The sequence below is a fragment of the Pleurodeles waltl genome, chromosome 7 (assembly GCF_031143425.1).
Source record: "Pleurodeles waltl isolate 20211129_DDA chromosome 7, aPleWal1.hap1.20221129, whole genome shotgun sequence".
Taxonomy (NCBI): domain Eukaryota; kingdom Metazoa; phylum Chordata; class Amphibia; order Caudata; family Salamandridae; genus Pleurodeles; species Pleurodeles waltl.
The window spans coordinates 500,242,023-500,386,201 of NC_090446.1; the positions used below are offsets into that span (position 1 = coordinate 500,242,023).

Consider the following 144,179-nt stretch of genomic DNA (forward strand, 5'->3'; position numbering starts at 1 on the left):
TGGGTATTCCAGGGCATATCTTTGCTCTCACAAAGGCTCAGGCCCAGAAGCAAGCAGGACAGGCAAACTTGGATCCTGGAAAAATGGACGAAGTGCTCCCAAAAGCTAGGGGTAGAAAGGGTAAATCCATGCCCACTATCCCTCCCTTGCCAGAAGATTCCCCTTTTGAGGTAGAGGAATCCTCTCCATGTGCAGAACCTACACCAGATGAGCTGGCAGCAGACACTGCTGAGCTATTGGGTGCAGGGGGGCCTGCTAGGAAAGAGCTGAGTGTGGCACAGCAGACCTGTCCCACACTAGAGGGTTGTAAGGAAATGCCTCCTCGCCATGGTTAACTCCTGACTTTTTGCCTTTGCTGATGCCAAGTTATGATTTGAAAGTGTGCTGAGGCCTGTTAACCAGGCCCCAGCACCAGTGTTCTTTCCCTAAAATGGTACCTTTGTTTCCACAATTGGCACACCCTGGCATCCAGGTAAGTCCCTTGTAACTGGTACCCCTGGTACCAAGGACCCTGATGCCAGGGAAGGTCTCTAAGGGCTGCAGCATGTCTTATGCCAACCTGGGGACCCCTCACTCAGCACAGACACACTGCTTGCCAGCTTGTGTGTGCTGGTGGGGAGAAAATGATTAAGTCGACATGGCACTCCCCTCAGAGTGCCATGCCAACCTCACACTGCCTATGGCATAGATAAGTCACCCCTCTAGCAGGCCTTACAGCCCTAAGGCAGGGCGCACTATACCATAGGTGAGGGCATAGGTGCATGAGCACTATGCCCCTACAGTGTCTAAGCAAAACCGTAGACATTGTAAGTGCAGGGTAACCATAAGAGTATATGGTCTGGGAGTCTGTCAAACACGAACTCCACAGCACCATAATGGCTACACTGAAAACTGGGAAGTTTAGTATCAAACGTCTCAGCACAATAAATGCACACTAATGCCAGTGTACATTTTATTGTGAAATACACCCCAGAGGGCATCTTAGAGATGCCCCCTGAAAAGATACCCGGCTTCCAGTGTGAGCTGACTAGTTTTGCCAGCCTGCCACACACCAGACATGTTCCTGGCCACATGGGAAGAGTGCCTCTGTCACTCTGTGGCTAGTAACAAAGCCTGTACTGGGTGGAGGTGCTTCTCACCTCCCCCTGCAGGAACTGTAACACCTGGCGGTGAGCCTCAAAGGCTCACCCCCTTTGTTACAGTGCCCTAGGGCACTCCAGCTAGTGGAGATACCCGCCCCCTCCGGCCACGGCCCCACTTTTGGCGGCAAGGAGGAGATAATGAGAAAAACAAGGAGGAGTCACTTGCCAGTCAGGACAGCCCCTAAGGTGTCCTGAGCTGAGGTGACTCTGACTTTTAGAAATCCTCCATCTTGCAGATGGAGGATTCCCCAATAGGATTAGGGATGTTCCCCCCTCCCCTCAGGGAGGAGGCACAAAGAGGGTGTAGCCACCCTCAGGGCTAGTAGCCATTGGCTACTAACCCCCCAGACCTAACACACCCCTAAATTGAGTATTTAGGGGCTCCCAGAATCTAGCAAGATAGATTCCTGCAACCTGAAAACGAAGAAGGACTGCTGACCTGAAAGCCCTGCAGAGAAGACGGAGATACCAACTGCTTTGGCCCCAGCCCTACCGGCCTGTCTCCCCACTTCAAGAAAAACTGCAACAGCGACGCGTTCCCCAGGGTCCAGCGACCTCTGAAGCCTCAGAGGACTACCCTGCATCTAAAAGGACCAAGAACTTCAGAGGACAGCGGCTCTGCTCCAAAGAAGAAACAACTTTGCAACAAAGAAACAACTTTTAAAGGACTGCACGTTTCCCGCCGGAAGCGTGAGACTTTCCACTCTGCACCCGACACCCCCCGCTCGACCTGCGGAGAAACAACACTACAGGAAGGACTCCCCGGCGACTGCGACCCTGTGAGTAGCCAGAGTTGACCCCCCTGAGCCCCACCAGCGACGCCTGCAGAGGGAATCCAGAGGCTCCCCCTGACCGCGACTGTCTGCTTCTAAGAACACGACGCCTGGTAAAGACACTGCACCCGCAGCCCCCAGGACCTGAAGGATCCGACCTCCAGTGCAGGAGCAACCCCCAGGTGGCCCTCTCCCTTGCCAGGTGGTGGCTACCCCGAGGAGCACACCCTTGCCTGCCTGCTTCGCTGAAGAGACCCCTGGGTCTCCCATTGAACTCCATTGCAAACCCGACACCTGTTTGCACTCTGCACCCAGCCGCCCTGTGCCGCAGAGGGTGTACTTTTTGTGCTGACTTGTATCCCTCCCGGTGCCCTACAAAACCCCTCCTCGTCTGCCCTCCGAAGACGCGGGTACCTACCTGCTGGCAGACTGGAACTGGGGAACCCCCTTCTCCTTTGAAGCCTATGTGTTTTGGGCACCACTTTGACCTCTGCACCTGACCGGCCCTGAGCTGCTGGTGTGGTAACTTTGGGGTTGCCCTGAACCCCCAACGGTGGGCTACCTTGGACCCAACTTTGAACCCTGTAGGTGGTTTACTTACCTGCAAAACTAATAAATACTTACCTCCCCCAGGAACTGTTGAAAATGGCACTGTGGGGGTCATTCTGACCCCGGCCGGGGCTGGGACCGCCAGAAGACCGTCCCGCGGTCAAAAGACCGCGGCGGTCATTCTGGGTTTCCCACTGGGCTGGCGGGCGACCGCCAAAAGGCCGCCCGCCAGCCCAGTGGGAAACACCCTTCAACGAGGAAGCCGGCTCCGAATGGAGCCGGCGGAGTGGAAGGTGTGCGACGGGTGCAGTAGCACCCGTTGCGAATTTAAGTGTCTGCTAAGCAGACACTGAAATTCAAAGTGGGGCCCTCTTACGGGGGCCCCTGCAGTGCCCGTTGGCATGGGCCCTGCAGGGGCCCCCAGGGGCCCCACGACACCCCTCACTGCCATCCTGTTCCTGGCGGTCGAAACCGCCAGGAACAGGATGGCGGTGAGGGGGTCGGAATCCCCCATGGTGGCGCAGCAAGCTGCGCCGCCATGGAGGATTCCTCAGGGCAGCGGAAAACCGGCGGGACACCGCCGGTTTTCCGGTTCTGACCGCGGCCATACCGCCGTGGTCAGAATGCCCTCAGGAGCACCGCCAGCCTGTTGGCGGTGCTCCAGCCGACCCCGGCCCCGGCGGTCAAGGACCGCCGGGGTCGGAATGACCCCCTGTGTCTAGTTTTAAAATAGCTAATTGCCATGTTTGCCAAAACTGTACATGCTATTGTGCTGATTCAAAGTTCCTATGATACCTAAGTGAAGTACCTTTCATTTGAAGTATTGATTGTAAATCTTGAACCTGTGGTTCTTAAAATAAACTAAGAAAATATATTTTTCTATTTAAAAACCTATTGGCCTGGAATTGTCTTTGAGTGTGTGTTCCTCATTTATTGCCTGTGTGTGTACAACAAATGCCTAACACTACCCTCTGTTAAGCCTACTGCTCGATCACACTAATACAAAATAGAGCATTAGAATTATCTCTTTTTGCCACTATCTTACCTCTAAGGGGAACCCTTGGACTCTGTGCATGCTATTTCTTACTTTGAAATAGTACATACAGAGCCAACTTCCTACAAGGGTTTAAGACAGCAAGCTATCAAACAGCAGAATGGGGATATCACTGATAGCCATAGAGTCGATTGGGAAGATAACCTCCTCTACACTGAGTCAAAGGACCCTAAACCTGGAACTGCCAGGAGATTGGTCACCCCTTTGCAGTATAGAGAGTTTCTTCTGACTTTGGCTCATGATATTCCTTTGGCTGGGCATTTGGGCCAGAGTAAAACCTGAGACAGACTTGTTCCATTGTTTCACTGGACTCATATGTCAGAGGACACTAAGGAGTTTTGTTGCTCCTGTGTGACCTGCCAAACCAGTGGCAAGACTGGTGGCACACATAATGCCCCCTTAATTCCACTCCCTGTGGTTGGGGTGCCCTTTGATAGGGTAGGAGTGACATTGTCGGCCCCCTTGACCCTCCAGCAGCTTCAGGCAATATGTTTATCCCTGTGGTAGTGGACCATGCCACTAGGTATCTTGAAGCTATACCTTTAAGGACCACTACAGCTCCTGCAGTGGCAAAAGACATCCTGGGAATATTCTCCAGAGTGGTTTCCCTAAGGAAGTTGTGTCAGACAGAGGTAGTAAATTCATGTCTGCCTACCTCAAAGTTATGTGGAAGGAGTCTGGTGTAACTTACAAGTTCACTACTCCTTATCATCCACAGACAAATGGTCTGGTTGAGAGGTTTAATAAAACACTCAAAGGCATGATCATGGGACACCCTGAAAAGATCAGAAGGAGATGGGATGTTCTATTGACATGCCTCCTTTTTGCTTATATGGAGGTACCCCAAAAAGGAGTGGGCTTTAGCCCCTTTGAACTCCTCTTTGGGCACCCTGTAAGAGGTCCCCTTGCTCTCGTAAAGGAGGGTTGGGAACAACCTTTAAAAGCTCCCAAGCAAGACATTGTGGATTATGTACTTGGCCTAAGATCTAGAATGGCTGAGTACATGAAAAAGGCCAGTAAAAAACCTTCAGGCCAGCCAAGAGCTCCAAAAGCAATGGCATTACCAGAAGGCTGTCCTGACTCAGTACCACCCAAGACAGAAGGTATGGGTATTCGAGCCTATGGCCCCAAGAGCACTCCAGGACAAATGGAGTGGACCGCATCTCATAGTGGAGAAAAAAGGTGAGATCACCTATTTGGTAGACCTGGGCACTGCCAGAACCCCCCTTAGGGTACTTCATGTCAATCGCCTGAAACCTTATTAAGACAGGGCAGCCTTAACCCTGCTCATGGCCACTGATGAGGGGCAGGAATAAGAGAGTGACCCTCTCCCTGACCTCTTCTCCACCACTGAAGCTGATTGCTTAGCGGAGGGAGTCATGCTTGCAGATTGCCTTACTGCTGAGCAGGACAATTGCATAAATCTCTTAGATCACTTCTCGGACCTCTTCTCAGTAATTACAGGTACAACTACCTGGTGTGAGCACATAATTGACACTGGAGACAGTCTACCTGTCAAAAGTAAGATTTATAGGCAGCCTGACCATGTCAGGGAATGCATTAAACAATAGGTTCAGAAAATGTTAGATTTAGGAGTGGTTGAACCTTCTGAAAGTCCCTGGGTTAGCCCAGTGGTGCTTGTCCCCAAACCTCACAGTAAAGATGGTAAAAAAGAAATGAGGTTTTGTGTGGACTATAGAGGTCTCAATCAAGTAACCAAAACTGATGCTCACCCTATCCAGGGCAGATGAGCTGATGGATACACTGGCTTCTGCCAAGTACCTAAGCATTTTTGACTTAACTGCAGGGTATTGGCAGATTAAGTTGGCAGAAGATGCTAAACCCAAAACAGCATTTTAAACCATTGGAGGGCTTTATCAGTTCACTGTTATGCCCTTTGGATTGAAAAATGCACCTGCTACTTTTCAGAGGGTGGTGAATACAGTCCTCCAAGGATTTGAAGCTTTTAGTGCAGCATAATTAGATGATATAGCTGTCTTTAGCTCCACCTGGGATGATCACCTGGTCCATCTATAGAAAGTTTTTGAGGCCCTGCAAAAGGCAGGCCTCACTATCAAGGCTTCAAAGTGCCAGATGGGGCAGGGGAAAGTGGTTTATCTGGGCCCCCTGGTAGGTGGGGAACAGATTGCACCACTTCAGCGGAAGATCCAGACCCCTTCACAACTCAAACCCAGGTGAGAGCCTTCTTAGGCCTCACATGGTACTATAGGAGGTTCATTAAGAACTATGGCACCATTGCTGCCCCTCTTAATGACCTCACATCTAAAAAGATGCCTAAAAAGGTATTTTGGACAGCTAGCTGTCAAAAGGCTTTTGATGAGCTTAAACAGGCCATGTGCTCTGCACCTGCACTAAAAAGCCCTTGTTACTCCGGAGGGCAGACCAGGGGGGTTTTGTGGGGCACTGGGGGGGACACAAGTCAGCACAAAAAGTACACCCTCAGCGGCACAGGGGCGGCTGGGTGCAGAGTGCAAACAGGCGTCGGGTTTGCAATGGAGATCAATGGGAGACCCGGGGGTCTCTTCAATGAAGCAGGCAGGCAAGGGGGGTGGGCTCCTCGGGTTATCCACCACCTGGGCAAGGGAGAGGACCACCAGGGGGTCGCTCCTGCATTGGAGGTCGGATCCTTCAGGTCCTGGGGGCTGTGGGTGCAGTGTCTTTACCAGCCGTCGGTTTCCTAGAAGCAGGCAGTCGCGGTCAGGGTGAGCCTCTGGATTCCCTCTGCAGGCATCGCTGGGGGGATCAGGGGGGTCAACTCTGGCTACTCACAGGGTCGCAGTCGCCATGGAGTCCTCCCTGTAGTGTTGTTCCTCCGCAAGTCGAGCCAGGGGCGTCGGGTGCAGAGTGGAAAGTCTCACGCTTCCGGCTGGAAACGTGCAGTCCCTTAAAGTTTGTTTCTTTGTTGCAAAGTTGTTTCTTCTTTGGAGCAGAGCCGCTGTCCTCAGGAGTTCTTGGTCCTTTTAGATGCAGGGTACTCCTCTGAGGATTCAGAGGTCGCTGGACCCTGGGGAACACCTCGCTGTTGCAGTTTTTCTTGAAGTGGGGAGACAGGCCGGTAGGGCTGGGGCCAAAGCAGTTGGTGTCTCCGTCTTCTCTGCAGGTTTTTCAGCTCAGCAGTCCTTCTTCGTCTTCTGGTTGCAGGAATCTATCTTGCTTGGTTCTAGGGCCCCCTAATACTCAATTTAGGGGTGTGTTTAGGTCTGGGGGTTAGTAGCCAATGGCTACTAGCCCTGAGGGTGGCTACACCCTCTTTGTGCCTCCTCCCTGAGGGGAGGGGGGCACATCCCTAATCCTATTGGGGGAATCCTCCATCTGCAAGATGGAGGATTTCTAAAAGTCAGTCACCTCAGCTCAGGACACCTTAGGGGCTGTCCTGACTGGCCAGTGACTCCTCCTTGTTTTTCTCATTATCTCCTCCGGCCTTGCCGGCAAAAGTGGGGCCGTGGCCGAAGGGGGCGGGCATCTCCACTAACTTGAATGCCCTGGGGCGCTGTAACAAAGGGGGTGAGCCTTTGAGGCTCACCGCCAGGTGTTACAGTTCCTGCAGGGGGAGGTGAGAAGCACCTCCACCCAGCACAGGCTTTGTTACTAGCCACAGAGTGACAAAGGCACTCTCCCCATGTGGCCAGCAACATGCCTGGTGTGTGACAGGCTAGCAAAACTAGTCAGCGCCCTCTGGGGTGTATTTCACAATAAAATGTACACTGGCATCAGTGTGCATTTATTGTGCTGAGAAGTTTGATACCAAACTTCCCAGTTTTCAGTGTAGCCATTATGGTGCTGTGGAGTTTGTGTTTGACAGTCTCCCAGACCATATACTCTTATGGCTACCCTGCACTTACAATGTCTAAGGTTTTGCTTAGACCCTGTAGGGGCATAGTGCTCATGCACCTATGCCCTCACCTATGGTATAGTGCACCCTGCCTTAGGGCTGTAAGGCCTGCGAGAGGGGTGACTTATCTATGCCATAGGCAGTGTGTGGTTGGCATGGCACTCTGAGGGGAGTGCCATGTCGACTTAGTCATTTTCTCCTCACCAGCACACACAAGCTGGCAAGCAGTGTGTCTGTGCTGAGTGAGGGGTCCCCAGGGTGGCATAGGACATGCTGCAGCCCTTAGAGACCTTCTCTGGCATCAGGGCCCTTGGTACCAGGGGTACCAGTTACAAGGGACTTACCTAGATGCCAAGGTGTGCCAATTGTGGGAACAAAGGTACAGTTTAGGGAAAGAATACTTGTGCTGGGGCCTGGTTAGCAGGGTCCCAGCACACTTTCAAATCGTAACTTGGCATCAGCAAAGGCAAAAAGTCACGGGGTAACCATGCCAAGGAGGCATTTCCTTACATACCCTCTCCCTTTGAAAATAGGTGTTACGGGCTGGGGAGGAGTAGCCTCTCCCAGCCTCTGGAAATGCTTTGAAGGGCACAGATGGTGCCCTCCTTTCATAAGCCAGTCTACATCGGTTCAGAGAATCCCTAGTCCCTGCTCTGGTGCGAAATTGGACAAAGGAAAGGGGAGTGACCACTTTCCTGTCCATCACCACCACAGGGGTGGTTCCCAGAGCTCCTCCAGTGTGTCCCAGACCTCTGCCATCTTGGATCCAAAGGTGTGAGGGCACTCTGGAGGCCTCTGAGTGGCCAGTGCCAGCTGGTGACATCAGAGAACTCTCCTGAGAGGTGCTTACCTGACTAGGTGGCCAATCCTCCTCTGAGGGCAATTTAGGGTCTCTCCAGTGGGCTTTTCCTCAGATAACGACATGCAAGAATTCATCAGAGTTCCTCCGTACCTCTCTCTTCGACTTCTGCCAAGGATCGACCGCTGACTGCTCCAGGATGCCTGCAAAACTGCAAAAAAGTAGCAAGATAACTACCAGTGACATTGGAGCGCCTAATCCTGCCCGCTTTCTCGACTGTTTCCTGGTGGTGCATGCTTTGGGGGCTGCCTGACTTCATCCTGCACTGGAAACCACGAAGAAATCTCACGTGGGTTGCCGGAATCTTCCCCTGCTCCAGCAGGCACCAAACTTCAGCGTCATTGGTACTCTGGGACCCCTCTTGTCCTGACAAGCGTGGCCCCTGGAACACAGGTGGTGGACCCAAGTGACCCAGACTGTCCAGTGGTCCAACTGTCCAAATTTGGAGGCGGTAAGTCCTTGCCTTCCCTCTCCAGACAGTAATCCTGTGCACCACGTGAACTGCAACTACTAGGGCTTCTGTGCACATTTCCAAGAAATCCTTTGTGCACAGCCAAGCCCAGGTCCCCAGCACTCTGTCCTGCAATGTTCAGCTCCCTGAGTTGATCTCCGGCTTCATGGGACCCTCTTTTGCAGCGTTGAGGTGACCACCATGTTCAGACTTCTTGAACCTGTGTTCAAGTACTTCCTTGGGGGCTACCTTCTTGTGCGTGGGCTCTCTATATTGCTGAGGGCCCCCTCTGTCTCCTCTCCCAAGTGGCAACATCCTGTTCCTTCCTGGGCCTGGGCAGCACCCTTTGACTTCAACTACAAATAGTGCAGCTAGCAAGGTTTATTTGCAGTCTCTTGCCACAGAAACAACTCTGCATCCTCAAGCACTCCGTGGGACATCTAGTGCATGAAGGAGAAGTTCCTAGCACCTTTTGTTGTTGCAGAATCTTCAGCTTCTTCCATCCAGAGGCAGCCATTTTGCACCTTCATCTGGGGTTTAGTGGGCTCCTGCCCCCCCAGACACTTTTACGACTCTTGAACTTGGTCCCCTTACTTTGCAGGTCCTCAGGTCCAGGAATCCGTCTTCAGTGCTTTGCAGTCAGTTGTTGTCTTTGCAGAATTTCTTATCACGACTTTAGTGTTTTTCTGGGGAAGTATGGTAACTTTACTCCTAATTTTTAGGGTCTTGGGGTGGGGTATCTTGGACACCCTTAGTGTTTTCTTACACTCCCAGCAACCCTCTACACACTACACTAGCCTAGGGGTCCATTCGTGGTTCGGATTCCACTTTCAGACTATATGTTTTTTGTTGCCCCTAGGCCTATTGCATCCTACTTTATTCTACAGTGTTTGCACTATTTTTTCTAACTGTTTACTTACCTGATTTTGGTTTGTGTGTATATTTTGTGTATTTTACTTACCTCCTAAGGGAGTATATCCTCTGAGATATTTTTGGCACATTGTCACTAAAATAAAGTACCTTTATTTTTAGTAACCCTGAGTATTATGTTTCTTATGATATAGTACCTATATGATCTAAGTGGTATAGTAGGAGATGTGCATGTCTCCTAGTCCAGCCTAAGCTGCTCTGCTACAGCTACCTCTATGAGCCTAAGCTGCTAGAACACTACTAATCTACTAATAAGGGATAACTGGACATGGCACAAGGTATAAGTACCATCAGGTACCCACTATAAACCAGGCCAGCCTCCTACAACAAAGCAATCCAGTGGTCTTATTTTTGTGACCCATCAAGCAGCTTCCTGGAGCTTGCACACAGAAGTGTTAGCAGATTAGTGTTTCTTTCTCAGTTCTGTGGGAGGTGTGCATGGCTGTTCATAGATGGTGGAAACATGTGTCTGGTTAATTCCGATAACAAGTGAGAATCCTCCAGGCTAACAAGTTATGCAACCCCAAAGTGGTTGACGTTGAAAGTCTTAGAGGGACAAGAGGCATTTAGCCATATGTAATCACGCAATAATAGGTTTATGATGCTCTTACATGTTAGGGCTCTGCAATGGCTTAATTGGATGGATTAACACAAGTCTACCCTTAACAGACAGGTGTGGGTATCCTGTTGACCCCCATTCATGATAGGGGCTTGAGGATTACAATTATTTCTCTTGATTGAATAATTCCCAGTGTGTGGGGGTTATAAGCTCTCATTGATGAAGTCACTGCAGTTTGTATGCACTTCCCATAGCTACTAATAATTGGATAGTTTAGTGAGGTCCTCAGATCAGCCCAAATAGGGGTCCGCAGAGGACCTTGCAGAGCACCAAGCAGATGATCAAGCTTCACTGTCTGAAAGAGGTATGCCTGGATCAGTAGCATACTTCTGTAGTTTCACAGAACTGCCTGAATGCACAGGTCTTAGGTGTCTGCTTCTGCTCGGGCCAACCATGGTCCTTGGCCTCTAACCTGCAAAAGGTTTTACCGCCTGCCACGCAGGAGCACATGTGTCCAGAGGATCAGCCTGGCTCCCCATGCTTTTGCATCTGATTAAGATCTCAGATTAGGCATGGCGACCAAGCTGAGCCGAGCTTTTGTCTCTATCAGTTGGCATCTGTGTTCAGAAGTCCCTTTGTTGCTGCTGGTGAGGACACATGGCCCCAAAGATTGGGATTCCTTCATGTGATGTGTGGTGTGTCACCTCTCCTCCCACCCTGCATTGCCTGGTGCAGAGTTGGGGCACCCCTCTTTGCAGGTCAGTGGGTTGACCACACAGCCTGAGCAAGGGACAGCAGAGGTCCAGGTGTTGGGATGGAAAAGTCCTCTGCATGGTTATGGACCTGTTCACCCTTCCTGAGTGCCCCACTGTACTATTGTCTGCATCCCATATGCTGATTTTTGTTTTCATAGGCTAACATGGATTGTGCGTGTGAGCCATGACATATGCTGGTCTCATGGATTATGGTCTTGTTGGACCACAAGTGGCGTCCAAAGCTCTACCCTAAAAGTGGTGGAAGGACACTACCTTCACCAGGAGTTAAGCAGCACAAGAGCAAAGGTGGCAGCATATGGTGTAAAGTGAATAGGTCCTTTTTGACCTGTGTCACTAGAGTGGCGCCCAAGGGCTCACTCAACTTTTTAAAGTTTTGCTGCTGTGTATTTAACTCACCCTAGGTCTACATCAGTTAGATGTGAAGTGCTTCGCAGTGCAGGAGAGGTGGCTTGTATGTGTGCCCAGGTATTGTACAGTAGAGAGTTATAGCAGTCCCTTGCAGTGAGTGCTCATTCTGGGTGTATGTGTACCAGGGGTAAGTACAATACATGAGAGATGTATTGCTGTGCAGTGCACGCATGATGAGGACATGCACTGGGTGTATGTGAACCTGCAAGAAGTGCATGACATGAGATGTAAAGCTAGGCGGTGCATGCATGGTGAGCGCTAGTACGAGGTGTACGTACACTTGCGAGGAGTAAATACATGAGTGTAGTGTTGTGCAGCGCCTTCAAGGGGAATGTGCATGCTGACTGTATGTGTGCCTGCAAGTGACACAATGCAGAAAGGTTACAGTACTGAGCAGTGTGTGCAGAGTGAGTGTGTGTGTAAAATTTATATGTGCATGAGGTGGCACAATACATCAAGGTAACAGTGCTGGACTTTGTGAATGTCTTGTGCATACACAGACTGCAATTGTGCCTGTAATAGTATATTACAGGGAGGACCCTGGGATCAATTTTGAGAAGCCCAAGCCTGTCTGATGAAAACATGAGGAGGCAGAGGAATCCCCCAGACAGGTGTGTGTATAGCTGGATTCTTGTGAGCTCGGTGGGGCACACTGGAGAAGGGAGAGAGAGACGTCCCTTCACTTCAAAGGGTCCTCTTTGCTTCACTGAGGAAAGCTGCATGCACACATCTCAGGAAGAAGATTGGCGTAATATGGGAATCGTAAAGAGTAGGGCTGGGATCCCGGGATTAACCCTTTGATGCACATATTACTGTGGCTGACATCCAGATGTGAATTCTAGTCACTTTCTTGGCCTGTGTTGTGAGACCATCAGCTTCAGAATCTCTCCTGCTATGACAGAAGGCATTTTAAGAGGAAGAGGGAGAGGAGAAGTGTACACTACAAAGGAAGCAGAACCCCAACATAAACCTATATAGACCCAGACTCTAAAATACATTTGGTGTCTGGAAATGGCTATAAGAACAGGCGGTTAAGACCCCAAGAATTGGCCATCCGCCAAGCAGCCAAAGGGGCTGTGTCAGGAAGGATAGCTCTGCAAGACTTCTGCCTGATACCAGGACTAGGGGGCCAAGGCCTGCTAGTATTCCTGGTGGGTGAGCGGACGCCACTCTGGGAAACCGAGACTACCTGCTCTGGAGCACCAGTGTCTATTTTCCAACACTAGTGTGCCCTGCGAGGAAGAGGAGAGTGTGGGAGGGAGCAAGGTCCAGTGGGGAGCCCTATTAAGAGGACTCCTGGTGTGAGGTGTGAGTAGATGCCTGCTGCACCAATTTGGTAAATGGACATGGGCAAATCCAAGTCAGCAAGCCTCATATGCCAGGAGAGGGCATCCTAAAGATAGCCATGAACTAATTTCCATGCAGGGAGAGTGAAGCCTGTGAGGCACCATTTCAGCGACCCTGCCTCCCATGCGGTAAAAGAACGTGCCTCATTTGGAAATACTGCAGCAACCCCAAATGGCAGGAGGAGTTGATACTATTTAATGTGATGTGGGAATCAGACTGTCTCCAGAGAACTGTAAAGCTGTGACCCTTCATTTATGTTTCTTTGCTTTTGTCGCCATAAGTGTGCCGGGTATGCCCAGACGTGGGTCCCGGGCTCACTGTAACACTGGATTCAAGCTAGCCTGGCTGATGAAGGGTGATACCCTGAAACTGGTCCCAGAATGCTTGTTTCTGTTTCAGGGATGACCTGGCTTGGCAGTTCACACTGGACTGTTCCCATGGGGAACAGGGTCAAGACTGATTTGCATATGGCTGGGTTCAAACTAGGGTGGAATGGTGAGCAAAAGAATTGACGGATTAAACCCAGATCTGTGACTGGGGGTGAATATTTGATTAGTTCCGCATTCCGTCCATCATTTGTGTTTGTTTCCATGTGTAAAAGGGTTCAAAGTTGGGTCCAAGGTAGCCCACCGTTGGGGGTTCAGAGCAACCCCAAAGTTACCACACCAGCAGCTCAGGGCCGGTCAGGTGCAGAGGTCAAAGTGGTGCCCAAAACAGATAGGCTTCATAGGAGAAGGGGGTGCCCCGGTTCCAGTCTGCCAGCAGGTAAGTACCCACATCTTCGGAGGGCAGATCAGGGGGGTTTTGTAGGGCACCGGGGGGACACAAGTCAGCACAAAAAGTACACCCTCAGCGGCACAGGGGCAGCCGGGTGCAGTGTGCAAACAGGCGTCGGGTTTGCAATAGGTTTCAATGGGAGACCAAGGGGTCTCTTCAGCGATGCAGGCAGGCAAGGGGGGCTCCTCGGGGTAGCCACCACCTGGGCGAAAGAGAGGGCCACCTGGGGGTCACTCCTGCACTGGAGGTCGGATCCTTCAGGTCCTGGGGGCTGCGGGTGCAGTGTCCTTACCAGGCGTCGGGTCTTTGAAGCAGGCAGTCGCAGCCAGGGGGAGCTTCGGCATTCCCTCTGCAGGCGTCACTGTGGGGGCTCAGGGAGTCAACTCTGGCTACTCACGGGCTCCCAGTCCCCGGGGAGTCCTCCCTGTAGTGTTTGTTTTCCACAAGTCGAGCCGGGGGCGTCGGGTGCAGAGTGCAAAGTCTCACGCTTCCGGCAGGAAAGGTGTGTTCTTTCAAAGTTTCTTCTTTGTTGCAAAGATGCTTCTTCCTTGGAGCAGAGCCGCTGTCCTAAGGAGTTCTAGGTCCTTTTAGATGCAGGGTAGTCCTCTGAGGCTTCAGAGGTTGCTGGACCCTGTGGAACGTGTCGCTGGAGCAGTTCTTTTGAAGTGGGGAGACAGGCCGGTAGAGCTGGGGCCAAAGCAGTTGGTGTCTCCGTCTTCTCTGCAGGTTTTTCAGCTCAGCAGTCCTTCTTCGTCTTAGGTTGCAGGAATCTAGTTTCCTAGGTTCTGGGGGCCCCTAAATACTCAATTTAGGGGTGTGTTTAGGTCTGGGGGGTTTGTAGCCAATGGCTACTAGCCCTGAGGGTGGCTACATCCTCTTTGTGCCTCCTCCCTGAGGGGAGGGGGGCACATCCCTATCCCTATTGGGGGAATCCTCCATCTGCAAGATGGAGGATTTCTAAAAGTCAGAGTAACCTCAGCTCAGGACACCTTAGGGGCTGCCCTGACTGGCCAGTGACTCCTCCTTGTTTTTCTCATTATCTTCTCCGGACTTGCCACCAAAAGTGGGGGCTGTGTCCAGGGGGCAGGTATCTCCACTAGCTCGAGTGCCCTGGGGCATTGTAACACGAAGCCTGAGTCTTTGAGGCTCACTGCTAGGTGTTACAGTTCCTTCAGGGGGGAGGTGTGAAGCATCTCCACCCAGAGCCGGCTTTTGTCTCTGTCCCCAGAGTGCACAAAGGCCCTCACCACATGGGGTCAGAATATTGTCTCTCAGCAGCAGGCTGGCATAGACCAGTCAGTCCTGCACTGAACAATTGGGTAAAATACAGGAGGCATCTCTAAGATGCCCTCTGTGTGCATTTTTTTATAAATCCAACACTGGCATCAGTGTGGGTTTATTATTCTGAGAAGTTTGATACCAAACTTCCCTATATTCAGTGCAGCCATTATGGAGCTGTGGAGTTCGTTTTTGACAAACTCCCGTGCCATATACTCTTATGGCTACCCTGCACTTACAATGTCTAAGGTTTTGCTTAGACACTGTAGGGGCATAGTGCTCATGCACCTATGCCCTCACCTGTGGTATAGTGCACCCTGCCTTAGGGCTGTAAGGCCTGCTAGAGGGGTGATTACCTATGCCATAGGCAGTGTGAGGTTGGCATGGCACCCTGAGGGGAGTGCCATGTCGACTTAGTCATTTTCTCCCCACCAGCACACACAAGCTGGCAAGCAGTGTGTCTGTGCTGAGTGAGGGGTCCCTAGGGTGGCATAAGTCATGCTGCAGCCATTAGAGACCTTCCCTGGCATCAGGGCCCTTGGTACCAGGGGTACCAGTTACAAGGGACTTACCTGGGTGCCAGGGTTGTGCCAATTGTGGAGACAATGGTACATTTTAGGTGAAGAACACTGGTGCTGGGGCCTGGTTAGCAGGGTCCCAGCTCACTTCTCAGTCAAGTCAGCATCAGTATCAGTGATTATTTGCCAAAAAAGTGGGGGGTAATTGCAACAGGGAGCCATTTCCTTACACAAGCCCCCCCCCGCAGCCCACAGGCCAGGAGACTCAGCCAAAGCTGGGAGAGTCTTCCTAGTCTGTCAGGCGAGGAAGAGTAGAGGAAATAGGCTGGTTTGTTGCAGGGCCTACTCTGCCTTACATCCTCCTGTTCAGGTCATTCCCTCTGGGGAACTGACCCACTTCCACAGTGATAGGACCTAGTCTGAATTGCCTCTTGTCTGTGCTTTTAATGTCTTCACCCATTCTCTCTATTTTGGGGTTAGAGGTATCCACCTCTGCTAATCTTATCTTCGCCAGGGTCACCCCTAGCTTACCCAAAGAGGTTACCCAGAGCTGGAGTAACCCCACCATGACCAACAGGGTCAGGGGGCCTAACTTGCTATTTGGCATGGGGTCAGACCACCATGCCAAGGATAGTGCAGCCATAAAGGCTAACACCCAGCAGAGGCCACTGACAGATGTCAGAGCCCAGAACCACACCTTTAGCTTTTCACCTACAAGGGAAGAAGCTACGTTGCAGGCTTCTTTGGGTCCAGGGTGCCTGTCTGCTGTGTTAGAGTAGGGGGTTACTACATCTTGTAGTAAACACCCTTCTTCCACTCTCTCTTCTGTTAACTGAGGAGCCACCCACTCAGGTTTAACAGTTGCCAGACTAGCCAGGACTTCTTGTGGGTCAGGTTGGACCTTACCAGTGCCACTTTCGGAGCTCTCCCCTACTGGAGCAGAATCCTCTTGGCTTGCTGGAACCTTGGCTAAAGGTTGTCCACCCTTCCTACTCTGTTGTCTTTTCTTTTTCTTCTGGGGCCTACTTGCAGTAACTGCAGGGGTAGCACCTCCAGAATCCTTGGGAGAGGGCTGGCACTGGACCACTTCCTCTCTTGGGCTCTGACTAACCTCTGGGTAGTCATTTCCAAGGAGACAATCAAGGGGGAGGTCTGTGCTGACTACCACCCTTCTCCAGCTAAAAGTCCCACCCACTTCTATGGACACAAAAGCCACAGGCCTATCAGTGACCCTGTCTGGGCTAACTCTTACTCTGGCAATCTCACCTGGGATGTACTGGTTTGAGACCACCAGCCTATCATGCACAATAGTGTGACTGGCCAAAGTGTCTCTCAGGGCAGTGGCTGGGATTCCATTCACCGGTAGGTGGTGGAAGTGTCTACTTCCCTCTGGAATCTCCAACTCACCTGTGGGGCCCTTTTTCCAGTTGAAGGCTATGAAGACCTCCTCATCTGAGGAGTCATCCCCAATGGCTACACTGGTCACCCCTGGGATTTTGCTAGGGGGTTTGTTTTTGGGACAAGAAGTGTCCTTGGTGTGGTTCCCTGTCTGTCTACAGTTTTGGCACCATGCCTTAGTGGCATCCCAGTTCTTACCCTGGTACCCACCTTTGTTTTGGGTTGTGTCTTGGGGGCCACCCACCTGTTCTGGTTTTTGGGGCCTACAGAGGACTATTTTTCTTTGTTTCTAGTGTCACCCACTTTCTCCTGGGGAGGCTTTGTAACCCCTTTCTTTTGGTCACCCCCAGTGGAAGTTTTGGTTACCCTAGTCTTGACCCAGTGGTCTACCTTCTTTCCCAATTCTTGGGGAGAAAGTGGACCTAGGTCTACCAGATACTGATGCAACTTTTCATTGAAGCAGTTACCTAAAATGTGTTCTTTCATAAACACATTATAAAGCCGAACATAGTCATGCACTTCATTTCCAGTTACCCAACCATCCAGTGTTTTCACTGAGTAGTCTACAAAATCAACCCAAGTCTGGCTCGAGGATTTTTGAGCCCCCCTGAATCTAATCCTGTACTCCTCAGGGGAGAATCCAAAGCCCTCAATCAGGGTAGCCTTCATGAGGTCATAGGTTTCTGCATCTTTTCCAGAGAGTGTGAGGAGTCTATCCCTACACTTTCCAGTGAACATTTCCCAAACGAGAGCACCCCAGTGAGATCTGTTTACTTTTCTGGTTGCACAAGCCCTCTCAAAAGCTGTGAACCATTTGGTGATGACATCACCATCTTCATATTTAGTTACAATCCCTTTTTGGATTTTTAGCATGTCAGGAGAATCTCTGACCCTATTTATGTTGCTGCCACCATTGATGGGACCTAGGCCCATCTCTTGTCTTGCCCTTTCTATGGCTAGGAGCTGTCTCTCCAAAGCCAATCTTTTGACCATCCTGGCTAACAGGAGGTCATCTTCATTGAGGCTGCCCTCAATGCTTCCAGAGTTGCTGGACTCTCCTGTGAGAGAAGCAGCATCTCTGACTATCACATTTTGAGTCAAGGTTTGAGAGACCCTGGGCTCCCTATCTAGGACTGGAGGTGGCAAATCCTCCATGTCACTAGGGTCCCCCTCTGTGAGGCCATCATCAGAGGGGTTGTTTTTAGCAAACTCTGCCAAAAGCTCCTGGAGCTGTACTTTGGTAGGGTTTGAACCAGTTTTAATCTTTTTGATTTTGCAGAGAGACCTTAACTCTGACCTCCTAACATGCAGGTAAGTGGTGAGGTTGAGTTCCATCACAATCTCTTCTGCAGCAGACATTATGTTTCTAAAAGTTGGAATACTTTTTAAGAATCTAAAACTATCTCTAGAACTTAATTCAAACTTTTACAAAACTTTTAAACTTTAAAAGAAATGCTAACAGGGACTAACACAAGGCCCTAGCAGAACCTTTAAAAATTTAGAAAAATAGCTCAAATTTCAAAAATCAGTTTCTAATGACAATTTTTAGAATTTAGTTGTGTGATCAGGTATTGGCTGAGTAGTCCAGCAAATGCAAAGTCTTGTACCCCATCGATGATCCACCAATGTAGGAAGTTGGCTCTGTATGTACTATTTCAAAGTAAGAAATAGCATGCACAGAGTCCAAAGGTTCCCCTTAGAAGTAAGATAGTGGCAAAAAGAGATAATTCTAATGCTCTATTTTGTGGTAGTGTGGTCGAGCAGTAGGCTTATCAGAGGGTAGTGTTAAGCATTTGTTGTACACACACAGGCAATAAATGAGGAACACACACTCAAAGACAATTCCAGGCCAATAGGTTTTTATATAGAAAAATATATTTTCTTAGTTTATTTTAAGAACCAAAGGTTCAAGATTTACAAACAATACTTTAAATGAAAGGTATTTTACCTAGAAACTTTAGGAACTTTGAATTAGCAAAATAGCATATATAGTTTTCACACAAATGGCAATAAGCTATTTTAAAACTGGACACAGTGCAATTTTCAACACTTCCTGGGGGAGGTAAGTGTTTGTTAGTTTTGCAGGTAAGTAAACCACCTACAGGGTTCAAAGTTGGGTCCAAGGTAGCCCACCGTTGGGGGTTCAGAGCAACCCCAAAGTTACCACACCAGCAGCTCAGGGCCGGTCAGGTGCAGAGGTCAAAGTGCTGCCCAAAACGCATAGGCTTCATAGGAGAAGGGGGTGCCCCGGTTCCAGTCTGCCAGCAGGTAAGTACCCACATCTTCGGAGGGCAGATCAGGGGGGTTTTGTAGGGCACTGGGGGGACACAAGTCAGCACAAAAAGTACACCCTCAGCGGCACAGGGGCAGCCGGGTGCAGTGTGCAAACAGGCGTCGGGTTTGCAATAGGTTTCAATGGGAGACCAAGGGGTCTCTTCAGCGATGCAGGCAGGCAAGGGGGGCTCCTCGGGGTAGCCACCACCTGGGCGAAAGAGAGGGCCACCTGGGGGTCACTCCTGCACTGGAGGTCGGATCCTTCAGGTCCTGGGGGCTGCGGGTCCAGTGTCCTTACCAGGCGTCGGGTCTTTGAAGCAGGCAGTCGCAGCCAGGGGGAGCTTCGGGATTCCCTCTGCAGGCGTCACTGTGGGGGCTCAGGGAGTCAACTCTGGCTACTCACGGGCTCCCAGTCGCCGGGGAGTCCTCCCTGTAGTGTTTGTTTTCCACAAGTCGAGCCGGGGGCGTCGGGTGCAGAGTGCAAAGTCTCACGCTTCCGGCAGGAAAGGTGTGTTCTTTCAAAGTTTCTTCTTTGTTGCAAAGATGCTTCTTCCTTGGAGCAGAGCCGCTGTCCTAAGGAGTTCTAGGTCCTTTTAGATGCAGGGTAGTCCTCTGAGGCTTCAGAGGTCGCTGGACCCTGTGGAACGTGTCGCTGGAGCAGTTCTTTTGAAGTGGGGAGACAGGCCGGTAGAGCTGGGGCCAAAGCAGTTGGTGTCTCCGTCTTCTCTGCAGGTTTTTCAGCTCAGCAGTCCTTCTTCGTCTTAGGTTGCAGGAATCTAGTTTCCTAGGTTCTGGGGGCCCCTAAATACTCAATTTAGGGGTGTGTTTAGGTCTGGGGGGTTTGTAGCCAATGGCTACTAGCCCTGAGGGTGGCTACATCCTCTTTGTGCCTCCTCCCTGAGGGGAGGGGGGCACATCCCTATCCCTATTGGGGGAATCCTCCATCTGCAAGATGGAGGATTTCTAAAAGTCAGAGTCACCTCAGGACACCTTAGGGGCTGCCCTGACTGGCCAGTGACTCCTCCTTGTTTTTCTCATTATCTTCTCCGGACTTGCCACCAAAAGTGGGGGCTGTGTCCAGGGGGCAGGTATCTCCACTAGCTCGAGTGCCCTGGGGCATTGTAACACGAAGCCTGAGTCTTTGAGGCTCACTGCTAGGTGTTACAGTTCCTTCAGGGGGGAGGTGTGAAGCATCTCCACCCAGAGCCGGCTTTTGTCTCTGTCCCCAGAGTGCACAAAGGCCCTCACCACATGGGGTCAGAATATTGTCTCTCAGCAGCAGGCTGGCATAGACCAGTCAGTCCTGCACTGAACAATTGGGTAAAATACAGGAGGCATCTCTAAGATGCCCTCTGTGTGCATTTTTTTATAAATCCAACACTGGCATCAGTGTGGGTTTATTATTCTGAGAAGTTTGATACCAAACTTCCCTATATTCAGTGCAGCCATTATGGAGCTGTGGAGTTCGTTTTTGACAAACTCCCGTGCCATATACTCTTATGGCTACCCTGCACTTACAATGTCTAAGGTTTTGCTTAGACACTGTAGGGGCATAGTGCTCATGCACCTATGCCCTCACCTGTGGTATAGTGCACCCTGCCTTAGGGCTGTAAGGCCTGCTAGAGGGGTGACTTACCTATGCCATAGGCAGTGTGAGGTTGGCATGGCACCCTGAGGGGAATGCCATGTCGACTTAGTCATTTTCTCCCCACCAGCACACACAAGCTGGCAAGCAGTGTGTCTGTGCTGAGTGAGGGGTCCCTAGGGTGGCATAAGACATGCTGCAGCCCTTAGAGACCTTCCCTGGCATCAGGGCCCTTGGTACCAGGGGTACCAGTTACAAGGGACTTACCTGGGTGCCAGGGTTGTGCCAATTGTGGAGACAATGGTACATTTTAGGTGAAAGAACACTGGTGCTGGGGCCTGGTTATCAGGGTCCCAGCACACTTCTCAGTCAAGTCAGCATCAGTATCAGGCAAAAAGTGGGAGGTAATTGCAACAGGGAGCCATTTCATTACACAAGCCCCCCCCCCCAGCCCACAGGCCAGGAGACTCAGCCAAAGCTGGGACAGTCTTCCTAGTCTGTCAGGCGAGGAAGAGTAGAGGAAATAGGCTGGTTTGTTGCAGGGCCTACTCTGCCTTACATCCTAATGTTCAGGTCATTCCCTCTAGGGAACTGACCCACTTCCACAGCGATAGGACCTAGTCTGAATCGTCTCTTGTCTGTGCTTTTAATGTCTTCACCCATTCTCTCTATTTTGGGGTTAGAGGTATCCACCTCTGCTAATCTTATCTTAGCCAGGGTCACCCCTAGCTTACCCAAAGAGGTTACCCAGAGCTGGAGTAACCCCACCATGACCAACAGGGTCAGGCGGCCTAACTTGCTATTTGGCATGGGGGTCAGACCACCATGCCAAGGATAGTGCAGCCATAAAGGCTAATACCCAGCAGAGGCCATTACAGCTGTCAGTGCCCAGAACCACACCTTTAGCTTTTCACCTACAAGGGAAGGAGCTACGTTACAGGCTTCTTTGGGTTCAGGGTGCCTGTCTGCTGTGTTAGAGTGGGGGGTTACTACATCTTATAGTAAACACCCTTCTTCCACTCTCTCTTCTGTTAACTGAGGAGCCACCCACTCAGGTTTAACAGTTGCCTGACTAGCCAGGACTTCTTGTGGATCAGGTTGGACCTTACCAGTGCCACTTTCGGAGCTCTCCCCTACTGGAGCAGAATCCCTTTGGCTTGCTGGAACCTTGGCTAAAGCTTGTTCACCCTTCCTACTCTGTTGTCTTTTCTTTTTCTTCTGGGGCCTACTTGCAGTAACTGCAGGGGTAGCACCTCCAGAATCCTTGGGAGAGGGCTGGCACTGGACCAGTTCCTCTCTTGGGCTCTGACTAACCTCTGGGTAGTCATTTCCAAGGAGACAATCAAGGGGGAGGTCTGTACTGACTACCACCCTTCTCCAGCTAAAAGTCCCACCCACTTCTATGGGCACAAAAGCCACAGGCCTATCAGTGACCCTGTCTGGGCTAACTCTTACTCTGGCAATCTCACCTGGGATGTACTGGTTTGAGAACACTAGCCTGTCATGCACAATAGTGTGACTGGCACAAGTGTCTCTCAGGGCAGTGGCTAGGAATCCATTCACCAGTAGGTGGTGGAAGTGTCTACTTCCCTCTGGAATCTCCAACTCACCTGTGGGGCCCTTTTTCCAGTTGAAGGCTATGAAGACCTCCTAATCTGAGGAGTCATCCCCAATGGCTACACTGGTTACCCCTGGGATTTTTCTAGGGGGTTTGTTTTTGGGACAAGAAGTGTCCTTGGTGTGGTGCCCTGTCTGTCTACAGTTTTGGCACCATGCCTTAGTGGCATCCCAGTTCTTACCCTGGTACCCACCTTTGTTTTGGGTTGTGTCTTGGGGCCCACCCACCTGTTCTGGTTTTTGGGGGGCCTACAGAGGACTCTTTTTCTTTGTTTCTAGTGTCACCCACTTTCTCCTGGGGAGGCTTTGTAACCCCTTTCTTTTGGTCACCCCCAGTGGAAGTTTTGGTTACCCTAGTCTTGACCCAGTGGTCTGCCTTCTTTCCCAATTCTTGGGGAGAAATTGGACCTAGGTCTACCAGATACTGATGCAACTTTTCATTGAAGCAGTTACTTAAATGTGTTTTTTCATAAACAAATTATAAAGCCCAACATAGTCATGCACTTCATTTCCAGTTACCCAACCATCCAGTGTTTTCACTGAGTAGTCTACAAAATCAACCTAGGTCTGGGTCGAGGATTTTTGAGCCCCCCTGAACCTAATCCTGTACTCCTTAGGGGAGAATCCAAAGCCCTCAATCAGGGTAGCCTTCATGAGGTCATACGTTTCTGCATCTTTTCCAGAGAGTATGAGGAGTCTATCCCTACACTTTCCAGTGAACATTTTTCAAATGAGAGCACCCCAGTGAGATCTGTTTACTTTTCTGGTTGCACAAGCCCTCTCAAAAGCTGTGAACCATTTGGTGATGTCATCACCTTCTTCATTTTTAGTTACAATCCCTTTTGGGATTTTTAGCATGTCAGGAGAATCTCTGACCCTATTTATGTTGCTGCCACCATTGATGGGACCTAGGCCCATCTCTTGTCTTGCCCTTTCTATGGCTAGGAGCTGTCTCTCTAAAGCCAATCTTTTGACCATCCTGGCTAACAGGAGGTCATCTTCACTGAGGCTGCCCTCAATGCTTCCAGAGTTGCTGGACTCTCCTGTGAGAGAAGCAGCATCTCTGACTATCACATTTGGAGTCAGGGTTTGAGAGACCCTGGGCTCCCTATCTAGGACTGGAGGTGGGAAATCCTCTGTGTCACTAGGGTGCCCCTCTGTGAGGCCATCATCAGAGGGGTTGTTTTTAGCAAACTCTGCCAAAAGCTCCTGGAGCTGTACTTTGGTAGGGTTTGAACCAGTTTTAATCTTTTTGATTTTGCAGAGAGACCTTAACTCTGACATCCTAAGATGCAGGTAAGGGGTGAGGTTGAGTTCCATCACGATCTCTTCTGCAGCAGACATTATGTTTCTAAAAGTTGGAATACTTTTTAATAATCTAAAACTATCTATAGAACTTAATTCAACATTTTACAAAACTTTTAAACTCTAAAAGAAATGCTAACAGGGACTAACACAAGGCCCTGGCAGGACTTTTAAAAATTTAGAAAAATAGCTCAAATTTCAAAAATCAGTTTCTAATGACAATTTTTGGAATTTAGTTGTGTGATCAGGTATTGGCTGAGTAGTCCAGCAAATGCAAAGTCTTGTACCCCACCGCTGATCAACCAATGTAGGAAATTGGCTCTGTATGTACTATTTCAAAGTAAGAAATAGCATGCACAGAGTCCAAGGGTTCCCCTTAGAGGTAAGATAGTGGCAAAAAGAGATAATTCTAATGCTCTATTTTGTGGTAGTGTGGCCAAGCAGTAGGCTTATCAGAGGGTAGTGTTAAGCATTTGTTGTACACACACAGGCAATAAATGAGGAACACACACTTAAAGACAATTCCAGGCCAATAGGTTTTTATAGAGAAAGATATCTTTTCTTAGTTTATTTTAAGAACCACAGGTTCAAGATTTACAAACAATACTTTAAATGAAAGGTATTTCACTTAGGAACTTTAGGAACTTTGAATTAGCAAAATAGCATATACAGTTTTCACACAAATGGTAATAAGCTATTTTAAAACTGGACACTGTGCAATTTTCAATAGTTCCTGGGGGAGGTAAGTGTTTGTTAGTTTTGCAGGTAAGTAAACCAGCTACAGGGTTCAAAGTTGGGTCCAAGGTAGCCCACCGTTGGGGGTTCAGAGCAACCCCAAAGTTACCACACCAGCAGCTCAGGGCCGGTCAGGTGCAGAGGTTAAAGTGGTGCCCAAAATTCATAGGCTTCGATGGAGAAGGGGGTGCCCCGGTTCCAGTCTGCCAGCAGGTAAGTACCCGCGTCTTCAGAGGGCAGACCAGGGGGCTTTTGTAGGGCACCGGGGACACACAAGTCAGCACAAAAAGTACTCCCTCAGCGGCACGGGGGCAGCCGGGTGCAGTGTGCAAACAGGCGTCAGGTTTGCAATAGGTTTCAATGGGAGACCAAGGGGTCTCTTCAGCGATGCAGGCAGGCAAGGGGGAGGGCTCCTCAGGGTAGCCACCACCTGGGCAAGGGAGAGGGCCACCTGGGGGTCGCTCCTGCACTGGAGGTCAGATCCTTCAGGTCCTGGGGCTGCGGGTGCAGTGTCTTTACCAGGGGTCGGGTCTTTGAAGCAGGCAGTCGCGGCCAGGGGGAGCCTCAGGATTCCCACTGCAGGTGTTGCTGTGGGGGCTCAGGGGGGTCAACTCTGGCTACTCACGGGCTCACAGTCGCTGGGGAGTCCTCCTTGTAGTGTTTGTTCTCCACAAGTCGAGCCGAGGGCGTCAGGTGCAGAGTGCAAAGTCTCACGCTTCCGGCGGGAAACGTGTGTTCTTTCAAAGTTGCTTCTTTGTTGCAAAGATGCTTCTTCCTTGGAGCAGAGCCGCTGTCCTCAGGAGTTCTTGGTCCTTTTAGATGCAGGGTAGTCCTCTGAGGCTTCAGAGGTCACTGTCCCTGTGGAACGCGTCGCTGGAGCATTTCTTTTGAAGGGGGAGACAGGCCGGTAGAGCTGGGGCCAAAGCAGTTGGTGTCTCCGTTTTCTCTGCAGGTTTTTCAGCTCTTTAGTCCTTCTTTGTCTTAGGTTGCAGGAATCTATCTTGCTTTGTTCTGCGGGGCCCTAAATACTCGATTTTAGGGGTGTGTTTAGGTCTGGGAGGGCAGTAGCCAATGGCTATTGTCCTTGAGGGCGACTACACCCTCTTTGTGCCTCCTCCCTAAGGGGAGGGGGGCACATCCCTAATCCTATTGGGGGAATCCTCTAAAACCAAGATGGAGGATTTCTAAAGGCAGGGGTCACCTCTGCTCAGGACACCTTAGGGGCTGTCCTGGCTGGTGGGTGACTCCTCCTTGTTTTTCTCATTATCTCTCCTGGACCTGCCGCCAAAAGTGGGGGCTGTGTCCAGGGGGCGGGCATCTCCACTAGCTGGAGTGCCCTGGGGCATTTTAACACGAAGCCTGAGCCTTTGAGGCTCACTGCTAGGTGTTACAGTTCCTGCAGGGGGAGGTGTGAAGCACCTCCACCCAGAGCAGGCTTTTGTTTCTGTCCTCAGAGAGCACAAAGGCCCTCACCACAAGGGGTCAGAAACTCGTCTCTCAGCAGAAGGCTGGCACAGACCAGTCAGTCCTGCACTGAACAATTGTGTAAAATACAGGGGGCATCCCTAGTATGCCCTCTGTGTGCATTTTTTAATAAATCCAACACTGGCATCAGCGTGGGTTTACTATTCTGAGAAGTTTGATACCAAACTCCCCAGTATTCAGTGTAGCCATTATGGAGCTGTGGAGTTTGTTTTTGACAGACTCCCAGAACATATACTCTTATGGCTACCCTGCACTTACAATGTCTAAGGTTTTGCTTAGACACTGTAGGGGCATAGTGCTCATGCACATATGCCCGCACCTGTGGTATAGTGCACCCTGCCTTAGGGCTGTAAGGCCTGCTAGATGTGTGACTTACCTATGCCACAGGCAGTGTGAGGTTGGCATGGCACCCTGAGGGGAGTGCCATGTCAACGTAGTCATTTTTTCCCCACCAGCACACACAAGCTGGCAAGCAGTGTGTCTGTGCTGAGTGAGGGGTCCCTAGGGTGGCATAAGACATGCTGCAGCCCTTAGAGACCTTCCCTGGCATCAGGGCCCTTGGTACCAGGGGTACCAGTTACAAGGGACTTACCTGGGTGCCAGGGTTGTGCCAATTGTGGAGACAATGGTACATTTTAGGTGAAAGAACACTGGTGCTGGGGCCTGGTTAGCAGGGTCCCAGCACACTTCTCTGTCAAGTCAGCATCAATATCAGGCAAAAAGTGGGGGGTAACTGCAACAGGAAGCTATTTCCTTACAGCCCCCCACAGGCCGCAATCAGCCGAGCAGGGGCCCTGGGGCATTCACCGCCCTGACAGGGCTGACAGGGCTGGCAACCACCGGCTGCTCTTCCGCTTCACTTGCTTTCAGGGACAGGGACATCTGAGGCGTTAGTTGGTGTTAGAAATGGGGTCTCTAGTTGGCAGAAGTATACTCCCTTATCCAAGTAGGGACCACAATCCTAGTCAGTGCCAGTCACAACACAATCCAAATTATCCTGTGCCCACCCTCTAATAACTTGGCACTGAGAAGTCAGGCTTAACTTAGAAGGCAATGTGTAAAGTATTTGTGCAATAAATCATAGAATAACACAGTGAAAACACCACAAAAATACAGTCCACAGATTTGGAGCAATAGATCATATTCATTTGAATAAAATAAGGTGAAAACGACATAAATCCTATAAGCACAAGTTGAAATATCACATTTAAAAGTTTTAAAAGAGTCTCAATCCTTAGAAATCTATAGTTGTTTCTTTGTAACACACAGTACCTGTGAGGCGTCAATAATAATGACCCATGGAGACCACAGAGGAGGCAATGTGTGGAAAAATAAGGTGTTGTGTTGGTTTTTCCGGCATGGCATAGACGATGCGTCATTTCTCTCTACGCTGCAAGGGGTTGAGTCATTTTTCAGGCACACAGGCTTGGTTCCTCACTGCGATGAAGGGATATTTTGACGCCCAGGGACAATGCCTTGAAAATCCTTCACCTGCTAGTAAAAGGAGCAGGTGCTGCATCACTACAGTAGGTGATGTGTAGAATTTTCCATCCCAAGGTAGGAGCTGTGTTGAATTTTCCATCGGGATTTAGTGCTGCGTTGTTCAGGTCGGCGATGCAGTGATTTCCCAGCCACAATGCAGGCTTTGCGTTGATTTCTGCAGGCATTGCACCGGTTTTCAACACACAGGGATTTTCTTGAAGAGGTGAAGTCATTGTTGGCCCTTTAGAATTACGAAACAGGAGGGAAGCTCAATCCAAGCCCTTGGAGAGCACTTCAGGAGGAAGGCAGAGTTCTTCCAGCAAAGTTAAAGTAACAGCAAGGCAGCAGGACAACAAGCAAGCTAAAGGTCCTTCTCAGCAAAGCAGTCCAGAAGAGTCCTTTGGGCAGCAAGGCAGTTCATCTGACAGATTGCAGGTGTAGGTCCAGAAGTGTCTGATTTGGTGGGGTCAGAAACCCAGTTTATATACCCAAAAATGCATCTGAAGTGCAGGAAACTTCAAAGAGTGGTTTTGAAGTGCATACGTTCCCCTTTCAGCACAGGCACGTCTGCCAGGATCCCTGTTGGGGGTTATCAGTCCTTTGTGTGAGGGCAAGTCACTGGCCTGTAAAATGAATGAGGGAGACACTCTACCCTTCCTGCACAGGAAAACCCATTCAGTATGCAGATGTGACTGAGTGTCCTGTGTCTATGGTTGTCTGGGTGGAATGCACAAGGGGGGCTGTCAACCAGCCCAGACCAGTGGATTGGAGACAGACTGTAAGGCACAGATGGTAGTAAGTGCAGAGAAATGCCCACTTTCTAAAAGTGGCATTTCTAAAATAGCAATGTTAATTCCAACTTCACCAGTAAGTAGGATTTTCTATTACCATTTTGGCAATACCAAACATGACAGGGCCACTCCTTCCACATCAGAAACTGCCACTCAAAAGTATGTGAGGGCAGTTCTAATGCTAGGCTATGAGAGGAGCAGGCCTCACAGTAGTATACAATTTATGAGTTTTTCACTACCATCACATGTAAAACACATAAGTACATGTCCTATCTTTTGCCTACTTAGCACCCTGCCCTATGGGTTACCTCGGGCTTACCTTAGTAGTGACTTATATGTAGAAAAAGGTACATTTAAGGCTCGGCAAGTAGTTTTAAATGCCAAGTTGAAGTGGCAGTGAAACTGCACACACATGCCTTGCAATGGCAGGCCTGAGTCATGGTTAAGGGGCTACTTATGTGGGTGGGACAATCAGTGCTGCAGGCCCACTAGTAGCATTTAATTTAAAGGCCATGGGCACATGTAGTGCACTTTAGTAGGGACTTACAATTAAGTTAAATATGCCAATTGGGTGTGATCCAATGTTACCATGTTTTTAGGGAGGGAGCATATGGACTTCAGCAGTGGTTAGCAGTTGTAAAGCGTCCAGAATCCTAAAGCCAGCAAAATCGAGGTGACAAAAAGAAGAGGAGAAAGACAAAAAGTTTGGGGTGACCCTTCAGAGAGGCCATTTTTCAACAGTCGGCCCTGCCTCAATATACAGTTACTCAACACCAACCCATGCACATATGGGCAGGCCACCGCCCAACCAGGCAAGCCCACTAGGAGACATGTAACTCCTATGGTCCCTCTCCCCTTAGCCCCCATTCCAACTCTTGCTTTTCCTTGCTATCCTTCACCCCTAAACAACCTTCACTGCTGTACAGCCTCAACTCTATTACCCAGCACTGTAGATCCATCTGTCCTCTCACACCTCTAACTCTGTGACTTCACTGGTTCTTTTCCTACCAGCAGCTCCTTCTCACCCTTTCTCACTTCTGCCCCTCTCCTTAGCTTATTACCCCCTCACCTCTGCACACACCACCCACAGCCTAGAATTCCCTCTCCATGCTTAAAATAGGTGTCAATATTGTCCCCTCTTTTGCTCACCCAAAAGCCCTAAGTGAACTCCTGCCCCCTGCCCACCTTATCTGTCTCACCTCTGCCCCTTCTTCCCACGCTGCCCTGTTTTACCTCTAGCCTCCCTGTTTCCACTGTGCAGTCTCACCACTGATACCACCCCCCCTCAGTTCAGTCCCATGTCTCTTTTTTGGTCTTTAGGCCATCTAACGCTGCCCTCTCTCCCAGTAGCTGTCTCACCTCCAGCCCATCTCCAGGACTGTCTCAAGTTATCTCAAATCCCCCTCGCCCAGCTGCCCGGCCTCACCTTTGGGCCCCCTCCCTGCTGTCATGAGTGACCTGTGGTCAAACAGAGGACAGCTGATATTACACGGTGGCAGGGAGGATGAACCGGAAACCACTGCACAGAATGAGTTTCCAGCTCCTCTTCATAATCTTTGAAAAGTCAGTGACCATTAAGTGGTGTGAAAACACCCCAAGACATCAGTGCCAACCTCAGCAAGCTTTCTTTCTAGGAGAGGAGATTGGTTAGTTGGGAGAGGGGGCGGACGTTCTTCTTAGGTAATTCTCAGCTTGAGGCTACAAGCCCCAAGGTCCCCCCCCCCCCCCCCACCACAGCAAAATATTTTTTTTATCTAAGTTGGTATGTCCGCTCCCCTACTGTATCTTGTATTTGATATCCCGCTTGTCAGCTCCCCCACTCCACTCTTACAGCTTTGTCAAACCTCTGGACCCACTCCCCCAGTAGCGCCTTCTCACATCGAGTACACTTCTCATGACAAATGTTTCTAGCCCCGGCTCCCAAAAGAAGCACCCCATGTCTCATCTCCCCTCCTCGCTGCTCTGACTGTCCCTCTGAAGCCTCTCCCAGCTCAGCTCCATTCTACCCACTGTCTCATCTCATGTTGGGCCCCTCCCTGTGGGCTGCGTCACTTCTACCACCCTTTGCAACCACTGTTGTGTCACACCTCTGTCCCCTCCCCTGGAAGTCACAGCTCGCCTCTGGTTCCACCACCCACTGCACCATCTCACATCTGACCCCTCCTTCCGCTTTCACTTCTCACATCTGGCCCCTCCCCCATTGTCCCATTTCACTTTTGGCCTCTCTCAACCCCTTCTCACCTCTAGTCCTGCCCTACCAGTAACCCTGTCGCACCTCCGGCCCCTCTCCCTCTTACACTGCTCCTTCTTGGGGCATCTCTCACATAGGATGATCTATTCTCTGGGCGGTTCGACTGTCCTGTTACCTGCAGCCCCTACCCATGCTGCACGCTGCCACCAATCCGATCTCCTTGCATGCCGTCCTGCGTCATCTCTGGACCCCTTGCTCTGCTGTCCCACCCCACCGCTGGCTCCACCTCACTCACAGCGCCACCTCATGTCTGACCCCCCAGCCCTCGCTGCACTGTCTCAACTTCTGGCTCTTCCTGCTCTCCCATTTCACATATTGGATCTTTCTCCCAGCTCCGGCCTTGCTTCTGCCACCCTAATCCTTCTGTTCTGTCTCACTTCTTGCCCCCTTCACCCTCCCACTCTGACTCCTCCCATGGAGCACTGTGTCTAGTGTGGCCCTTCCCCTCTCACCCCATCTCGTTGCTAGAGCCCACAGCACTGTTGATCTGCCTCTCCTTTGCCCCCTGCTGTGCTGTGTCACCTGTGATTGTGCCTGTAGCCCTGTTTCTGCTCTGGACCCTGTCCCACTGCAGCCCCAATCCACATCCTCACTGCATTTCCCCACTGTCCCATTTTACCTTTTGCTTTCACCTCCCTTTGCCCCATCGCTCCTCTTGCTCTGGAGTTCAGTCTCAAATGTGTTCTCCATTCCCCAGTGTCCGACATCGAATGTCTCCACTTACCCCGCTACTCTCAGTGTATCTCCTGGTCCCCCTCAAATCCGTCCCCACCTCGTTGACCCATCTTGTGACTGTTCCCTCTCTCTCGCTGTGTTGTCTAAGTTCTAGCTCCCTCCGTATGTCACATCTGCCCCCTGCCCAGTAGCCCCTACCTTGCTCTATCTACCCTTCCCCCATAGTACTGTCTCACCTCTAGATTCCCCATTACCTTGCTGTCATGTCTCATAGTTATCTCCCACTGACCTAGGTCACCACTGGCTACCATTTCTCTACTGCCCGTGCCCCCTCTGGCCCACTCCCTCTAATAACCTTTCTCATATTTGCACCCCCCCACCCCTACAACACGGTCCTGTTTCACTTCTGGTCTTAACCTCTCACTGAATTAATGAATGAATAATTGAATGCATGAATTAATATAATGTATGTCGCACACAGCACACGACTACTCCATTTGCAGAATAGATGTTCCTTGCTGATGCTATGAAGCTTGAGGTGGGTGTGACTCCAAGCCTGCACTGGCAAGAAGGAAAAGGACTGGCACCCTGTCTTGACTGGCATCCACCCCACCACGACCGCTCTGCCCTACCTCCTCTCTTAGCCCCCTCTCCACCTTTCCATACCAGTCCTGTTCACCCTCCAACCACTGTCCCTTCTCACGTCTAGCTCCCCATTGTGCCATCTGCTCCTTAGTGCTTGTGTTCCACCTGAAGCCTCTTCTGAACTCTGTCCCAGTCCATCCCCTGCCTGTGTCGCCTCTGGCCCTCCACTCACAGTCCCACGTCACCTCAGGCACCGATCCACCTAGAGCCCCGTCACACTTCTGTCCCATCTAACTTCTGGTACCTCCATTCCATGTCTCCTTTAGTCCACCTCCCCCTGCCCCACTCCTATACCAGCACCTTCCCCCCACTGGTGTTGCCCCCAAGAGCACTCTGTATCTTGTGCTCCTCCTCCTCCTCCTGCCCTCTCATGTCTAGACACTTCCAAATTCTGTCCTGTCACCGGTGTCCCCATCTCCCCACTGTCCAATTTCACCTGGGCCCCCACCCCTTAATGACCAATCATAACTCTGAGACCCCTCCCCTTAGGTCACCTCTTGAATACCTGCCCCAGAGGGACTATCACACCTTTGCCCCCCGCCTCCATAGTGCTGTGTCTCCTCTGCCCTCTTTTCCCCTCGTATCTTACACTCCCATCTAGGCCCCTCCCACCATTGCCTTCTCTCACCTCAGAAATGCTCCAGTCCTTGGTCACCAATGAGTGCCCTCTCCCCCACTGTCCTCCCTTCCTGCCAGCTTCTCCCACCCATTTCACCTTTGTGCCCCTCCCCCACTGCCCCTTTCCATCGCTGGTCCCTTTTTGCCCGATAGTCCTGTCACACCTCTATTGCCCACCCATCATAGCCTTCCGCCTTGTCTGATCAGCACACCCACAGACCTGTCAAACCTCTGACCCCACTCACCCTTTTGCCCGTCTCACCTCGGGCCCCTCTTTACACTGTCTCCATTTCTATGTAGCCTTCCTACATCTGATGCCCAATCACAACTCTCGTCCACTCCTGCTGCTCCCTCTCAGTTCTAGGCACCTCCAGTGTTGTCCTATATCATGTGAGGGCCCCTCCCCTGCTTCCTATCCTATCCACCCTCCACCCACTGCCCTGTCACTCCTCTGACCCCCACCCCTCCATGTACTCCCAGGCCCCTACAGCTCCATCTTGTTACTGGCCCTGCTCCTCCAATAGGTCTGAGGCGGGTTTTGCACACTGGTCCTAGTAGTCCTGCCTCACCTCTAGCCCCTCGCCCATCACCAGCCCTGTCTCACCATTCCCCCGCTCTTCTGTGTCACCTCTGGACCTGCTACATCGAGCATGACATTACAGGAAGTGGCATCACAACCCATAACCTCAGAGGAAGTGATATCATAAGAAGTGACATCAGAGCTTAAGACCTCGCACATACCTTTAGCAGGTCTGTCATGAGTACATTTGAGCCCCTCACAAGATGCAACACATGAAAGCTGATCACTACTTAAGCCTGTGACTTGAGTTCCCTGTCTAAAGGAAATAACAGCCCACATGGGGATGACATTTGGTGTCTCGCTACCTACAGTAGATAAACCACTAAGTGCTGCAAGCTAGGCACACACACTGCCCCCAAAAGGTTGTCACCCACATTTAGTAGCAGATATTTATCTTGTTCTTATTCTTGGCAGAACTATAGGTAAACCAAACTCACATTCACTAATCCAGCCAAAGGATAGCTCTCCCTGTAATCTGTACCACCAGAATACCCACAAGCATTCATTCCATCCATCACTTTTTCGTAAACTTCAGTGTGATTTCACTAATGGCATTATCAGCATGTGGGGATGCCTCAATATGTCTAAGTTCAAGTTTTTGAACTATTACTGTTAAGAACTTCATTAATCTAATCTGAATATGAAGGTGAAAAGCATCCACATGTTACAAAAATGCACTGTTTTGAAATGTTGAGGCAACTTTGTCACAATTTTATATTGCTTTATTTACATGGCAAATATTTTCATGGCTCTGCTCATGCTGGGCTCCAAGAGCCAAGCCAGACTCTTTGCTCAGCTGTCCCTTTTAATATAGTGACTCGCCCATCAATACTCGGTCTGTAGTAATTTGAGGTCACTGTTGTCACTGTTGCAGCGCACAGTGGATCCCACTTTTACTATCAGGCCAAGATCTGACTAAAAACTAATGAAAGGAGTACCCCACTCCATCCCCTGAAGCTACGTCCCGCTGCTGAAACGGCTTTGCCGCTTTGCGACTGCTGTGCGTGCAATTCTTACAGCAGAGCTGGAGTTTGAAAATCTTTACTTTGGACACCCATATGTTTGGGATCAAGATGTGGCAATGGAACGGGGTAGAATCACAAGTGGCAGAGTCATGGAATGGAGTCTAACATTCAACTTATACTTTTTTTTTTTTAACTGCTACAACAAAAATGGCAACAAGAAGAAACGTGACAGTAAATCAATTCTGGCTTAATTGGTGGCAAAGACTACATTTTAAAATATCTTGCTGGGTTTAAGGCACCTGCGCAGAGATCTCTGTGTGTCCGGTAAATCTAATGGCATAATAGTAATGGTAAGATAACTCTGGTGGTTAATGCACTTGCTGGAGAGATCAAAGTTTGTCAAGTCACACTTTTGACTCAAAGCAGCATATAGCGTTCATGTGTTTTTTGCAAAGCACACCTTGTAAATGCAGATGACAGATTTTTATTTTATGTAAAAAGGTAAGTAGGTTACTGAATTTAACACAGATCCTTGTGTTACCTGCAGTTCATAAATTGCAACCCTTCTAATATAGCACAATGGTCTATGAATGACATGTGACTCGTTCAAATTGTGATCCTTACAGTCTGTAACATTGTGATATTTCCCCATACTAATCCACCACTAATCCTATTGGGGTTCCACAGTAGCGTGCTACTCCCTGAAAAGCACATTGACGCCTTGTCAGGAGTAGTAAGCATTATTATATAAATATAATTACAATTACATTCTACACATTGAATTACACACTTCTATGATTTATTGATAATTTAAAGTGTGTGTGTGTGAAGTAAAGCAGCCAGGCACCCTCGGTGGGATGAGTAGTGATGTAAAAAAGATAATGTAAAAAAATTGTGCTATTTAATTTTTTTTGGTGTGTGTGTAAATACTGGTCCAGTGGAACGCATTGCACATTCTAAAGGTGCATGCACATCAATATGCACAGCAATTGAACAAAGTCAAAAGCTTGCCTCCAAATCACAGCTTCGTGAACTACTTGTGAAAAGATATCCTGTGCCTCTGTTTCCTCTAAATTGCAGTGGCAACTATGTGTGAGGTCCCGGTAGCTCCCATCCAGGATCAGTCTGAAACAGCAGCAGAGCTTATGGCCCATTAAATGCCATCTTTGGCTTGGGCCCAGCTGGAATTTTAAACTTGGGCGCCCCCTCCCTGCCAGTACGTTGCTGTTGTGAAGGGAAAACAGACAAGGTGCAGATGCTGCTGGGTCCGGCGTCCGCAAATTACACGTGGACAATTATTTTACTGAGGCCCAACCTGTGCTTAATTTGTAAATAAAAACGTGCCGGTGCCCAAAGCCCTCCTGTTAAACACATGGCTGCTGCACTTAAATGTGCGAACACGGAATACTGAGGCAGCGTAATCCTGAAGCCTCTTCAGTCCATTTAAAGCCACTCCCTGCCCCTTCAACTCACTCTTGCAGCTTTCTGCTTTCTACCTTTGTGACGCTTTTTAGTTTTTCTCTTCCTCGTCTTTGCCATATGTCTCTTTTGCTAGCAGCAAATGCTTGAGGCAGAAGAATGAGCGTCGGCCCTAAAAAATAAGAGCCGGTGCTCAGCACCGGAAATAACAAGCACAAATTAAGTACTGGCCACGCAGTGGGCGGCATCTTCGCTGTGAAATTAGTGGGTGAATGCTGCCCCCCCACGTGTACCCCGACTTGTGCCCTTCTGCCTCTGGCCCTCGTCTGCCTCACTGTCCCTTCTCCCTTCTGTCCCCTGTCCCATCGCACTTCTTTACCACTCCCCCTGCTACACCATCACACCGGTGTGGTCCCCTCACTGCCCCACCTCTGATACCTTGAACACCAGACTGAGCAGGTATGGGGACGTCACTCTGAGATCTTCAGAATACAGTTTTCCATGTGCAGTTCGTGCCCACCCCTTATCGTACCACCGCCTTTCCTCTCTTGTGCCTTCACCCTTCCTCGCACCTTCACATTTGTCCCCCGCTTGTTTGCTGTCCTTGGTTGCTGTGTCCTCTGATCAGGTGGAGCACTTACTGTCTTTCAGCTGGCGCCATCACATCTCCCCTCGTTGGCCCATGAGATTTCCCATCCTTCTAGTGAATCACATTCCTGCAATGAGTATCGGGGGGGTTTGGGGCATCTCTGATCATCTGGTGGGGTTGTGCTGTGGTCTGGGATCGGCGGTGGTGCTGTCATCGGTGTCTTCTACATCCTCGAATTCGGATTCAGATATGTTTTGATGGTGAATTTCCCGATAATGCAGTATTTCTCCTCTGCCCCCCCCCCTACCCTCCCCCCGCTGCCGCCAGACCCCCGACCTTTATGCCACTTCGTGTCCATCACGGCCATCGCCTGGTGTCTCCTTTGGCCTCCGACTGTGGCCTCATCTAACCTCTTCCCCTCTCCCCGTGACTGCCCCGCACAACTCCAGCACCTCTCCCTCTGCTGCCCGGCCACACATCTGCCCCTTCTCATCTGCCCCTCTAGTCTATGCCCCCGCACTGCTCTGTCTTCCTTCTGAACCCCCACTTCCTGCTGCCCTTTCTCCCCTCTAGCCCCTCTACCCTGTCCCGTGTCACTGTAGCCCCCGTCCCTGCTGTTTCTCCTCTCCTCACCTCTGAGCCCCTCCTTCCAGGCACCACCTCTGCCTCTGTGCCTCGCCTCCTCTTCCCACAGATCCTGGTCTCTGGGGCTGGTTCCCGCCATCAGCCCTTTCTTGCCTCTCGCCCCCCTCTCATCTAGCTCAGCTCTGGTCCTCCGCAGCCCTGATCACCCCTGGATCCCCTGGACCCCTGGACCGCAGCCTCCGCTCTCCCACGTCTCCTCTTGTCCCTGATCCGGGCCATGACTCACCTCTGCCCCCTCCTTCTCTGCCCCACCCTTCCTTTTGCCCCCTCTGCACTGTCCACCTTATTTTTAGATACTCCGCCCACTGCTTCCGCTCACCCCACAGCTCTGGACTATTCATGGTCTCCCCTCGTGAAGCTGTCTCCTACAGCTTCACACTGATGGACCAGTCTCACCTCTGGCCCCTCTCACTCAACCACCTTTTCTCATCTCGGGCCCATTCACTCTTTGACCCCTGTCTCCTGTAGACTTCACCACCCCGTTCCCCTTCCCAGCTCTGGTACTCCCCCCGCTGCTCCAGCTCACATCTCATCCCACCCCCTATCCTTTGTCACCTCTGGTCCCCACCCCCAAGCTTTCATGGTTCATCTCTGACTCCCCCCGCCCCCACAACCCCACTGTCCCATCACACCCTACTGTCCCATCACACCCTACTGTCCCATCACACCACACCCCACTGTCCCATCACACCCTACTGTCCCACCACACCACACCCCACTGTCCCATCACACCCTGCGGTCCCATCACACCACACCCCACTGTCCCATCACACCCTGCGGTCCCATCACACCACACCCTACTGTCCCATCACACCCCACTGTCCATCACACCACACCCTACTGTCCCATCACACCACACCCTACTGTCCATCACACCCCACTGTCCACCACACCCTACTGTCCCATCACACCACTCCCCACTGTCCCATCACACCCTACTGTCCCATCACACCACACCCCACTGTCCCATCACACCCTACTGTCCCATCACACCCTGCGGTCCCATCACACCACACCCTACTGTCCCATCACACACCACTGTCCATCACACCCCACTGCCCATCACACCCCACTGCCCCATGACACCCCACCCTACTGTCCCATCACACCCTACTGTCCCATCACACCCTACTGTCCATCACACCCCACTGTCCCATCACACCACACCCTACTGTCCCATCACACCCCACCCTACTGTCCCATCACACCCCACTGTCCACCACACCCTACTGGTCCATCACACCCCACTGTCCATCACATCCCACTGTCCCATCACACCACACCCTACTGTCCCATCACACCCCACTGTCCCATCACACCCTGCGGTCCCATCACACCACACCCTACTGTCCCATCACACCCCACTGTCCCATCACACCCCACTGTCCCAATTACACCCTGCGGTCCCATCACACCACACCCTACTGTCCCATCACACCCCACTGTCCCATCACACCACACCCTACTGTCCCATCAGACCCTACTGTCCCATCACACCCCACTGTCCCATCACACCACACCCTACTGTCCCATCAGACCCTACTGTCCCATCACACCCCACTGTCCCATCACACCCCACTGTCCCATCTTACTCCTGCAGTGTTGCCTCCCATGTGGCCTTTTCCTGGTTTCATGCCGTCTTCTCTTGCCCCCTCCAGTAGTCCTGTCCCAGTTCTAGTCTCCGTCCACCCGCAGCCCCGTCTGACATGGGCGTAGGAAGTGTGGGGGACGCGGGAGATATGTCCCCCCCAGATTTTGGAGTGGGGGGGACACGGGGGACAAGGGTGGGGGGGACGAGGGGACAGAAGAATTTTCCCTTCTCCTGTAATTCGCAGGGCCATTAGCGCATGAAAGCGCTACCTATATGGCCCTGCACTTGACCTGTGACCTGGCTCCAGGACACTCGCCCTCTGCCCTTTTGTTGTGCTGCAGCACACAAGGGATTCTTTCTCACCTTGCCGCCACAGCTGCCTGCAGTCTGCACTTCTGAGAACAAAGGGAGAGGAGAGGCCCTTTGTTGATTGCTGTGTGCATCCAGTCCCTCCTGAGCCCGACCCTTCCTGTCCCTTGAAGATCGAACCCTGAAGACAGCAGCAAGATTTGAGAAGGTAAGGAGGTTTGGGTAATTAAATAAACTATTGCTAAGTAACTCCCTTTCTTTTTAAATACAGTGCTCTGTTGCAGAGTATCTCCCTTTCTAAAAACAGTATTGTTGAGTTACTGTTAGATATGAGCAGGGCAGGCTTTAGCGCGCTAGTGGCACCCTGTGCGCCAGTGTTTGTTAGGGCCCCCCTTTCTGTCGCCTCTCTCTCACTCTCTTCTCTCCTCTGTCTCCAGCTTGCCTGCCCCAGTGCTAATTATTGTCCCCTAAGTTGACATCCTGCCCCCCCCAACATTTCTGTCCCCTGTCTCTCCCTCAGCCTTCCTGGTATTTGTGAAAGCCCGCTCTGAAGGGCAAGGGCTGTCTGTAAATCTCATTTCCTGCCTGTGGATGCGAAGCCAGCACTGTGGCAGCTCACAGGCTTTACAGGACTTCACAGGCTATGGTGGAACAGAGCCTGACGCTGCTGGATAGACAGCGGAGAGACCAGCACACAGCATGGTTCCCAGGAAGAACCAGATGGCCTAAGAGATGGACAGGGCAAGGTAAGGCAGCTAGGGCGATGCAACCGGTGCTGCCGCACTGGGTGCTGACTTAGGATGGGGGTGCTATGTTTGCAAGTATATTGTGACTTTAAAAGCACCTGCTGGATGTTCCTTGCCACCAACAGTTTTCAGGCAACAATAAAAATCTTAAGATAATTCTGGTGATTAATGGTCATTCTGGAGAGAGACTGAAGTTTTGTCTAGTGGAAGTTTTGACTCATCATAACGTACAGGGTTACTATGCCTGCTACAAAGGCTGTCTACATGCAGATCACAAAGTGTATATAATGTGAATAGGTCAGTGGGTTTCTGCTTTTGTCAGATGCAGAAAAGTACCCTCTTTTTGGCATGGTTACCCCACTTTTTGCCTGTTGTCAGTATGTTTTGACTGTGTTCACTGGGATCCTGCTAACCAGGACCCCAGTGCTCTCTCCCATTAAATTTGGTTGCTTGGACCCCCCACCCCTCCCACTTGGCATACTGGTGCCCCTTATAAGTCCCTAATATATGGTACCCAGGTACCCAGGGCATTGGGGGATCAGGGGTTCCCATGGGCTACAGCATTTATTATGTATTATGCCACCCATAGGAGCCCATGTAAACTGTGTCTGCAGGCCTGCCATTGCAGCCTGCGTGAAAAGGTGCTTGCACCCTTTCACTTCAGGCCACTGCACCAGGTCACTGTAAGTCACCCCTATGGTAGGCCCTCCTAGCCCAGAGGGTAGGGTGCAAGTACCTGTGTGTGAGGCGAACTCCAGCTCCATTTTCCTGGACCTCGTGAGTGCGGGGACGCCATTTTACGCTTGTACTGGACATAGGTCACTACCTATGTCCAGCTACATAATGGTAACTCCGAACCTGGGCATGTTTGGTAACAAACATGTCAGAATCATACCCCAATACTATTGTCAGTATTGATTGTATGATTCCATGCACTTTGGGGGCTCCTTAGAGGATCCCCAGCATTGCTCCTACCAGCTTTATGGGGTCTTCCGAACAGCTCACGCTGCTGCCACCCCTCAGACAGATTTCTGCCCTCCTTCTGCTGCTTGAGCAGCTCATGCCCAGGAAGGCAGAACAAAGGATTTCCTTTGGAAGAGGGAGGCAACACCCTCTCCGTTACAAGGCTTGGGAGGGGTAGCCTCGCCAAGCTACTAGTATGCTCTGACGGGCACATTTGGTGCCCTCCTTGCATAAACCAGTCTGTACCAGTTCAGGGACCTCAGCCCCTACTCTGGCGTGAAACTAGACAATGGAAATGGCATAACCACTCCCCTGTCCATCACCACCCCAGGGGTGGTGCCCAGAGCTCCTCCAGGTGGCCACTTGATTCTTCCATCTTGAATCTAAGATTGGCAGAGGCCTCTGTGAGAATCTGAGTGGCCAGGTCAGGGAGGTGACATCACAGCCCCCTCCTAGGTGGTCACCCGGCTAGGTGACCAATCCCCCTTTCTGGGCTATTTTGGGTTTTCCTCTTGGGTGGGTCCTCAGATTTGACGTGCAAGATTCCAGCAGGACTCCTCTGCAACGTTTACTTTGACTTCTGGCCACTGGAACCGCAACTGGACTTCACAGGAACCTACAATCTGCAGCTCCAGCGACTACTTTGCCACGCAACATTGTTTCTCCGGCTCCTTCCAGCAACTGCAACATTTGCCCAGCTGTGCTTCCTCTGAGGGCAGCAAGTCTTCAGTCTGCATGAGAAGAAAGAAGGAAAATTCCTTGAAGTGAAGGAGTCACTTATCTGCATCCGCAGGCACCAACTGCAACAACAACCGGCTGCGTGGATCTCCTCTCCTCCTGAGCTGCGTGGATCCTGCATCAGGGGTGGTAGTCTGGAGTGGTCTCCTTGGTCCGCTCTACCAGCTGCCCAACTTTGGAGTAGGTAGGTCCTTGCCTTCCCATGCAGGACAGTACCCCCATGCACCGCATCTCTTGCAGCTACCCCCGGCACTCTTCTCTGTGAAGCACAGCCCTCAATGTGCTTCGCCTGTGAAGTGGGACCTCTCTTCAGGTGTGCTGTGGGCCTCTCTACAGCTCCTGGGCTCCTTGCCTGTAGGTCTTCTGTGGTGGCTGCCTCTCCTCCTCCAGACTCTCTGCCTTGCTGATGGTCACCTGAGACTCCCCTCCATGGGTTGAGTCCCCCTGGACCTTGCTGGTCCCCGGTAGCTCCACTTTTCTCCTACTGCGACATTTGCTTTTGCCAAGGCTTGTTGGTGGGTTTTCCACACCACAGACTGACTGCAATTCTTCATCTGGCGTGGGACGTCGACTGCATCACCTAGGAACTCTTCATCTGCTCCAGTGCTGCATTGCTGACCATCTTCGTCTCCCCGTCGACCAACTCCTGCATCCACAGATGGGTGGGTAGTGGCTCCTGCCACGACCGGACCATACTACGTAAACTGGACTTGGTGCCCTTCTTTTCCAGTTCTTACTCTTCCAGGATCCACCTCTAGTTTCTTGCAGTCTTGTCTGCATTTTGCAATATCCTTCTCTGAAGTCCTTTTGGTGGGTCAGGGAAAAAAACTGTAACTTACCTCTTTTCTCCTGGTCGCTGGGGGCACTCTGGTACTTACCTTTGGGGTTTCCTAGTTCCTCCAGCTCCCCTCTACCAATTCCACTTCCTTGGGTGGGGACCCGGCTTTCGCATTGCACTTTCTTAGTATATGGTCTGGTCCCCTCTACGCCTTCAGTATTGCCTATTGCTTTTCACTGTTTTCTATTGCTTTTTATGCCAATTTGTGATTGCTGCTGTACATATAATAGTGTGTTACTTACATCCTATTGGAGTATTGCCTATCTAGTGTTTTAGTGTTTGTGTTACTGTAATAAGGAACCTTTATTTTCGTAACACGTGTTTCTTTCATGTGTGTAAGTGCTGTGTGACTACAGTGGTATTGCATGATCTTTGCATGTGTCCTAGATAAGTCTTGGCTGCTCATCCACAGCTAACTCTAGAGAGCCTGGCTTCTAGACACTGCCTACACTTCACTAATAAGGTGATACCTGGACCTGGTATAAGGTGATAATACCATAGGTACTCACCACACACAAGGCCAGCTTCCTACATCAGAGAGCTCCTTTTTTGTCCCCTGCAATTTATAAATGAAAACTGAATATAGAACAGTGAGCAATGAACTCATCAAAGAGCTGCATGCAAACATCAAGGTATAGATTAGAGCGTCATGATTTCCCCCCACTTTTTGATTAACTTAATGTTGCAAAACAAGTTGATTTGAGTGCAGTTCTTATTATTAAAGAGAGCCCCCAACCATGGTGTTATGTTTTAAATTCTGAGTTTGCGCTTCTCCAGATAAAGCACTCTGAAACTATACCTGCTACCAGTATGGATGACCTGTGACACCTACACCTTGTAGTCCTCTGTCTTATGTAACATTTCATATACACTGATTTACACATATATGATGATTGTCTCTGCGTAATGTCTGTGTGATGTAAAGTGCTTTGACACCCTAGACACCCTAGACTGGTATGAGGGATGAATGATAGAACAACACATGCGTATATCGCATATGCCTTAACATCGCGGTCTCAACAATGACCGTGTCTTTACTACGCATGCCTTTACAACGAATTTCATTGTAAAAGCATGTTTGGTAAAGGAACATGCGTGGTAAATTCTCCCTACCCTGCCCCCTTACACCTGATACCATACTACACCCATCCAAGCACTTAAAACTGCCCCTGCCCTGAGCCCTAAACCCCCCTGCCCTGAGCCCTAAAAGTAACCCTGGCCTGTCCTAAAAACTACCCGACCCCCACTCTGAAGCCTAAAACCTACCCTGAACTGCTCTAAAAACTACCTTGATGCCCCTGCCCCCACCCTGAACCCTAAAACCTACCCCGCTCTGTTCTAAATACTACATGACCCCCACCCTGTACCCTAAAACCTATCCCACACTGTCCTAAAACTACTTGAACTCCATGCACTCCTCCTGACCCCTAAAACCTACCCCACCCTGTCCTAAAAACTACCCCGACCCTACCCTGCCCTAAAAATGACCCCAACCTCCCACTCTAAACCCGGCCACAGCCCTACTTACCTCTCTCTCCTCTGCTTCTTCCTGTTCCACCCGGACAGCTAGACCGCTATCTATGCTGTAACCACGCATATGTGTGGTAAAGATATGTGTGGCAAAGGTATGTGTGCTAGACCCATATTTGTGGTAATGGCAGCATGGTCAATGCATTGCATTGCATTGATTGCGTTGTAAGGGATATTTCTTGGTATGAGTGGTGCTATAAAACGAATGAAATGCATCTGAGAGAGAGTGGTGATGGATAGTAGTGAGGGAATCCGTGGCAGAGGTGGTCACTGGGGGGCACCAACAAACAATGTCGCACAGGGCGCCACCAGCACTAAGGACGGCCCTATCAGACAGCACAGCAGTTCACAGGAACGCGGCAGCACAGAGACTGCCACTTGACAGTCAGACAAGGACCTAGCAGCAATCATAAGCCTTACTGGCCTTCATAGGCAGGCGGAGGCCCAGAGACTTATACAGCCTGACTAGTAAGAAAGCTCCCAACAGGCAGCACAGGAATCGACAGGAAGCACTGCGCCCAGCAGGCAGTACAGGCCTCTTAGGACTTCACACAGGCGAACAGCATCACAGAGCCTGTCGCTGCCTAACAGGCAGCAAAGGGCCCAGCAGACAGGGAATTGCAGGCCACACAGGACTCGACTGGAAGCGACCGCCTTCCCCATCTCCCCCCCACCATGGCAACCCTTCTGGGTGAAAACTTTGTGCAGGGGGCCCACCTCAAGGTTGTCCCTGTCCCCCCCAGAAATTTAGTGTCTCCTACGCCCCTGCCGTCTGACCTCTTCTTTGCTGTGTTTCTGTGTTTTTCTTGCCATCATCACCTAATGTGCTCTGTCACCTCCTCTGGGCTTCATCCCTCACCTGTCCTGTCCCACATGTGTCTCCTGTCAGACCCAGTTTTCAGAGTACCAGGCCCAGTTTCCGAGCAGATGCAGGTATGGGCCCAACTGTGGCTGTCATCCTAGAATTGGTGATTCTGCCGAAACCAGTACGTCCCTCAAGCCAAGGGGCAAAAGACTTGGCGATGGCGGTGCTGAGTGCAGCCAAGGAAATTGCAGTCGTCCCCTGGTACTATGGCAATCAGGCAGGTGCATGGATGTCATTTAGGGGTCACACCTGTGACCCCTGGCTTGCACTTTCCAACCCCTGGCCTTTGTGAGGCCCGGCCCAGAGGTGGAATAATTGGTGCCAAAACACAGTTATGACTCGCTTTACCAACTTCAGGCCGCAGCTTCCTTTTATATTCCATTTTTATTACAATAATAGTAATTCATTTTCTACCTTTCACTATTACTGTAATAAAAAAGTTGGCCCAGCAGGACATGGAACAGAACCAGGAGCTGACTCGGTAGTCGTGCCCCTTCTGTTTTTTGATTGGACGTTTCCCGTCCGAGCGTTCATTTGTACCTTCGCTACCCTGTCCCTCTCCTTTCAGAGGTTGGCGGCACCCCGGATACTCCAGAAATGAGGATCCTGCTCCTGACGGTATTTAATGTATGTCTGCCGGCCTGTCTTCGGACGCGTATTAGCTGGATATAGAAGGACTTTTCTCCTCGCTCGGCCTTTCCGGGTGAGAGGTTTCTCAATTACTGTTGATTTACTTTTCCCCTGAGTTTAAGGTTGCGGGAACAACGATACTTTCGGTATAAGGCACCTGGTTACTTCTAAATATTTTATTGTTGTGAGGCTCTCTCCGTTTCTGTTGATTTTTTTCTCGTTTTGAGTTTAGTTCTGCGTGATTCGCAATACTTCCGACACGCGGTATCTAATTATTACAAACTTGTTTACTGACATGAGACTTTCTGCTTTGCAGGAGTTCGATAGTGCAATTTTCAGTTATGTATATCCACCTATAGTTTTTGTAAGAGAGGTGGTTGTGTGGTGTAAGTGTTGGCCCGTGCAATGGGCCTTCCGGTGCACGAGCGCCAGTTGTTCAACGGAGGTAGATCTCTATTCCCCTGTGAAAAGATCTGCAGTGGAGATGTAATCGGTCTCCAGTCTCGATGGCCCTAACACAGCTGTCTAACACCCTCGCTTAGTTCGTTTATGCACAATGTTTTAGTCAATCTCTGTGTATAGAGTGGCCATGTTTTTAACATCTACAGATACTGCTTGACAACAATTTGAGAGTATACTTTTCTCAGAATGTGGAAGAATATCTACAATTCACATTTGTACTGTGTGGATTTATATTGGTTTCATTTTCCATATTATTTTTCTATAGCAATTATGATTAATTGAGAATCCGCCTGACTTAGCAAAAGACCGGCCACAAAATTGGGTGGCAAGCATACCTTTAATAATCTCCCAATTGTAATGCCCTTTTCTTCGTGTTCCAGAAGTTTTTAATACATCATTATAGTTGTATAGATAGCCCAGATTAATGGGGTTTGCACATTCTTTTTGATTAACATTATACTACGTCTACTTTGTTTGTGCTTTTGATCTCTGTGACTCCAGGTTGGTTCATCTGCAAAATAACTCATTGGACAACTGAGTGAGTAGAGTCTCATCACAAGATACCTCTGACAACATCATCTTTATTATAGATCATTGCATCTGTTTTTGTTGGAGAAGATCTTGTTTCAGTCCTGAAGAAGCGCCATAAGATCTGTACGGACAAGGTAAGGCGCGAGACATGTTCACTGTCAGAGTGGCATAAGAAATAGTGATTCTCAACCACTTGTGCAAGAGTAAAAGGGTCATTATCCCCCTATACTCGCTTTTCCGTTTTTAATCTTGACCAACTCCCACCGACTTTAATTAAAGGGATTCACCTAAGGGGAGTTGAGGCAATTTGAACTTCACTTTTCTCTCCACCTTTTCTTGCTGTTGGTTTGCACAGTTGTTTGGTCTAGTGACCCCAATGTGGGTCCCGTCAGACATTGCAGCACCAGTCTGACGTGGAGCAAGTCCAATGATGAGACTTGAGGGCCTTTGCTTCTAAGGGAACCATACTTATCACTGGTGTCACCTCTTTGGAACAGTGTACCTTTTTGATATGATAAGATATGGAACAGAACCTTCACTGCCATCTTAGGTAAGTAAATTAAAATATTTTTCAGTTTATGTTATCTGAGTGCATGTGTGTGAGAGAGAATTTGGGTGATAGAGCGTATGTGTGAGCATGTATGTTAGTAAGCTGGATCGTGTGTGTGTGTGAAAGTGAGCAAGTATAGTGGAATGAGAGTAAGAGTGAGCAAGAGGGTGCAAATGACTGAGTCAGGGTGAGAGTGAGTGCATGGATTGTGATGTCATGAGGATTAAGGTCATGTGACATCGCTTTTTGTGACATCATTAAGGTCAAAGGCTGTATGATGTCACTTCCACTACCCCGACATTTTGTGAATCGACACTCATAGTCAGTTTCAGCTCTCATCCAGACCTAAGGGACTCACACAGTTGCAGCTGTATTCAGCCTTAAAGCAACCACACAGTTGAAGTCCTGATTGGGTCAACGAGGAGCACCGTGCAACGTTTCCCACCAGATGAAAGACCTGGAACAAAGTGGGAGGTGGGGATTCACAGGCACCTGGGTCCTCCTGGGAGTGTTCTTCAGTGTAACGCGTTGTAGGAGGCTGGACTGGCTTGTAGTGAGTACCAAGGGGTACTTGCACCTTGCACCAGGCCCAGTTATCCCTTATTAGTGTATAGGGTGTCTAGCAGCTTAGGCTGATAGATAATGGTAGCTTAGCAGAGCAGCTTAGGCTGAACTAGGAGACGTGTGAAGCTACTACAGTACCACAAGTGTCACTTGCACAATATCATAAGAAAACACAATACACAGTTATACTAAAAATAAAGGTACTTTATTTTTTATGACAATATGCCAAAGTATCTTAGAGTGTACCCTCAGTGAGAGGATAGCAAATATACACAAGTTATATGTACACAGTACTAAAAATATGCAGTATAGTCTTAGAAAACAGTGCAAACAATGTATAGTTACAATAGGATGCAATGGGGACACATAGGGATAGGGGCAACACAAACCATATACTCCAAAAGTGGAATGCGAACCACGAATGGACCCCAAACCTATGTGACCTTGTAGAGGGTCGCTGGGACTATTAGAAAATAGTGAGAGTTAGAAAATTAGCCCTCCCCAAGACCCTGAAAAGTGAGTGCAAAGTGCACTAAAGTTCCCCCAAAGACAAAGAAGTCGTGATAGAGGAATAATGCAGGAAAGAAACAAACCAACAGTGCAACAACGATGGATTTCCAATCTAGGGTACCTGTGGAACAAGGGGACCAAGTCCAAAAGTCACAAGCAAGTCGGAGATGGGCATATGCCCAGGAAATGCCAGCTGTGGATGCAAAGAAGCTTCTACTGGACAGAAGAAGCTGAGGTTTCTGCAGGAACGAAAAAGGCTAGAGACTTCCCCTTTGGTGGACGGATCCCTCTCGCCTTGGAGAGTCGTGCAGAAGTGTTTTCCCGCCGAAAGAACGCCAAAAAGCCTTGCTAGCTGCAAATCGTGTGGTTAGCGTTTTTGGACGCTGCTGTGGCCCAGGAGGGACCAGGAGGTCGCAAATTGGACCAGGAGAGAGAGGAGACGTTGAGCAAGACAAGGAGCCCTCTCTGAAGCAGGTAGCACCCGGAGAAGTGCCAGAAACAGGCACTACGAGGATGCATGAAACAGTGCTCGCCTGAAATTACACAAAGGAGTCCCACGTCGCCGGAGACCAACTTAGAAAGTCGTGCAATGCAGGTTAGAGTGCTGTGGACCCAGGCTTGGATGTGCACAAAGGATTTCCGCCGGAAGTGCCCACGGCCGGAGTAGCTGCAAAAGTCGCGGTTCCCAGCAATGCAGTCTAGCGAGGTGAGGCAAGGACTTACCTCCACCAAACTTGGACTGAAGAGTCACTGGACTGTGGGGGCCACTTGGACACAGTTGCTGGATTCGAGGGACCTCGCTCGTCGTGCTGAGAGGAGACCCAAGGGACCGGTAATGCAGCTTTTTGGTGCCTGCGGTTGCAGGGGGAAGATTCCGTCGACCCACGGGAGATTTCTTCTGAGCTTCTGGTGCAGAGAGGAGGCAGACTACCCCCACAGCATGCACAAGCAGGAAAACAGTCGAGAAGGCAGCAGGATCAGCGTTACAGAGTTGCAGTAGTCGTCTTTGCTACTATGTTGCAGGTTTGCAGGCTTCCAGCGCGGTCAGCAGTCGATTCCTTATCAGAAGGTGAAGAGAGAGATGCAGAGGAACTCGGATGAGCTCTTGCATTCGTTATCTAAAGTTTCCCCAGAGACAGAGACCCTAAATAGCCAGAAAAGAGAGTTTGGCTACTTAGAAGAGAGGATAGGCTACTAACACCTGAAGGAGCCTATCAGAAGGAGTCTCTGACGTCACCTGGTGGCACTGGCCACTCAGAGCAGTCCAGTGTGCCAGCAGGACCTCTGTTTCCAAGATGGCAGAGGTCTGGAGCACACTGGAGGAGCTCTGGACACCTCCCAGGGGAGGTGCAGGTCAGGGGAGTGGTCACTCCCCTTTCATTTGTCCAGTTTCGCGCCAGAGCAGGGCTAAGGGGTCCCTGAACCGGTGTAGACTGGCTTATGCAGAATTGGGCACATCTGTGCCCAGGAAAGCATTTCCAGAGGCTGGGGGAGGCTACTCCTCCCCTGCCTTCACACCATTTTCCAAAGGGAGAGGGTGTAACACCCTCTCTCAGAGGAAGTCCTTTGTTCTGCCATCCTGGGACAAGCCTGGCTTGACCCCAGGGGGGCAGAAACTTGTCTGAGGGGTTGGCAGCAGCAGCAGCTGCAGTGAAACCCCAGGAAAGGCAGTTTGGCAGTACCAGGGTCTGTGCTACAGACCACTGGGATCATCGAATTGTGCCAACAATGCCAGGATGGCATAGAGGGGGCAATTCCATGATCTTAGACATGTTACATGGCCATATTCGGAGTTACCATTGTGAAGCTACATATAGGTATTGACCTATATGTAGTGCACGCGTGTAATGGTGTCCCCGCACTCACAAAGTTCAGGGAATTGGCTCTGAACAATGTGGGGGCACCTTGGCTAGTGTCAGGGTGCCCTCACACTAAGTAACTTTGCACCTAACCTTTACCAGGTAAAGGTTAGACATATAGGTGACTTATAAGTTACTTAAGTGCAGTGTAAAATGGCTGTGAAATAACGTGGACGTTATTTCACTCAGGCTGCAGTGGCAGGCCTGTGTAAGAATTGTCAGAGCTCCCTATGGGTGGCAAAATAAATGCTGCAGCCCATAGGGATCTCCTGGAACCCCAATACCCTGGGTACCTCAGTACCATATACTAGGGGATTATAAGGGTGTTCCAGTAAGCCAATGTAAATTGGTAAAATTGGTCACTAGCCTGTTAGTGACAATTTGAAAGAAATGAGAGAGCATAACCACTGAGGTTCTGGTTAGCAGAGCCTCAGTGAGACAGTTAGGCACCACACAGGGAACACATACATATAGGCCACAAACTTATGAGCACTGGGGTCCTGACTAGCAGGATCCCAGTGACACATAACAAACATACTGAAAACATAGGGTTTTCACTATGAGCACTGGGCCCTGGCTAGCAGGATCCCAGTGAGACAGTGAAAATACCCTGACATACACTCACAAACAGGCCAAAAGTGGGGGTAACAAGGCTAGAAAGAGGCTACTTTCTCACACAACCCCCCCCCAAACGAAGGACAATAAGGCTAACCTTGGCCAGTTGAGACTTTATTGTCTAAGTGGTGATAAGTAGAGAGTAGCTCTGCAATAGACTGGTTACTCCCTTTATCATCCACTATATGGTTACTTCCCTGTGGGGATGTAAACCACCCTGTTTGAAGTTTTTTAGCTAAGCAACAATGTGAAGATGTATTTTTAGAGTTTCTATCAGTAAGTTTTAGTTTAGAGCAGTGGGAATTGTCCACTGAACCTATTTGTAGTGATGGAAATGCCAGACAGGGATGCTGTCTCAGAAAAGCCATAGCTGGGCAAAAACTTTGTCCATATGGCTGGAAGAGAGAACAGGGATGCTGTTTCTCTTGAGTTGGAGCAGGGCAGGGATGCTGTCCTATGAGCTCCACACTAGGGCAGGGATGCTTTCCTAAGTGTTGTGAGGCAGTGCAGGGTTTCTGCACTAAAGTTTCTCTGGGAGGGTTGGAGGGATGCTCCATGTTAATTAAAGTGGTGCTCTTTTTGTCACCAATGTTAGTTATCCCACAGAGAGGTACTTCCACCTCAGGGAGTACAGCTATGCCAGCTGATGATTCCCTTGGAACAGGTGCCACCCCAGGAGAGGTTTCTCCCACCACAGGAAAGGTATCCTGAATGGTAGGGTGGTTAGGGGATACTGTGATACCCTTTTTACCTGTTGATGGAGAGGGATCCTGAGTTTTCAGGCCTTCTCTCCTTTGCTTTTTCATTTCAGTAGAAATGAGAGGGAACAATTCCTCAGGGATGCCCAGCATGGCTGCATGGGCATAAAACTCTACATCAGCCCAACCTGAGGCCTCTAGGTCATTACCTAAGAGACAATCTACAGGTAAGCTAGGTGATACTACCACCTGCTTAGGGCCAGTAACTCCACCCCAACTAAACTGAATTATAGCTAAGGGAAGAAACTTAGTGGAGTTATGGACATCAATAATCTTATACTGTTGTCCAATGATGTGTTGTTCAGGATGCACTAGGTTTTCAGTCACCAAAGTGATACTGGCACCTGTGTCCCTGTAGGCCAAGGCCTCAACACCATTTATTGAAACTGTCTGCCTGTACTTATCCATTGTAAGGGGACAAGCAGCCAGTGTGGCAAGGCCAATGCCACTAGATGTGACAGAAACTGTCTTGGGACTGACTACCCCAGTTTCTACTATGGACCCATAAGTGAACCCAACTACACCCTTAACTTGACTGTTGCCAGCAGTCCCACCACTAGTACCACTACTGCTAGGGGCACTAGAGCTTGATGTATTAGTGGTGGTAGGCTCAGGGGGTTTACCTGGACAGGACTTATCCCCTGGCCTATGGCCTCTATTTTTACACACAAAGCACCAAGGCTTTTTAAATTGTGTAGGTTGAGAAGAAGAGGAAGAATTTGTTTTATCCCCACCCCCTGAAGAGTGTTTAAGATTTGAAGTGGGATCTTTGGTTTTACCCTTATCCCCATGCTTATCTTGAGATTTTTCACCATCTTTCTTCTTAGTGTTCTCTTTGTCACCCCCTGTATGAACTTTTCTGTTCACCCTTGTTCTGACCCTTTTGTCTGCCTTCTTTCCCAATTCTTGGGGAGAGGTCAGATCAGAGTCCACCAAGTACTGGTGCAACAAATCAGACACACAATTATTAAGAATATGCTCTCTCAGGATCAAGTTATACAGGCTGTCATAATCAGTAACTTTACTGCCATGTAACCACCCCTCCAAGGCCTTCACTGAATGGTCAAGGAAATCAACCCAGTCTTGTGAAGACTCCTTTTTGGTCTCTCTGAACTTTATCCTGTATTGTTCAGTGGTTAAGCCATAACCATCCAGGAGTGCATTCTTAAGAACTGTAAAATTATTGGCATCACTTTCTTTCACAGTAAGGAGCCTATCCCTACCTTTTCCACTAAATGATAGCCATAGGATAGCAGCCCACTGCCTTTGAGGGACATCCTGTACAACACAGGCCCTCTCAAGTGCAGCAAACCACTTGTTAATGTCATCCCCCTCCTTATAAGGGGGAACTATCTTGTGCAGATTCCTAGAATCATGCTCTTTTACAGGATGACTATGGGGAATACTGCTGCTGCCACCATGGGTATCTAAACCCAATTTCTGTCTTTCCTTCTCTATTTCTAAAGACTGTCTATCCAAATCCAGCTGTTGCTTTTTAAGCTTCAGTCTGGTTTGTTCCACCCTCAACTTATTGAGTTCCCTCTCTAACAATCTGTCATCAGGGTTGGTGGGAGGGACATTTCTAGATACAGAGGTGTGATGGGAATGAACAGAAGGAGACCTGTCCCTTACAGAAGCCACCCTAACAGCTTGGCTAACAGAAACATCACTACCAGTGTGGTGAGAATAAATGCTTTTGCTATGATGTGAGAGAACACTATTTGTATGGTGTGGCTCTCCATCATTACCAACTATGCTAGACTGTCTAGTAATGGGCAGGCTATGAACTTTCTTTCCTGAATCTTTTCCTGGGTTAGTCCCTGAATCAGATTGGGAACCATTTGCTACTTTTTCAACAGATGTGGCCCCTTTGGCCTTATCTTGTTCTCTAAGCATATTAAGCAATAATTCCAAGGAAGGATTCTTCCCTACACTCAAACCTCTCTCTATGCAGAGACTCCTTGCTCCTTTCCAGCTAAGGTGATCATATGCAAGTTTGGACAGATCAACATTTTGGCCTGTGCCAGACATTTTTAGAGAGAGTTAAAGTGATAGAAAAAGAGAAAAAAGTTTTCAGAACTTTTTAGAAAGACAGAAAAAACTTTTTAAACTTTTAAGAACTTTTTGAAAGTTTAGAAGTACTTTTCAGCACTTAGAAAAGAGTGAAAAGAGGAAATGCAGAACTTTTTAGCTATGTGTACACACACTGAACTTGTTTTGTATATTTTTTTCTTATGAAAAGTACAATGACAAGAGTGGTAAGTAGTCTCAAAGCACTTATCCCACCGCTGCACAACCAATGAAGGAGGCTGGACTGCCTTGTAGTGAGTACCAAGGGGTACTTGCACCTTGCACCAGGCCCAGTTATCCCTTATTAGTGTATAGGGTGTCTAGCAGCTTAGGCTGATAGATAATGGTAGCTTAGCAGAGCAGCTTAGGCTGAACTAGGAGACGTGTGAAGCTACTACAGTACCACAAGTGTCACTTGCACAATATCATAAGAAAACACAATACACAGTTATACTAAAAATAAAGGTACTTTATTTTTTATGACAATATGCCAAAGTATCTTAGAGTGTACCCTCAGTGAGAGGATAGCAAATATACACAAGTTATATGTACACAGTACTAAAAATATGCAGTATAGTCTTAGAAAATAGTGCAAACAATGTATAGTTACAATAGGATGCAATGGGGACACATAGGGATAGGGGCAACACAAACCATATACTCCAAAAGTGGAATGCGAACCACGAATGGACCCCAAACCTATGTGACCTTGTAGAGGGTCGCTGGGACTATTAGAAAATAGTGAGAGTTAGAAAATTAGCCCTCCCCAAGACCCTGAAAAGTGAGTGCAAAGTGCACTAAAGTTCCCCCAAAGACAAAGAAGTCGTGATAGAGGAATAATGCAGGAAAGACACAAACCAACAGTGCAACAACGATGGATTTCCAATCTAGGGTACCTGTGGAACAAGGGGACCAAGTCCAAAAGTCACAAGCAAGTCGGAGATGGGCATATGCCCAGGAAATGCCAGCTGTAGATGCAAAGAAGCTTCTACTGGACAGAAGAAGCTGAGGTTTCTGCAGGAACGAAAAGGGCTAGAGACTTCCCCTTTGGTGGACAGATTCCACTCGCTTTGGAGAGTTGTGCAGAAGTGTTTTCCCGCCGAAAGAATGCCAACAAGCCTTGCTAGCTGCAAATCGTGCGGTTAGCGTTTTTGGACGCTGCTGTGGCCCAGGAGGGACCAGGAGGTCGCAAATTGGACCAGGAGAGAGAGGGGACGTCGAGCAAGACAAGGAGCCCTCTCTGAAGCAGGTAGCACCCGGAGAAGTGCCAGAAACAGGCACTACGAGGATGCATGAAACAGTGCTCGCCTGAAGTTACACAAAGGAGTCCCACGTCGCCGGAGACCAACTTAGAAAATCGTGCAATGCAGGTTAGAGTGCCGTGGACCCAGGCTTGGCTGTGCACAAAGGATTTCCGCCGGAAGTGCACAGGGGCCGGAGTAGCTGCAAAAGTCGCGGTTCCCAGCAATGCAGTCTAGCGAGGTGAGGCAAGGACTTACCTCCACCAAACTTGGACTGAAGAGTCACTGGACTGTGGGGGCCACTTGGACACAGTTGCTGGATTCGAGGGACCTCGCTCGTCATGCTGAGAGGAGACCCAAGGGACCGGTAATGCAGCTTTTTGGTGCCTGCGGTTGCAGGGGGAAGATTCCGTCGACCCACGGGAGATTTCTTCGGAGCTTCTGGTGCAGAGAGGAGGCAGACTAACCCCACAGCATGCACAAGCAGGAAAACAGTCGAGAAGGCGGCAGGATCAGCGTTACAGAGTTGCAGTAGTCGTCTTTGCTACTATGTTGCAGGTTTGCAGGCTTCCAGCGCGGTCAGCAGTCGATTCCTTATCAGAAGGTGAAGAGAGAGATGCAGAGGAACTCGGATGAGCTCTTGCATTCGTTATCTAAAGTTTCCCCAGAGACAGAGACCCTAAATAGCCAGAAAAGAGGGTTTGGCTACTTAGGAGAGAGGATAGGCTACTAACACCTGAAGGAGCCTATCAGAAGGAGTCTCTGACGTCACCTGGTGACACTGGCCACTCAGAGCAGTCCAGTGTGCCAGCAGCACCTCTGTTTCCAAGATGGCAGAGGTCTGGAGCACACTGGAGGAGCTCTGGACACCTCCCAGGGAGGTGCAGGTCAGGGGAGTGGTCACTCCCCTTTCCTTTGTCCAGTTTCGCGCCAGAGCAGGGCTAAGGGGTCCCTGAACCGGTGTAGACTGGCTTATGCAGAATTGGGCACATCTGTGCCCAAGAAAGCATTTCCAGAGGCTGGGGGAGGCTACTCCTCCCCTGCCTTCACACCATTTTCCAAAGGGAGAGGGTGTAACACCCTCTCTCAGAGGAAGTCCTTTGTTCTGCCATCCTGGGACAAGCCTGGCTTGACCCCAGGGGGGCAGAAACCTGTCTGAGGGGGTGGCAGCAGCTGCAGTGAAACCCCAGGAAAGGCAGTTTGGCAGTACCAGGGTCTGTGCTACAGACCACTGGGATCATCGAATTGTGCCAACAATGCCAGGATGGCATAGAGGGGGCAATTCCATGATCTTAGACATGTTACATGGCCATATTCGGAGTTACCATTGTGAAGCTACATATAGGTATTGACCTATATGTGTGCACGCGTGTAATGGTGTCCCCGCACTCACAAAGTTCAGGGAATTGGCTCTGAACAATGTGGGGGCACCTTGGCTAGTCCCAGGGTGCCCTCACACTAAGTAACTTTGCACCTAACCTTTACCAGGTAAAGGTTAGACATATAGGTGACTTATAAGTTACTTAAGTGCAGTGTAAAATGGCTGTGAAATAACGTGGACGTTATTTCACTCAGGCTGCAGTGGCAGGCCTGTGTAAGAATTGTCAGAGCTCCCTATGGGTGGCAAAAGAAATGCTGCAGCCCATAGGGATCTCCTGGAACCCCAATACCCTGGGTACCTCAGTACCATATACTAGGGGATTATAAGGGTGTTCCAGTAAGCCAATGTAAATTGGTAAAATTGGTCACTAGCCTGTTAGTGACAATTTGAAAGAAATGAGAGAGCATAACCACTGAGGTTCTGGTTTGCAGAGCCTCAGTGAGACAGTTAGGCACCACACAGGGAACACATACACATAGGCCACAAACTTATGAGCACTGGGGTCCTGACTAGCAGGATCCCAGTGACACATAACAAACATACTGAAAACATAGGGTTTTCACTATGAGCACTGGGCCCTGGCTAGCAGGATCCCAGTGAGACAGTGAAAATACCCTGACATACACTCACAAACAGGCCAAAAGTGGGGGTAACAAGGCTAGAAAGAGGCTGCTTTCTCACACGCGTCTTCTTGGACACCCATAGCCACGAGGTATTTGCTGGACCTAACTCCTCCTGGACAGTCTCTTCTCCGGCAAGACCGCGCAGGCTCCTTCACACTCAGTAGGTAAGCAGGCTCTGGGCACTTTCATGGGACAGTGCCACAGGTTCTCTGGTAAACAGTCAAAGCTTCATATGATGTTGCCTCACATCTCTGAGACTGGCTCTCAGGTTGATACCAGCCCGGATTGCACAGCAGTTGTTTGAGTACACTGCGGAGCACTCCCTTTACTGGTCACAAAGGACTTAGAAATGGAACAAAATGAGGTGGATAGAGTCCCCCTTGCATGCACAACCAGATAGAGGACGTGGATCCACTGTCACAAACCGTGGAACCGGACTGCAGTGCATCTCCTTTTGAGGGCACTCTTCAAGCTGGTCTCCAGACACAGTCTTTGTGTAGAGTGATGCTTCTCACAGCAGGTAGCACTGGGGCTATATCCATCCTGGAGCATCCATATTAAAGTCACAAAGAGGTGTGAGCTCCCTCCAGCTAGATGCAGACAAAAGGGTAGACTTCACCTGCAGGCTTCACCTATAGGCTTCCCCACGTATCAGAGTCTGCAGTTCCACCCCTCACCCCTACATCCACCATATGGTGGACCTTAGGAAGACTAATCAGCAGCTCCTTGTCAACCAATAGGCCTTGTGGAACTTTCATAAGCAGCGTTCTCCAGACCTCTCACTTGAGTGTGTGGATCTCCTATCTCCAGCTACCGGAATGCACGTAATATACTTTGACTCCCTGGGAGCACCGCCCTCACCTTCCATCTTGTGCTAGGCTAGGCCAGGACAGGGGTATACAAAATGGATCCCACTGGCCTCCATTACTCTCATTCAGTCAAACACCATGTATGTGCTACTCCTGCTACACGCATACACATGCTTGGCACATCCACTCAGGATGTCAGTGCAAGGAACTGAGCATACGCATAAAAGATAAACATTAAACTAGTGACAAAGATAAAAAAACAACTCATCACATTAATGATTTCTCCTAACGTTGCAACCACTACATTATGCAGGCAACAGTGACAACAGTCCAATTCCAGAGAAGAGGGCACGCCAGTTCTTTTCACAGTCTGGGGCAGGCATAGCATTGGTGTGATGCTAGAGCCAAAATAAGGGTCAGGACACCAGATCTACACTATGCTGGGGATATTCACATCCCAACAGCCACCCTTCCACCATACAACTTCTGGAACCCCTTCACCAGAGCCCCTTAATCCAATGACCTCATATTTTACTAACACTGTATCTTCTCTAATCCCCCTACACCTTAGCCCCATCTCTAATCCTACCTCCCTACTGTGCTGTTTTCCCTCTGCCCTCCTGATCTTCTGTCTCACTTCTGGCACCCTTCTCCGCTTTCACATTACAGCTCAGGACCTCCTCTCCTCCACTTTCACATTACAGCTCAGGACCTCCTCTCCTCCACTTTCACATTACAGCTCAGGACCTCCTCTCCTCCACTTTCATATTACAGCTCAGGACCTCCTCTCCTCCACTTTCATATTACAGCTTAGGACCTCCTCTCCTCCACTTTCACATTACAGCTCAGGCCCCATTCTCCAAGAAGCCCAATCACACCTCTGACCTCCCTCTAACCTTTGGCCCCTGTTCCTCTCCCCTCGTCCTGTACACGTCTCACATATTTCAAACCTTCCCTCTGTCTAGGGCCACATGTAGTTCCCCTGGACAGACTGCCATGTCTCACCTTTGGCCTCCCGCCACCTGCTTCCCCAGCTCACCTGTGTCCCCTCTCCTCCTCACTGTCCCACTACACCTCTGTTCCTGTCACCCCGGTCCCAGCTCACCTCTGTCCCCTCTCCTCCTCACTGTCCCACTACACCTCTGTTCCTGTCACCCCGGTCCCAGCTCACCTCTGTCCCCTCTCCTCCTCACTGTCCCACTACACCTCTGTTCCTGTCACCCCGGTCTCAGCTCACCTCTGTCCCCTCTCCTCCTCACTGTCCGACTACACCTCTGTTCCTGTCACCCCGGTCCCAGCTCACCTCTGTCCCCTCTCCTCCTCACTGTCCCACTACACCTCTGTTCCTGTCACCCCGGTCTCAGCTCACCTCTGTCCCCTCTCCTCCTCACTGTCCCACTACACCTCTGTTCCTGTCGCCCCGCGGGTCCCATCTCACCTCCGGCTCCTGACCCCACTGTGCCCCTTGCCATCTGTCCCCTGCTCCCTGCTTTCAGGCCTCACCCCTGGCCACCCTCTCCCATCACTGCTTTGCCCTTCCATCCCAGTTGCTCTGTCCCCCTCCTCCACTCAGCACTTGTCTCCTCTGACTCCTCCTCCACAGTAGCTCATAACACCTCAAGCCCACTACTCCCACTGCCCCGTCTCACCTTTTTATCTGGCCGCCTTCCCTGTAGGCCTGTTTTACCTCTGACCCCCTCCTCACTGCCCCACATCACCTCCCGCCCCCTACAGCCTCCTGTCGTCCACCCCCCTCGCTGTCCCATCTCACCTTTGTCACCTCAGTCCACTGTCCTTCCTCATCTCTGGATCCCTCACTTTTGACCTCCTTCTCCCCACTGCCCTGCTACCCTTCTGCACCCGCCTTGTCCCCGCTCACCTCCGGCTCTCTGCCCATACCCTGCCCTAATCTAATTCCTCTCATCTCTGTCTCCTCTGATCACCCCAGTAACATTGTTTCACCGCTGGTCCCCTCTCTCTGTTCCCTGTCACACTCTGTCCTCCTCCCCCCGCTGCCTCCTGTGTCAGTGGAGCCCCCACCTACTGTCCCAGTATTATTTAACCTGATGTCGCTCTGTTACACCTCTGGTCTCCTCCATGTAGCCCTGTGCCTCCTCTGCACGTCGCTTTGTAGCCCTGTCTCACCTCTTGTACCCTCCCCTCTAACCTCTGACCCCATCCACCCTCTGCTCCAGCTAAGGTCTTGACCAACTCCACTGCTGCCCGACTCAGACCCGTCCCACACCCCTGCCGCCGTGTCTCACCTTTGCCCATCCTCTCTCCTGCAGCCCTGTCTCACCTCTGACCCCTTCTCAGTCTGACTCTGTCTCCTCTGGTTCCCCTCCCCAGTAGCCCAATCTCAACTCGGGTATCCCCCCCACCCCATCCCCTGTCACATCTGGTCCTCATCACCCCACTGTTCTGTCTCACCTCTGGCTCCTCTCGCACCTCTGGGCGCTATCTTCCCTTGCTGTCTCATACCTGACTGCCCCCACTGCCCTCTGTCTCCTCTGCCACTCGTCATTCTGCCCTGTCTTGCCTCTGCCCTGGTGCCCTGTCTGCCCTCTCACCCCTCTCTTCCCACTGCCCCGCCTCACCACAGGCCACCCCTCCCGAGCGGTCTCCTCTGACCCCCCCTACATATCCTTGTCCCACCTCTGACCCCCCCCCCTCCCTTCATGGCCCTGTGCCTCCTCGGCCATCACCCCTGTAGACCTGTCTCACGCCTGAACCCACCTTCCACTGCCCGTCTCACCTCCGGCCCCCAGGGTCCTGTCACCACCTCAAACGGCTGATCACTCCCCCCTCCCCTGCTGCCCAGTCTCATCTCTGCCCTGTGTCATTTCTGGCCCCTGCTCCACTGACCTATTTTACCACCTGTCATCCTCCCCCAAGTCACCTCGCATCCCACCCCCTGTGCTGTCACAGTTCATCTCTGGCCTCCCTCTCTCTTGTCACCTCTGCTCTCTCTTCCCCCATAGAGCAGTCTCACCGCTGCCACCCTCCTCAGCCCTGAGCCTGATTCTGCCCCCTCCCCTGCTGCCCCTACTCATCTCAGCCCTCCTACCCCGCTGTCTCCTCTCACCTCTGCCCCTCTGTCCCTGTAGCTTCTCCCACCCACTGCCATCCTCTGCAGAAGGGGTGACTACGTTTCTGGTGGGACAGAAGGCCTTGGGGAGAGAGAGTCAGGGCCGGTCTTGGCGCTAAGACTCAAAGTACGAGCCACGAGATCAAAGGAGGTAACTCAGGCAACAAATGTCATAATAAAATATGATAGACTATAATATCAACATTAATCTGTTAAGTATACATTATATATTACTGCACTGAGTAACATCTCTTGAAAGTAATATTCTTTTTAAAAAGAAACATTCAGTACCCACATGCCCTATCATGTTTGAGACGAGTTACCCTAAAACTTGGTCAGTTTGTTCTATCTTTTTATGTAGTCTATATAGTTATTAATTGTGAGGCAAGATTATTTTATGTTAATCATATACAAGAGAACTATTACCAGAGCGCAGATCCTCGACTGAAATACCGCAGTGTGCTCTCAGACTGACTGAGTAAGGGAAATGATGCAAAGTGTAATAAAGTGATGGACGGATCATCACACAAGATGGTTCAGTGCGGGGCTGGGATTTGAGCCAAGGTTTCCTGGTGCACTTTGTACACTTCAGCCACTGGAGGGTAACCCCCGTCTCTCTTCTTTAACACCAGTGGTCGGGATTTGTATTCAGTTACTTCATAAACGTGTTTTAGTACATGGAGTGCAATGAATACACTTATCACATCTTAACTCAAGCTGACACTAAACACTCACAGACAACCATACGAGCGGCCATAAGACTGAAAGGTGGGCTCTTCTATTTGTAATGAAGATAAATCCCAGCGACAGAGCTTGTCGGTCTGAAGCCATCTTGCACTTCTCTTGGGTCTCCGAGAAGAGCTGTACCCAAGGGAGGAAGCTCTGTGGGGGCCGCAAGGCCTCTTTGCTTTTTGGCAATTATTTAATTGCAGCCATTGGGGCGTCGATCCTCTCCTAAATCATCCTCTTTCTTTAGTCAGGTGAGCCAGAAGTACCAGTAACATAAAATGGCATCGCTGCCTCCCAGGCCTTCTCATCTGGCCTGACAACCAAGACCACTGTAGGAGAAACTCAAGGTTCCAGTGACTGCAGTGAAATAATTAACAAAACACAGAGGCCACAGAGCTTCTGTGACAGGCTTCAGGAAGACTTGGAGATGTGCAGCTTAGCTTCAGAGCGTCAACTAGGGATACTGCCCCCTGAGTCCCCCCTACTCCAGACTCTGGGGTGATATATCCCCCGGGGTTTCATTGGCTCCTAAGCTCATGCTCCTAATGCGGGCCCACCTCACTTCCTGTCTGACACCTTTATACTGTAGCTTCATCTCACTTCCTGTCGCCCACCCCATTTAACCCTGCCTCCCCTCTAGTAAGGGGCGTAGCTTGGTCAGTAATATGGGGGGCTTCAGATGTTCTGACAGGCTGGCATTAAATGTTTAAATAAATTATACGACAAGCAAAGTGCATGAGAGGGGCCTAAGGGGCAGTGGAAAGGGAAAGGAATGCGGATTGGTAGGAGTCGCAAGAGACAAAACACAATATTTTGTATTTTGTCAAATAAGCTTTATTTTTAAGGAGTTTCAAGACAGAGACTGAGAAACTATGTGCATGTTTCTGTCTGTGTGTATGCAAAAAATCCTGCTCAGATCACACTGATATCGCACAATGCCTAACTATTTATCAGAACATACATTTATTAGGGGGTTGTAACACCCTAAATGCCCCCGCCCCCGAAGCTACGCCCCTGCCTCTGGTTCCTCATCCTCAGGAGCCATGTCTCAGCACAACCCCCTCCCTCCACTGTCCCGTCTCATCTCTGGTCCAGAGAAGCTCCATCTTTGTCCCCCTCCTCACTGACAGTGTCTCCTCTGACCCTCTTCCCCCTTAGACAAGCCTCATCACTGACCCCCTCCCCATCATGTCTTACCTCTTGTCCCTCACACCTTTCGCTACTGTGCAGTTTATAAGTTACAATCATAATATAGCAGAGTGAGCTATGAACTGCCACAAAGAGCTGCGTGCAAACTGCGTGATACAGGTTATGTTTTTACTAGTCTTTGATTATCCTAATTTTGCTGAAAGGGGTTTGTTTGGGTAGAAATAAATGGTTATTAGTAAAGTCAACCCTAACCACTGTGCGATGGTCTGAATCCGGAGTTTATGCTTCCCCAGACCGAGCACTCTTAAAAGGATGATGTGAATCCTACACCTTGCAACCCCTTTGTCTTATGTAACATGTTCTATTCACTGATTTACACCTGTAGGATCCATTGTCTCTATGTGTGAGTGAAGTAAAGTGCCCCACACCCTACGCTGGTTAGAGAGGCGCTATTAAACAAATTAAATGCATGAGAGAGGGGCTAGGGAGAGATGAGGGGCACCGTCACAGGGTGATGGTGAGGGAACCATCAAAGAACCCCAATAAAGACTGCCATACCCTGGTACTCTGTAAGGTCATCATTTAGTATGTTTTAAAAACGAATGCAATTAAATATATAATGAAAAATATGTTGTAGAAGGCACCATTTTTGCCACTTTTCCCGATTTGTTTTTGAGGGGAGAACCCCCCCACGCCCCATTGTATTGGTCAGGTCCGCTCCCTATGCACCCTATGGGGGTTGGTGAGGGCTGCTTTGGGGTCCCAGTCTGCATGAGTGGAGCCCCTCTAGTGTGGAGCACAAGTACTCCTCAGCCCAGGGGGCAGCCTTGCTCCGGGTTCCAATGGCTCAAACACTTCCACGAGGTTTCAGACAAGAGGAGCCGGGTTATCAAAGGCCTTTCTCATTAATACTAAATGTTGAAACACTTCCGTCACTTTTGCATATTAGTTCATATTTTAAAAACAAATACATTGCAGGTTACAGTCAGGACTGATCAGAAGTGTAAATAAAATACATGTTCACGTTTCTGCTGTTTGCACAATGTACATCTCTCTCTCTAACAACACCCTCTCCCCTCCAAGCACCAACCAGCTTCTAGTAAACCCTCCACTCACATGCTCTGACTGGCCTGCTCCTCTTCTGTACTCAGCCCTGGGCCCCACATGTGGGACCGCCCCACACGTGGGACCACCCCACTCTTTCCTTCCTCTCTCTCCTCCTCGCACTATCTGTCGAGTTCTCTTACTTTTGCACTGGTTTGGTTATTGCTTTTAGAGATTTAAAGCTGAAAGAGATGGAATGAAGGCGAAATCAAAATCAAAATAAGACTAAAAGTAGGAGTTCACCCTACAACTCAAAAGACACAGAAAAGGAAAGACAAGGGTCATAAAACTTACGTGAAACAGAAATAACCGGTCACCAGCCACAAGAGTCGCCTCTCCTGACCAGCTCCACTCAGGAAAGGCCAAGAACTAACTGCTGCTTCTGAGCGCTTTCAAAAACTGCAGCCATTGTGATGTCACTTGTGACGTCATCCCCCTGGGAGGCTTCAGTGTGTGCTGGAAGCTGGTGACCTCACAACAGAATGTGTTTTGAGGCTAATGCCATGGCGCCTTTGTGACGCAGCCGTGAGCATTCCATCCAAGGGACACATTCCACTGACACTGGGGGCGGCATTGCTGTTTCCCTGGAAGCAAAAAGCTCATATATTTAACACATTATATTAAAGTTTAAAATCATGATTTATTCTCAGACACATTTTGTTAAAGTTGAGAATATAAAATAGACCTGCCAACTGTAGGAAAGTTCCATCTTGCCTAGCATGTTACCCCCATATTTCACTGTATATATGTTGTTTTAGTGTATGTGTCACTGGGACCCTGCCAGCCAGGGCCCCAGTGCTCATAAGTGTGCCCTGTATGTGTTCCCTGTGTGATGACTAACTGTCTCACTGAGGCTCTGCTAACCAGAACCTCAGTGGTTATGCTCTCTCTGCTTTCCAAATTGTCACTAACAGGCTAGTGACCAATTTCACCAATTCACATTGGCATACTGGAACACTCTTATAATTCCCTAGTATATGGTACTGAGGTATTGGGGTTCTAGGAGATCCCTATGGGCTGCAGCATTTCTTTTGCCACCCATAGGGAGCTCTGACAATTTTACACAGGCCTGCCACTGCAGCCTGAGTGAAATAACGTCCACGTTATTTCACAGCCATTTACCACTGCACTTAAGTAACTTATAAGTCACCTATATGTCTAACCTTTACCTGGTAAAGGTTGAGTGCTAAGTTACTTAGTGTGTGGGCACCCTGGCACTAGCCAAGGTGCCCCCACATCGTTCAGGGCAAATTCCCCGGACTTTGTGAGTGCGGGGACACCATTACACGCGTGCACTGTACATAGGTCACTACCTATGTACAGCGTCACAATGGTAACTCCGAACATGGCCATGTAACATGTCTAAGTTCATGGAATTGTCACCCCAATGCCATCCTGGCATTGGGGAGACAATTGCATGATCCCCCGGGTCTCTAGCACAGACCCGGGTACTGCCAAACTGTCTTTCCCGGGGTTTCACTGCAGCTGCTGCTGCTGCCAACCCTTCAGACAGGTTTCTGCCCTCCTGGGATCCAGCCAGGCTTGGCCCAGGAAGGCAGAACAAAGGACTTCCTCAGAGAGAGGGTTTTACACCCTCTCCCTTTGGAAAAAGGTGTCAGGGCTGGGGAGGAGTAGTCTCTCCCAGCCTCTGGAAAAGCTTTGATGGGCACAGATGGTGCCCATCTCTGCATAAGCCAGTCTACACTGGTTCAGGGATCACCCAGCCCTGCTCTGGCGCGAAACTGGACAAAGGAAAGGGGAGTGACCACTCCCCTGACCTGCACCTCCCAGGGGAGGTGCCCAGAGCCCCTCCAGTGTGCTCCAGACCTCTGCCATCTTGGAAACAGAGGTGCTGCTGGCACACTGGACTGCTCTGAGTGGCCAGTGCCAGCAGGTGACGTCAGAGACTCCTCCTGATAGGCTCTTACCTGTGTTGCTAGCCTATCTTCCTTCCTAGGTAGCCAAACCTCCTTTTCTGGCTATTTAGGGTCTCTGCTTTGGGGAATTCTTTAGATAACGAATGCAAGAGCTCATCAGAGTTCCTCTGCATCTCTCTCTTCACCTTCTGCCAAAGGATTGACCGCTGACTGCTCAGGACGCCTGCAAAACCGCAACAAAGTAGCAAAGACAACTACTGCAACCTTGTATCGCTGATCCTGCCGCCTTCTCTACTGTTTTCCTGGTGGTGCATGCTCTGGGGGTAGCCTGCCTCCTTCTTGCACCAGGAGCTCTGAAGAAATTTCCCGTGGGTCGACGGAATCTTCCCCCTGCAACCCCAGGCAACAAAAGACTGCATCACCGGTCCTCTGGATCCCCTCTCAGCACGACCAGTGTGGTCCCTGGAACTCAGCAACTCTGTCCAAGTGACTCCCACAGTCCAGTGACTCTTCAGTCCAAGTTTGGTGGAGGTAAGTCCTTGCCTCCCCACGCTAGACTGCATTGCTGGGTACCGCATGATTTGCAGCTGCTCCGGCTCCTGTGCACTCTTCCAGGATTTCCTTTGTGCACAGCCAAGCCTGGGTCCCCGATACTCTAACCTGCAGTGCACAACCTCCTGAGTTGTCCTCCAGCGTCGTGGGACTCCCTTTTGTGTCTTCGGGTGAGCTCCTTGTTTACTCCTCTTCGTAGTGCCTGTTCCGGCACTTCTGTGGGTGCTGCCTGCTTCTGTGAGGGCTCCCTTACTTGCTGGACGCCCCCTCTGTCTCCTCATCCAAGTGGCAACATCCTGGTCCCTCCTGGGCCACAGCAGCATCCAAAAACCCTAACCGCGACTCTTGCAGCTAGCAAGGCTTGTTTGCGGTCTTTCTGCGTGGGAACACCTCTGCAAGCTTCTTCACGACGTGGGATATCCATCCTCCAAAGGGGAAGTTTCTAGCCCTCTTCGTTCTTGCAGAATCCACAGCTTCTACCATCCGGTGGCAGCTTCTTTGCACCCTCAGCTGGCATTTCCTGGGCATATGCCCAATCTTGACTTTGTAGCGACTCTTGGACTTGGTCCCCTTGTTCCACAGGTACTCTCGTCCGGAAATCCACTTTGGTTGCATTGCTGGTGTGGGTCTTCCTTGCAGAATTCCCCTATCACGACTTCTGTGCTCTCTGGGGAATATAGGTGCACTTTACACCTACTTTTCAGGGTCTTGGGGTGGGCTATTTTTCTAACCCTCACTGTTTTCTTACAGTCCCAGCGACCCTCTACAAGCTCACATAGGTTTGGGGTCCATTTGTGGTTCGCATTCCACTTTTGGAGTATATGGTTTGTGTTGCCCTTATACCTATGTGCTCCTATTGCAATCTACTGTAACTATACATTGCTTGCATTACTTCCTTATGCTATTACTGCATATGTTTGGTATTGTGTACATATATCTTGTGTATATTTGGCATCCTCATACTGAGGGTACTCACTGAGATACTTTTGCCATATTGTCATAAAAATAAAGTACCTTTATTTTTAGTATATCTGTGTATTGTGTTTTCTTATGATATTGTGCATATGACACCAGTGGTATAGTAGGAACTTTGCATGTCTCCTAGTTCAGCCTAAGCTGCTCTGCTATAGCTACCTTCTATCAGCCTAAGCTGCTAGAAACTCCTCTTCTACACTAATAAGGGATAACTGGACCTGGTACAGAGTGTAAGTACCCCTTGGTACCCACTACAAGCTAGGCCAGCCTCCTACACCAACCCCGTTGACTCTATGAGGGTAGGGGCTGGGGTCTTTTTCCGTCACTTGTGCCCTGGGAGCACCGCAGGCTCGGATTGGCTGCAGCCTGGTGTCTCTTACTGACTGGTTCCAAAAATGTGAGCAACCTCGCAAAGTCGCCCAGCCCTTCTGTCATTGGGCCACGTAGGTATGGTGAGCCACTAGGCTGAGGCCTGAGATACTGAAGTTTCACTTTTTAGCATTAGTCAAGAACCTTTGACTTTTCTAAAATTATATGTCTAATATACTTACTTAAAGGGGCTTTCAGCCACATCTCTTCATCCATTAGTCTGTTGTGTCACTCATACTCAGTACAGCATACAGCAGGAGGCAGTGGGTCAGATTAATAAAGTCACTGGTTAACTCCACTTTGAGTGACTGCATTTTGCTCTCTCCCAATGAGCACATCCACAGACGCGGTAGGTCCCTTCAGTGCACGTTTTTGGTTTGTACTTTGTAATTACTTCAATGCTGCAATTGTGTTTAGAGCCTGATGTGATAGCAGGTCACTTTCTTCCAGATGACAGCACAGGGCACATTACATCTTTATCAGTTTCTTTCTCAAGCCAACAGTTTGCAGCCACTTGAAACTGTTCTGTATTAATTTATCCGCTTTTCACTACCTATGCAGTACATAAACCGAAAGCTTCAATATTATACCATGTGAATTCATAAGCGAACAATTCTTCAGAACACTTTTAATCTGCACAGTTTCACCAAAGGTTCTTTAATAAACTTTGCTCACAGAGAAAACAGCCTTCATTGTGTTTTATTTGCAGCACTTGTAACGCTTTGCCTGTCTTTCTCTTTCTTTTACTTTTGAGTTCTTTTTTTTCCTTAATTCTTTTCATGTTCTTTCTTTCTCTTGCAGTCTTTCTTTCTCAAAGCCAAGAGGCTATAGAATGATCGGCTTTTTTAGGTCTGCGTTAGCCAAAACATTTGGATTTTAATAAAATTATAAATGTAACACAATTACTTATAGGGGGCTTCAGTCACATGTCATTCATTCGTCTGTGGTTGTTTCATTCAGATTTCTCTTCCATCCACTCCAGCATACATCAGGGGGCACTGCGTCAACCCACTTTAGCCGTTGGCTGACTGCACCATGAATTGCGGCATACTGCCCTTTCAGAAGGAGCACATCCTCACACAAAGTACCCCTTCAGTGCTAGGGAGTACTACGGTAATTTGTGCTTTTTTGAGACCAAAAACATTTTTGCCTTTAGCCATTTATTTAGATTGATGAAGGACTGGCAGCTTCTTGAATAATAATTTTCAAAAACATAACAAGAATTGCCTAATGTCTAACGACTAATTCCATTTATATTCACGTTTCCAAAGCTTGTTTTCTTGCATTCAGTTGCGACTGCAGGGGCTGTCAACAGGCCCGTAAATAACTTACGATTTAAGAGCAGCACCTTTACATTGAATGATGACCCCTGTCCTTATTGAAGCTCACATAACAATGGCTAATGAGTGGTGCCTCCTGGGCAGCACACAGCTCTGTAACTGTGACACTTGCCCCAGGACAGGACCTGCAACAGGGGCTGGTAACAGCTGCCTCTCAGTAGCAACCAGTGCTATTGCTGGTGACCTCTGCCCCCAGGGCACCTATCTAACCTTGGTTGGTTACTGGGGTATCCAGGACATTTTCTGCGACCATAGGGGAGACTGCTGCCCCTTGGCAGAGCCGGTAATATTAACTGAGGTCTGCTGCCCCAAGGGCAGTTACCACCGCTATGGTTGGTGACTGCTGCCCCAAGGGCAGTTACCACCGCTATGGTTGGTGACTGCTGGCCCGAGGCAGCATGCAGTGCTATTGCTGGTGACTGCTGCCCCTGAGGGAGCCTGCATTTGTATGGCTCGTGACTGCTGCTCTCAGGCCAGTTACCACAACTACAGCTGATAATTGGTGCCCTCACGTTGTAATCACACCCATGACTGGAGACTGCTGCCCTTATGGGAGAACCTGCAATAATGGCTGTTGTCTGGTGCCCCAAGGGCAGCATTCAACGAAAAGCCCAGTGACCCCAGCCCTGAGGGCTGCTACCATAACAATGGCTGATGACTGCCGCCCCCAGGGCAACATGCAGCACTATGATTGGTGACTGCTGTTCCCAGCACAACTACCAAAATCATTGTTGGTAACTGCTGCACCCAGGACAGAACCTATAACAGTGGGTACTGACTACTGCCCCCAAAGAATCATTCAGTGCTCTGACTGGTGAGGCATCTACCACAGCCATGGCTGATAACCACTGTCTCCAGAGCAATTACTACAACCAAAGCTGGAGACTGCTGCTCCCTCGGCAGACCCTTCAGCAGTGCGTATGGATTGCTGCCCCCAAGGCAGCATGCAGTACTATGGCTGTTGATTGCTGCCCCAAGGGCATGTACCCCCAAAATAATTGGTGACTGTAGCCCCCTAAAGCAGCGTGCAGTGTTGTGTGTGTTGACTCTATCCCAAGGGCAGTCAGTACTTGCAACAATGGCTGGTGGCTGCTGGCCCCCGGGTAACGTGCTATAGCTGGTGACTGCTGCCCCTGGGCAGTTACCACAACCATGATTGATGACTGCTGTCGGCAGACCAGCCTGCATTGCAATGATTAGTGACAGCTTCCCCCTAGTGATGGTTTGTGACTAGTGCCTCCAGGGCAGCCCTTAGAAGCAGGGAAGTTATAGTAGTTGGTAACTATTTTGCTCCAGGGAGAACCTGTAACAATAACTGATGATTTATACCCCCAAGGCCATTACCAGGAATGGTGTCTGGTGCCCCGGGCAACATGCAGTGATGTGGTCGGTGATGCTGCCTGCAGGGCAGCTATCACAACCATAGTTGGTAACCACTGCCCCCAGGGCAGTTACCTCTGCCAAGTGTGGCGACTGCTTCTCTTAGGACAGAACCTGCAATAATGGCTCGCACTACTGCTCTCAAAGCAGCATATAATACTATCGCTGTAGACTCCGGCCTCCAGGACCATTGCCAGTGCTGGTGACTGCTGCCCCCAGGACAGTTATCATAACAGCTGAAGGGGACTGCTGCCCCAAAAACAGCATGCAGTGCTATTGCTGGTGACTGCTGTTCACATGGCAGTAAACAGTTACACACACACTTTATAGTTGGACATTGAAGTCTTTAGGGCATGCCTTTCTTTATGCTATTTATGTTATTGCCATTTATGCTCCTCCTTCAGCCACAACCGTAACAGCTGGTAACTTCTCCTGGCCAGCACCCGCTTTAATGGATACTTGATAATGGCCTTATCTCAGCAAATACTGCCATTGCTAACATCTTCAGTCCCTATGTCACCATACACTACTTCAAGGGCAGCTGTGACTGCTACTGTTTGCGTCTGCTCCTGGGGCAATACAGATTGCTTTAGCTAGTTACTGTAGCCCAGAAGATAACCCACACTTTTATTATTGTTGTCTGCTGCACCCCCTGTTGGACCTCAGGATCTGTGTTAGACCTCAGGACTCTCATGTGGGGATCTCACAACCCACCAGGCAGACCCGAGGACTCAACTACCAGACTACAGGGTTGGCCATAGGGAAATACAGTCAGCAACAGGACTGCTGCTGATTTATAGTCTTGTGCAATGGGTGCATCTTCCATTATGGTCCACCTGTTGGTCATCTTCCTGGTCCTAGGAATACTCGACTTGCTTATCCTCTTACTTCTCGTGCTGGTTTTTCTTGTCTTTTTAAATGTCCCTCTGGTCCTCTTCTGCCTGGATTCCTCCCCCTGACAGTTCTGGTCCTCCCTGGGATCCTGGTCCTCTTTTTGATGGTTTGCCTCATTCGCCTCCTAGTTCTGCTGAATCTAATTCTGGTCCTCTTTCCCCTTTGTTCTACTCTTCCTGATCATCCTCCTCCTCTTGTTCTTCCTCATCCTAGTCCTCTTCTTCATCCCTAGCTTGTCACAAGGGTATGAGGCTTGTACAGGGAACAATGCCTGTCTACAGACTATGGGGGTGATTCTGATTCTGGCGGGCGGCGGAGGCCGCCCGCCAGAATTCCGCCCCCATTATACCGCTCCGCGGTCAGAAGACCGCGGAGGGTATTATGAGTTTTTCCCTGGGCTGGCGGGCGGTCTCCAAAAGACCGCCCGCCAGCCCAGGGAAAAACTCCCTTCCCACGAGGATGCCGGCTCGTAATCGAGCCGGCGGAGTGGGAAGGTGCGACGGGTGCAGTGGCACCCGTCGCGTATTTCAGTGTCTGCAAGGCAGACACTGAAATACTTTGCGGGGCCCTCTTACGGGGGCCCCTGCCGTGCCCATGCCATTGGCATGTGCACGGCAGGGGCCCCCAGGGGCCCCGCGACCCCCCCTACCGCCATCCTGTTCATGGCGGCTTTCCCGCCATGAACAGGATGGTGGTAGGGGGGGTCGGAATCCTCATGGCTGCGGAGCGCGCTCCGCAGCCATGGAGGATTCAAACGAGCAGCGGAAAGTCAGCGGGAGACCGCTGACTTTCCGCTTCTGACCGCGGCTGAACCGCCGTGGTCAGAATGCTCGTTGGAGCACCGCCAGCCTGTTGGCGGTGCTCCCGTGGTCGGTGGCCCTGGCGGCCACCGGCCGCCAGGGTCAGAATGACCCCCTATGTGTTGTGTAAAAGGCCTGTCCATAGTCTGCCACTTAGTTGTGAGACCTGCTCATATCATGTCCCTCAGGCGTGATGCCTGCTGTAACCTGTTACCAGGGTTGGAAGGTTGGTCGACAGCCTGTCACCTTGGTATGAGTTCTGCCTTTGGCGTGTCACTCTTGAGTGAAGACTGTCCAAAACTTATTATCAACCCAATTATCCATTGGATTGGGAATCCAAACATTATTAGTGGGAATGAGGGTTGTCAATATGAGGTAGTCACTCATTGGAAAAATGTGCTCAAGCAAATCCTTACTTTGCCCCTTGAGAAACTGGGGTGTTGGAGTCTGCTTACTGCTGGTCAAAGAGGGTGAGGACTACTTTTAGACCTGACCGCCTTAGGGTAGCCCCCCCTAACTTTTTATCTGCCTCCCTACACTTTTTGGACACTGTTTTTGCTGGTTTTAGAACTGCGCACTTCCCCACTGCTAGCCAGTGCTAAAGTGCATATGCTCTCTCCCTTAAAACATGGTCACATTGGTGTATACCCAGTTGACTTATTTAATCTACTTGTAAGTCCACAGAAAAGTGCACTACATGTGCCCAGGTCCTATAGATTAAATGCTACTAGTGGGCCTGCAGCACTGATTGTGCCACCCACATAAGTGGCCTCTTAACAATGCATCAGGCCTGCCATTGCAAGGCCTGTGTGTGCAGTTTCACTGCCACTTTGACTTGGCATTTAAAAGTACTTGCCAAGCCTTAAACTCCCCTTTATCTATATATATGTAACTCCTAAGGTAGGCCCTAGGTAACCCATAGGGCAGGGGGCTATGTAGATAAAAGGCAGGACATATACCTGTGTAGTTTATATGTCCTGGTAGTGTAAAACTCCTAAATTCGTTTTTACACTACTGTGAGGCCTGCTCCTTTCATAGGTTAACAATAGGCCTACCCTCATATACTGTTTGAGTGGTAGATTCTGATCTGAAAAGAGTAACAAGGTCATATTTAGTATGGCCAAAATGCTAATACCAAATCTTGCTGATTGGTGAAGTTGGATTTAATATTACTATTTTAGAAATGCCACTTTTAGAAATTGAGCCTTCCTCTGCACTTAAATCCTTCCGTGCCTTACAATCCACGTGTGGCTAGGTTTAGTTGAAACCCCCTTGTGCATTCACTCAGACAACCCCAAACACAGGATGCTCAGTCACACTTGCATACACCTGCATATTGAATGGGTCTTTCTGGGCTGGGAGGGTGGAGGGCCTGACACTTACATGTCAAAGGACAGTAGCCTGCCCTCACACAGAGGACTGCCACACCCCCTATTGGGACCTTGGCAGACAGGATGGAACTGAAAGGGGACCTTGTGCACTTCCAAGCCACTCTTTGAAGTCTTCCCCACTTCAAAGGCACATTTGGGTATTTAAGCAGGGTCTCTGACCCTACCAACTCAGACGCTTATGGACAAAATACCACTAGTGAAGAATCTGTGAACCAGAACCTGCAACCTGCCAAGAAGAACTGCCTGGCTGCCCAAAGGACTCACTTGGACTGCTTTTCTGAGAAGGACTGCTGCCTTGCTGTTGCCCTGCTGCCTTGCTGCACTCTGACTGTGCTGAGAAATGCTCTCCAAGGGCATGGATGGAGCTTGCCTCCTGTTCCCTGAAGTCTCAGGACCCAAAATACTTAATTCCTGCAAAAAAACTCCTTGTGTGGCGAAAATCGATGCACAGCCTGCAAAAAACGACGCACAGCCTGCATCGCTGTGAGAAACTGGATCAACACAGTCCGACTTCCCGAAGAGGAAAACGACACAGCGCCAGCATTGCGACAGGAAATTCAACGCATGGCCCACTGGATCAACGCAAAGCCGAGTCAGAACGACGCAGCCCGACTTCCTGAGAGGAATCAATGCAGCTCCTGCTGCGGAGCAGAAATGTCCATGCAATGCCCCCCGGATGGACGCAGCCCCTGTGACTTCGTCCTGCACACCCAGGACTTCAACGCCCTGCCCTGCGTGAAAACTCAACGACGCATCGCCTGTGTTCACCGGAAAAGTTGACGCACACCTCCCTGTTTTCCACGCAACTACTCTGCGGTCCCTTGCAGAGGATTTGAAAGCAAACCAGGTGCTTTGTGCTTGCAAGAGACACATGTTGCTTTTTCAAAGACTAAAGACACTTTCTATAATTTTTTTACAGTGATATCTCAACGTATACTTTTTGAATCTTGATCATTTTGACCTGCATCTTATCAGATAAATATTATAGATTTTTCTAAACACTGTGTGGTGTATTTCTATGGTGTTCTACTGTGATATTGCATGATTTATTGCACAAATACTTTACACATTCCCTACTAAGTTAAGCCTGACTGCTCAGTGCCAAGCTACAGGAGGGTGGGCACAGGATAATTTGGATTGTGTGTGACTTACCCTGACTAGAGTGAGGGTCCTTGCTTGGACATGGGGTAACTTGACTGCCAACCAAAGAACCCATTTCTAACAATTATCAACAGACAATCACTCAATGGCTGGGAAGATGCAAGTTTTGTGCATAGTCAGTCACTCAAGATTGGTTCCAATTCATAACAAGGAGTGCCAACAATCAGAGTAGCTATGAAATGATAGTGTTAATGGATGTACAGGGGAAATGTTATGCACAACTTCTGAATTAGGAATTAGAAGCGTGGGCCTATGAATAATAATTGATCCTATGGTTCCAAAGAAACTGCCACAATGAGGACAATTTGCTCACCTTGTCCTGTTTAACTTAGGATGCTGTTTGCCCAAAAGCATGGTTACTGTACACAGCATTTATTGATTTCATTAACAGCTTCAACAATGCTCCAAGGGGCAGGCTGTGGGCAAATTACACAGCTGGGGAATTGGTCCTCGACTACTGAAAGCAATTGACTTTCTGTCCCGTGGGATTTGGGTTGAAAATCAAACTGACACCAAACTGGTCCACTTCAGAGAAAATCCCCATAGATAAAGGTCTTAAGTTAGGATATATCTTAGCATCCCTGTAATTTGACCTCTTTGTGGTAGATTTGGAAAGCAACCTGATCAGCCCCAGATCATGCCCACCATGGTTGGTCAATCGGGAGGTTCAAATACTCCAATAACCAGATGACATGGTTATCCTAGCTCGCACTGAAGTAGGCTTACAGAGTTTTCTCAAAGCCCTGGCACAATACTGTAATAACAATGCAATTAAGATCAACTTAAACAAAATCAAAATAGTGATATTTGGCAAGAATTCAATTAAATAAGGTCTTGGTATACGAAGGGTGTGCAGTTCGAGAAAGTGAAAGGTTTTGGGGCAGACTGTCTCCCATCCCAGCACAGTTCCCCCAGTGCATTATGGTAAATGTGGTACAAAATTAGCACTCATTTCAATAATAACTGTAGTTTTTTTCCAATGTTGGTGCATATAATGTTGTATGTCTCTAGACACGTGCATATGTTTCTGGAGTTCTTCCTTCATCTGTAGAGAGAAGCAAACTTTCATCTGAGGTTGCTGGAAATGCTGCCAAAGTCTTTACAGCTGAGGGTCCCTGTGAAGGTTTGTGAGGCAATGTGCCCTGACCCCCCATTCTGTTTATAAGGCTCACCTGAGCCAGGAAGCTGATGAGCTGTGGAGATGCACCTGTGTGCCTGTGAGTGGCACTGTGACCTGTGAAGATTTAGGAAGCTTTTCCAGCAACCCAACATTAAATTTCACTGCCATCTACGGATGAAGGACGAAATCCAGGAACATGCATATGCATCTTAATATATACTGCACTACCTGCACCAACCTTGGTGAAAAACTACAGACAAATCTGAAGTAAGCGCTAATTGTGTATCACATTTACCATAACACAGAACGGCGAACTCTGCTGGGATGTTAGGCAGTGTGCTCCCAACCCTGCTTCTATCTACCAGAATCCCTCTAAATCTCACCACACCTGGAGGTACAAACTTTGGGAGGTATGCATAGAGTCTAAAGCTGAGTGAGCCTGGTGTTCAGTGCAGCCCATAGCCGGTGACTCAGGGGCTGAGCAGAAAGGATGGATATTGAGGCTAAATCCCTGGTTTTGTAACACAAAACTTCTACGAATAACCCTGCTTCAGTAATAAAAAAAGCAAATAAGCAGTCAGAGTGCAGTGAGCTCTTCCTTCCCTGGGCCCTTGTGACACTGAACCTTCTGGAATATTGCTAACTAACCAGCTGCGGTTCCGCCATAGGAACGGAGGAGCATTGCACCCCCAAACTGCTGCACAGAAAGTGTGAAAATCAAATAGCAACAAAATTATTTTATTGTTATTTAATTTTTTACTCTTTATCAACAAACAGACTGTGAGGGCAGGGCCAGTGTGTCACTGCTGCTGATTGGCAGCAGTGAGGAGTGGTCACTTCAGTTTGAAGTGTGCATGTTGGTTTGGCTGGCTACCGTACTATGACCAAACCGACATGCGCAATTCAAACTACTCCAGTACAGCTGTCATACAGAGGCCACCAGTGCTTTTCAGAGCATTGAGGCAGCCCGCTCCAGCCAATCCAGACACTTCACTCATGCAGCTTAACAGCAAGAGAGCAGCATCTGGATTGGAAAAAGCTGTTGTCTGTGAGACCTTGCGCTCGGACTGGAGTCCGGAGCAAGCAACACAACACCGAGGATGTGCTGCTAAACATCAGGGACGGGTGGCCGGCAATGAAAGATATGAAAGATAAGTGTAACTTATTTTTATGTATAATGTTTGTTTTGCCTTTTGTGCACCTCCATTTAAATATCCCACCAACAGCCACTGCTATGCACCGGATTTAGGGTGACAACTATTACAGAAAAATGAGGTCTCTCCACAACCTTTCCCCATGAAGTAACCCCTTACTTGACCTTACACTACTAGCCAACTCCTTTGATGGTCTGGGCACTTTAAACACCCCTGTCTCAATAGGGTAATCCTTTTAATCCCCCTTAGATCACTGAACCCCTGTGTACCCACCTTTTCTCTGAAACCTATGCTGATGCAGCTTTCAAAATGTTGTAATGTTGTATTCAGGTCTTTGTTTTTCCTTAAAGAGTGCCAGTTTGAAACCTACCCCCACTCCAGGACAGCAATCATGGCTGTACATGGTTTAACCAATCAGAGTCTTCCTCCCTGGAGCTAGAAACAGCTGCAGCCAATGTGAGCTAGCTTTCTTTGAGCCAATCAGAAAAGCCTCCGACAACTGACGGTCAAAAAACATGTGACACTGTGCAGAGGGAGCCTGCATTACTTCTTCCAAACACGAGCAGGTCACCCAGTCTGTGCAGTGGCTTCAACCTCCTGTTCTGCGATATTGGCTCTTCCTTCAAAATCTCAGGAATTTCGAGTAAGAAGCGTAATGCTCAATTACTATAATTACCTAGGATTATGCAGGTGCAACAGGAATTTTCTCAAGGCCTAGACATTTCTCTTCAGAGGATGGACCCATTACGTTACTGTGTGGCTACAAACCATTAAAAATGAGCTTTTTTGTCTGTATAAAATATTATTCACCTGGTACCAGCTGAATCAGTCTTTGTGTTCATTCTCATCAGACATGACACTTGTAATCTCTAAATTCAAATGGTGAAGTTTGATGGAAAATTATCAAAGCTGTAGATCCATAAAATTGTTTACTCAGAATTCCTAGGTGTAAAAACGCATATAACTATTTATTTCCCAATTCCCTGTTTCTACATTGCCAAGAAATCCTTAGCCTTAAATCATAGTGAGCTTAGTGCTTTTTACAGGGTTGGACTGAATTAATGGGAAATCTGGCAGTGCCAGAAGGGCTTGCCTGAAAGGGCGGTACGTGGACCTTTTCGCTTGTGGGTCTTTTTATGGTCTGGTGGGCTGGTTTTACTGTTGATTCCCCTAATACTGCCACAATCACTAACAGCAGCAATCACAAAGGCATGCAGTCTCTCATCCCTCCCAAAACGCTTATTCTGAACGTCCTTACAAGTTCAAAACTGCCCTGAATTGCAAACATGGGCCCCATTTTTAGCTATATGATTCACTAATGGGGCTTTGGTCTATTTTCTCTCTCATTCTGTCACTAGTATTAGGATCTCTGCAGCCATTTTGTAACTCATAACAATTTGTCCCCTAAGCAAGAAGAAATGTTCTTATAAAACTTTATTTATTAGAGATTTTGAAGTGAGCAATATTTTAAGTAAGCAAAAAATACCTGGCTTTTCAGAAATGAGGAAGTCCTGCTGCTCTTACTTGTGGATGAACAGAGATCTTGAATTCAGTTGACATTTCAGAGAGTGGGTTCAATGGGGATCAGCGTCATGAAGTTTGGAGAAAACCTGTAGTGTTTTAGACCTAGGTTCTGTGGAGAGAATGTTGCACAACTGTAACAAAGATGACAACTTGGGGCGACAAGTGCAAAACGAACAGATGATGGACATAATGTGGAACAAATCAAACATTCATCCCAAGTCACAGACCCCGGATTAATCCATCAGTTGTTTTGCTTGCCATGCCATTCCAGTTTGGACCCAGCTATTTGCAAATCAATTTTGACCCTGCTCCCTATGGGAACAGTCCAGACTGAACTGCCAGGCCAGGTCCTCTGTGGATCAGAAACAAGCATCCTGGGTCCGGTTTTGGGCTATCACCCCTCATCAGCCAGGGTAGCTTGACTCAGGTGGCATGGCAGGCACTGGATCCACAACTGTAACAAAGATGGCTACTTTTTACTTCTGTCCCACAGTAGTCACATAGGACAAATATGAAGCAGAAAATCCAATGCCACCAAATTAAAAGGGGAGCTGGTTTAAGCATATGGGAAGAGGTACTTCAATTCTAAAGGCTCTCTGGTTCATAAGAAAAAGCATTCTTCAGTTACTGGGAATGGTCTTAGTTGCCTCAGTTGGTTCCGCGGTCATCATGACACTGCATCAACAGATCTTGGGTCTCCCGTGGTGTATTTTCTTAGCTTAAAAGACACTATTCATGAGCAGTCCTTCCATAAACATACCGTCAAACTAACAGCAAACAGACATTAGCCAATCTACTGAATGTTGACTGCAGGCCATATAACTGTATGTAATTTAAGCACAGTAGGGAGAAGCTCACATTTTTCTTTTGAGCGTTCCATGGACTCTTCGCTAATGTTTTATCAAGGCAGTAAAATCGAATGTTATGAGACAGGGTAGGCTGGAACATTTTGGATATCTAGGCCGAAAAGAAGTGGCACTGCATTCAAACACAAACAGGATATCAGCTGATTATGGAGTCACAACAAAACAGGAATTTTCAAACATAAGGATGTATGCCACTGAGTTCATCACTCAAATTATTCAATCTTTAGCTCTGTAGTATTGGTCATAGGGACTTTTCAAAAGCACTTGCATGTGTTTCAGTTTCATAACTCCTCAGATCAGAATTGCGTTTGACAAAGGAAGCCCATTCCGGTGTTGAATATCTTTGATTTGGTACCTTTTTCCTCTTAGGTCTAAGGACTTCTAGTGGTTCCCTATCACTAGCAAGCTGTTCTGTTGGCTTTGGTTCTTCCTCAATCCCCTCTGGAATGTGTTCTTCAGTCAAGACTTTTCTCAGTCTCGCTCCACTTTTTGGCCACTTCTCTTCCCCCTGCACTTTGCCATCTGAAGTGTTTGCAATGTCTTCTTACTGATGCACACTGTCAATCTCAGCTGCTTCACTGATTCTTGTTGTTATTCTCTGTTGAATTGCTACAGTCTGATTTTGGGAGTCTTGTGTTCAATCGTCTCCTCCCTCTAAACATCTGTTCTGAGCTTGAGTTTGACTCTTCGAAATTGGCAGCTGTTGTCACCACTTGTTCACCCACTTGTCTCACTCTCTTGGCAAGGAATGCATGGATCCAGTCAGTAATCCGCCACACTTAACAACAGTTTTCCTCACAAGGATGACTTTAAAGGGTCCTCTCCAACGGGGATCAAGGCACATTTTCCTGATGTGTTCCTACACCTGGACGCAGCTGCCTGCACTTAGGTCATGATGCAACTCTTGTCTCAAAGATGTGGTCACCAAGTCAACTGATAAAAAACAGAAACCACCACATCACCTCATCCTTTGCAGTAGTCAAGAACCATATCATCAGTTATGTTCCACAAGCGAAGCTGAAGGCACTGATGAAATTCTCATGGGTCTCCATATCAGGATGTTGAGAGGTGGGGTGGGGGAGTGCAGACTTTCGATTGGTAGTGCTTTGAAAGTTCATACGAACAAGAGGACGAGCATTTGGCATTTTAAAGAGGTAGAGGAGCACACCTTGCCCATTTTGGACTTCAGGGCACCATTGATTTGCTTTACAATGCCGGATGCTTCTGGTCATTAACTGCAGTAGAATCTTTGGTCAATCTTTAAAGTTACACACAAAAGTTTTATTACCTTATCCTTGAAATGCATCCTGGATCTTACTCTAAAATAAAACCGTAAGGTAGACTAGTTGAAACAATAATAATTTCTCAACTATGATGCTATCACAGTTCCTGGATCAGTACTCTTCAACCCAACATCAGAAGAGGCAAACTAATACAAAAATGTACTGAAGTCCATTGTAGATGGACATCTCTATAAAGCCTAACTGCATGTGATGAAAGGGCCAATTGGACTTCTCTATGTGACTCATGGTCACAACTGTTCTTTTGCCGGCATTTAGCTACTGGCTAGTAATGCACCTATGAGACAAATTCTCAGCGATGGCATGGAAATCGGAATCATACCAGTAATTACAGAGTTAGAGCCATGGTGTCTCTTCCTTCATGGGTAGAGCCATGGAAATCCCTGGCCACTGGGGACAGAATAGCATTAGGTAAAACAGGTAATCCAACCCATGAAACCGAAATCTCATTCTGATGCTCTACCCGCCAGTGTTCACTCACTTTTCTTTCTCAGTTTCTGGCATTTCATTCTGTAACTCTCCCAACTTCAGATATGTATTTACAGAATTCAGTAATGTTAGAAACAGTGTCATTGTCAGTTTCTCATTGCCCATTCTGGCTAAATGTTCAGGGCTCAAAAGTGCAATACCTAGCCATTTCTCCTGCATAGCGTTTTCTGGCAGGAACACAATCCCACCCCACTCTTGGGCGCTACACATTTCACAACTGCTATTGCTGCAGTGCTTCAAGCAAGTCCATGGTACATTTCAGATTCCTGATTGAGGAAGCAGAAGAGGTCAGGAAACCCCACTATGATAACTACCCGATGTGGTGGACTACTCAAACTACAGGAACCACTGGATGCTCTAGTAAGTATGATTAGTTCAGCCCCCTATGTTGATGTTACATTGCACAAATAGGAGGCTTCCACCACACTTTCACTGGGGAAAACAGCTTAAGCTGCTTTCAAAATCCCTCGCCCATCTCTTCAACAAGAGCTGTCCACAAACAAAGTAAAATTGGGCTCTTCCAGAGGACCATCTCAAATGTCATATCTTGACTTTGTGCACCACTCGGTAACAACAAGGCAATCAGGCAAACAAGGCATAGTGAAGTGAACCACTCTCCAGAAGAGGCAAAAGAGTAGCAGAGTTAAAAAAATTGTACCTCCTAAGAAAAACATTTTCTGCTCCCAAAATCATTTACTCATATTTAGTGAGTCTGCTGCTTGTCATGTGCTGAGTTTGCATGTGTAAGATCTCCAATGAATGTGCCATCATAGTAAGTGAATGTCCCATTACTATACCCTCAGACTGCTGGATGCTAACACCAACAGTGGCTTTGGTTTTTAGGCACTCAGGAAGTGCTGCAGTCACTGGATCGAGTGAAGCACAGAAGTAACCCATTGGCCGTATTGCTTTCCCATAGGTCTGTGTCAACACAGATCGTATGCTTCCTGTATGCTTGAGGTAGTACAAAACAAAAGTCTTGCAATCAGGCATTCCTAGTGCTGAAGCATGGCAGAGGTTTTCTCTGAGCACTAAGAAGTCATTCATGCATTCTTTGTCCTAGGGTAGCAGATCAGTCACATCATTGTGTGTAAGTCTCTGCAGGGCTTTGCCTCTAGGGAAAAGTTGGGAATCCACCGACGACAGTAACCTATCATTTCCAGAAGCATTCTGACTTCTCTCTGTGCCATGGGAGCATTCATTCTCAAAACTGTGGAGGTACATTCTTGGGACACTCTCCTAACTCACTTCTCAATGTGGTGTCCCAAGTAAAGAAATTCCCTCTGACTTTGCTGTAGTTTTGTAGGGGATACCTTGTTTCCGTCCTCTGCAAGGTTTTTCAACAAAGCAATGTCATCCTGCTTACGTGTTTCTCAAGTTACTGACTTCACCTGTGGGTTATCAATGCACTGGACCAGAACTGAACTGCAAGGCAGCAGTAAGGTCTCCAGATTTTTCTTCAGTATCTGATTACAGCTAGAGGGACTCTCATTATACTCCCATGGGGCTAACATTACACAAGGATTTTCCTCCAAAATCAGAAAATTCAATGGAATTGGTTACCCTGATATAGGGGAATGGAAAAGAATACTCAACAAAGATCAATGAACGATAACCCCTCGGAAACACATGGGGGCAGATTTAAGAGCCCCTAGCACATCCTTGAGTGATCTTAGCATCATTTCCTTTGATGCTAATGTGGCCCAACAAGGCAAAAATCGCAGTGGCAAATTTAAAAAGTGGCACAATGTATGCATTGCGCAACTTTGTAACCCTTTGTGCTACATAAAGGTATGGTTATTTGTGGCTAAATGGGTCATGGTGTGTGAAGGTTACTGGCTCCAAAGAGTATTTGATGATGTTTATTGATTATGATGTTATAATTGCATTGAATTGAGGACTTATGGTGGAATCACTTTAAGTGTAGTCAAAAGGTCTATTGAAACTCTTACGCGTCCCCTTATAAATTAAACAATAAAAGACCGAATGAGGACAGACACGCTAACACAAACAACACGGCGCACATTTTTAAATCAGTCTCAAGTTTCTTTAAGTGACTACCACATACTCTATGCCCTAAAATAACATAACTCCATCTGCACAAAAAATGCATGAAACACCTGTGGTTGGAACTGTGAAATATTGGAGCACAAAAAAGCGACAGTGCATAGTTTTCAATCAGCATCAGGTGTGTTTAAGTCACAGCCAGACACTCGCTGCTCCAAAAAAACCATAACTCAAACCACACGTTTAAATGCATTAAACACCCATGGCTGGCACTGTGAAATATGACAGCACAAAAAGCGAGGGTGCATAGTTTTAAATCAGATTCAAGTCTCTTTAAATCACTGCCAGACACTCTCTGCCCCAGAAAATACATAACTCCAGCTGCACAGATAATTGTAGTAAACCCCCATGGCTGGCGGTGTGAAATATAGGAGCACAAACAACAACAATGCATAGTTTTAAATCAGCCTCGAGTCTCTTTAAATAACTACTGCACACTCTATGCCTCCCCAAAAAAACCATAACTCTAATCACATGTTTAAATGCATTAAACTCCCTTGGCGACAATACGTAGTGCTTCAACAGCACGGATAAAGCCATTAAACACCTGTCGCTGGTGGTATAAAATATCAGAGCACAAACAGGGTACACAATCTTACATCAACCTCAGAAATATTTAAATCACTATCACACACAGGGGGTCATTCTGACCCTGGCGGCCAGGCTGGCGGTGCTCCCACGAGCATTCTGACCGCGGCGGTTCAGCCGCGGTCAGAAGCGGAAAGTCGGCGGTCTCCCGCCGACTTTCCGCTGCTCGGGGGAATCCTCCATGGCTGCGGAGCGCGCTCCGCAGCCATGGGGATTCTGACACCCCCTACCGCCATCCTGTTCCTGCCGGGTCTCCCGCCAGGAACAGGATGGCGGTAGGGGGTGCCGCGGGGCCCCTGGGGGCCCCTGCAGTGCCCATGCCCATGGCATGGGCACTGCAGGGGCCCCCGTAAGAGGGCCCCGCAAAGTATTTCAGTGTCTGCCATGCAGACACTGAAATACGCGACGGGTGCAACTGCACCCGTCGCACCCCTGCAACTACGCCGGCTCAATTCTGAGCCGGCGTCCTCGTTGCAGGGGCATTTCCTCTGGGCCGGCAGGCGCTCTTTTGGAGAGCGCCCGCCGGCCCAGAGGAAATGTTAGAATGGCCGCCGCTGTCTTGTGACCGCGGCGCGGTCATTTGGCGGCGGAACCTTGGCGGACGACCTCTGCCGTCCGCCAAGGTTAGAATCAGGCCCACGGTCTGCCAAAAATATTCACATAACTCCAACCACATGGATGAATGTATTAAACACCCCTGCCTAGCGATATAAATATCGGAGCACCAACAAGGGTTCATAGTTTTAAATAAGCCTCAAGTCTCTATAAGTCACTACCAAACACTCTCTGCCCCAAAAATATACATTACTCCAACCACACGGAAAAATTAATTAAACACCCATAGCTAGCTATATAAAATATTCTGCAACAACAAAAACAACCTGATACTATATAACACAACACCACATAGCATAAACATAACAACAAAACAAACAGCAACCCTTGCCATATTACAAATATGACAAAAAACATAACACCCCCTAGCCAAAACAAAGATAAAGGGGGTCATTCTGACCCTGGCCGGCGGCGGAAGCCGTCGGCCTGGCTGGAACCGCCAGAATACCGCTGCGCTGTCAAAAGACCGCCGCGGGTATTCTGGGTTTCCCGCTGGGCTGGCGGGCGACCGCCAGAAGGCCGCCCGCCAGCCCAGCGGGAAACACCCTTCCATGAGGATGCCGGCTCCGAATGGAGCCGGCGGAGTGGAAGGGGTGCGACGGGTGCAGTTGCACCCGTCGCGATTTTCAGTGCCTGCATGGCAGACACTGAAAATCATGGTGGGGCCCTGTTACGGGGGCCCCTGCAGTGCCCATGCCGTTGGCATGGGCACTGCAGGGGCCCCCAGGGGCCCCATGACACCCCATACTGCCATCCTGTTCCTGGCGGCCAAAACCGCCAGGAACAGGATGGCGGTATGGGGGTCGGAATCACCATGGCGGCGCAGCAAGCTGTGCCGCCATGGAGGATTCCCCAGGGCAGCGGAAAACCGGCGGTACACCGCCGGTTTTCCGTTTCTGACCGCGGCTGTACCGCCGCGGTCAGAATGCCCAAGAGAGCACCGCCAGCCTGTTGGCGGTGCTCCCGCGGTCGTTGGCCCTGGCGGATTTTACCGCCAGGGTCAGAATGACCCCCAAAATTCGTTAAAAAAAATAAGGCACACAAAAAACTAAAATACCCCGAATTGCAAAGAAGACAAGTGCTGCAGATATGGTCACTGGACGGCCGACAGAATCCATTAGAAATAAATAGACTCATATACTCAATTGAAAAGAGAAGACAAGTAATACTGGTGTGATCCATGGGAGGCAGAAACAATTCTGCATGCTCCAAGGATGGCACACAAAATCCATTTAAAAAAAAGTGTGTACAACAAACATAAACACACTCAAGTGAAAGGATACAAGAAATGCAGGCGTGCTCCATGGGTGGAAACAACACAACAAAAGGAGGGACATTACAGCTGAAACAACTACATATAAGCAAGCCCTTTACATATAAAATATATAACCAATCACAAGTAAAGTGTGGGCTAAAACCTCACAAACTGAACACAACATGTCTTGAACAGACAGCGCATGCGCCGTGCCCAGGCTCAACCTAAAAAGGAACATACTTTGCATGGATGCATGGAAAGTTGGGCTCCGGCTTGGTAGGGTATTGCTTTGCAAAACATTTTTATTTTATTTTAATTTACCTGCTTTTAGATTTTATATACTAAACCTGTGTTGCATGTACTTGATTGTTGCCACTGCTTTTGGGGAACTTGATACTTTTTGCAGAATGGTGGACTCTTGCAGGTTGATAAGAGATTAAGAGAAGACTACCTGCCTGTACTTTCCTGTGCCAGGTGCTCCTTGCTCACATGTGGACCACATTCCACAACTGTTTTTCAAAGATTTTAACTCTGTGAAAATGGTTCTGTTAAATACATAAGTATTGAAGGGAAAGAAGGTGCCTTGTTTGTTGAACCTTGCCACGCTTACTTACTGGTAATCTTTATTACTCCGAGTCATGGTCTTCCTCACCCCAGTATCTACATCATTAGCTTTAGCCTCCCAGAAACTCCAAAGTCAATAAAGTTGGCACACTAGTTTCTATCCCTCCAACATGGCTGACTTCCCCTTGCCCGTCAGCGTGCTTAAAGAGGAAGTTGACCCATATCACATCCTGCATCCCAATGCCACAAAACCCAATGAAGTCAGTTCCCAAAGGGCAGGGAGGAATGGGGAAGCATACTGGGGCAGGGATGACAAGGACTTGAAGTAATGACGATTACTGGTAAGTAACCAAGGCGTTACCTTCTCATCCGTTTTCCTTACCTCAATATTTACATCATGAGCTGATACCCAAGCCAGAATCGGCTGCATTGACAAAAGAGAACAAAGGCCAACCTGCCAGAATCAGAAACAGGATGTTTTAATATAGAAATAGCACACAAAATAATGTATGACAGCACATAAAATCATACTAGAAGTTAGTATAGAAATGGCGAAAGACACAGTGGCACCGCCCAGATTTCAAACCAATAGAGTTCCATAAAAGGATGAGAAGTAGCCCTGATGGCTAAATTGGCAATCTCCTCCTTAGAGACTCCATCAAACTCAGCCCAGGAAGTGGACAAGGCCCTAGTGGATCTTCCTGCACCCTACACTGTAGCACCTGTCTCCGAGGCTCATAAGCCAACTGAAATGCCAGCTTGATTCATCAGCTAAGCATGGAATTAGAGGGCTTCAAACCATTCCTCACTGGATTAAAGCATATGAACAGACTCTCCACCTTCCTGAAACACTTTATCCTAGCCAAGTAAATCAACAATGCCCTTTTAACATCCAAGAGGTGTAACAAAGCCTCTTCATCGGATGTAGGATTGGGGGAAAAACAGGGTGGACCACCCCTGCCAACCTGTGGAAATAGGAAGAGACCTTAGGGAAAGAAGTAGGGAGAGCCCTCAAAATCACCCTGTCTGCCAAAATTCTCAAAAATGGTTCAGACCTTAAAAAGGCACCCCGTTCACCAATCCTCCTAGCTGAGGAAATCTTCACCAAGTCTAGAGGTTCAAAGGGCTCCCCTTGCAGGCTTTTGAAACAGAAGGCAACTCCCATGAAGGGGCTGTTGCTAATAGGTCTAGGTCTCTTCAAAGAACAGGATTTTAAGAGCTGCGCTACTAGCTGCTCCAAAGGATCAAACCGAGGAGTAGCAAGGCCAGTAGTGCTGCCCACTGTTCTCTCAGAGTCGAAGAGGACAGACCTACATCAAATCCATCAAAAGTCAGGATCAACATTGTCCATGTCAAGACCCCACTGCTGTAACTTAATAGCGATTAGATTAAGCATTAGCAGAAGACATCTTGTATTTAGTAACTATTGTGAATATTTCGCGGAATCCATTTTGTATTCATGGCAGCCATTTTCTCTGCCACATGCTGCCATGTGCTCACCATGTGCTCTGTCCTACCTTTCTGTTAACTACTCTTGAAAATCTGCCTAGTGACAAGTTATATTTAGCATCTCCCACTTTCGCACATGCCCAGTAAGGTCTGCAGCTGTTAGTCCTTGAAAACTGTTAGCCCCTCCTACCTGTCGACTGTGCATTTCCACATGACCTTACATGTATGCAAGCCTTGCTTCTATAATTGTACCACCTCCTTTTAGCCCCTGCGTGGGTATAAAAGGACCATGCTCTCTCAGTTCAGTGTGCTACTTCAAACATTACCGAAGGGTGCTGTTTGAACTGTAGTACCACCTCATGAGGTTTAATAAACTTTGGGGGTCATTCCAATGTTGGCGGGCGGCGGAATTCCCCCCTCCGAAATACCGCGCCGCGGTCAAAAGACCGCGGCGGGTATTACAAGTTTTCCCCTGGGCTGGCGGGCGGTTGCTGAAAAACCGCCCGCCAGCCCGGGGGAAAACGACCTTCCCACGAGGATGCCGGCTCGTAATCGAGCCGGCGGAGTGGGAAGGTGCGACGGGTGCAGTGGCACCCGTCGCGTATTTCAGTGTCTGCAAGGCAGACACTGAAATACTTTGCGGGGCCCTCTTACGGGGGCCCCGCGACCCCCCCTACCGCCATCCTGTTCATGGCGGCTTTCCCGCCATGAACAGGATGGCGGTAGGGGGGGTCGGAATCCTCATGGCTGCGGAGCGCGCTCCGCAGCCATGGAGGATTCACACGAGCAGCGGAAAGTCGGCGGGAGGCCGCTGACTTTCCGCTTCTGACCGCGGCTGAACCGCCGCGGTCAGAATGCTCGTTGGAGCACTGCCAGCCTGTTGGCGGTGCTCCCGTGGTCGGTGGCCCTGGCGGCTGACCCTCTTTGTCTTTTATTTCTGTTTCTGTGCCAACTTCTTCCTATATGGTCTGAGGACTTTGTGCAGAGAAGGGTGAACCCCTTGCACTAGTAGGCCTTGCTGAGGCTTACTTCAACACCACCCAACACACCATGTAACAAAGTGCGCCCAATGCTTAGCATAAGCCTACAAGGTACAAGGCTGGTGAGACTATTGAATCAAGTTCACCACTACTGCAGAACAGTCCCTATCCATCAGCCCTAACCTCTCAACAACCAGGCTTAAAGATGCAGAGTGAGAAGGACTGTGACCAGGAGGCCAGGACCCATTGGGGGTACGGGTGACATGGAATCTCCCAATGTGGCCGAATCGCCAATCCCAATAAAAGGGCAAACCAAGATCGCTGGTGCCAACCTGGAACTACCAGAACTACCATAGCCTTGTCCTACCTGATTGTCTGCAATATCCTGGGAATCATAGGGATTGTGGAAACGAAATAAGCAGCCTTTCCGGCCACTGAAACAGCATTGCATCCAATTACCATGCCTCACGGCAAGGAATAATTGTGCAAAAACGTGTTAGTTTGGCATTGTCTTTCAAGGTGAACAGGTCTATTCTTGTTGTCCCAAACCTCTTCTGCAGTAGACAAAACACCTCCATCATCAAAGACAATGAGCTTTTGGATGGGAACCTACCACCCCATTCTCTTTCCCAGGTAAGTAGATGTCAGTCAGAGATTCTAGTTCCCTCTCTGCCCTGTTGCAAATATCCAGACTCAGGCGATTGAGGGAGGGAACCCTGCAACCCCACTGGTGATTCACATACCACATGACCACCTTGTTGTCTGTCGGGACTTGCACATGATGACCCGTCAAAGTTAAGGGGAAAAATTCAGGAGACCCAACTGAACTGCCTTCAACTCCCTGTAATTTGAAAAACAACCCGCCTGAACTTTTGACCATCTTCCTTGAGCTGCCAGGTCCCCCAGCGTCACACCCCAACCCTGCTTGCTGGCATCTGTGACCACTGCTCTGTATGGCACTACCTGGAATAAATTGGCCTTTTGACAGATTCATATTGTCTGACCACCAGCTCAGAGCCTCCCTCACAACTGATGTCATGGGAACCACCTGGGCATATTCCAAAGTGCTCGTCACCCAGTGGGACAGCAAATGATTGATCATGGAGTACATATTCAGACATGCCTAGGGAAGGGCCATAAGAGAGGCTGACATCAGGCCCTGTACCCTCAGCACTGTTTCACAGGGGGGCAGTGCTGCACCAGTAAACCTTGGACTTCTGCCACCGAAGTTTGTTTCCTGTCCACAGGTAGAAACACCCTTCCACCAAACCAATGTCTGGAAATGTGGCCTGATGAAAGTTAGGTCCTGTGCTGGAGTGAGACTTGATTTTCTGTGATTGATCAAGAGTCCGTGAACTTGCAACACACTGCACATCTCCTGGACCTGAAGCTCCGTCTTGGAGAAAGAAGAGGCAAATATCATCATATCATCAAGATATGGAAACACCTTAATCACCCTCATATGCATGGCACCAATAAGGGGGGGAGGCATTTTAGTGAAAACCCTAGGGGAAGAACTCAAACCAAAGGGTAATACCCTGAACTGATAATGCTGTTCCTTACAGAAAACCAGAGAAACCGTTGTTACTGTGGGTAGACAGTGACATTAAGGTAAGCATTCTGGAAGTCTAAGGATGCCAGAAAATCCCCCTGATTGATGAAGGGAAGAATTTTCTGCAGTGCCATCATATTGAACTTCAGATGAGGGATGAACTGATTCAACCATTTTAGATTGATCACAGGCCTTGCTTGCTTGAGTGCTTTTTCCAGAAGTATTTAAACTCCATCTTGCAAAGTTTGCTTTTTTATTCCGTCTCTTGGACAAGGGGTAGGCTGAAATACATCTGGTGGGAAAGATGGGAACCCAGACCGGAAACCTTCCTTCATAACTTGAAGGACCCACTGATCCAACACTGTCTCCTCCCAAATCTTGGAGAACCAAGCCAGTCGTCTCTTCATCAGGCATGAATATCAATCATATAGTCAGGGCTTGGAGGAAGGCTGAGAGGCGGCTGCCGATTTGTCAGTGTAAGGGGCACCCTGGCCATACCCTCTACCACAAAGGGGCTCTTGGACTTTACCCTGCCTGGATGTCCCGAATGCCCTTTTATGAGTGAAAAAATGTCTGTTTACCCACTTTTTCTGGGGCCTTCAGCTTGAGGTCTACCGCCAACTTTTTGGATCATTTCCTCCAAAGGGGTCCACAGAGATTAAACCCAAAAAGGGAAATTTCCATCAATAACACCTTCTGTGCAGCATCTGCTTTCCAAGAAGGTGACCACAACTGTTGTTGGATCGCAATGGAAGAACCAGCTAAGGATGCTGCCGACCCCCAGGAAATCAAAGCAAATATCTGACAACAGACGCACCTGCTGCTCCATACGAGCCAAAGTAGGAGTAACATCTTCCCCTGATCCATTAATTCTGCCAGAGTCTGAAGTCCTTCATAAGGAGTGAATGGCATAGGAGGAATAAGCAGTCACCCTAACAGCAAAGGAACATTTAACCGCGACATCAACTCTCCTATCCACTGGATCTGTGAGGGCAGTGTCTTCAGAAATAACAGCCCCCTGGGACACCAGACCTGCCATCAAAGAATCCACCTTGATGGATTCTGAAAATAGCTCTGCAATGCCCTGCAACAGATACCTCTTTGCCAATAATCTAGGAAAAGCATGCTTGTCCACCTCCTTCCATTCATTTTCCATCACCCTTTTAACAGAAGAGTGGAGCAGCAGGGACTCAGGTTCCTTCTGCTGATAATGGGTGAAAAAATCCTCACTGTCCTCCTGCATAACCAACTCAGGGAATTCCAAGTTGTGCCTGCTATGCTGCAGGACTCCTTTCAATTTCTGACCCTGCACATATTGCCCCTTAAATTCTTCCTCCTCCTCCTCTGCCTCACAATCTGCAGGGGTCACAGGCTCAAGACGAAGCTTTTTAGGGGAAGAACCTAGTTCCCTTTCCTAAAAAGCAGCCGCTACCGCAACCTGTATCATCTTTACCTGGCTCTTCCAGTACTTGACTCAAAGTTTCATGATCCAGAAACTAAAAAACAGGATGTGATCTTTATGCACAGTGAGGGGGAGCGGGAAGTCAGCCATGTTGGAGGGATGATTAACCAGTGTGCTAACTTTTTGGACTTCAGAGTTTCTGGGAGGCTAAAGCTCATGATATAAATACTGAGACGAGGAAGATAGACAAGAAGGTATTGTGTGGCAGGCAATGGTCAAGCATTTAATCAAGATGGCTAGTGAGGCAAAGTGAGTTTTGCTTTTTTGGAAATGCAGGAAAATATTCAGGTAGTTTAGGGTGAATGTGAATGACTGAAGATTGTGTGCAGAAGTCCAAATTGCTCAAGCCGGTTCATGTGGAGGACGTAAGAGATAAGTACAACCAGGAGGTCTCAGGATGGAAACATGCTGAATCAGGATTCAGCATTGCTTTTTGGAGAATTAGTTGTTTCTGTAGACAGAGAAGAACTTCACTGTACTTTTGAATGATGAAGAGGTAAGAAAGAATTTCAGGCAAGGCTTGTGAAGGAAGAAGTGTAATGCCTGGAAATTAGAGTAATTGAGTTATGGTTCAACTGTTCGAACAAAAATGTATCTTGATTGCACTATGATTATGAAACGCCAGTGTTGTGTTAATTTCTAGTTATAAAGACATCGGTGTAATTTGATGTCCGTGTGTTGAATATGATCTCAGGTGGGGCAAGTCAGCTGTGTGACTGACAATTGTGTGGAAACATAGATTCAGAGAAAAGTTCCAGAGATTGCTAGGAGAAAGCTGCTGAGTGGACGGTGGTAGCGCTGTTTCCAGTTTACCATAAATATATGTCAAACATACTTACCCTGTTGCTTCTTTGAATGCTGACCTATTAGAATATCAGACATCCATGAATGTCTGCTGAACCCCAGACTCTCAGTTTAAGGCCCAAGTATGAAGAGCTCCCCACTTCAATTTTATTCAGCAACCCTAAGAGCTCTTTAGACGCCCTATAGTAGGCTCCAGAGCCACTTTCCTGGCCTTCACAGCAAATTAAATTTGATGAAAACCTTTCATTGCATCTTCAACTCTTAGTGAACCATTATCTATTTAAACAAGTAGTTCAAAACATGTGTTTCATTCCTCAAAACCACCTCTTTTTAATGAACCGAATAAGCTTATCTTGCATTTCTTTTAACATCTGATTACTCAAAACCTGTCAAAAGTGGAAAAGATTCTTGTAGATTTCTATAACATTTATACCTTAATAACTCTAGTAAGCACATCTGCACTCATTGTAACTAAACCAAATAAAGTTGAATACAGATATTGCAGTTATCAAGTATAGAGTCAGACACTATAAGGCAACACCAGGCTGGACATGGAGTTTGAAGAGTGCAGTCACTATGCCATCCTGTACCAAAGTACCAAATCCTCCACCAACCCTTGAAAACTTCTCTACGACTTAGCCCTGTCATCCTTGGACAGTCCAGTATTCAGAGACCAAACCAACCATCTAACCAGTGTGCAACAGCACCTGTGGCTCTAGGGCATAAATGGAAAAGTAGCCGCCACCACAGATGCAGCCCAGCAATTGCTTCCTGTTCAGGACCCAGGAAGAAGCATCATAATTGAGAATTTTAATTTGTTTCCTAAGATTTAGGGCCAGATGTACCAAACTCTTTTCCATTCGCAAAGGGTGCAAATCGCAAATTTCAGCTGTTTGCAAATGCAAAAATGCCTTTCAGAATGTATGAAAGGCATTTGCAGTGCAAATATAAGGAATCGCTAAAATTGTGATTCCATGCAACTGCGACATGAATTTGCGTGTCGCAATCTAGGTATCGCAAATAACGACATGATTTAGCAAATTGCTATCTGCATAACGCAAATTGTGACCTAGATTTGCGATTCTCAGATAGCGATCTGCAAAATCATGTCACTATTTGCGAAACCCAGATTGCGGCACGCAAATTTGTCTCGCAATGCTATGCATCAAAAATTCACAAATAACCTATGTAAAGAAACCCAGAATGACTCAGCCCCTTTTCCACAATGGCCGCACTCTACGTCATGGCGAGGAGGATGAGGAATCTGGCAGGTTTGTGGAGAGGGAGGAGGAGACAGGAGTGCATTTTCAGAGTGCGCATAACCCTTTTTGACCAGACAGAGGAGGAGATATATGAGAAGTACACGTTAAGCTCAGCCATGATACTTGACCTGATAGCTGATTGACAACCCATATTGCAGCGCACAACACACAGGACCAATAGTATACCCAACCAGGTGCGGGTATTATGCTCCCTGCACCTATTAGCCTCAGACAGCTATCAAGGGGTTATAGCAGCAGCTGGAGGGGTCTCAGAATGCCCTCTCATGATTTTTCAATGCATTTCTCAATGCCATGCTGAGCAAAATTCAACAGCACATAAGATTCCCCATCACCCCACAGGAATTTCAACAGACAAAATTTGATTTCTACCAGATTGCCCGATTCCCACATGTAATAGGCACCATTGATGGCACACATGTAGCTATCTGTCTGGCATCGGCCACAAAGTATGTTTATTGGAACCTTAAAAATTCACATTCCATGAACATACAAGTAATTAGCAATGCCTCCAACATCATAACCAATCTCGTGGCCAGATATCCATATAGCACACATGACTCCTACATCTTTCACCACAGTGGAATTTACACAAGGCTACTAGCTGGGGAGTTTGGCGAAGGATATCTACTGGGTAATGTAATAGTTGACAATGTTGCATTGATGTAAATAAGACGTAATGTATAACAAGTACTCATTATTCTCACATGTCATTTCAGGAGACAGTGCCTACGCTATGTGGTCCTTCATACTGACATCCTACCTGAGTCCCGCAACGCCAGCCGAAAGGAGATTTAATGCTGCTCACAGGACAACCCGGTGTTGTGGAGAGGACCTTCAGACTGCTGAAGAGCCGCTTCAGATGCTTCCACAAGAGTGGTGATGCACTACAATACAGCCCTGAAACAACCTGCAAAATCGTGGCTACATGTGCTATATTGCACAACATTGCTACAATGAGGGGCATACCTGTGGAACCCACTGAGCCAAACTCCGATGGGGATGATGATCCCTTACCACCCCTTCACTCACTAGACAGAAGCAGTGCAGCAGAGGGCAGACAAAGACGTGCTGACATCACGCGCAACCATTTCTGATGTAAGTAATGACAATACTACGTCTATTATATGTATTGCTGTAGGTAGCATCTTTATTGCCTTGACTTCAGATAACATATGTGTGAATAGGACATAGCTGTGCACTAGACGCAAACAGGTGTGAGTAACAGTGTCACACTATTAGCATTATAGTATAATAGTTTTGCTACATGTTAAGCTAGCCCCCTATACCCCTCATCATAACTTCCTACGTCCACGCACTCCACTTGAGTGCTTAGTGGCCTCGGTGGCACCTCTTTTAGCAGGTTCAAAGACAGTAATGTGTCCGGTACTGTGACGCCTAGGATCCATCACAGGGGCTGTGAGAATGCTGAGGCTAGAGAGCTCCTCACCTTCCCAACCACCCAGTTCGCTGTTTGTAGCACTCTGTGCTGTCTGCATTGTATCCAAAACATTGGTGGTTTGCACCAATCCCTGTGCAACGTCCCGACTGCAATGTGCCAACTCCACTTGTATGCCCACAGCACGTCGTGATATCAAGGCAGTTGAGGTAGCGAGCTGATTGACCAATCTGCAGAACCCATCCAACTTGCCCATCAATTGGTGATGGCACATATAGGGGGTCATTACGACCCTGGCGGTCCATGACCGCCAGGGCCGGGGACCACGGAAGCACCGCCAACAGGCTGGCGGTGCTTCCAGGGCCATTCTGACCGCAGCGGTAAAGCCGCGGTCAGAAAAGGGGAACCGGCGGTTTCCGCCGGTTTTCCCCTGGCCCAGGGAATCCTCCGACCCCCTTCCCGCCAGCCTGTTTCTGGCGGTTTTCACTGCCAGAAACAGGATGGCAGGAACGGGTGTCATGGGGCCCCTGGGGGCCCCTGCACTACCCATGCCACTGCAATGGGCAGTGCAGGGGCCCCCTAACAGGGCCCCATAAAGATTTTCACTGTCTGCTTTGCAGCCAGTGAAAATCGCGACGGGTGCCACTGCACCCGTCGCACCCCTGCAACTCTGCCGGCTCCATTCGGAGCCGGCTTCCTTGTTGCAGGGTCTTTCCCGCTGGGCCCGCGGGCGCCCTTTTGGCGGTCGCCCGCCGGCCCAGTGGGAAAGTCGAAATGACCCCCACGGTCTTTTCACCGCGGAGCGGTCTTTCGACAGGGGAACTTTGGCGGGCTGCCTCCGCCGCCCGCCAGAGTTGGAATGACCCCCATAGTGGCTGACACGCTCCTGCTGAATCACAGTGCAGAGTTCCCTAATGGTGTTTGTCATCTGCTTTGTGTTTTCTGCTGCTGTTTTCTGTCCCTCCTGCAGCTTGCACATGTTTTCATTAAGAGACTCTAACTGCTTGTGCAGTACTCCCATGTTGTCATTGTGTGATGATATTGATTATGTTTGACCAATGACTTTGTGTTTCACCACTGCGCATATTAGTTGCTCAATGTTCACCAGTAGCACACTATGGGGGTTATTCCAACTTTGGAGGAGGTGGTAATCCGTCCCAAATGTGACGGATTTACCACCAGCCGTATTACGAGTTCCATAGGATATAATGGACTCGTAATACGGCTGGTGGTATATCCGTCACTTTACCGTCACTTTTGGGACGGATTACCACTTCCTCCAAAGTTGGAATAACCCCCTATATGTTTTGTTCAGCCTAGCCGCCTATTGGCTTTGAAAGGGCATTAGCCATTACTTTCTGTATCCAGTTTAGCCGCCTATTGGCTTTGACATTGCATTAGCCATTACATTCTGTATTCTGCCTATTGGCTTTGACATGCTGTATCCAGTTTAGCCGCCTATTGGCTTTGACATTGCATTAGACATTACATTCTGTATTCTGCCTATTGGCTTTGACATGCTGTATTCAGTTTAGCTGCCTATTGGCTTTGACATGATATTAGACATTGCATTTTGTATTCAGCTCAGCTGCCTATTGGCTTTGACATGATATTAGACATTACATTTTGTATTCAGCTCAGCTGCCTATTGGCTTTAACATGATATTAGACATTGCATTTTGTATTCAGCTCAGCTGCCTATTAGCTTTGACATGACATTTGACATTGCATTTGATATTTAGGTTAGCTGCCTATTGCCTTTAACGTGGAGTTAGACATTGCAGTTGAGAATCCAAGCTGTATTTTTCCAAGCTATGTTTTTCCACAAGATGAACCAAGCTGTTTTCTTCTCACACTAGACTAGACCTGATAAGAGAGAGTACATTTGGTGTTTACCTTTCTGCTCAAGCTTGGGAAGAGGAGCAGTCTAGGAGATCTGGCCAGTCTCCAAAGGCTTGCGTAGTTTTCCCAAGTCTGAGAGGAGGGGGCACGCTTTTGTAACGGATGACTCGGGCTTCAGAGAATTCGATTTGAATCTGCCTGACTTCAGGCTGGAACTTGGTGGCAGTTGCCAGTCTCCCGTGTGGGTAGATAATCTCTTTCTCGCAGTTGACCGGAGTCATCAACTTGCAGACCCCAGAAAGATGAAGCTGTAAATAGTTTCTCACACGGTGAAGTATTTGTTTTGCTTTGCATTCAATATCTTATAAATATAACCTGCTGTGTACATTGCAATTGAGATATATTTTGTTTTAATGCTGTGACTACTTTTGTGCTTGAAATCTATTAATTCGTCTCTCACGAACTTGTGGGTGGGGAAGAATTAACAACAATAAAGGTCTTCTTTGAACTCAGAAGTGCATTCTTGATATGTTCTGTAAGCTCTGATTACGAGATAAGAAGGAAAGCAGAACATTTTGGTACCAGGAGTGGGGTAAGGGTCGAATTATAGATTTCTACGTGCACAATTTAAAAGTGTAATTGTTTTTTGTTGTTTGGAGAATTACAGAAGCACGGCAGACCATGTTTGAAAATGCATGTGTAGCTAAACTGCCTGATGGTGCTTTGAGAAACATGTTTTGTTGTGATGAAGCATATTTAGAAAATGTGCCTTTTGAGAGAAGTGATGTTCCTTTTGTTTTTGACAGAAGGGTTTGGATACTTTTATCTGCTTACAGAGAAATGCAGGAGAAATGTAGGCAGTTGGAACATGAAAATGAGAATTTACGTGAGCAAATTAGCCAGAACACATTAATTCAAGATAATGCTGAAAGTTATAAAAATGCTGTTTTAGAAGAATCTTTCTTTTCCCATTCCAGTAATGAGGGGGTTAAGACAGCTGTGAGCTACTCTGAGCCTTCGTGTGAGCCCGGTTTTTTGGCAGTCAAAGTGCATTCCTTAACTGATAACACGAAGAACGATGAGAGAGCTCAGAATGTGATTTACGAGTTACCATTGCAATATGAAGTAAAAGGAAAGATTTTAGAGTTTCTTACGGTTTGCATTAAGCAAGAGACACCGAGTTTCATTAGCTTGTTTGATTTTTGGAAACAGAATAGCCCTCATCTGAGTGAAATCCTAACACTTTGGTATATGGTCACTGGGAAAAATTATATGCAGCTGCGCGCTTGTGATTTGGCAAATGAAATAATGCAGACTTTAGGTTTCTGCGCAGTGCAAGAGGAAAACACTGATTTATGTGTAACTCATGAACAGGGGAACAAAAGAGTGCCCCTAGCTAGAATCATACACTGGATCTGGTACTTGCAAGACAGGGCTGGAGTGCCACAGGTAAAAGAGTCGCTAGTGAAATTGTGTGCACCATTTGAATTTGTGTCCACTGAGGATAAAAAGCATGTTTGTTTGACTAATGATTTATTGACTGAACTGTTATTTTCTGGCACAGGAGAAGGAACAGCGTTGTACAATGTGTGTCAGATTTTAAAGCAAGAGCTACGTGAGATGTGTCATTTTTACACTGATTCTTGGTTCATTGCCAATGGTTTAGCCGTTTGGTTTTCCACATGGCTTGCACCTAACTGGTTCAATTCCCTTGCAGATGTTAAAGAGAAAAATTCAGAGAGAGAAGTGTTCACCCAGAATTCTGACTTAGTGGGGATGGCTAAGTGGGTGCACCAGAAATGTGAACAGCTGGGAGAAAAAGCCACTTACAGGTGGGCAGAGATGAGAGGGATGCACATTCCCCTAGATTTGATAAAAACTGTGCAGCACGCACGAGCGCAATCTGTCATGCAAGCAGTCACAGAGCAGTTGGGGAGAGGAAAGCTACCAGAACAGATATGGCAAATTGATCAGGGTTTAGGGGGAGTGATTGCTGCAGATTACCAAGGAGAAATCAAAATTATGCTGATAACTAGAAAAGAATCTGATTCATTCATACAAATTGGAGACAGAATGGCCCAACTTGTCAAAAGTGCAGTGAATGGAGGTTTGGTAAAGAATGAGTCTGCCCCAGCCCTTCTGACAGTGCAAGAAAAGGGAAGCTGTAGTGCAGCAGATAAAAACCTCAGTGCTGAGGTGTGGGTTGAAGCCCCAAGTGACCCTCCAGAACCTGCAGAAAATATAACAAAGGGCCCCAAAAACGTCCTGCTGATTATAAAACAGGGAAAGGAAGAGGAAGGGTACATTTTAAATGACAAATGTTATTTGCAAGAAAAGTCATACTTTTTTCTTTTGCAGATCCTACCACGTTTCGCCACTGTCCCTGAGTGTGCTGTGTGGTCCCCCTTCGGGTGTGTGCGTGAGGGGTCGGGGAAGGGACCGAACCCCCAACCTGAACCTGGCTGAGTAAAGTACAAGCACCATTGATCCATTTTGCGCAAGTGGCGCCTTCAGTTCAAGTTCAACTTGTTTGATTACATTCTTCCACTGGAACTAAGCAACCTTAACAGTTAACTGTCTGTGTTTTTTCGTGTGGAACTCTGACTTTCACTTACCTTCCTGTGAACCTTTCAGGTGGACCGTGCACCTTTAAATGAGTAGAACTCATGCTACATCAAATGCTATTTTAGAGACACTATAATCTCATTCAGAGTATAAAAGTTTCAGTCTTTTCTGTGTAGATGTATCTGAGGTGAAAGGTTATGAGATCTATATGTTAATCCACTTCCATTGCTTTACAGTGATTGCTTTGATCATTCAAATCTGATTTGCTGATAATGTTTTTTTTGTGCTGATGTCTTTTTTATTTTTTTGTTTGAAACAAGAGATATGTAAAACAAAAATTCATTTGTCATAGGGTGGAATGTGATGATATTGATTATGTTTGACTTATGACTTTGTGTTTCACCACTGCGCATATTAGTTGCTCAATGTTCACCAGTAGCACATTATGGGGGTCATTCTGACCCTGGCGGCCGGTGGCCGCCAGGGCCACCGACCACGGGAGCACCGCCAACAGGCTGGCGGTGCTCCCACGAGCATTCTGACCGCGGCGGTTCAGCCGCGGTCAGAAGCGGCAAGTCGGCGGGCTCCCGCCGACTTACCGCTGCTCGGGGGAATCCTTCATGGCGGCGGAGCGCGCTCCGCCGCCATGAGGATTCTGACCCCCCCTACCGCCATCCTGTTCATGGCGGGAAAGCCGCCATGAACAGGATGGCGGTAGGGGGGGTCGTGGGGCCCCTGGGGGCCCCTGCCGTGCCCATGCCAATGGCATGGGCACGGCAGGGGCCCCCGTAAGAGGGCCCCGCAAAGTATTTCAGTGTCTGCCTTGCAGACACTGAAATACGCGACGGGTGCCACTGCACCCGTCGCACCTTCCCACTCCGCCGGCTCGATTACGAGCCGGCATCCTCGTGGGAAGGGAGTTTTTCCCTGGGCTGGCGGGCGGTCTTTTGGAGACCGCCCGCCAGCCCAGGGAAAAACTCATAATACCCTCCGCGGTCTTCTGACCGCGGAGCGGTATAATGGGGGCGGAATTCTGGCGGGCGGCCTCCGCCGCCCGTCAGAATCAGAATCACCCCCTATATGTTTTGTTCAGCCTAGCCGCCTATTGGCTTTGAAAGGGCATTAGCCATTACTTTCTGTATCCAGTTTAGCCGCCTATTGGCTTTGACATTGCATTAGCCATTACATTCTGTATTCTGCCTATTGGCTTTGACATGCTGTATCCAGTTTAGCCGCCTATTGGCTTTGACATTGTATTAGCCATTACATTCTGTATTCTGCCTATTGGCTTTGACATGCTGTTTTCAGTTTAGCTGCCTATTGACTTTGACATGATATTAGACATTGCATTTTGTATTCAGCTCAGCTGCCTATTGGCTTTGACATGATTTTAGACATTACATTTTGTATTCAGCTCAGCTGCCTATTGGCTTTGACATGATATTAGACATTGCATTTTGTATTCAGCTTAGCTGCCTATTAGCTTTGACATGACATTTGACATTGCATTTGATATTTAGGTTAGCTGCCTATTGCCTTTAACGTGGAGTTAGACATTGCAGTTGAGAATCCAAGCTGTATTTTTCCAAGCTATGTTTTTCCACAAGATGAACCAAGCTGTTTTCTTCTCACACTAGACTAGACCTGATAAGAGAGAGTACATTTGGTGTTTACCTTTCTGCTCAAGCTTGGGAAGAGGAGCAGTCTAGGAGATCTGGCCAGTCTCCAAAGGCTTGCGTAGTTTTCCCGAGTCTGAGAGGAGGGGGCACGCTTTTGTAACGGATGACTCGGGCTTCAGAGAATTAGATTTGAATCTGCCTGACTTCAGGCTGGAACTTGGTGGCAGTTGCCAGTCTCCTGTGTGGGTAGATAATCTCTTTCTCGCAGTTGACCGGAGTCATCAACTTGCAGACCCCAGAAAGATGAAGCTGTAAATAGTTTCTCACATGGTGAAGTATTTGTTTTGCTTTGCATTCAATATCTTATAAATATAACCTGCTGTGTACATTACAATTGAGATATATTTTGTTTTAATGCTGTGACTACTTTTGTGCTTGAAATCTATTAATTTGTCTCTCACGAACTTGTGGGTGGGGAAGAATTAACAACAATAAAGGTCTTCTTTGAACTCAGAAGTGCGTTCTTGATATGTTCTGTAAGCTCTGATTACGAGATAAGAAGGAAAGCAGAACACATTGTAAGACACCAACTGCCTGTGCATTGACCTCATGTGTTTACATTGCAGGTGCTAAGCTTTCCAGATGGCAGCTTCAAGGCCGTCAAAGAGTGATGGGCCCTCTCCTGCATCAGTGCACTATCTGCCTGCATTGTGACGCCTCCTGAGCAGAGTGGACTGACGCTGGGGGCGAGGGACTGCTGTCTGTGTGTGCTTCTAGCCTTTGGGGGTGGTGTGGGAACTTCATCCGGCATTTCGTCTGAGTCCTGGTTATACTCTGGGAGAGGTAACACTCTTGAACTGCGTCTAGTTGGTGCAATAATGAAGGACTCACTGGTGTTTGAGACGGACTGTGGCTGTGTTTCACTACCCCCTGCATTTCCACCTTCTGCTGCGTCAGGACCCGGGACATCTACAACGACAATGTGCAGCATGTCATTTTTAAATATTGCACAAATAGTTGCATAATTGTATTAAATGTACACTAACATTTTATCACTAAGAGTCATTTATGTTGTTTCTCTTTGTTTGAATACTATCATGCTATTTATGTGGTAGTTGCACTTTAGGGGTGTGGACTACCACTCCCATAAGGCATTGTTGCGTTGTATGTAAGATGTGGCATGGACTATTTATCACACTGCATCGAGCTAATAGCTTTTTTCTAGGGGGCATTTGTACATGCCCATATGGGGAATACACATCATTGCTGCTCTTACCTTTGGTGGTGCTGGGTGTCCCTGAGGTGCTTCAGGAAGCAGTGTGGATTCCATCATGTCTTCCATTGGTGTGGATGGTGTCTGGGTAGGTGGTCCTCCTCTGGTGTTTCTTGCCTCCTTTAGCCTGCTGGCCACCGTCTCTTTGGGATGGGAACGCAAGTCGTACCACCGCTTGCATATCTCCGCCACGGTGTGCTGCGCAACACCCACTGCACATATTTTGGTCTGGATGTCTTACCACAGTTTCCTCTTCTCACTTTCAGGTACCTGGAGTGAGTTCTTCCCAAAGAGTTTGTTGTGGTTCCTGACCACCTACTCAGTGAGCATCTCCAATTCCTGCTTACTGAATTTGAGCTAGTGCTTCCTGTCACCTTTCTCCTTCACATTCCCATCAGTGACCATGTTGCTGTTTGGTCCTGCGTTGCTCTCAGGGCTGCCTCCCTGGTGCTGGGCTGTGTTTCTCTGCCTGCTCCTGTGGCTCCTGGAAACAGCATGGGCTGACTCACTTCCTTGTTGTGGTGTCATCAGCCTGTTCCCGTTTGCCGTTTTTGCAATTTGCGATTTTCAAATACCAATTTGCTATTTTTTTGCGATCCGGTATGTGCAACTCGCAAATTGCTTTTGCGAATTTTAAGAAATCGCTATTACCGTCTCGCAGTTTTGATACATCCCATTTTGCATTTCTTATATAGCGATTTCTTAAAATTTGTTATTTAAGAAATGCAAACCGGGAGCTTGATACATCTGGCCCTTAACTTCTAGGGCAAAGAATCGAAATGTGCAGTGCTTACTGGTGTCAGTGGTCGCAGGTGGTGATCATCAGCATTCCTTTTTGGGGACTGTGACTGATTTTTTTTTTACCCATCTTTGTCCACAGCATGAGAGAAAATACACAAAAGTAGAAAAAAGGAGGAAGCAAAAGAAAGGAAAATGCTGACAAATAAACTGAGGAGAGATAAACATGCAAAAAAGCAAGCTAAAGAGATATAATGAGGAGTTAAGGCTAGGTGTTATTAGTATTTTGTAGGAATGGTGGCTATTTTTCTTTCTTACAAGAACTAGCAGCAACAATAAAATGGAAACCAGGACCATATATGCACGTTACATGAACTGATTAAATTTCGTTTTAAAAAAAGGAAGTTAGAATGTTTCTTGGGTGGGCTTGTGATGAAGAGGTCTTGGTTGCAGGAAGGCTACTAGTCATCAGCAGAATGGTTCTTTGCTGTGCAAATAATTGATGATCTAATAGCTTATACCACACGTAAAATGCAAGACACACGCAAACTTTATAGATGAAGGTCATAAATAGAAATCCCAAACCACAACAAATCAGATATGAGCATCCAAAACATCCCTTTTTAGGTTTGACTTGACATACAAGCAGACTCCGGGACAACCTGTTACCAGTTATTTTAGGTATATATAGAGGTTGCTCCATTTAGAGAACTGTGGCTCTCTCACCTAATTATATTGGGTAATTGGTGTATCATTCTTCCTTCCAAAAAGTGCATCCACTGGAATACAGAAAGAACTACTTAACATGCGAAAAGTAAACTAATTGTGCAATTTCTCGCATTCAATTCTTTATTTCCTGCAGGTATTCTATACAGAAAGTAATCTTTTTTTGGTACTTCCCCCAGCTCTGGCAAAGCCAACAGGACAGACTTTAACTAGGTCTGGGCAAAATTTGAATTACGACGGAGTAATTTCCATAATCATGCCCTGAGTCTTGTAATGCAAAACTACCAAAATTAAGCAATTACTCCATCTTTGTCATAGTTGGACTCTTGCTCTAGGCAAGACTTTTGGTTTAGGGATGACAGCACTTTTGTTTGTAGGCAACTGTGAGGACATATCCTCTTTCTAGCATGGTTACCCCCCAATGTTGGCCTGTTTGTCAGTGTGTTTTTACTGTCTCACTGGGATCCTGCTGGCCAGAACCCCCAGTGCTCATAGTTTAAAACCTATTTGCCAGTGTGTTTTGCCTGTCACACTGGGATCCTGCTAGCCAGAACCCCAGTGCTCATAGTTTGTGGTCTATGTGTGTTGTCAGTATGCTTAACCATGTCACTAAAGTTCTGCTAACCAGAACTCCAGTGCTTATGCTCTCTCTACTTACCAAATTAGTCACTACAGTTTAGTGACTCCATATTCCAATTCTGATTGGCACACCGGACCCCCCTTATAAGCCCCTACTATATGATACCTAGGTACCGAGGGCATTGGGGTTCCAGGAGATCCTTACAAGCTGCAGCATTTCTTTTGCTGCCCAGAAGGAGGTCAGACAAACCTTTCTTCAGGACTGCCACTGCAGCCTGAGTGAAATAGTTCACACACTATTTCACAGCCATTTTTGACTGCACTAAGTAACTTATAAGTCACCTATATGTCTAACCTTCATTTACTGAAGGCTAGGTGCAAAGTTACTGTGTGTGAGGGCACCGTTGCTCTAGCAAAGGTGCCCCCACGTTGTCCAGGGCCAATTCCCCGGACCCTGTGAGTGCGGGGACACCATTATAAGTGTGCACTACATGTATGTCAATACATATATGTAGATTCACAATGGTAACTCCGAATATGGACATGTGGGTGTCTAAAAACATGGAATTGACCCCCAATCCAAATCTGGTATTGGGGGGCCAATCCCAGCAGCTCAATCCCAGGAAGGCAGAACAAAGCATTTCCTTCGCAAGAGGGGTGTTACACCCTTTCTCATTGGAAATAGGTGTTACAGGCATGGGAGGGGTATCCTCCCAGAGCCTCTGGAAATGCTTTGAAGGGCACAAACAGTGCCCTCCTTGCATAATCCAGTCTACACCAGTTCAGGGACCCCCAGTCCCTGCTCTGGCGCGAAACTGGACAAAGGAAAGGGGAGTGACCACTCTCCTGTCCATCACCACCCCAGGGGGGTGCCCAGAGACTCCTCCAGAGTGTCCCTGGCATTAGCCATCTTGGATTCCAAGGTGTGGGGACCCTCCGGAGACCTTGGAGTGGCCAGTGCCAACAGGTAACATCAGAGACCCCCCCTGATAGGTGCATACCTGGGTAGGTAGCCAATCCCCCTCTCAGGGCTATTTAGGGCTTCTCCTCTGTGTGTTTCCTCAGATTCGGTTTGCAAGATTCCTCCAGGACTCCTCTACATCATCTGCTTCAGCTTCTGACCATCAGATCAACCGCAGACTGCTCCGGGAACCGCTGTATATGCAACAAAGTATCTAGGACAACTTCTGTGACCTGCAACTTCAGCTCCAGCCAGCATTTGCAACAGTTTCCAAGGTGTGCACGCTCTTAGGACTGCCTGTCTTCACCCTGCACCATAGGAACCAAAGGAATCTCCCGTGGAGTGACGGAGTCACTACCCTGCTTCAGCAGGCACCCTTCTGCAACGACGAGCGGTACTCTGGTACTCCTCTCCTGATGATGAGCGTGCTCACTGGAACACAGGTGGTGGACCTAAGTGACCCAGCTGTCCAAATTAGGTGGAGGTAAGAGCTTGACCCCCGTGCTGCGACAGTAACCCTGTGCTCTGCGTCTTCTGAAGCTTCTTGGGCCTCTGTGCACTTCATAAGAGTTCTTCGTGCACAGCGTAGCCCAGGTCCCCAGCACTCCATCCTGCGACACACTGATTTGTTCCCCAGCGGCGTGAGACCCTCCAGTGTAGTGCTGTGACGACAGCACTTTGCATCTTCTTTGTCCCATGTTCTGGGACTCCCGTGGGTGCTGTCTGGTCTTCTGAGGACTCTCTGAAGTGCTGAGAGCCCCCTCTGTCTCCTCAGTCTGAGTTGAGACCCCCAGGTCCCTCCTGGGTCTAAGCAGCTCCTCTTTGACGCAAAACGCGTACTTGCTTGAACCAAGGCTTGATGGCGGAATCCAGTGATGCAAACAGCCTGCATCCAACATCTCGACGTGGGCCATCTCTTGCACCAAGCACATACCCGCAGCCATCTTCTTTGGTGCACTTCTGTACTTTTCTTCTAAGCAGAGAATCCACTTTTGCACCTTCTTCTAGGTTGGCAGGGGCTCCTGTTCTTCCTGGACTCTTCTTCGACTTCTGGACTTGGTCTCCTCTACCCGCAGGTCTTCAGGTCCAGGAATCCCATTGGTTGTTGCTTGCAGTGTTGCTTGGTTCTTGCATAATTCTTCATCACAATTTGTAGTGTGTTCTGCAGAAACTTGCTGTACTTTACTCCTGCTTTCCTGGGCTCTGGGGTGGGGCACTTTACTTACCTTTTGTGTTTTCTTACACTCCCAGCACCCCTCTACACACTACACCTGCCTAGGGGGAAATTCAACATTTGTATTCCACTATTTTAGTATATGGTTTGTGTTACCCCAGGCCCATTGCAATCTATTGTATTTTCTACTATTTGCACTATTCTATAACTGTTTACTTACCTGATTTGGGTTATTAGTGTATATATTGTGTATAATACTTACCTCCAGAAGGAGTATTGCCTGTAAGATATTTTTGGCCTTGTGTCACTAAAATAAAGTACCTTTATTTTTAGTAAGACTGAGTATTGTTTTTTATTGTGTATAAGTACTGTGTAACTATAGTGGTATTGCAGGAGCTTTGCATGTCTCCTAGTTCGGCCTTGGCTGCTCTGCAACAGCTACCCCTAGACAGCCTAAGCTTCTAGAACACTGCCTACATTTCTCTAATAAGGGATAATTGGACCTGGAATAGGGTGTAAGTACCTTGGGTACCCACTACAAACCAGGCCAGCCTACTACAGTTACTAGGCCAATCCTGCAACAAATCGCAACTGTCGACCCAACCATCCTTTATGCATGGGCTCAAGAGTGAGACATCTCAGGGAAGTTGTGGCTAAACAGAGATTACCCTTTTCTCACATGAGCAACAAGCCTCAGTCACATGCAGGCAATGAAGAAGATGCAGTAAAGTTTTCAATCGTTTTTATTAACAAGACTGCAATCTACTGTAAAATGCATGAGCTGCAATGATTAGGATAATGAGCACTGCAAGAAATGTAAAAAGGAGAGTCGTGAATATGGAGATCCCCACCATCCTGCAATAACATGAGATGTGAAATAGGCCCTAATATCCTAGCATGATGAACTTAATCTCTAACCTAAAGAGAGATAGGTGTGTTAAACCTAATCTGCCAGTACCATTTCCATGAGAAGAGCGCCCCAACCCTTGGAATGAGGTCTCTAGATCAGACTCCGTGGGGACATGAAGGCTAGGTCTGCATCAAGGCGATGTGTAGCATAGATAGGATTGATAACATCTGGTAAGAATCCCTCTGATAAACCTTTCTGTGTGAGGTGTATTTATACAGATCTTGTAGGACTCCTGACGCAGTTATGTTCCCAAACAATAGATAAGAAAGCATGCTTGGGGCGGCAATTACATAAACAATTCTTTCCAAAAGTACATTATGTTCCTTATACAAGTGGGAAAGGGACATGATGTGAATACCTACGTATATTTCTTGTCTTTGACGCTGATAGTGACGCCTTCACAGGGTGGCCCTTATATCGTGAAATCAAAACATCTTCCTAACTATACACACAGCAGCCATCTTAGAAGAAATAACTAAATAAATGTGCTAAAACAGAGCAGGCTAAAGAAGTTAAAAGTCAGTAGGTGACGGGGGCACAGGCCTGCAAGACAGAAAGCTAAGCTAAACTCCTGATTCCATTAAAAACTAAATAGGATCCACTATACCCTCCACATTGCCAAGAGAAGTATGATGCCATAATGATGATGCCAGAGAAGGAGCCTGAACCCAAGCTAAAATGCTGTGAACTAAAAGCACAATCTAATTAGAAAACAGTTAAAAATAGCTAAAACATACAAAGAGACAAAATGTCAAACATGACAGCAGCAGACCAAAGTTAATTCGATCAAAAAGGCCTTTTTGGCATGACTTTGGAATTGTAGAATAAAGCCAATGGTCAAATTAATCGAACAATATTCATGATCTTGAAGAATGTCTCCGAAGTCATCAAAATGAAGGGCATCCAGGAATGAATACACAGTCAGATGTCAGATTAATGGCAGGATTGGCGGATGGATCCACGGAGCAGTAGTGTGCAGCAGCCTCAAGGGCAGGATCACCGGCGAGGGCAGCACCATCCAAAGTGCATGAGGGAGCCAGATAGTCCATCAAGGGCTGCTCGTAAGTGGCCTCACTAATCAACCTCAGTCTCATGGAGCATGACCGTGAATGAACCCTCATCAGGAACATCAACAGTTCTTGGTCCACAGGAGGCACTCTTATCTCTTGTGTGGGGTGGAGGGAATAGAACATGTCCGTAACAAGTTACAATCTTGGAGACTGAAATTGCGTAGGCAATTCCTGGTCTCATGCCGCAACAGCTCTGTTCGTTCAGGACCACATAACTGCCATTCAAAAGTATATGAAATGCTGGACGAATCAAAGGGACGGTAGTACCCTCCAGAAAACAGGCCAAGTTTGTGATCCCTGCATTGCAAAGGATATGAAGGGGCACCTGTTTGCAAATCATTGAATGACTAACAGTAATCTCACATTTGCTTCCGCTGAGAAAGACCTCTGTTTCGCCTTTCAGACATTTATATTCAAAGGGCAACTCCCTCTCTTCTTTAATATATAGCTATCGCCTAGCTGCCCACATCTGCCCACGGCAAGATGTTTCAAGCACTGAGAAAAACGAAAGGTGGAAATAAGCAGATTTATATTACCATGGACAAGCCATACCGTCAATGGATTTTCTGCAACCATGAAAGGCAATTTTTCTATATGAAGCATGGGGAAACATGCTTCCCTTTAAGTCATTGTCTGTGGTTCCCTGGATAAATTAAAAGCAGCAAAAAGGTCACTACTGTTAATATATTTCCAGGGAACATGGGCATTTTTCAGAATCTGCAGTATCCAACCTAACTGCATGATGGAACGCAGTTGACTTTGTCCATGGTGTAAAAAGGACATGTCATTCTGAATGATGTCTATTACAGATGACACTGTGTTATTAAGGGAATATATTCTGTTGGAAAGAGTGTTCATGCCATTATCGACAATAGCTAACACCTTTTCCAAATTTTCCTTATCAGTATGCCTTAAATGCGCAGCTGTTTCTATTTGAGAAAGCTTCCAGATCTCATTGTATATGGCATAATTGAGGGGGTCATTCCAACCTCGGCGGTAAAAGGCGCTTACCGCCAGACAGAAGACCGCCATAACACCGCCGCGGTCGCGGTAAACCGCCACGGTCATTCTGACCCACAACAGGCAAACCGCCAAAATCCCGACATCCACAAAAGTCCGCCACACCAAAGGCCAGCGATAAACTGGCGATGACCAAACCTCCACCGTCACGCCAACAGAAATACGCCCACACTATCACGACACACGAATCCACGCGGCGGTCTTTCAACCGTGGTATTTCATTGGAGGTACACACCGCCGCGCTCGAAATACACACACATTTACAAAACACAGCCACATTGGACAATTCAAAATACACAAACCTGATACACATACACACTCCACACCCACACACCCATTACAATATAAAACACACACCCATATCACCCAAAAACCCTTACGACCACAATTGCGACAGAAGGCCAGAGAGAGACCCCACCATCTATAAACTAGCAGCCAAAGGCACACAACACCATCACCCACACAACTTCCACGCACAAAACACCACACACCACTACATATCACCAAACTTATCACCCCACACATCACCCACACCACCCCATGGCACCTCAAAGACACCCCAGGTTCTCAGATGATGAACTCAGGGTCATGGTGGAGGAAATTGTACGAGTAGAGCCTCAGCTGTTCGGGACACAGGTGCAGCACACCACCATTGCCAGGAAGATGGAGCTATGGAGCAGAATAGTCGACAGGGTCAACGCTGTGGGACAGCACCCAAGAAATAGGGACGACATCAGGAAGAGGTGGAATGACCTATGGGGGAAGGTGCGTTCCATGGTATCCAGGCACAACATCGCGGTGCAGAAGACTAGCGGCAGACCCCCACCTCCTCCCCCAGAATTTACAACATGGGAGGAGCAAGTCTTGAACATCCTGCATCCTGAGGGCCTCGCAGGAGTATCTGGAGGAATGGACTCTGGTAAGTCAAATCTTCAATACTTCATCCCCCCACCCCACCAGCATGCCAACTCAAACCCCCACCCACACCCCCACCCCCATCACACCTACTCCTTGCAAATGTCTCACCATCACAACTCACCCATCCCAAAACCTGGCCTTGCATCCGACCACAAACCATGGACACCCATCACCAAAGCATGCCCACTGCACATACCCATCCCCCCCCCAAAGCACCGTCACAACAGCCCCCACAAAGGAATGCCAGCCCTGGGGTACACGGGCACCCACCCATTGCACACTATGGCACACACAGATGCAATAATCATACTTTTGTACCCCTGCAGGACCCGAACGCCACGTCACCGTGCAGGAGGGTCCACAAATGTCCACTCCATCCCCAGAAGAGGCCCACAGTGAGGACAGCAGCTCTGTCGACCTGGATCTAGATGACCAGCCCGGTCCATCGGGGACCTCAGGGCTGGCTGCCTGAGGGGACAGTAGGTTCCCCTCAGGCAGTCACAGGCCACAGCAGACCTTCCCCCCTCTGGGAACACCAGCACAGCACCCACCCAGCGGGCCCATACCTCTGTCCCCAGGACACGTCAATCAGCTGTGTGTCCACCACTACAGGGAACCCAGGCTAACCCACCACCCCAACAACAACAGGGACCTGGGGGCAGTGGTAGTGGGCACACGGTCCAGGGGACAGAGGCCCAGGGAAACAGGGGAACTGGGAGGGCTGCTGTGCGACAGGGGGGGGACAGGCCCAGGGAACCCACTCTCCACGAGGCCCTCTCCTCCATCATGGGAGCATACCACCACTCCCAGGAGACGATGGCGACGGTACTGGCCAGGTTTCAGGAGATCCAACTTCTGCAGGAGCAACAGTATATGGGGTTCAGGGAGGAACTAAGAAACATCAGTTCCGCAATGGGTACCATCGTAGTGGCCCTGAATCAGGTAGTCACCACATTGCGGGACACTGTGGCACCACAAAGGGCCCCTGACACTAGCATGGACCAAGAAATGCCTACCACCTCCGCCGGCGCTAGTGGACAGGAGGCCCCGACACAAGACCAACAGGCCACCAGAACCCCACCCCCTGCAGAAGGAGAACCACCCCGCAAGCGGGCCCTGAGATCCAGGAAGAAGACAGAGTAAGATGTCAAGACCCCCGCCAGCAAAGGATACCACCCTGATTGTCATCCCACTGTCCCACATTGTCACCCTGTCCAACCTTAAATTGCCCCTGCTCCACTTCCCACAGGCATTTGGACAATGCACCTGTGATACTGATAGTCTGGACTCTGCCATGGACAATCCTCCACCATCACCCCTTACCGATTTGCAACCTCCCATCCAATTTAGAGCACTTGAATAAACACACTTGTTGCACAAAACAATCTGGAGTCTGGCTGTGATTTTGAACAAATGTATTAGACATGACCGTGCCAAAATGTTAATTCACATTGTGATGCCAACAAACCGCTGTCACACAGCTTTAGTCCATGGGGAAACAAAGCAGATGTCACGCAGTGGGGCCCATATATCTGAAAACAGAAGGGAAAGTCACAACACAGTTACCATACACTGGAGGAAAAAGTCAGACAGTAGAGAGGTAGGAGTGTTTAAGTAAATGTAATATGACGGGTTGGACTCTTACCTGTGGGTCACTGAAAATACTGCTGTATTACTGTGTTCCTGTTCTCTATGTCGTCCTCTTCGCCTTCGTCCTCTTCACTCTCCACAGGCTCCACAACTGCTACAACACCACCATCTGGACCATCCTCCTGCAGAAAAGGCACCTGGCGTCGCAAAGCCAGGTTGTGAAGCATACAGCAGGCCACGATGATCTGGCACACCTTCTTTGGTGAGTACATTAGGGATCCACCTGTCATATGGAGGCACCTAAACCTGGCCTTCAGGAGGCCAAAGGTTCGCTCGATCACCCTCCTAGTTCTCCCATGGGCCTCAATGTACCGTTCCTCTGCCCTGGTCCTGGGATTCCTCACTGGGGTCAATAGCCAGCGAAGGTTGGGGTAACCAGAGTCCCCTAATAGCCGCACCCGGTGCCTCTGGAGTTGACCCATCACATACGGGATGCTGCTATTCCGCAGGATGTAGGCGTCATGCACTGAGCTAGGGAACTTGGCATTAACATGGGAGATGTACTGGTCTGCCAAACAGACCACCTGGATATTCATGGAATAATAACTCTTCCTGTTCCTGTACACCTGTTCACTCCTGCTGGGGGGACCAAAGCAACATGTGTCCCATCAATGGCACCTATGATGTTGGGGATATGTCCAAGGGCATCGAAATCACCCTTCACGGTAGGCAAATCCACCACCTCAGGGAAAACTATGTAGTTCCGCATGTGTTTGAGCAGGGCAGACAACACTCTGGACAACACCTTGGAAAACATGGGCTGGGACATCCCTGATGATATGGCCACTGTTGTTTGAAATGACCCACTTGCTAGGAAATGGAGCACTGACAGCACCTGCACTAGAGGGGGGATCCCTGTGGGTTGGCGGATGGGTGACATCAGGTCTGGCTCCAACTGGGTACATAGTTCCCGTATAGTGGCTCGGTCAAGCCTGTATGTCAGTATGACATGTCGTTCCACCATTGTCGACAGGTCCACCAGCGGTCTGTACACGGGAAGATTCCTCCATCTCCTTGCATGTCCCAGCGGACGGTGCCTATGAAGGACAACATGGAGCACAGAGTCAATCAACCCACAGGTACGTTCCCACAGCTTGCACAGTACACGATTCTCAATGCATTGAATGGCTTGTATGAGTGTTGATGCAAGGCCTAGGTATGTGTGACGCAGCAGAAATTAAGCCATGTGGGCCCTTGAAATGGCGGCTGCCTGACCTGTGAAGTGCGACAGTGGGATGTGAGGTCAATGCGCTGGCGTGGCACACCGTGGCGGTAGGCGGTCGAAGACCACGGCGCAAAGCCGCATTGGTTAACATTGAACTCTATAGGTTTCAGGAGCCAATGACGATGTGCGCCGGCGGTCGCGGTACACACCGCCGCAGGCGTGACTGCCATTTTCTATCTGCTTAATCACTCGATACCTGATCTTCCACAGGAGAGGACCTATACTGCAAGTGCTGCTGTGACCTCGGCCTGGAAGGGACAATGGCTGCTGCGACTGGGGAAAGGGCTCCTGCCTTCACTTCTGAAGAATTGGAGAAACTCGTGGATGGGGTCCTCCCCCAGTATGCGCTACTCTACGGTCCTCCAGACCAACAGGTAAGTACACTGGGAGCATGCTTTGTGGCCAATGCCTGTGTTGAGTGTGGTGAATGAAAGATGGTGGGGAGGGGAGCGATTGAGGCATGCATCAAACGACAGATGAGAGCATGTGCCACATGGCAAGGGTGGGGATCGGGGGCCACTCACATCGAGCATGCAGAAGGTGATGATTTTTTTCTCCCCCTGTACATGTCACATAGGTCAGCGCCCACCAGAAAGTCGCTATTTGGCGTGCCATCGCCAAGGACGTCCGGACCCTGGGGGTCCACAACAGACGGGGCACCCACTGCCGGAAGAGGTGGGAGGACATCCGACGCTGGAGCAGGAAGACGGAGGAGGCTCAGCTGGGGATGGCCTCCCAACGTAGGAGGGGTGCCAGTCGTACTTTGACCTCCCTGATGTCCCGGATCCTGGCGGTGCCCTACCCCGATTTGGATGGGCGCGTGAGGACATCACAGCAGACACAAGGGGGTGAGTACAAGCACATTCTGCAATCTTTGCGCGCAGTGGAGGTGTCTGGGTGGGGGAGGAGAGTTGTGGGTATCCCTAGGCCAGGGCGATTTCTGTAGGCTAGGCCCCTCCGTAAGGCATGGCCCTGTGCCCCCGCCCCCCACCTCTGTAGGATGCCTAGTACAGCTATTCATGGCCCTGTGTCCCCTATATGTGGAGTTGTCGTCCATAGGCTTGTAGGCCATGTTCCACTGATTGAGTAGTGTACCTCAAGTGCGCGGCGTAGTGCAGGGGGCTTCTGTGTCTGTCCTCTCCGCCAACGGTGTCGCCAATGCATGCACTCAACATGTCTTTATTTCTCCCCCCCCCTTTTTTTGTGCTCTTCCTGTTCATGTGTGCATTAGCATCATCAGGCGGAGGAGAAGTGGCATCGGAGCACGAGGGGGCTGCATCCCACATGGCCCTGGAGGGCCATGCAACTGACTCTGAGTACACCAGTGGGACGGAGGGCGAGGGGAGCTCCACAGCGGGGACACGTGGTGACACCAGCGACACAGACTCGTCCTCGGAAGGGAGCTCCCTTGTGGTGGCGGCAACATCCGTGCCCCCCGCAACAACAGGTACAGCCGCCACCCAGCGCACCAGCACCGCCCTCCCAGCAGCCCCTCAGCGTTCGCCCCGTGTCCGCTCACCCAGGAAGGTGGGCATCTCCTTCGCCCCAGGCACCTCAGGCCCTGCCCCAGTCACCCCTGCTGCCCTCAGTGAGGAGGTCATTGACCTCCTGAGGACCATCATTGTTGGGCAGTCTACCCTTTTGAATGCCATCCAGGGTGTAGAAAGGGAGGTGCACCGGAGTAATGCATACCTGGAGGGCATTCATTCTGGTCAGGCTGCCCATCAGCGATCGTTCAACGCTCTGGCCTCAGCACTGATGGCAGCCATTGTCCCTGTCTCCTGCCTCCCCCCTCCAACTTCCTCCACCCAGTCCCACTCCCCTGTACCTCTGCCTATCCCAGACACACCATCAGACCAGCCTGCACACACCTCAACACCCAAGGGAAGCTCATCCAGACATAAACACCACACATCACACAAGCATTCACTCAAGCAACATCCACATTCAGACATACCAACAGCCACTGCCTCCTCAGTGTCCCCCTCCTCCTCGTCTCCCTCCTCCCTCCCTGTGACGTCTCCACTCACACTTGCATGCACGACATCTTCAGCCACTACGTCCATCACCAGCACACTCACCAGAACACTCCGCACATGTGCAGTCACCACCCCCACTACCATTTACACGTCCCCTGTGTCCTCTCCCAGTGTGTCTGTCACCCCCTCTTCCAAACCACACAAACGCAGGCAGCCACCCACCCAACAGCCATCCACCTCACGACAGCCTCCAGCACCAGCATCTGCACCCAAAGACACCAGACTTCACTCTCCTACAACCACATCCTCTTCCTCCACTCCCATACCCACTACACCTACCCGTCCCTCTCTTTCAAAATTGCTTTTCCTTTCCAAACTTGACCTCTTTCCAACAACTCCCCCACCCCGTCCATCTCATAAGACTCCAATCAGCACCTCAGCCACCACAAAACCCGGACCTACAAAGACAATAGTCCAAGGACTTTTTAGTCACCCACCCTCAAGGCCAGCTAGTTCGGCTAGGAGCAAAGACACGGCCGGCCCACCCCTGGAAAAAAAAGCAAAGATTCCCAGTGCCCGGCGCGAGAGGCCAAAGACAGCAGGCTCCAAAATCACTACCCTGGCTCCGTCAGGAAGTGGGGTGCCACCTGGCACACCACCAAAGGGAGGAAAGGGCCACAGACGAGCAGGGAAGGGTGGCAAGGGCAGCACGCCCGACAAGTCCGGCAGCAGGCCAGCTGCCCAGGAGGGCCCCACCAGCCCCATTCCAGGTGTGCAGGCGGACACCCACAGGCCCGGTACTGCAGCACAGGAGGGCCCGCAAGCGAAAAGACAGATGGGCAGGAAGGCCCCGGCAGCCACATGTCAGGTGGCAAGTGACATCCATGGCATGGCCGGATCTGCTGACCTGGACACTCATCTCAAGCACCGCTAAACAGGGCCCTTCAAGTCTAGCGTCGCTGAACAGGGCCCTTCAAGTCAAGAACCGCTGAACAGGGCACCGCCGTGTCAAGAACCGCTGAACAGGGCCCTTCAAGTCAAGCACCGCTGAACAGGGCCCTTCAAGTCAAGAACCGCTGAACAGGGCACCGCCGTCTCAAGAACCGCTGAACAGGGCCCTTAAAGTCAAGAACCGCTGAACAGGGCCCTTCAAGTCAAGCACCGCTGAACAGGGCCCTTCAAGTCAAGAACCGCTGAACAGGGCACCGCCGTCTCAAGAACCGCTGAACAGGGCCCTTCAAGTCAAGAACCGCTGAACAGGGCACCGCCGTGTCAAGAACCGCTGAACAGGGCCCTTCAAGTCAAGAACCGCTGAACAGGGCACCGCCGTCTCAAGAACCGCTGAACAGGGCCCTTCAAGTCAAGCACCGCTGAACAGGGCCCTTCAAGTCAAGAACCGCTGAACAGGGCACCGCCGTCTCAAGCACCGCTGAACAGGGCCCTTCAAGTCAAGAACCGCTGAACAGGGCATCGCCGTCTCAAGCACCGCTCCACTCGGCCCTTCATCTCAAGCACTGCTCCGCTGGGCACCGCCGTCTCAAGCACCGCTCCGCTGGGCACCGCCGTCTCAAGCACCGCTCCGCTGGGCCCTTCATCTTAAGCACCGCTCCCTGGGCACCGCCGTCTCAAGCACCGCTCCGCTGGGCCCTTCATCCCAAGCACCGCTCCGCTGGGCCCTTCATCTCAGGCACCGCTCCGCTGGGCACCGCCGTCTCAAGCACCGCTCCGCTGGGCACCGCCGTCTCAAGCACCGCTGGCCCATTGGCAGAAGGGGCAGGCCCGCATCTGTGTCGGGCAGGGCTGCACGAAGCACTCTGGGCACCATGCCTCCTCCAGAACCAGTGGAGTCTGTAATCCACTTGTGAGACTGTGGCTTTGCACTTCCCAGGATGGCACAGTGGGCACCCACCCACTGTAGAGACTTGAGAGACTGTGGCTTTGCACTCCCCAGGATGGTACAGTGGGCAACCCACCCACTGTAGAGACTTGAGAGACTGTGGCTTTGCACTCCCCAGGATGGCACAGTGGGCACCCACCCACTGTATAGCATTGAGAGACTGTGGCTTTGCACTCCCCAGGATGGAACAGGGGGCACCCACCCACTGTAGAGACTTGTGAGACTGTGGCTTTGCACTCCCCAGGATTGAACAGTGGCCATGGAGGCCCCTCGTGGATCTGGCGTCGTGGACTCATGTGGCTGAGGTGCCCCCCCTTCCCTTCCCCCTGAGGTGCTTGTAGTTTTCCTATCTGATGCCCCTGCAGTGTTCTCTCCATTGGAGTCAGGTATCCTGTGTGGGCTTTGCCCATGTGTTTTGGCCCAGTGGCCCACAAACAATGGCTGATACACAATTCAGACAGGACATTTTATATATATATATAGTTATAGATGTTTGATATATTTTTTACTCAGCCGTACAATATAATTCAAATTTCATAATCATTTTCTTTTGTATTTGCATTCTTCCGGGGGGTTTGGGGGTGTCACTCTGAGTTGTTGCTATGCATTGATGTGTGTGTTGTAGTGGGTGAGGGTGGGTGTGTCACGTATGTGTGTGCCCGTAATATTTTCTCCTCCCCCCTCCCCTGTGTCGTAGGTGCAGTACTCACCGTTGTCTTCTGCGCCGGCGTTCGTGCTCCTGGTAGAGGAGCAGGAATACAATAGCTGGCAGTATGTGTAGTTCGGGTTCCATGCTGTCCAGAATCCTCGTGGAGTGTGTAGAGGTGAGCGTTTTCCATTTGAAATGGCTGTTTCCGCCGTGTTTTTATCGGCGGGGCTACCGCCCCGGAAAAGGTGGTGGATTGGTGGGTTGTGATAGGGTGGGAGGTACATTGACTCTCGCCTATCTGTTGGCGGTGACCGCCGCGCTGTTTGTTTGTCCCGCCGTGGCGGTCGGAGTGTTAAAGTGGCGGTCTCTGTTGGCGGTTTCCGCCAGGGTCAGAATTCCATTTTTTTTACCGCCCCCCTGTTGGCGGGTTAGCCGCCGCTTTAACACCGACCGCCAGGGTTGGAATGACCCCCTGAATCTTTTAGAGCATGTCTTTCTTGGACCTAACAAGAAGTCTTGCAAGGCTATGTCTTCAGATAACGTATTAAGACGGTCTTTAACTGCTGCTAAGGTGGTCATCTGTAACCATTGTTGGCACAATTTACCCATACTGTATGTGGTAACTATACCCAAGTGTTGACCTCAGACAAAGCAAGGGTTCGGCCGGCTAATCTTGAAACCCCTTGAGGAATTAAGAAAACGCGCCTGACACCCATTTGTGTCTATATGCCACAATAACCACCTGCCGGAAATGGAAAGTGAAGAATTAAAGGTACCAGCCTGAACCTTTTCATCTAATTCTTCCACTGTGATGTTTAGGAAGGACTGCCAATTAGTGAATTTTGCCAGTGTGGGGATACTGTGTGCATTTATTTTCTTCATTTTTGCTAATCCTAGACAGGATGTCTGTTGAATTGTGTCATTTAGAAAGATCATTTGGACAGGAATAAGGCATGATCTAAACAAAGCTTCTATACCCTTTCTCTATCTTGTATTCCCTGTACACTTTTTACATTGATAGTGTTTTTCCAGTATTCGTATCCTTCAACTGCAAGTTAGAAAACAAAGGAATCTTAATAGTCCAATTTAGTGTTTGTTAGCAAAATTCCCTATTTTTGGGTAGTAGTAACTTGAAGTAGTATGATCATGCATTCTTGCCAGGAGAAATATGTAAATTTATCTGGAAAATGCTTTGTGCTTCCCACAGGCAGAGCTGAACAGCGTTCCCACTGTTTGTAAGTAAATACTGCTATGTGTCTAGTTGCTCGGTGCAGGTAGTAATGTCCCTAATTATTATAACAGAACATTTCCCCATAATTCTTTGTGTTAGTGTACACATCATTACTTTCAAATACAGTATAATCATGCAGTTCAGCAAGCATTAAATGAACTGTTTGAACATCCAGTCATCAGAAACAACACTAGGTGTAATTATATCAGCCACTGACATTTTGAAAACATATGAAATTTGAATGACTAGAGTAAGCCCGTACATATCACGTGGAACTTTATCCCACACAATCCAATCAGGAATTGATACTGCTGAAATGTTCACAAGGGATAAATCTCTGCGGACCTTATGTGAGGAAAGATATGGAGTTAAAACTTCATCCACCAGCTCGACAGAAGAGCATTCAAGAAGATAATGACGATTTATCAGGAGGAAGAAAAAGTCATGAAACCGATCCATAACAGAAAAGCAAGCAATGCCATAAATATCCAAAGATAATTCCATGGATAAATTAAATAGTTATTCTTAAGCCTTATGTACAGCTTACAGTTTAAGTTGCAGGTGCAGATGAAATCGAAAAGTCATCAATGTTGATTAAATAACTGGAAGCAATCTCTGCAAACACAGGAGTCAGTGTATTACTGGTCGAGGTTCATAGTAGGCGACGTCATCTGTTTGTGTTGATTTGGAGTAGAAAACAGCCCCATCTTGGACAGTTGCTGTTGATGAAGTTGTAACAGGAAAAAAGCGAAAGCTCATTTTCCACCTTCCCCATGTTGGAAGAGGCATTTGTAGCATTGTTGTACATGCTGTTGTAGTCAGAAGTTTTGTTGTTTCTTCTTTGAAGAGGTATGTCTTGTTGGGTAGTGAGAAGGGACCGGAAACTACCCAAGGGACCTCTGAGTCTACTGTGCAGTTTTGGCCACATGGTGAAGTTTGATGTTATCTTCAAGATGAGAACCCAAAGAAAAAGCCTTAGATGCCGTAGCGCCACTCGCAGAATGAGCCCCAAACTGAGATGTATCAATACCTGCCTCACTCAGCAGCAAACACTTCCATCTGGCCAACGTGGCTGAAGAGACTGGGAGAAAAGGTTTCTGTAAAGAAATCAACAACTGACCACTCATGTCAGAACGAAATTCTGCAGTACTCACCTCATACTCTTTTAAACATTGCACCACATATAATTTGGAATTATCTGGGAAACTAGGATAGGAGATTGACTTAGTATTACATTTGGTACGGCGAGATATAGTAAACGACATCCTGTAAGGAGAAAAAACTCTACCTGACAGATCCAGGGCCTTCACATCAGAAGCCTGCTTACAAGATCTCAGACACAAAAGCATAGTAAGCTTAGCAGAAAGCTGCTTCCTAGAAAAATATCTATTTGCCAGCCAGCAGTCCAAGAAACATAAGACGATACTTACATCCCACAGGGAAGAACAGCGCGGAAGAGGGGTATTGGAAAACCGAATCCCCTGTAAGTTTGCACACAGTAGGGAGTTCGTCCCCAGGTTTGCCACCAGTAGGCAAATAACGAGCAGAAAATGGCTGACCTGTAGTTAGTTGTACACAGATCTATAGGCCATACATGAGGCCACCAATGAAGACAAAAAAAATTGAATTAAAGAACAATCTGCTGAAGATGGATCAGCACCTCGTTCACCGCAACAATTACACCAGCGCTTCCAAGTGGAAGAGCACCGCTTGTGCGTGCTAGATGACCAGGACTGCACGATGAAGTCAGTAGACTCGCGCAAAAGTCCAAGGAGAGACTATTGTTCCCAGAAACTCTCCACGGCACCAGGGACAGATTGTGTGATTGCACCAGAGGATGAAGAATACCCAGGGGGTCGAGAAGCAGATTCCATCAGTGCGGGAGAAAGAACAGAGGGGAGCAACTCGTCTCCAGAACCAAAGGAAACCAAGCCTGAGCCCTCCCAGGGGGGTGTCACCAGGACAAGATTGAGCCAGAGCCCTGACGATCATCATGAACAGTGGAAATGTATAGAAAACGCCCACTCCAGGTGAGTCAGGATCAGAAGGGGGCATTGGGCCAGGATGATGATATCGTTCAGTTAGATTATCCTACGAATACCCCTGGCTTGAAGTGATTCTGCTATCAGATGCATCACTTTTGTGAAGCCCCAAGGGGCCACAGACGGGCCAAATGGAAGAACTTTGTACTTGTCGCAGCGGCTATGCCAAAGGAATTGCAGGAACCTTCAATGAGGAGCAAAAATAGGAATGGTCAAGAAAGCATCTTTAAGATCTATGCGGACCATCCAATTATTTTCCCGTAGGATATCTCCTAACAAGTGGATGCACTCCATCTTGAAATGGCGATAAATGATCCAGTTATTGAAATCCTTTAGATTCAAAACCAAACGGGACCAAACGCCCTTCTTCTCCACTAGGAAGATGGGACTGACAAAAACGCAAGGGTGAGAAGGAGCTTCCACTATGGCCCCTTTGGCAAGAAGATCTGAAACTTCATCTGAGAGGAACTCCTAATCTTGTAGGGAAAAATACATCTCAGGAGGGAACACACTCTGTACTGGGGAATCGTAAAAGTCCAACTTGAAACCATGAATCGCTTACCGGACCAGGAATCTTGAGTAATCATTTGTCAATTGTGCAGAAACAATGCCATCCTGCCCCCAAAACCAAACGGAAATTAGACACATCTGTTGAACTGGCACCCTGATAGGAGGCTTGGGAGCCTCTGGATTTTCCTATTCTGACACGGTTGAGACCTGCTTGGGGCTGAGAGGTGTAGAAGGTGGAGGAGGAATCCTGGTAACCTCCTCTGGATTGATAATAGTATCCATTAGGAGGACCTTGGTAGTAACTGCAGCCGAAGGCTCGCCCTCTAAAGCGTCCTGCTCTGGTAAAAAGGGGGCAAAGAACCCCTGGGCATTATCCAGGTTTGCATAAGTGGCAGCAAATTTCAACAATTCCTTGAGAAAAGGAGCTCCAAAGAGTAACCCTTGAGCTAAGGCTTCAGATTCTGAAGAAGCTAAGTCTGTTAATTTTGGGTCCACTTTATTCGGAATGGAACAATGCCTTTTGCTAGTAATGGCGCAGCTGGCGTTCCCATAAAGCATAAAGCCCACTGAGCCCATTCCAACAGGACTTCGGAATTAATTGGAGTAGCAGACTCCTTAGCATATAAGCCTAACTCCAGAGTTTTTGTGACAGAGCCAGAGACATCCAAAGCGCTTGTCTTGACAACTGCTCCAAGCACTGTTAATGCCATTCTTAGGGTCTTTAGAACATTTCTTCCAATAGGTCACCAGAGTGGGGTCTATATCAGGGGTCTCGGTGACCTTGGAAGAAAAAGCAGTTCTGGTGCATTCCGATCTCAGCCCAGATTGAACATCTTTGTCAAAACTATAACAAATGTGAGCTTGTACATTTTCCACCACTTCCGAAGGAGGAGTCCGGGAGGACAACCTAGGATGTATAATATCTTCTGGCTTGAAAGTGAGGACTTTCAGAGGTTCCATGGCTGATTGAGAGTGGCGTGATTTCATCTTTGGTTTACAGGGGGAGGGGAATCAGTTTCCTCCTCGGGCCTCTGTGAGGAAGAAGAGTCGGTATCGCCCTTAGCACTTTCCCTGGCTGGGACGGACTGAGAGGAGGAATAGTCATGGTCCCTAGCCAAGGACCTCACCAACTGTTCAAAATCGGCATCATGGGGGGTTAGTATCTGAATTTGAGCTGAGAGGCTCTTCAGGAAAAGAAAAGTCATCATAGGTGCAAGACGCAGTATTAGGGAGCGAGCCCTGTTCAGCGAAGCCCAATAAGTGATGCTTAACAGGCAGGATAGCCTGAGCCAAGGCCACATTGACTGTGTGGCACACCCCAGTGTCAAGTGCACAGACTAGGTCTTGCTTGAAGGACCCCACAGGGTCATCATAGTAAGTACCTTCCCCAGAATCTTCCTCATTATCAGCCATAATGGAGAAAGAGGGCACAAAAGTAGCAAGAGCAGTGATCTTCAGGGAGCAGAGAGCTTCTGCCAACAAATAAACTTTAAAGAGAAGTGGGGAGGCAATAATGAACACATTTCCCCAAGGCAGGATTAATCCAAGGGAAAAACCCAAGGATATGGGTGAAAAACCCAAAGAAAAATAAAGTGTTGAGGGAGACCTGCCTTTACACAAATATATAAATATATTATTATTAGACAGAGCCTAAATTATTATTATTACAGTCCAGGAAGGAGCACAACCGGGCATAAGCGGAAAGCCAAACAAATTGTGGGGTCTGAGACTGGAATACATGTCTCTCCTGTGTTCTGATGCACTAACAAATCCTTGCCGACAGAAGACAGCAGATCGCTCATGTGTGCGAGGCCCTGAGCACCTGAACTAGAAAGAGGACAGCGCGTTAGTGATAACACGCATCCTCAGTCTTCTCTCCCGAGAAAAAGCGAGCGCTCCTCGCAGGGAGGGTAAACGCTCCCCAAAGAATCCGTTGCAATGCTGTGCAGCTTGCGCATGTGCTGAACAAATTTAAAGTTAAGAGTGAAACTGCATACCAAGCACGTCTACAATAAGACTGAGGTACTTAACTGGCTGCAGAGCAGCAAAGAAAGAGGAGGTGTTATGTCTCATTAGAGTTATATAGGATTAGGGCTCTATGGCTGGTCATGTGATATGTACATGGTCATGGAATGCGTTGCTGATTATAAACTTTGTTTTGACTGGCTGCTGAAAAGTTGAAGCATAGAAAGAGAAGCATAATCGGAGCCTCCAGTCCTGTGATAGAATACGTATGCATTCTATACATACAAACAGCATTACTGCCTCACTGATTTTTTCTCATCCCACCCCCATATCTGATGAGTCCCCGCCTTCCTGCAATGACCTGTTAAAGCTATATTGTAAAAAAACCTTATTACTCTCTCTATATCCCATGTAAGGGCTCATTACCCATCAGTCATCCGGGTACACCTACCCAAGGATAAGGTCAAAACAGCAACAAATACCGCAAAGGTAGCAAGCTGCACCAACGAAAGCTGTCAAGCGCCCAGCGAAAAACAACATCTGGCAGTCAAGAACAGTGCAAGCGAGGGGGAACAAAGTGTGTTGCGCACACTCCCCCTAGTGGTTGCCCACTGCAACCGCAGTCGAGAAAATGGCACCGCAAGCCCCGGTGATGAACGGACGCCACCGGCATAGAGAACAGTGAGCATATAAGACACCAGCAAAAGCGCACAGGAAGGCAAGGGACAATGTCAGAGGTGTGCAGAGGGCTATGCTGGTGAACCTGACACCACGGGCAGGAGCCCGAGAGACAGTGAGCCCTCAGAGAGCGTGACCCAATGCCAAGCAGAAGAGGCCGTGCCGGCACAGGATGGCCATCGTTGGCCCATTGTTCAGCAGGTCAGCATAACTGACCAGCCCTGCCAAGCAGACGGAGGCAGGAGCAAGCACTGCAACAGCAGTCTCGAGGCGCAAACACTGTGCCTTCGAGCGAAGAGAAGGAAGAGAAAGGTGACACTCGAGTCATGGACCGGACCACCAAGAAGATCGCGGGAACGAACAAGGTCTGCAAGGAGAGCGGATCAAGTCCTACAGACAGAACCCAGCCTGCGAGAGGCTGCGACAGAAGACGACGCACCGGCTGAGGTGCAACCCAACTCAGTGAAAGGTCCATGCAGCGCAACTTGTGGTGCAACACTACATTAGGAAAAGAGGAAAGGAGAATGTGGCCCGACGCCACAACGTGTAGGATCAGACAAGAAGGGTGTGGCAGACCAGTCACACCGAAGATCAACACCACCACAGGTGCGAAAGGGAGAAGAGCGACAGGACTAGTGCTACCAGACAAGAGGGTATCCATCACCACAAGCCAGCCACCTGGGTGAACAGACGTCACTGGAGATAGCTCCGCTGGTGGACCAACTCTAAACTGCCAGTGTGCGTAAACCGCGTCCAGGCCCCACGCTTACCAGCTCGACCGTCCTGCCTCCGGTCACCGGCTGCTTGACCAAGATGGCATCCGTGTTACCAATTGCACATGCCACGCAAGAACCATGAGTGGCCACGAAGTCCCTCAAGTCATCCTTTTGCCATGGAAGACACCACCACCTGTTGATCTTCACAAGATGTAGCAAGATTGACATCTTTATGAGGTGCATCACGCAAAACACCTGAGGAGCATAGCACCACCCGAATGGAGCCAAAGTCAGCAAGAAGATCAGAAGCTGACAAGGCATCCCTGGCACCATCGGAGTCTGACCAACCAAACACCTGCCATGAGCCCCTGTGAACCGGACACCTGCCGAAGAGAGCACATTCAGCCATCTGGACCATCCACCCTTGGGGTTGCAGAAGGTTTGGTTGTGACCCTGTTCGGATTTGCACAGAGACCTCCCTGGCGTGGCATACCAATGGCCCACACAGCCCATGCGGTCCTGTGGCAATTCAGGAATAAGGGCCTCAAGAGATTCCAGTGAGAGAGTAATCCTGCCACAAGAGATGTCTGAGGCAGCTCCACGTCCTGCACCAGGACGCACGAAGGTCACAGGCAGAGACTGGTCACCCAAAGACTATTGCACTGAGGCAAAGACTATTGCACTGAGGCCAGAGCACCTGAGTCCTGAGCACACCAACCCTGCGACACCCACCCTTGTGGCTCCATGCACAACCGGGTTGTGGTCCTGTGGGCAGTTCCTCAGCAAATCCTTCGCTTGACCTGCGATAGGCATGGCACAGTCCACACATTCCCGTGGCAGCCCACCAAAGGGCCTCGAGGAGACTCCTCTCCGATGGAGTTCTGGCACGAGAGGGAAGCCTGACGCTGCTCTGCCAATGGACGTCAGGAAGCACCAAGGCCTTCAAGGACGCCGCCTCTTTATCCAGGTCATCCGAAGTCTTTGGAGGTGTGCCATCCCTGGAGCTGGAATGCCTTCCAGAGATCCTTAAAGTGGACTCCCCACTGATCCTGATGCACTTGCATCAAACGTACATAGACTCTAGCACTGCGAGCCCAGGCGGGACAGGACCGACAGTCTCCAAACTAAGTGTGATGTTGTGGACAGGTGACTTAAGTATTCCGGACGTCATCAGCGCTGCCATTCGTGTCCAGCGCGGGCTGGTTAAACAACGGAGGTGTGCCGTGATGCCAAGCGCCCAGCTGTACCAGTTCCATGCAGCACGTCCGGTGGACTGCCTGAAGAGACTCGTGATTGTTTATTGTTGATGTTTTCTCTCCCATAGGTTGGTGTTCGTTTGCTTTTTCAATAAAGTTTGGGAGGGATGTGTGAGAAAGTAGCCTCTTTCTAGCCTTGTTACCCCCACTTTTGGCCTGTTTGTGAGTGTATGTCAGGGTGTTTTCACTGTCTCACTGGGATCCTGCTAGCCAGGGCCCAGTGCTCATAGTGTAAACCCTATGTTTTCAGTATGTTTGTTATGTGTCACTGGGACCCTGCTAGTCAGGACCCCAGTGCTCATAAGTTTGTGGCCTATATGTATGTGTTCCCTGTGTGGTGCCTAACTGTCTCACTGAGGCTCTGCTAACCAGAACCTCAGTGGTTATGCTCTCTCATTTCTTTCAAATTGTCACTAACAGGCTAGTGACCAATTTTACAAATTTACATTGGCTTACTGGAACACCCTTATAATTCCCTAGTATATGGTACTGAGGTACCCAGGGTATTGGGGTTCCAGGAGATCCCTATGGGCTGCAGCATTTCTTTTGCCACCCATAGGGAGCTCTGACAATTCTTACACAGGCCTGCCACTGAAGCCTGAGTGAAATAACGTCCACGTTATTTCACAGCCATTTTACACTGCACTTAAGTAACTTATAAGTCACCTATATGTCTAACCTTTACCTGGTAAAGGTTAGGTGCAAAGTTACTTAGTGTGAGGGCACCCTGGCACTAGCCAAGGTGCCCCCACATTGTTCAGGGCCAATTCCCCGGACTTTGTGAGTGCGGGGACACCATTACACGGGTGCACTACATATAGGTCACTACCTATATGTAGCTTTACAATGGTAACTCCGAATATGGCCATGTAACATGTCTATGATCATGGAATTGCCCCCTCTATGCCATCCTGGCATAGTTGGCACAATCCCATGATCCCAGTGGTCTGTAGCACAGACCCTGGTACTGCCAAACTGCCTTTCCTGGGGTTTCACTGCAGCTGCTGCTGCTGCCAACCCCTCAGACAGGTTTCTGCCCTCCTGGGGTCAAGCCAGGCTTGTCCCAGGATGGCAGAACAAAGTACTTCCTCTGAGAGAGGGTGTTACACCCTCTCCCTTTGGAAAATGGTGTGAAGGCAGGGGAGGAGTAGCCTCCCCCAGCCTCTGGAAATGCTTTCTTGGGCACAGATGTGCCCAATTCTGCATAAGCCAGTCTACACCGGTTCAGGGGACCCCTTAGCCCTGCTCTGGCGCGAAACTGGACAAAGGAAAGGGGAGTGACCACTCCCCTGACCTGCACCTCCCCTGGGAGGTGTCCAGAGCTCCTCCAGTGTGCTCCAGACCTCTGCCATCTTGGAAACAGAGGTGCTGCTGGCACACTGGACTGCTCTGAGTGGCCAGTGCCACCAGGTGACGTCAGAGACTCCTTCTGATAGGCTCCTTCAGGTGTTGCTAGCCTATCCTCTCTCCTAGGTAGCCAAACCCTCTTTTCTGGCTAATTAGGGTCTCTGTCTCTAGGGAAACTTTAGATAACGAATGCAAGAGCTCATCAGAGTTCCTCTGCATCTCTCTCTTCACCTTCTGCCAAGGAATAGACTGCTGACCGCGCTGGAAGCCTGCAAAACTGCAACATAGTAGCAAAGACGACTACTGCAACTCTGTAACGCTGATCCTGCCGCCTTCTCGACTGTTTTCCTGGTGGTGCATGCTGTGGGGGTAGTCTGCCTCCTCTCTGCACTAGAAGCTCCGAAGAAATCTCCTGTGGGTCGACGGAATCTTCCCCCTGCAACCGCAGGCACCAAAAAGCTGCATTACCGGTCCCTTGGGTCTCCTCTCAGCACGACGAGCGAGGTCCCTTGAATCCAGCAACTCTGTCCAAGTGACTCCCACAGTCCAGTGACTCTTCAGTCCAAGTTTGGTGGAGGTAAGTCCTTGCCTCCCCACGCCAGACTGCATTGTTGGTAACCACGACTTTTGCAGCTACTCCAGCCCCTGTGCACTTCCGGCGGAAATCCTTTGTGCACAGCCAAGCCTGGGTCCACGGCATTCTAACCTGCATTGCACGACTTTCTAAGTTGGTCTCTGGCGACGTGGGACTCCTTTGTGTAACTTCGGGTGAGCACCATTTCACGCATCCTCGTAGTGCCTGTTTCTGGCACTTCTCCGGGTGCTACCTGCTGCTAAGAGGGCTCCTTTTCTTGCTCGACGTCCCTTCTACATCCTGGTCCAATTTGCGACCTCCTGGTCCCTCCTGGGCCACAGCAGCATCCAAAAACGCTAACTGCACGATTTGCAGCTAGCAAGGCTTGTTGGCATTCTTTCGGCAGGAAAACACTTCTGCACGACTCTCCACGGCGAGAGGGATCCGTCCACCAAAGGGGAAGTCTCTAGCCCTTTTTGTTCCTGCAGAAACCTCAGCTTCTTCTGTCCAGTAGAAGCTTCTTTGCACCCACAGCTGGCATTTCCTGGGCATCTGCCCATCTCCGACTTGCTTGTGACTTTTGGACTTGGTCCCCTTGTTCCACAGGTACCCTCGACTGGAAATCCATTGTTGTTGCATTGCTGGTTTGTGTCTTTCCTGCATTATTCCTCTATCACGACTTCTATGTCTTTGGGGGAACTTTAGTGCACTTTGCACTCACTTTTCAGGGTCTTGGGGTGGGCTATTTTTCTAACCCTCACTATTTTCTAATAGTCCCAGCGACCCTCTACAAGGTCACATAGGTTTGGGGTCCATTCGTGGTTCGCATTCCACTTTTGGAGTATATGGTTTGTGTTGGTCCTATCCCTATGTGTCCCCATTGCATCCTATTGTAACTATACATTGTTTGCACTGTTTTTTAAGACTATACTGCATATTGTTGGTATTGTGTACATATATCTTGTGTATATTTCCTATCCTCTCACTGAGGGTACACTCTGAGATACTTTGGCATATTGTAATAAAAATAAAGTACCTTTATTTTTAGTATAACTGTGTATTGTGTTTTCTTATGATATTGTGCAAGTGACACTTGTGGTACTGTAGTAGCTTCACACGTCTCCTAGTTCAGCCTAAGCTGCTCTGCTAAGCTACCATTATCTATCAGCCTAAGCTGCTAGACACCCTATACACTAATAAGGGATACCTGGGCCTGGTGCAAGGTGTAAGTACCCCTTGGTACTCACTACAAGCCTCCTACAGGATGTATGTCCTGCAGGACACGTTCTAGTGTTTCCAACAGCCACTCTGCTGAGGGCTGGCTTCCACGCTCACCCCACACCCATCCATCACAGGGGTCACCAGTCAGGTGACCTTGCAAATAAAGATGCCGGGCGCACTGAGACCAGTTTCATGAACCCAAAATATGAGTCTGTGTCACCTTACTTCCACAGCATGAGAGCCTAGGGCCCCCAACACTACAGGGAGGAAGTAAAGACTGGGATGAAGATGTTACCTGAAATACTGTAGGAACACAGTTATGTAACGCCAGCCTGTAGACCACCAGAAAGAAGTCAGAGCTCCCAAATGGACTAATCAGCCTTATCACAAGGTTTCCAGACCCACCGCCAGCAGAATTCCCAGCATAACACTCTCTGTCAAACCTCTACACCATCCACCAACACCGAAGCCAGCCCTCACCAGCAGAACGGCGCTTAAGAACACACCTTGCAACCCCTATGCCAAGCCTCGAAACTGACCAGGGATACCAATAATGGACAGCATTTTGTAATACGAAACAACACAGAACCAACAGATATACGAATTTCATAGCAATATTTTGTACTAAGAGACAACACAGAACCAACAGAATTTCATAGCAACTACAGCAGCTGCTGTTACCGGCGCTGAAGGTGAACTTGGACATAACGCACTTAGATTGGACCTGACGTCTTTGTTACCTAGTCTTGGTAGACGGTAAGGAATATTTCTCTAATGCAGAGGTCTTCAAACTGGGGGGCGGGCCCCCCTTGGGGGGCCTCAAGTGATCCCAGGGGGGGCGCCAAACTCTGGTCAAAAGAAATATTATACAGCTAACATGCCTTTGTTTTAAGCAAAAGCATGTTATTGCAGTTTAAAAAAGGTAACAGTACTTAACTGCAATGTTTAAATAGGTTTAGACCTATTTAAGCATTGCCATCTTTCTAAAATAATTGTGAAAAATTCTCAGGGGGGGCCCAATGATTTTTATTTTTCAACTGGGGGGGCGCAACATTAAAAGTTTGAAGACCACTGCTCTAATGGGAAGTAGTCTCTCTCTCCCCTTGCTGCTGATCATATCCTGCTCCTCCCTCAGGCGATAGGTGGGCGTGGCTACAGTCACGCGTCCCCAGCCAATAAGATGGCGGAAGGGGGAAAGGCAGCATCTCAAGTGAGCCAATGGGAACGGCGAAACGATGCCGGCAGCTCACAGGCAGTATATAACTTCCGGTTGCCTCTCTCTCGCTTTTGCTCTCCTCCGCCCACCGCTGCTTCCATCAACGGGGGACATCTAGCACTCCGGCAGCAGGTACAGCAGAGTTTAGAATCCAGTTTCCAGCAACACTTCTTTCCTTTCCGCAGTTCTTCGGAGCCTCCTCAACTCCTCTCCCTCCACGCACACCCTAGTCTCCATTGTAATTGCCGTACACGTACCTACCACCCTTTAAGGTAAAACACTTTCACGGTGCCGCGGTGACTTTTCTTCGGCTGAGCGTCACCGCTTCTCTATACGTGAACCCGCGCTCCCTTTGTGTACCAGGACCCGTTGAAATGGATGCATGGCCATAACCTGGCTTCACGTTTCCGGATAGCTGAGCCCGCTTCCTGATATATGTATATTTTTGTGTCCTTATCTTTCATGATGCTGGCTGCGGCTATCTAATCTTGGGTGGTAGGGAGGTGGTTGGGCTTTGCCGCGTCCCGAAATGGCAGGCGGAGTGCCCTACGCTGCTACTTGCAGGCTTACTTTTTATCCCATATTTTTTGTATTTGTAATATATGGAGACTTGCACCCTCGCACTATCCCTTGCACCCGCTTCCTTCTGAGGAGCCCTATTTTGCTATTAGTGGTGGTGGATGTTTAACGCACGCATTTCCGTGATGATTCACCGGTGTTCGGTTCTGCTAGCTTTTCACGGAATATATCGCACTGCTATTAGTGATTGGCCACCTGTTGGTGTATATAGTGATTTTCGTCTAAATACTTTATTTCAGTTTACATTATATTTTAAATGATCAGCTGTTTGGGTTTAAATGGGACGTCATGTCGAATGAGCAAGGACAGAAGTCTAAGGAAGAAATCGAAGTGGGTTGAAGGTTTACGTAGTTTTTTCTTTTGGTGGTGGTCTAGATTTATTCTCAAAATAATGGATTATTTTTTAAGTTCTGGTGGCACGTTTAAGTGCCTAATAAGAGTTTGAGAGCTTGTGTGGATCGGAGTTGGAACAGATTTGTTACAGTAAGAAAGTTTTTTGTTTTTTGGCGGGGAAGGGTGAAATATCGAATGCTCGTCTTTTATTGAGTGTATATAGTGGGGGTGAGTAAGAGTTCCCGATTTATAAAAGGCTAGCATAAACCGACAGGGACAAGGGGTTATGTATATGGCACTATGCATAGCAACGAACGGATAGTCTCAGGAACTTTGTAATGTTTTATGGGGGTTTCTTCTGAATGCACCTTATCTAATTGTGCCGTCCAGATGCATTACTATGTAGTAATCCGAAAGAAGGGTCTTGCATCAACTTTTTTTCTGTAAAAATATAATTTCAGTACACATGGCAGTTTAAGGATGGCCCTAACCACAGATTACATGTTGGGTTTATAGGAGGGGGCCTTCCAGTCTTTCTGTAGCTCCGGTTTGAATGAGTGACATCCTCGTATCGGGTCTTCTCACGTTAGCACTTTTCTTTCTTCGGAAGCCCTGCATGCTGCAGCTTAATGATTTACCGTTGTTGATGCCATTTTCAGCCTCTAGGTTCGAGTTAGGAATATTGTATAAACTGCTTGTGTAGTACACAAATGTGTACTATGGACTTATAATTGACTAGCGGACAAACTGTTAAGTTACACTGAAGGCTGGTATCGTGTTCTGGCTCGACCCTGCGCTTCCACGGCTCTGTGGCTATGAAGTTGTGGTAACGGTGGCCCGCTGTGACTTGCAAGTGAAGTAGTGGTGGCAGGACAAGCGACATGATTTTCGTGCCTTCTCTCCCCGGGGATCAAATCTCAGCTAGAGCTTACTGTTTATAAAGCGTTTTGTGTGGGTGAAATCGGGCAGCCAGGATTAGTGCATTGAAGTAATCCTTGCCTTCGAGGCCGCCCAACCCCCTCGTCTAAAGAGATAACTGAGTCTCGCTGCCTGCAGAAGCCATCGGTGGCATGCGGAGAAAGTATAGTTACGTTTTGAAGGGAAATAATTACGACGGACTGGCGTGTTTCCGAGACGGGTGTGCCACCTACTGTCAAGGATTGATGTGTCGGGAAGCCTGCCCGCACGCTGATGTGTATTTGCGGAGTTCTATGGTAATGACCATTTGCACAGTTGTGAAATGATACCCTGCAAGCGCAGCGTGTTAAGTGTTGGATAAAAAAAATCATTTCTTGGGCGCAAAATGGATGGAATTTTGTAGTCAGTTTTAGTAGGCCAGTAGCATGTCATCTACAAGCCAAGTGCGGCGAATTTATATAGAAAATCTGATGTAGTAAAGATGACTGCATGTTAACCCGAAGTCATATTTTCTCCAGAACCAGAAACATTATCTATTATAAATGGACTAAGCTCGTAATTTTGCCGAAAGTAGGGTGTTTAGTGGGACTCCACTATAAAGAAGCGCACATGCAACACGGGTCCAGTAAACATTCATTTTACACAACGGCTTATTTGTCTGCGGCTGCTTAATCCCTACTTGAGGTTGGAACCCAGATATCAGCTGGTCAACAGTTCTTAAAGGTTCACGATGACTTAGAAATGTAACTTGGCAGCATTTCCCATGAGAAGGTTATAGATGGCTCCTGCAGAACGAGATTAATCAGAGTAAAGAGTATCAGCTCTTTGTGTTGGGCTTGTAAACAGTTTCCTTGTGTACCTGCTCGTTAAGTCCCACATCTGTTCAGAGCTGCTAATCTTGTGCAACCTCACGCTTATCTTAGCCTTCGTCCTGCCTAACGTCATCTCTCCATTATTATTTTAATATGTATGTGTGACTAATGTTTGTATTTGCCCTTGAAACGTTTGTTTTGGATGCCTGATCCGGTGCAACATTTCTGAAATGCTAGGTTCGAGGAAATCTACTCTTCAGGAAGTGCACCCAGGATGTAGAACCTAAAGGATTAAGTTATGCCTTTGAGGGTTTTTTCTTCCTGAAACTTATTTGCCATAGTCTTGATTCTCGTTTAGCCGCAGTGTTTTCTGTTCTCAGTTGGTTTGATATTTTTAGAATACATGGAAGAGTACATAATCCATGTATAAAAGCCAATCTCCGATTTGTTTCTTGCAGGCACGTTCTAGCTCAGTCCCTTGCAAGGAAGGCATGAAGTTGCCTAAAGTGCAATAACTAAGGGCCTTTTTAGTTCCGATGTCAGGGTCTCCGGCCAGATTCAGCAGCCCAGGTGAATTTCAGGAAACGGTGTATAAAGATGCAGATTCAAATACGAAACCGTTTTTTTTTTCCTTCTGCTGTTTATATCTGCTCGATGAGCAGAAAGGGAATACTTATGGAAATGTTTTTTTAATGTTTTGTGTAATTATAGGGAAAAAAATCTCTGCAGGCTTGTACATTCTGAGCTACAACTTTTTTTAAATCTGACTTGTATTAAACGAATTCCAGCATCCTTAAGCAACATATCTTAGCTGCATTTTGGTGTTTATTTGGCACTAGATAGCGCAATTACGTTTACGGGCGTTCTTTCATATGAAGAGCAACGCTGAGGATTTAAGCATTTTGTGGGAAGGGTGATGGTGTGGCCGTACTTACAAGGAATAAATTATCTTCTAATACATTAGAAGGCTATTGCATGTCACCTTGAGTTATGTGAACTTATAATGGAACAGCATCTGCTTTCTTGTTTTACAGGATCAAGGATCTCCTTGGTGACTTGAGATATCCATATAATGTACGACAATGGAGTAGTCTTTCGTTCACCTGTAATTAAGAAATAATGTATCTGCTCAACTAAGTTATTGCAGTTGAATTATGACCTCTCAATATGGTGCGAACAGCCAAGGTGAAAGGCATGCCATCGGGAACATCATTCAGCAGAAGTTTAAAAAAGGAAAACAGGAACTGGCCGTCTTCTGATCTTTTTTTGAACAATGTGACCAGTAGAAAGGTATTTATGGCACCGTGTTTATCCATGGTATAGAATGACCAGAACAATCAGATCTCTGCATGTATCCACACAATCTGAGTCATAACATTCTTAATCTGATTTGAATTAGAATTTTAATCTTGCAAACACGTTTGCAGTGCAGGTGATGCTTTATCCATGTCTGTAATATACACAAGTGCAAGATACCAGTGATGCAAGTGGTTTGTGGGAGGGGTGATGGTTTGAAGATGTATTATAAGGAATAACACAACCTTTCTAATACATTAGAAGGATATTGCAATTCGCCTCATTCTTCAGCCTCCTTTCTCTGTCCATTGTAATCCACAGTGACAGACGATACTCGTGTGTGGAAGGGGGTACTTTATCCCCTACAGTAGTTCGAGGAATGTAGGAGACATATTTGTCACTCTTTAGGATTTGTGCATTTCACAACTCAGAACAGACCTGTTTTCTCCTGACCTGGCTTAATCAGGAAGCCTAGTCAGATCTCCAGAGAAGCCTCCTTGCTGTGCCCGAATAATGGGATAGCCTTACAGTGATCAAGAAGTCAGACTACCTTAGAAGTTATTTATTCTGCAGCTCTAACTTTATTCTAGAATCTCCAGTTTTGTGGTTTAAATTGTGCTTTTGAATAGGCTAGCTTCTGCTTTTTCTGTGAAGTGCTTTTTTTTGTAACTCGGTCCGATAAAAAATGGACTGATGCATTTTTGTTAAACCTTAGTTTTTGTGTGAAGTTTACGTTTAGATTTGAAGCTGACTTGTGTAGGGAGCCCAATTTGTTTACTTCGATGTACACCTTATTATGAACAATGTTAAGTTTTCTGTCGCCCTCTTGCCTTCTTCTAGGAACATGTCTGGTAACGGTATTACAGAACGTACCTTCATTTGCATCAAGCCAGATGGCGTTCAACGGTGCCTGGTAGGAGAGATAATCAAGCGCTTTGAGCAGAAGGGATACTGAATGGTGGCAATGAAGTTTATGCAGGTGAGAGTAGTCTTTGGTTTGTTTGCGTTTTGTGTACACAAGTGATAGGGTCTAAGCATACACCGTAATTGGGTAATGATATACTGTGATATTGGGTGTGAACTGCTGTACTCAGATCACTGGCATGACCAGGGTTGAGGTCTCATCACCCAGGTAACAATACTTTCTTTGCCACTTGCAGGCTTCCGATGAACTTCTGAAGGAACACTACATTGACCTGAAGGATCGCCCTTTCTACTCCAGTTTGGTTTAATACATGGGCTCCGGCCCTGTTGTTCCAATGGTGAGTGTAGAATGGTCTATGATGTGTATACCCCTACTACTCTGAAATTATGGAGTTACTCTTCCATTTAAAGTTTTTTTTTTTTTAATGGCATTTGTGTGCTGACCTAGAATTCCAATTTCCTCATACCAATAAAGATTCTTGAGTTAGCTCCAGCCAGCTTCCTAGAATGTGGAATGAAAAGACCAAAGTATGTCCTAAAAGATCTGTGTTTTATACCCTGAGGTAAACCAGGCCCTAGTTTCTGGGAACTACCTGGTGTAAATCCTCTTGGATGAGCCTGCCTCAGTTTTCAGTGCACAATAGTCTTGCAGCTGAACCAGTATGAACTCCTTTTTACTTGTACATCATGTTGTCCTAGCCCTTTGTTTCCTCCCTAGCTCTCTATAAATTGGTAATTAACATTGGTAATGCCAGATTTCTACTCTAGAATATTCCCTAGCACCATACTGGGTCCAGAGACTTTTTTAAGCAATGCTCCCGGAGTACAAGTAGGTGGCATTATATGGCTTCATGGTGACTTCATACAGTGTTGTGGAGCTTCACATAAGCCCCACCCCTGCTTGCTGACATAATTTCTTGATCTTGTTCGATTCCCTCACATATAACATTTGAAGGAAAAAATATATTTACAGGTGATGGTGCGACTACTTAACTTGGGACCTTAAGGTGATCAGTAGACACCTCAGTAGAGGTGGGAGGACAGTGAGGAATCTCCATTTAGACTATTCACCAAGTAGCGCCATTGTCTGGATATTTCAAACTGAAGATTCCTCATCTTAGGAATGGATGGGACCACCCAATGGTGGAGGGTCCTCTTACATGTTGAGAACCAAATAGGCTAAAGTCCCTCCTGTCAGATAGGTCTCAAGGTGAGTTTCATGAATGTGTAGGAAAGTGCCACTGTTGGCATGGCTACTCCCCACTTTTCGCCTGGTGTTGATGCCAACTTTTATTGAGGGTGTGCTAGGATCATGGTAACCAGGTCCCAGCACCAGTGTTCTTTCCCAAAATCTGTACCTTTGTTTTCAGAATTGGCACACCCTTTGCACACAGGTATTCCCTTTGTAAAATGTATACCTGGTACAAAAGGGCTCCCTCACCATGCACATGCACACTCCCTTTGCAGCTTGTGTATGCTGGTAGGGAGAAACAGGCAAGGCAGTTGACATGACCACCATTTCAGGGTGCCATGCCCACAAACTACTGCCTGTGGCAAAAGGTAAGACACCCCTACAGCCCTAAGGCAGGGTGCACTATACCACAGGTGAGGGCATAGCTGCAGGAACCATATGCCCCTACAGTGTCTAAGTTAATTCTTGGATACTGTAAGTGCAGTGTGGCCATATTGAGTACAGGGTCTGGGAGTTTGTCATTATGAACTCCACAGCTCCAAAATGGTTTCACTGAATGCTGAGCAGTTTGGTATCCAACTTAGCACAGTGAACTCCCACTGATGACAGTGTGGAGTTTATTGAAAAAATGCACCAGGGGCATTTTAGAGATGCCCCCTGTATGTTAGCCAAACTACTAAAGCTGGACTGACTGGTCTTTGCCAGCCTGTTGCTTTCAGACATGTTTCTGACCACATGGGGTGGGAGCCTTTGTGCTCAGTGGTCAGAAACAAAGCCTGTCCTCGATGGAGGTGCTTTACACTTTCCCCTGCAGGAGCCGTACCAGCTGTTGGTGAGCCTCAAAGGCTCAAGCCTTGGGTTATAGTGCCCCAGGGCAACTCCAACTGGTGGATTTGCCACCCTCCCTGGACAAAGCCCCACTTTTGGCAGCAAGTCTGGGAAAATTAGGGAACACGCAGAGAACCGACCATCCCATCCAGGAGCACCCCAAAGGTGTCCAGAGATGAGGTGACACCCCCTTTGCAGAATCAATACCCTGTGTGACTTCTGGTTGGAGACTGCACTCATTGTCTACAGCTGGCATCTCCCTTTGGTATTAAGGTACTGATAGGTGGCTGAATACCAAAAAGATGCTTGTCTTGCCACTTCAGATGTATAGCCTCCTGGCACAATGTACTACACCACCATACATATTGCTGTACCACTTTAGTCATGTTGCTTGTTAAGATATGTGCCAGCCTTCCCTTAGTGGTTGGTAGTAAGGCTTTCAAGGCCAAACTGTTTTCCTGTCGCTCAGATTGGTGTTTCTCTGCATCTTAAGAGAAGAAAACTCAGCTGGTTTGTACAGTCTAAGCAAAGGTCTGCTGAACATGACTTGAACCAAGTGGCCATGACAGTAAGGGCGTCATTAAATAGTAGCAGTGGCTCAGATTTAGTTTGCCTTGTATTCTAGCAAGTCCAGTTGACTTTGGCTTCCAGAGTAGGCAACTGTAAATCTAGGTGTTATCCTGCTCTGTGCACTTTTTTCTGTTAGACCAGATAGTGAGACAAGCTCTGGGGTATCTAGGCCTTTGGCATTTTGCAAGTCAAAATACAGCCCTCCTTTATAAAGAAGGGTAGACCAGGTTTTCCCCCTCCTTGTCAGTGTTAAGACATTGGCTCAAACGTGTTCCAGGATCATAGCCAAAGTTGACTTCTGTTGTCTGACAGAGCTGGTTTGAAGGAAGAAGCTGAAAGTTTGGCCGCATAACCACTGGGTGTGCTTTAGTTATTTAATACTGCAGGGCTGGTGTGATCAGGTATTTGTTCTCACTGCCTACTTGAAGGTAGCAACTTTTGCCGTGTCAGTGATGGCTTGGGGAATTTGGGGCCTGCAAGGATTGACAGAACATCAGATTGTTTACGTGATATTGCAGTCTCTTGCCAGATTAAGTGGAGGTATAGAGGCCTGCTTGACTTTCTTGTGCTTATGGTATGTTTTCAACCTACCAGCAGATTTTGAGTGCGACTACCTTTGTGCGGGGCCTAAGACGTGACTGCAATCAAGAGCAGAACCTCTATCAAATGCAGCCTCTTGAGCCTGGCGACTTAAAGCTTTGCCTATTGATCCTAGATTGTCTTTGGGTGCGTAAGGTTGCACTTAATGCCTGAGTTTATGTAGCGCAAGGACCAGAGGCACATGTCGTTTAGGTCCATGACACATTTGTCTCCAGCAGTTTGGGGCTCAGCTTGAATCCTGACTTTTTCTGGGGAAATTACTTTCTTGGACCACCGTTTTTAGCCTGCTTGGGATCTGTCAAAGATGTGGGTGGAAGTGGAGCTCTGGATCAGTCTAGGGGCACAGGAACCTAGAAATAGTTGTTGGTGCACATTGGATAGTGCTTGTGTGGCTCTTTCAAACTGCTGCAGAACCATATGGTGCCACCTACTCGCACATAAGCATTGCTGAAAGTCTTTGGTTACACTACCTGTGGGCACACATCTATTGGTGTCGAAGCAATCTGTTGCAGTAGTTTGTATAGTCTACATGTTGAAAGTAGAATTATGCTTAGTTTGTGTAGGCACTGATGTTCAGGTCATCAGGCATCTTACATGGTTACATTCAAGAACCCAAACTCTGTAAAGCTGATTCTTAAGTTTTATAACTTAAGTCCAGAAGGATTAAGTAAGCGGGCGTTTCATTGATAAAGACCACCTAGCAAATAACCTGTTTATGCTCCCCTCCTTCCATATCGGCCTTATTGGTGGCTCTGTCAAAATAATAGCCTGGGTGATGTTTAATAGCTTACACTTGGGCAACTATTCCAAAATGTTGTCCTTTTCGGTTTGGGTTCTGCCAGGGTCTGGGTACAGTGGAGCAGTGCTTTAACCTTTATTGGCAAGTATACTGTCGCCAGGTGCTGCTGCTGTTATGGATTTCTCAATAGCGTTTGACTATCAATCGACCTAAACTGTGGCAGTTGGATTTGTGGGTTGAAGCCGCATTAGTGAATTTTGTGTGTTAATCGCACACAATTTAGTAGTGAGGGTTTGGTTCTACAGGAAAAATGTCTTGACTGTTAACCCCTTCCCTCTTACCCCTAAGGGTACACCAAGGGTTTATTTCAGACCCCACCTGTCATATTAACAACCTGTGCCCCACCATAACCAAACTATCCAGTGATGGTCTTGGGGTCCCTATACTGGTACTGCTTTATGCAGGCAATGCAGTACTTGGGGCATAGACCCCAAGGAATTGCGTACACTGGTCAGGGCTAAAAAAATCATGTTACTTGACCTAACAGTAATGTACTTGACCCGTAAACAGGTCTCCAATTGTGATCCTAGGCAAATAGTTTAGTCACCTTGTTCTTAATCTCATATGATAGCACCTATGTGAGCTCAGCATTTCTGCAGTACAAAAACAATCTAGTCTTTAAGTAGACTAAAGCTTTCTGCATGTATCACAAGAATCTAGCCCATATACCCATGAGGTCTAGCCCACATAACCTAGGACTTTAGTTTACTAACAACATTCCCATCAGGGCAGTAGTGTTTCTGTTTTTAATAAATATATTACTAAACCATGATGTGGTAACATACTGTCATCTACACACGCTCATTCCAAGAAATATCCAATAACCTCTGCTAATTACTGAAAACTATGGTGTATTAATCTCTGAAAATTCTGTTTCAGAAAACATCCTTTGCACCTCAACATGTAAAGTATTCTGATTCATTTTCATCCTACTGAAATATTTTTAATCGCACAAAACAAAGGACTTCCAAACTACTGAAATATAATTACACATTTAAATGTGTTCGGAAAAACCTGACATCCTATATCCTTATATTTTTACATTTTAAGCAGGCGGTCCCACAGTTCACCTCAAAGTCCTGGAACTCTGCAGTCAGAAGGAAAATAAATTGTAAGAAAAACAGACTTTTGACCTCTCTGTGAACACAGCGCAAATTTGACATAACACTATTTAAAGGCATCTTTTATAGCCCTCCACTTTTCAACTGAACACAACACCTGTTCAGTGGCAACTTGCCAAAAGGGATGAGAATAGCTCGACCTGATCAAAAAAGATGAGTGGTCAAGTGGATTTTTCGAACTCTGCTGGTTGAATCATTTAACTCTTAAGGGGGGCTTAATTGACCTGGTCACCAGCTTTGGGGAGTCTCACATTATGGCATGTGGGCCAGACCAGAAAACTTTCCAGATTAATGGTGAAGGGGCACTCATTTGGCACGGTGTATGACTTTAACTACCTGGGTGTTGTTAACAATGCCGGTTTTGGGAACAGCAGATGGGAGTCTCGTCATTTTAATGGTATCGTGCTTCCAGTGTGCATTTGGTGCTGTAGCCTGGGTGAAATCCAGATTGTGTTGAATTAAGCAACTGGTTGGTCTCAAAGTAGCTGGAGAGTTGAACACATCCCTATTTTGTTTCAGGGTGGTGGATACTGCGTCGATGTTAATGAGCTTCCTTAGTACTTTGTTCTACTGGGGGTGCTATCATCAGCATATCCCTGTGATGGGCTCTCAGAAGACTTTTAGCCATTTTGTTTCTTTAAAGCTATAAACCCTACTTTTGTATCACTATTAAACTATTTTAAAACCCTTGATTTTTAGCAAACTTTGGGATGCATCTCCAGTCTCAATGACATTTTGTGGGATTTGCTCCTTTCTAACAGTAAGATGCAGGAACTTTAAGGGAGTTTAAGCCGTATATCTTTTCTTAGAAGTTAATCAATCAACATTAAAGTGCATCAAATCGTCTTGCGTTGCTGGAGATGTTGGCTGTTGCATGGTTTGTTCACTCAAATATCCAGGTCTTGAATTATTTCCAGAATTGCTGGGGTGAGTGGGTGGTCCTGAGGTGCAGTGAAAGGCTGCTCAACGCCTTGGCAGCCAGGTGAGAAAGTGCCTCCTCTGTCGGTTGGCGGATCGGGGGGGTGTATTGGTGAGGAAGCAGAGGTCAGGAGTTTGCTGATGGATGCTGTTTCTTCATTGTGCAGGGCTTTGTGCGTGGGTCAGCATCTTTAACTGGTATCTCTTCTGGATCGGGAGTCAGTGTGGCTTCTTGAGGTGGGGTGTGATGTGGGTTCTTTTGATGAGGATGAGCTGCTGCTGACTTTCATAGGGTCACTGAATTTTTTAATTCATCAAATAGTAATGCATGTTATATTTCATTTTTAATATCTATTTTGCCTATGTAACTGTTAAGCTTTTTTTATGTATGTACCTTTTTATAGCCTCGGTAAGCCGGACAAAGTAACTTGGCTTGACTACCAGCAGACTCTGGCCTTTCACATGACCAAATCTTAACTTGTCAACAGCCATCCATCTGGCCACAAAGAACAGACTAGGTCTTACATGGCTGTTTACCATCTTGCACAGTGCAGTCTGTGCACGTTCCGCTAGAGAACAGTGTCTTTCCAGATGCATATCATGCTTGGAGACTTGTAGAGCAGCCACAGTCTACACCACAATTAATTTTTTAAGGATTTTTCTGGCAAGATGCATCATTGATCCTTTATTTGAATCACCACTAACTTTCTCCTTCAAGTTTGCCCTGGCAAGTTTTAATTCCCTTTTGGGAGGGAGGAGGGGGGTATGTGGGGGAGTGCTATCCATACTCTAGTTGGGAGGGACAGAAAAAGAGCAAGTACAGGCATCAAAATCCTGTATTTATTTCTGCTCTGCCTACCTTTGTGTAGTCATATGCTGCTCCGCAACTATTCAGCACATGGGAACTGGGGCTCGGATTGACTGCACAGGTAAGATGGAGCCTCCATGCAAGAGTTCTGTTGTACTTGATACTTGCGCATACGGGGACATCTCTTCAGTCTCGCATTCAGTTGAGTAAAAGCAGCACCATGTATTAGAATCACCCTTATAATGTTTTGCAGTTCTTACAAGCTTTAATGTTTCCCATGTGATTGCTTGGGTAGTTTAACTTGAGAATTCACTCCACGTGAATGCCATACATTTACTGGTAGAATATGTACAGTAGGAGCTCTGTACAGTAGGAGCTCTGTGCAGTGGAATTCCAGTGGACAAACACGATGGGTCGTGTTTAATTGACCATGTGACAATTATTTTTTGCTTGAAGGTTACTGCTTACTTTTTTCAGGTCTGGGAAGGATTTAATGTGGTGAAGACTGGCAGGGTAATGCTGGGAGAGACCAACCCTGTTGATTCCAGGCCTGGGACCATCCGGGGAGACTTCTGCGTCCAGGTTGGCAGGTACGTGATGGAAATGGTGTGCATGTGGCCCATGGAGGAACGTCTTTGCGGGCATCAAATGAGTCACTCACTCCCTGTGGATATGAACACATGATGAAAAGGTTTCCCTGAAGAGGGCTTCCCTCTGTATTTTTGTCATTGCTCTCATGTGATTAATTGCCGCTGTAAGAAAATGTGCAGTTCTGGTACAGAGGACTAATTAATGCATTTACTCCCCTCCCCCCCCCCCCCCCCCCCCCTTTCCGGGAAAAGTCCTTGGCCCCAGAGTGCACAGCCAGTAAAAAAAACACTCCAAACGAGAACATGATTGACTTAATACAAAGTGTAGTTTTAAAGAATTGCAGGTGAGACTGACCACGCAATGGAGACTTGCATTATTTGCGCTAGTGCTGCGTTTATGGGAGTGTTGGTTTTAGTCGATTGTAGACTGTTAAAGGCAGCTTACGCGCGGGCTTTTCTGGCAGTTGCTGGCTAGTGTGTTCTGATCCCAGATTGGTTGGCCTCCCTTAAACCCCAACCCGCCTGCCCCCGGCCCCCACACAGCTTTTTTCCTTTTCAGTTTTCCTTGTTGCAGAGGCATTTACTTTGATAATTCAGTGGCAGCCATCCTTTCAGACTCCTCGTAAGCAGATTGGAACAATGTGTACAGGGAACGGGCATCTGTTTTTATCTCCTGCTTTATGTAAAGTGTTTAGGCTTTGTCGACTTGAATGTGTAACAAGCCTTTTCCCTCTAAGATAAGCATATTCCCGAAGCTGGATGGAGGAGACCCCGCCTTTAAAGCGGGGGCAAAGTAGATGAGGCTCCGTTAGAAATTCACTTGGCTCTTTTGCTAAGATTAGCTTTTTTTTCAACGTGAAAAAGATTTTGAGCTGAGGCCTGCCTCTGGTCTTCTGTTATCACTATCCAGTGCGCTGAGAGCAAGTTGCCCCCTCCACCCCCAGTGGTCCTTCTTGATAGATCTAACCACTGAGTGCCAGAAGGGAGGTAGACACCTGTTATCAGTCTGCCAACAGCTCCATTTTCATAGAGATTGGACGACAGATTTAAGGTGTTGTAACAGAATTGCCAGTGTTTGTATGATCAGTTCCTTTGTAGTATTGTGTTGTGCATAGATTAAAGTACCTTTTTGTAAACTGAGTTGGAACAGTCGGTTCTAGAGCTGGTGATTGGGTTTCAAGCTCGTGCTTTTCAATTAGTCATGAGGGCTGTGATTATGTATCGCAGTCACTTGCTGAGGGCGTATTTGGCCCAGTTTGCAGAACCATAGCAGCGCGGGCGGACTCCGGGACAACGTAGGCAAATTACCCCTGTTCCCATGGCAGAGGCCTTGCAGCCATGTTTGCCCCCTCCCCCCGCCCTACTAGAACACTGCCTGATATGGAAATGACTGCCATGCGAGGCTGATTTGAAACCGGCTCGTTAAAATCGCATCTCAGTTAAGTGAACAATGAAAGCTTATCTATTTGTGGTGTAGTTTTTTCCATTATTTCAACTCTTTCCCTAGTAGTCCAACCTTAAGCTTTTTGTGTGGGATGACGTAAATTAATACACGCTCATTTATCTCTTCTGCCTCCTAGTCCCTTTATTGCTGACTGTGGGCACGGACCTATCTTGTTCTGATGCAGGCAGGTTACTTGAACGAAACCATCCAAGATGTTAAAACTACTTGTATCGAAAGCAGTTTTAACCAAGCCCACATGTCTATCAATTTGCTGTTTTTTCCAGTATGTGTAGTCTTCAGGTTTCTCATATCTGCACTGTCCTCGGTTTTGTGAACCCTTCAAACTGTCGTAATGGTGTGCATCAAATGTAGGTGCTGCTCTTTGCACTCTAATGTCTGTTTCCTCCCATAGGAACATATGCCATGGCAGTGACTCTGTGGAAAGTGCCAAAAAGGAGATCAACTTGGGGTTCAAGCCAGAAGAGCTGATTTCTTACACTAGCTGCGCCAACGAATGGATCAACGAGGGGAACTGAGGCAAAGGGTCCCATCATTGCCTCTTCGTTTAAAGATCATTCCCTTGGGGGAGCACCTTAAGCTTTTTATTGCCTTGTATTTCTCAGCTCGAAGCAATTTGTAATAAACACTTTGCCGGGCGTCTTTGCTTTTATGGGTGTTTTGTGACCTCGCATGTTCTTGTTTAGTTGGGTGCAATGTAAACAGAAGTTTAAAAGGGTGATCAGTTATTTTTTTAAGTTCTTTATTGGTATTTCAATGTGTCAGCAATGGTAAGACTGACAACAGCATGTGCGCTACAAACCTTGCTAGGGGGAAGGTCCTGTGTGGGGCCCCAACTGGTGCCGTCTCGCTTTATGTGGATGACGCCCTAGCGTACGAGAAACCACACAACAGCTGCCTATTTTTTTGGTTTCTTGGATCTCTGGATCCAAGACAAGTCTCCAACTGAACTAGGGCAACTCCTGTCTTTCCCCCGCGGAGGGTTTAACACATGGCTGCAGAAGACTTGGAGACTGACCGCCTAACTTGGCAATATGAGATGCTCTGCTACTGTGGGGGGGTGAATGGTCAGACCTTCTTGACA

General features: G+C 48.4%; 1 protein-coding gene and 1 long non-coding RNA gene across 8 annotated transcripts; both read left to right on the top strand.

Moving 5' to 3' along the window:
- The first annotated feature begins 44,475 nt into the window (after positions 1 to 44,475).
- On the top strand, positions 44,476 to 100,862 carry LOC138304263 (uncharacterized). Its single transcript, XR_011205527.1, has 4 exons — positions 44,476 to 44,540; positions 45,507 to 45,670; positions 93,115 to 93,493; positions 100,447 to 100,862. It is a non-coding gene; the product is annotated as an uncharacterized lncRNA (long non-coding RNA).
- A 28,468-nt stretch (positions 100,863 to 129,330) lies between these two features.
- LOC138304265 (nucleoside diphosphate kinase B-like) lies at positions 129,331 to 143,737 on the top strand. 7 transcript variants are annotated; one of them, XM_069244182.1, is made up of 5 exons: positions 129,331 to 129,477; positions 134,124 to 134,262; positions 134,444 to 134,545; positions 141,521 to 141,633; positions 143,490 to 143,737. In XM_069244182.1, exons 3-5 carry the CDS (start codon positions 134,519 to 134,521, stop codon positions 143,611 to 143,613), a joined length of 264 nt encoding a protein of 87 aa, XP_069100283.1. In that variant the 5' UTR covers positions 129,331 to 129,477; positions 134,124 to 134,262; positions 134,444 to 134,518; the 3' UTR covers positions 143,614 to 143,737. The 7 variants fall into 7 exon arrangements, with proteins under 7 accessions (XP_069100283.1, XP_069100288.1, XP_069100287.1 ...); XM_069244185.1 differs by lacking the exon at positions 129,331 to 129,477 and adding an exon at positions 129,484 to 129,617; XM_069244184.1 differs by lacking the exon at positions 129,331 to 129,477 and adding an exon at positions 133,027 to 133,277.
- Positions 143,738 to 144,179: the final 442 nt, after the last annotated feature.

Excerpts from the sequence above, each read along its gene's own strand:
- LOC138304265 (XM_069244182.1), top strand. The coding sequence starts at position 134,519 with ATGGGCTCCGGCCCTGTTGTTCCAATG. Across the intron at positions 134,546-141,520 it reads CCGGCCCTGTTGTTCCAATG|GTCTGGGAAGGATTTAATGT; the intron begins GTGAGTGTAGAA and ends TACTTTTTTCAG. Across the intron at positions 141,634-143,489 it reads TTCTGCGTCCAGGTTGGCAG|GAACATATGCCATGGCAGTG; the intron begins GTACGTGATGGA and ends TTCCTCCCATAG.